This window comes from Vanessa tameamea, chromosome 14 (genome assembly GCF_037043105.1).
Source record: "Vanessa tameamea isolate UH-Manoa-2023 chromosome 14, ilVanTame1 primary haplotype, whole genome shotgun sequence".
Classification (NCBI taxonomy): Eukaryota; Metazoa; Arthropoda; class Insecta; order Lepidoptera; family Nymphalidae; genus Vanessa; species Vanessa tameamea.
In genome coordinates, this window is record NC_087322.1 from 1,554,013 (window position 1) to 1,698,191 (window position 144,179).

The 144,179-nt window shown below is 32.8% G+C and overlaps 1 protein-coding gene across 1 annotated transcript; it reads right to left on the minus strand.

Annotated features, from left to right (window-relative positions):
- Positions 1-44,044: 44,044 nt before the first annotated feature.
- On the minus strand, positions 44,045-110,306 carry LOC113398692 (furin-like protease 2). Its single transcript, XM_026637556.2, has 12 exons — positions 110,029-110,306; positions 67,684-67,788; positions 58,364-58,486; positions 54,384-54,518; positions 52,962-53,269; positions 51,133-52,893; positions 50,943-51,058; positions 50,519-50,636; positions 49,892-50,446; positions 48,715-48,815; positions 47,282-47,472; positions 44,045-44,499 (listed from the first exon to the last, which is right to left on the minus strand). Exons 1-12 carry the CDS (start codon positions 110,167-110,169, stop codon positions 44,344-44,346), a joined length of 3,810 nt encoding a protein of 1,269 aa, XP_026493341.2. The 5' UTR covers positions 110,170-110,306; the 3' UTR covers positions 44,045-44,343.
- Positions 110,307-144,179: the final 33,873 nt, after the last annotated feature.

Consider the following 144,179-nt stretch of genomic DNA (forward strand, 5'->3'; position numbering starts at 1 on the left):
ATGTCTGGGGCTAACCTATTTTTTTGAAGATGTATGTAACTTATTTCACCAGGCAATTCCAAGGTTTGAAAAATCGTGTGTCCTAGCCACTGGAGCACATTGATATGTCTAAGTATGACACTCTAAGAATATATAATATTAAACTCATTTCCGATATAATTTTTCGATCGGATCATTTTAGTTTTTTTTTTAAATGTACATCGGCACTCAGAATTTTATAGTATTAAAATAATAGGGCACAACTATGCTGTTGTTCTTCGATGTAGTTTTGCTAACCTTCCATTTTTCATAAAAATAAATATCCTTTGCTGGCGTACACATAACAACTTCTCAAATCAAAGTTTTATTACAATCCGATAAATTGTTAAGGAACGCATCGAGGACAAACACACGAACTTGGATTTTTCTTTTGAAGAGAAGACTATTACTTGATTCGACATTGTATCCAGCCGTGTATTTCCACATAATCCAAGCGAGCTAAACAACAGACTTTATCAGTCAACGCCTGTGGGAATAACACTCAGGTTTACACCATAATTCAGCCGAGCAAACTTCTCCTTAAAATTAATTAATGACTGCATCACATTTACGCCACACGAGCTTTGTAGTCCTTTTGTTCATCGCCTGCGAGAAATGTGCGAGACAACCAAAGATGGGTTTAACCTCCGGTATTTTATAGTGGTATTTTAATTTTACACTTTCCACAAATATTTCAATTAGAAGAATTTGTCGTTCCATTCTGCATCATGGGAACGTTATTCAAATTATTTTAACGAGAACGGTGCTCACTACCAAGAGGCACATTTATTAAAGTAAATAATGGAGGTACTATAATTAAAACAGGCGATTTTAAGCGCTCAGTAATGGTAATCTTTTATACCATTAACTGTATTGTAAGAGAATATCATGTCAGAATAATCGGATGAATGATGGATGGATGATCTCTGATATTATAGATTTATATATTTTTTTGATAAATTATGTTTATTTTGGACTGGACTGCCTATTGTAATATTTGAGTTTGATTATATTAGCTGATGTGCATATCAATATTAATGTTATCTTATGTTATTTATAGGTACAAATTAAAATACCTGTAACATTTGATGAACCACTTGATGGTAGGGATCTGTGCGAATCCGTCTTGGTAGGTATCACCCACTCATTCTACCATTAAACAGGAATACTTAGTATTGTTGTGTTTTGCTTTGAAGGAATGTTGTATCCCAGGAATCCCTCTCATTTGGAGGCCCACATAGGTGGGTCAACCGTCGGGACAGTCTTAAATCGCCAATACGCCACCAATCTTGGGAACTAAACTGTTTTATCTACAAAGGCTCACTCAACCTTCAAAGTGGAACAACAATATTAAATATTGCTGTTTGGCGGCAGAATACCTGATAAGTGGGTACCAAGCCCTACCACCAAATGAATTTATATAAGTCTTTTAATAAGGTACGGAACAGATTTGTAAGATGCTTGAATTTTCGAGCAAAGCTTACCAGTTAAAATTACATAAAATATCATAGACTCTAAGAGGGCGTAGTATGAAATTCTGATGCTCAAGCTAGGTAAAACACACGCCGTATTTTAGGTCAACCAGTCAGGCGCCCCGTGAAAATTAAAATGTAAATAACAGGGTCAGTACTAGAACATTATTCACGGTTAATAAATCATACATTAATTAATATAATTATTTAATTTGAATGTATGGAAAATGTTGATTTTTGATTGCATACAATAAGACGATATCGAAGTAGGTCGTCGAGTCGTTTGTGCGGAATATTCGATACTGTAAATCTACAAAGCGAGTCACAGAAAATGAACCAGTTTTATTATATAGTTTTGAATTGAGAAATTACGTTATTTTTTAAAGCTATTATTTACTTTGTGGTGAGACTTTGTGCGAGCTCATCAAGGTAGGTAATAATCATAACATATGATTATTACCTACCTTGGTTACCTACCAAGGTAGGTACCAACCTCTCATTATCATATTATATTAATATGGACATTATAATTAACTTTACGTAGTTATTCGAAAATATTATCGAACTAATAGTAAGTGAGTCTTCACCTCCACTATGGACTTTAAAGTACAAATCGATCAGTGAATTCAATCCAATTCACGCCTACCTTGTTTCCTATCTTCATCGTGTAATTAAACTGTCTCGTACTCTTCAAATCGAAACAAAGAGTATGGATATTTAATCCACTGCAGCACAAAACACTGGCCTCATGTTCTCGTATTTACTTTTTTTTCAGCCAAGAAAGGATGGGAAAACAAAAAATTCTATTGAATCAACACTGGCTAGATTTCCCATGAGTGTGGCTGACCGACAGCTTGTTGTGAAATGAGGTCCGTACATATAAGAGGGTAAATTTCGTTACAAAAAGTTTGTTTTACGATTTATTGAAACCGTAACGTTGATTAGATTACGTTCTCGAACACGTGTTTATCGATGATGTGATTAATGAGGTTTATACAGCGTGATAAAATGTTAGTGCTCAAGGCCCCGTTGTGTTTGTTATTTAACACAGCGTTTTAAATAATGCTCTCGTTTGATAAACTGATTATTAATTATACATCATACAAATAATCAATACTTTGCAAACATATTACTCCTATTACTTGACTGCGTACTATCGAGAACACTTTTGTGATCCGGTGTCCAGAAGGTTCAGGAAATGTCAAAATTCATATTGTTATCAAAAAAAAAAATGAGAACTACCGTGTCCCACTCGTAGAACGAATTTGCTTTTATATTATGAATTAAATAAAAGATACAATGAAAAAAAAAAAACAATTTTTGAGATAAAAATAGTGACAAGGAATCAAATTATATTTAAGAATCCCCTGCAATAACGAAATATAAGTTTAAATAAAGTTATGTACAACCGTCTATAATAATAGAAAGACACAAAGAGAAAGATGCTTGAAGGGGACAAAACGCTTACGAAATAATTTCTACCCGTTCGCTCTTCTGTAAACCGCATTAAAAACATTGTTCCAAAAAATAATAACACCATTAAACCGACTTAGCACTAGCTAAACTTGCACTTAGCAATGTTAGTACATGTAAACAATAAGCAAGAGAAACAAATGGTAATTAAAAAAAAAAAAAAAAACAAAGATATAATACAAACAAAAGATCACACGGTTGCATAGAAGGTGATAGGAGTCTTACTACATCAGAATATTAGGTAAGCTGTCACCACCGCCGATAGACAATGGCGAACATTCCTTAGATCGCCAATGCGCCACCAATCTTGGGAACTAAGATGTTATGTCCCTTGTGCCTGTAGTTACACTGGCTCACTCACCATTGAAAACACAACAATACTGAGTACTGCTGTTTAGCGGTAGAATAGCTGGTGAGTGGGTGGTACGTATCCAGACGGGCTTACACAAAGCCCTATCACGGAGTAAATGTCCAATATCAATTATATTCTGGTTTAGTTTATTAAAACGACTAAGACATATACTTGGAATTGTTCTAAAAAATGTAAATGTCCCACTGTTGGGCTTAAGCCCTTTGAAGAGAAGGTTCGCTATTAGCAATGCGGGTTGGTGGATTTACATGTGACAGAATTTCATGGAAATTAGATACATGCAGGTTTTCTGACAATGTTTTCCTTTACCGTCGATCATGAGATGAATTATAATCATAAATGAATCCACAATCATTGGTGAAAACACGCGTTCCAAAAACTACGCCATCTCGGCTAAAATATTAATTTATCGAAATTTTGTTTTCAATTTCGAAGTAACTTTGCTTTTAGCATACGTTACTTAGTACACATGATATTAAATATTATATTCGTTCACTTATAATATTTTCTAATACTAGTTTTATAGAAAACGAAAATGTGGCCAAAAATATTTAATTATAGGATCAATGTGCTTTTGAATCGAATCGGTACTGAGAAAAGTTGTTAAGTCAAGATTTTTTTTTTCCAAATAATTTAATATATTAATCCTTCGTGACAATCACCCAACACTAACACTAGGTATTATGAAATCACCGCAATCTATAAACATTTAGTAAAAACTAAAAACGGATGATAAAATAAAATTTCAACTGTAAACAAAATTTTCAACGCAAAGTGAAAATACGTACAAAATTAAATATTATAAAGTTTTCTCTTTAATGTCAGATCAGGAGAATGGAGTCGGATAGTGAGTAAAATTTTTACGAAAAAATTCAAATTCTATTTCCGAGAATGTTCGCCAAAATGAAAAGTACTGGCAAGAAAATTACATAGAACATCTAACAGGCACGACTTTGAAAACTTGTTTAATCTAACTTGTGGTATTTCTACTTTTACATCATCACAAAAAAGGGTTTCACGTTTTTTTCATTTTAAATATAGAAGCAAAGGATTTAATCGTTTTGTATTTATTATTTACAAAATTCCTGGCATCGCTTCTTAGTCTTTTGCTAAGAAAGTTCATGTGATAAATAGATCTTAGAAAAATAAAAAACGAGGGCTGGCATAGGACACTTATATTTTAAATACTACACAATAAAATAAATTAAAAACGTTTAAGAATAATTAAAGAAAATTGACAAAGAGAAGAATGGAGAAAGAGAAGGAAAGGTTGCCTGGAGGTTTAATCAACTGTAAGCTACATAAAGAACTTCGTTCCAAAAAATTGTACATATTAATGTTCCTGCTTTGTTGTCTTCGCCGATATTTCAAAGTCTGGGTCAAATCATATACTTGTAAATATTAAGATAGATTACACCACCGATTGAGCTGAAATTTCGAGAAACTTTGTACTTCTGATAATTAAATCTATAATTTGTAATTTTTGGACTTTACAATGAACTGATTTACATTGATAATGGTAGTAATTTTTGTTTACGGAAAATACTTAAATGTGATGTAATGATTCAGCAAATAGAAGCCGTGGATATTAACCAAAATCATGTTGAAGCTGCATTTTCTGAATGAGATTCTTCTACAGCCATATTATGTATTTACTGTAAGACATAAGAGTACTTACTCCTTCGAAGAGAAGAAGATTTAGAACTGTTTTATTGGCTTAATCCGAGTTATATGCCAGCCTCTAAAACAGCAATTTTTTAATAATTATAATTCAATTATAATATTTAATACCAACATACTATTTATTATCCAAAGGATATTTGATACGGCGTTAAGACAGCTTGTTGCTTCAAATAGATAATTCAATTTCGATTATTTGTAAATATTCAATACACATTCTGTCTACAAAATCGAATACATCGATTTTCATGTGTACGCCACTCCGAGGTCCCGGGTTCGATTCCCGGCCGAGTCGATGTAGAAAAAGTAGATTAGTTTTCTATGTTGTCTTGGGTCTGGGTGTATGTGGTACCGTCATTACTGCTGATTTTCTATAACACAAGTGCTTTAGCTACTTAAATTGGGATCAGAGTAATGAGCCAATGTAACTTTAAGATTACGCAATACTACAAAGTTCTTTCCACATTGGCAAAGTGGGCAAAATTGGGCGATGGTGAACATTCAACATAAAATGACGTATGTTCCAGTATGCCTACATATTTAAAATTAATAAATATATTTCTTGAAAAAATTTAAATTGGCTACCGCAGTAAATCAAAATATTTTACAACGCAAACAAAGCTAATTTCTTTTGTGACTTAACTTTATTTCGAATACATTTTGGCTTAAAGATAATTTTCACTTTAGCCTGCCAGAGTATCCTCAATGTTTTCATAGGATAAAAGCTATTACCAAATCCAATTTAAATAAAATTCCTCAAGTGATAGAAAAATAAACCGAGAGATGGGCCAATAGAAGACGTAGATGACAAGAGCCTTTTGTTCAAATTCAGACAAAATATTTCTATGTTTTCAATTAGCCAATTTTATTTTAGAGAGCCCAATTTCAAATAATTTCTTAATAAAAAATGTATTTGGAGATACTACAGTAGAACGGTAGATTTTTGTCATTTTGGGACATTTTCATTTATATATCTTTTATGATGATGATATTTGAATGTCTCGTGATTTGATTGATTTGAATCTCATTGCAACAGGTTGCTTCAATGTAGAATTTCTTTGAATGTTTTTCTTCACAGACAATCTGTTAAAATCTGCTGTGTGTTTGCCTGGATTTGGACTCTCAATCTCTAAGAATCTTTAAGATGCACTCGTTCTAACGAGGAACTAAAGGATTTGTAAAATGTATGTTAAGTTTTATACGTACGTATTGAACGTCAACTGGATAACTCATACATTCCACACACGTGAAACGATTCAATGAAAAAATGTACCATGATATTCTGCCACAAATAAAACTCAACCGTTTTTCGTTTATTTTGAATCAGTTTCATTTACGTAGCTTTTATTAAAGTCAAAATTATTACGTAAATGTATCGAGCGCATCTCTTTTGAGCATAAGATCTGAAGCTCGTGTCACCAAGCTACTCTGATATGAAATTTCTCAGAGCATTTTTCAGCATTGCCGACCTCTTAAATTACGAAAACAAATCAAGCACATGAAAGTCTGTCCAAGTATGAGACCGTTTAATAGGCGTTCTAGTCTCTGGGCCACTATGGCTCAAACCAATCTTTTATTGATGCTCTGTTGAAATAGTCCCCTGATTCCATTGTGTAGGTTAACTTCCTTAATATTTCGACTATCACTTGCATATTTGCATGTCTGGCTGAACGCCAGGATTTTGTATCGTTCAGTTCGTTTCACATTTTCAATTCGTAACAAGACAAGAGTTGGTTACGTTTGACACAAACATTTGCATACGGAAAACCGTGGAATTTGATTTATGGTTTTACTTAACTAGTTCATGTTCCGTACTAATATCTGTATTTAATTCCTTAATAAATAATGTTAGTTTGTTTTAAACTTCTTATAATTATAACAAGCTTATACAACTTTGGTAATAATTCTTAGAACGAAATGCAAATTATTATGAAACAATTATTGCTTAATACTTCTTTGCTTTATACTTTAAAATGTTTAAATTGTGAATCTGTTTTTTTTTCTTACAATGCTTAAATTATTTATAATTAAATAAAATCATGGCTGCTTAAACGTCAACCGTTTTAAAAGAAAACCCATAAATATCCCATGTTGAAAGAACTACTTCCTCTTGATCTGGCACATTTCTGGCAAAATTTCACCCCACAATTTTTCATTTAATCATTATACGTGTGTGTGTTATCCAGTTCGTTGACGTTCAATGGACATACATATCCTTTACAGATCAATCTAGACGACGATCGACACTCGAGAGGCCCAGTTAGAATGAGGGCATTGTAACGAATAGTTGCTGGTTCAAATCCAGACACACTCAACAGAAATTTCGTGTACTTAATATATAATTTTAACGTATCGAATTTCAATTAATGTTTGCCACATTTGTATCCACTAACCCGCATTGGAACAGCCTGACAGCATAAACCTCATTTGTTTTTCCTAAAAGGGAGAGCAACATTTCCAGGCTGGTTTTACTTTTGACTTTACACCAGATCAACAGTGGATTTGTTGCAGTTTTTTAGCTAATAAGATACCGTCTTTAATATCATATCAGTATATTTAAAGAGTTCATCGTTTCTTAGTTTAATTTCTTCCGGTGAATAATTATAATGATGAAGAAAATATTTGTCAAAACTTTAAGAGGAATAAATCGGGAACAAACTTTAAATACACTTTATTTTGTCATAGTTAAAAAAAAAGTTACATTGTTTAAATTTAAATATTTATTTATATTAGTTGTATTTCATTACTGATTAGCGTATAATGTTATTTTAATTATGATTAAATCTTACGTGCAAAGCGTTAGAACTTAAATAGGATAATATTTTTATATAGCACAAAATAATAATTTTATATTTAACGTTCGCGTAATGAACGCGCATAATCACGTCAGTTAAAGTGTTTTTATAACAGCAAACAAAAACGTACCGTAGAAATGTATATTGAAATTACGTACGTAATAAGTCACAGTGGTTGTTGCGTTTTCAAATTAAATTCAGACGGTACTAACATCGCAACCTGATTTCACGTACGTCTGAACTTTCCACGTAACATTAAAATAATGCCACGGCGAACCGCCTTTAAAGGTATTTTAATTAATTATTACACTCGTATGCTTAGCTAAAGAGTAACTTTGATTTTCTAATTTAACACAGCTTCTACTTATCGTTCAAAGTTTAATATGCGAGAAATAACGAATAAAATATCTCATTTTATATTTTATTATATGTTTGTATTAAAGTTTATTTTACTTCAACCTTTTTTCTGTGTAAAGGGCAGTCGGATCAATAGACATTGGTGCTGTAACCACTCTCTACGTCAGACCAGTGCGTCAACAATCTCGGGAGCTAATATGTTATGTCTCGTGTATCTGCAGTAACACTGGCTCACTCAAATTTCGAACCGGAATGCAATACAAAGTATTGCTATTATTCAAAAAAGATTATTTAAGTTTCTTTCAGTTAAGTCAATTTTATTTTTTATTGTTATATAACAATTTCAATGACGTCTAATAATACTATATTCAGGCGGCATAAGAGAGCTTCATGCAGTTTCTTCCAACCGGAAAACAACACTAAGAATTGCTGCTAGCAGCGATAGAAAATATAATGAGTACCAACACAGAATTGCTTGCACAAAAAAGCCCTACCCTAACATGCAGTAAAATCATACATTACAATATGATACGAATATGAACTTTAAAATATATCTTTATGATTTTAATATTTGTAAAGAATGCATAAAATGAAAATAAAAAATATTTATATTGAATGTAATCAATATCAAAATTACAAAAAGAATAATTGCAATCTTAATTCATAACAAACTTACTATTATTTTTACTGTCGCGTGAGTTGATTACTGTAATGGATTTTTCTTTTTTATGGACGAAATTCATGCACGCGGCTTACAGTAGACTAAACTGAAACATCGTTATAACGCTTCCAGACGACCTTTCCCTCCTTCGCTTTTAATCTATCTCTTTCTGTTGTATAAATGATATACAATATTTTGCATATATAAAGCAATACGCACCAAATACACATACATCACACTCGACTCACATAAACACACATGCACTTTGTAATGATTATTAATTTCAGTTATCTTTTTTATTTTTTATTTATATTAATTAAAGGTCGAGCCGAGATGGCCCAGTGGTTAGAACGCGTGCATCTTAACCGATGATTTCGGGTTCAAACCCAGGCAAGCACCACTGAATTTTCAAGTGCTTAATTTGTGTTTATAATTCATCTCATGCTCGGCGGTGAAGGAAAACATCGCGAGGAAGCCTGCATGTGTCTAATTTCAACGAAATTCTGCCACATGTGTATTCCACCAACCCGCATTGGAGCAGCGTGGTGGAATATGCTCCAAACCTTCTCCTCAAAGGGAGAGGAGGCCTTGGAGAGGAAGAGTGGGTCCCTCTGACACGAGTATGTATTATGCTCACTAGAGAGAGTCAACCTTAAATATGCTATGTAAACTGTGGTATAGAATTTTTATTTTTAAATTTTATAAGGTTTAATATTAAAATTATTAAACATACTTTTGCTATTATGTTCTAGCCATTTATATATTCCCAAACGTTTTTAGATTATTCCATTGTTTCTGTTATTTAATTCACAATACGTATACAGCGAAAACGTTCGTTTCAACTGGGTATCCCATGACACATCTCTTTTTTTGTAAAGTAATCCTTGCTGTGTTGCCTATTTCTTAATAATATATTCTGTTATTTATTTTAACTACCAGTCATACTTTTTTTAGTGAACTAATAAATATATAATGTATTTTTTGTTATATGTAAATATATTTTATTTACCTCCAGCGATATAATTACAAGCTGACATTGATCAAAGTTGACTTAATGTAAGTTAATATAGAGATAAAATTTTCTTTGAAACTTATCTTATTTATTTTTATGAATATTGTTTTTAAATAAAGAATTATGTCAAATAAACAAAAAAATGTTTGGTAAATGTAAAAATAAATCAATGCATTTAACACTCAGAGCAATCTGTATATTCTATACTATAATTATCTTTTCTAATATTGTGCTTTATAATTATAATTAATTATTATCAACCTTGGGAACTAAGAAATAATGTCCTTTGCATCTCTACTTACACTGGCTCACTCACCCTTAATACACAACAATACTAAATATTGCTGTTTTTCGCCTGAATACCTAGTGAATGAGTACCTCTGAAGACTTGCACAAAGCCTTACCACCAAGAGGACCATTACTGAAAATTATTAACAGTAAGTTTATTTGTTTAATTATTATAAAGAATAAAATTCAAGTTAAATGCTAAAATAATAAAGGTGGCCCAGTGGTTAGAATACGCGTCATAACCGTCGTTTTTGGGTTGAAACCCAGGCAAGTGCCACCGAATTTTCAAGAGTGTTTAATTTTTTGTTATAATTCATCTCATGCTTAGCGGTGAAGGAAAATATCGTGAGGAAACCTGGACGTAAATTTATCTTCCACCGATCTGTCCTATTTGATTGGAGAAGCGTGGTGGCTTAAGCTCTAAACCGTCTCCGTAACAAGACAGGATACCTAACTCAGCGGTGGGCCATTGTTGTTAGTGCTGTTATATCACTGTTTTAAATCTTTACTTTACATTTTGCAAGCTTTATATAATTTTAAATGGTAGTATGTTTCAGAATATAAACTTTATAGCGATAATCAATAGGAAAATCAGTAGTTATTCTTTTTCACCATTTAAATTAGAGACATAGTTAATTAAATCCAATTAAATTATTTTTACATACCCTGCATAAAAATTCATGAATACTAATTCCATGTTTTTAATTAATCTTTTAATGAGTAGAATGCCTTATAATTAATGTTTTCTTTATTACTTGATGGTGATGAAATGTTCGTTTAGTATTTTATTGCGGTAATAAATATGACAAACTACAATATAATTACAAATAACAAAATTGTATTGTTTATTTAAAATTCATAATAAATACCTTGTCCTAACTAATATTACAGATGTTTTTAACTTTGTTTGTTTGTAAAACTTTTACGTCTTAATGACCGTTTTTAAGGTTAGAGAAAAACATAGATTGTGTCTAAAACCTACCCCCCCCCCCCCACACACACAGACACACACACACACATGCAAACAAAGTCGCAGGCGAAAACTAATATAGAATAAATTTATTTTAAAACAAAAAACATAATACAAAATATTAAGGTAAAATGTTGTACAAAACAAATATATTTTTTATGAAATTCCTTTAAAATTAACTACCAGACATATCTCTGAACTTAAGTACCTAGTAATTTCCGCTGTAGTCCTCAGGGAGTATTCATCTTAGCACTCACACGCGGCGTTACTCCCTTTATAGCTCTTCTGACGCAGCAACATGCTTATCCTTAATCTTAAATGTTTAAAGGCGTATTTTTTTACCCAAGCTCTCTTATCTGTCCTTCCTTTAAAGTCTAGAAATTTGTGTCAAAATCTCAAACAAACTTAATTGCAGTAGGCTTTATGAGACAATTTTTTAAAAGACTAATTCAGATCGATTTCTTAAACACTAGATAAATGAGGTATTTGGTCTGTTCTCCTTAGTAGAAGCTAATTATTGAATAACTAATTTCAAGTGAATTTCGTATTAAAAGCAATTATAACTCATTCACTATTATTGTACAATATACATATATTATTCGTATATACTTGGTGATAGGCTTTGTGTAAGCCCAGATACTAATTGTATATTCTACCGTAATACTTAGAATTATTATGTTTGAAATTTGAAGGACGAATGAGCCAGTGTAACTAATAAGCACTAGAGATACTACTTCCCAAGATTTACTTACTTACGAAGCCAATATCTTTGGGCAATTACCATCAGGTAACTCATTTGAAAGTCCCATCAGGACTAATAATAAAAATAGTTAACGTTATAATAATAGACGGCCTTTGTGTATTATTTACAAAAAAAAAAAGCTACTAAACACTACCATTTAAAAATGATATTTGAAAGTAATTATGGAAAAAGGAAACAGTGATTAGATTATTTACAAATTAAAACGAATCCTTAGGAGAGTAGCGACGATTGTCTGAGAAGCAAAACTGATCGTGTACACCTTAACAGCGATACGATAACAGAAACGTTCTATTAGAGCTTAAACGACGCTTTGTTTTGTGGCAACGAAGCGAATCTTCCGAGCACCTGCAACAAAGAAATACTGGTAGCTTTAGAGATGATCTCGCTTAGCGACCGCTTTCGCTTGCCTTGGCCGCGCAGTTATTTACATTCTTAATATAATGTCTTTCTGGAAATTTTTAGACGCCACCAGACTTGCTAACTGTGCAAAAATGTTATCAATATGTGTTAGAAAAACATGTGCATTCTCATATTCTGACAAGACTGTGCAACAGGTTTTATCTATAGCTTTTCGAGGTACGGGATTCTGAGGCTACCTTTCTGACTCCAGATGTATTTACGTTATAGATAGGCGGGAGGGCAAATGGGCTGATGTTAAGAAGTCACCACCCCTATTAGGCATTAGTACTGTTGCAGAAATATTAACCATTTTTCACATCGCCAATGTACTTGTGCCTAACAAGGGCTAGTACAAAGTCCTACAACCAATATGATCATTACTGAAAATTATTAATAATGAGTTTCTTTGTTTAATAATAATTCACATTAAGGTTGTAAGGACATATTTAAAGTGAGGGTTATGTGTACATTCATTTACATAAAAAAAAAATTAATTGTAATGATAAATTTTACAGTTTGCTAAATCTACTAATGATTTATTCGTAAAACTGTATTATAAAGCAAATATTACATTATGGAGTACATTAATTAACACAGAAGCCACAAAAACAGCAAATCGAACCTTAATAAAGAAGCCAGAAGTTTATTTAAGACGAAATTTTGTCAGTAATGGCCCAGTTGAGGTTTCAGAACAAGATGTTAGTACAATGGCCGTTCATCCATTGTTATTTAGCCTTTGTTCCTCTAAGTAGAAAATGAAAGGGTTCCTCTTATACTTCAAGCACTTGCTGATAATATTAATACGACATTGAATACGTTAATAGCTTTAATTAGGCAAGAATATATCGGACCTGTATATCTCGAAAATATTATCGACTGAAAGGAAAATTTACCAATTGTGAGCCATCTTTTGAAATCAGGGTGCGATCTGGTCTGTTCTGTATGTCGATATGTCAGTAACATCACTAGGTACGATAACTATCTTCAATTTATGCTGTTTTCCTCTAACTACACTATTGGTTTGCTTGCTAGCTCTTTCAGCTTCATCGTGATCGTATAATTTAAATTCGTGGTCGGACCGGGCCCATACAACTCTGGAAATAAATTCACAATGACAGACCAGTGTTCTAAAGTTGACAGTGTTAGATACAATTTATTAGTCTCGTAACACTTGGTCACCCACTCAGCATTTATTCTACGACCAAATAATAATACTTAGTATTATTGTGTCCCGATCTGAAAGGTGAGTGAGCCAGTGTAACTACAGGCACAAGGGCATATTTTAGTTTCCATTGTTGTTATAGGGAATGATTCATATTTGTTACTGTACCAATGTCTATCTGGTGCAGAGCAATGAACTGTTTTTTCTGGCCCTGATTTGCAATCGTCAGATTGCAATCCCATAGTACTTTGGGTATTAGAAAATAAAATATGCTCCTCAGCATCTAGACATCTGCATAATTGGCTAATCCCAAATATTTTAAATCTAACTTCGAATACCATTACTATTAAAAAAAAAAACTGCAAAAATACTCTTTCTCATAAAAAAGGGAGAACTCTAAGATACGGTTGAGATATTTCAAAACTTTTATAAGCGCGACGTTCAAATTTAGAATTATTTACATCATAGCATTCTTGATTTATTATTTTACTATTTGTTTTAAGAAGATCTTGATCTAGTGAAATAACCGTTATATAATAATTACTGTGATAAATAGATCACGCATTCTAAATATAATATATAGTCCTTTCTTCTTTGATTATTTTATCCGGCTTACATTATACTGACAGTTCACTATAATGTAAGCCGGATAAAATTAGAAATCGACGCGTATGGAAAATGTGTTTCGCACCCTCCATGACACATTTCCCTCTCTTTCTCTTTATCTCATTCTCTGTTTATATTGTAAATGGTTTTATATAATAGTTTATAACTCATTTTTTATTATTGTGTTTAATGAACACTGGATATTTTATTTTAAAAAAAATTCTTGTGATTTAATTATACCGTTGTTAATTTATTCCGTTCTATCTGTTATTTAATACATAATTTATAGCAAAAGCTACTTCATTCCAACCGGATGTTCCACAAACCCTCTATTTTTAATTTAATTCTTATAACGTTCCCAATTGAACACTAGTACTTCATAAGCTATCAGAGTTATGTCATTGTAGTTTTTATTATGACTAAACATATTTCAACTAGCAAATTTTTCTAACATTGCATCAAATTATGTACCCCATACTTTTTTGTTTTATTTACTGATATTATAATACAATCAGCCTTTACATCTGTTTTTTAATTTAACGCATCATCATATTATCATGCATTTTTACAAATATGCCTAATTTCCGCTATCATCTGTAGATGTCAAAGGTAGAAATAGAAATACCAAAACGCTATTTGTAAGATTTTTTTAAAAAATTGGTTGAGTATTTACGGCAACATAGGTAGTTATTCGTTACGTACAAATAGACACCTTCACATTAATCATAATAAATTAAGATATATCTAAAGGATTAAACGCGACGTCCAATTGGTCCAAATTGCAAAGTATAAAAATGAAGTACGTTTTATTTACAGAAAATTCTTAAGCCTTATTTATTTCGATAAGGATTGCGTGCCACATAAATTGTACTAAAGATATCGTTATTTTTTCATGAATATAAATTGACAACACTGATTTATACATTGTGATATGTATGATGTTGATAATTTTTATATTTACTTTATTAATATTATAAATGTTTCATACTTAGTATTCTCACATTTACAGTTTCGGCAGCGCTTTGAAAGCGGCCGACCAATAATTTATTTTTCGACTACATTGTCATAATAAGCTACATGCCAAAAACGATATGATACTATAAAGCTTTTGCCCTGATTGTAAGACACCCGGTCTGGGTAGGTACCAGATGGGCACTAAGTCTGGTGGTACCAAGTAATATGTAATTTATATAATATGTTTTGTTTTTATGGCAAAAGGTAGACGAGTATATGTGCCACCTGAAGATAACGGGCACCACCGCCCATAGACAATGGCGTTGTAAGAAATATTAATCATTCCTTACATCGCCACCAACCTTGGGAACGAAGATGTTATTTCCCTTGTGACAACAACACTAAGTACTGTTGTTTGGCGGTAGAATATCTGAGGTGTGGGTGGTACCTACCCAGACGGGCTTGCACAAAGCCCTACCACCAAGTAAAGTAGATCAAAATTGCAACAAAAGCTATATACTAGCAGTGGTCCTATTCATCTGATATTCCATCGCCTATTAGCAATACTTAGTATTCTAGTATTCCAGTTTGAAGGATGTGTAAGTGCAACTGCAGGCACAAGGGATATCACATGATAGCTCCCAAGGTTATTGAAGCATTGGTATGACGTAAGGAATGCTTAATATTTCTTACAATGTCTATGGCCGGTGGTCACCATTTATTAACAGGTAGCCAAATGCAAGTAAATCTACCCACTTCATAAAATAAATTGAATATGTATAATGTACATATATATTTGCTTGTCATAAACTTCTTTCTAATGTTTAAATGAGTTATGGAACTTATTTTATTATAAAACAATAAAAGAAACGTATTAAAAACATTTATAATAAAAATTATATCAGAATCAAGATTTGACGTTAAAACATCCGTCCAATAATTTAAAAAGCGTTTGCACTTTTACGAGAAGAATGCGATTTTGATCTCCCTAATTTAGGACATCGTAATATCTGATAGGCGGCTTTACTTTTTTAAGGCTTATCCTGCGGTACGCCGATTCCCTCTCGCATTAATCAATGTCAAAGTCCGGGAAGGGAACCCTCAAAAATTCTACGTTCCCAACCATTGTTTGGAATTCCTTGTCGATACGCTCTAGTAGTGATTCGAGTAAAACAGATTAAATCTTAAGATTCGTGTAAACGTCAATGTAACTGTAAATTAAATTGAAAAAAAAATATATGTTTATTATTGACCAAACTATACACAGCATATTTTAGGTTGAGTCTCTCTAGCGAGCATAATACATACTCGTTTCAGAGGGACCCACTCTTCCATAAAGAAACTTTTAATTAATATAAAAAAAGATAACTGAAATTAATAATCATTACAAAGTGCATGTGTGTTTATGTGAGACGAGTGTGATGTAGATGTATGTGTGTATGTGTGTGTGTATAAATGGTCGATGTGCATGTGGTGTGTGTCACTTTATACATACAAAATATTGTTTATCGTCTACGAACGAGTAGTTCGATCTCGTCATTGCTTCTGTTATTAACCATTCAAACGTCATTTTTAACCTTATAATTCTATATCTGTACTATATATAATATATTTAAATTACGACTATATTTAACGAATCGCTATTATACATCAGTAATCGTTTTTGAACAACGATTTGTCGTTTAAGTTATTCCATACTTAACATACGATCGAAACTTACGAAACGTTTTAATACCATTTGATTTTTATGATATAGGTGAGCAGATGCGCAAAGCGCAAAATTGGCGCAGTAAGAAAAATATTAACTATTCCTTACAAACCAACAACCGCCAACCTTGGGAACACACAGGAGTTTAAGTTAAACAGGCACTCACAATCTTTAAGCCGGAACACAACAATAATGTTGGTGAACTGTTTATATATATGTAGTATATAGTAACAGCCTGTAAATTTTCCACCGCTGGGCTGAGGCCTCCTCTTCCTTTGAGGAGGAAGTTAGGAGCATATTCCACTACGCTGCTCCAATATGGGTTGGTGGATTCACATGCAGTTTTCCTCATAATGTCTTCCTTAACCGCGGAGCACGAGATGAATTATAAACACAAAAGCATATGAAAATTCAGTGATGTTTGCCTGGGATTGAACCTACATTCATCGGCTCTTGTGGTAAACTGCTTGGTGATGGAATATGTTATGAGTAAGTACCTACTGATGAGTGGTGCCTACCCAGATAGACTTGCACAAAGCCTAAACACTAATTATCTATATAAAGTAAGGCTTACATCATTATATATTGTACAAAAGTTCTAAGAAGTAATTATGGAAATGGTTTGATACACGAAACCAGCAATTCTTATAAGGGCTTAAGGAATGACTGATAAGTTCGTAAATTCTAAGAATTTCACGAGAATTTCAGATTAAATTCAGTCAATTCTATTTTAGTCTACAAGTAAATCTATGTCAAGAATTTTAAGTGAAATTTTAATATAACGATTCTGCCTCTTAATAGTCCAATCATTCCGATTAAAAAGTATCCTAACATTAACCAGGATATGATCTCTCATCGTGGAAATTTTGGAATGGGATTCGACCACTCGTCAAGTTTTCCCTTCGCCCAGGGGTCAAAATATTAAAAAAAAAATATTATGAAAACGTTGTTTTTGAAGACCTTGTAATTAATAAAGCTTATAATAATTTTTACTTGAGTTATAAAAGTGAAAATATGAAAAAAAATTATAAAGAGTTTCGTTATAATCGGTAAAACCTGAAACTACTGAACCATCTTTATCTATCTTTTAAAAAGCTATTTAATCCAAAGTCAAAGGCTATACTCGTATTTTAATTCTTTAAAAACTAGAATTCAGTCTGAAATAATAGTATCTGTAAAACAAAAACTGAAAGCGAAACCGTGAATCAGCTAGTTCGTAATAAACAAGTACCGGTTGGACGAATTTTACTGAAAATTGGCTACATTCTGTAAGGACTCACGTCGTATACTATCGTGAAATATTGAATGTTGACCTACCACGCAATTTTGACACATGTATCCTTCAAATGCTACAATTATCATTATCAATTTTGCATATCAATTTTTGACGTGTGATTGTGCTACGTGGTAAGTTTCGTTTTTTTGTTATAGAAAAACTCTATTGATAGTAATTATACGGGGTTATTGGTAATTCGACGTATTCCCGTTATGAGGTGACAGGGGTGACTATTTGCAATAATTTTAACCTCCATATGCATGATGCAAAAGTGAACCATTTTTCAGTTGTGGTAGTTAATAATATCATCTTGATCAAATTTGAATTTGTCGGTCCAGAGGATTTTTTAAGAAAAGATGCATCTTCTAAATCCTCTTTAAGCATGAATCTACAGAAAGCAACTCTTCTTTCAGCATCCTCTTCGTAAATAACGTGCACAGGATTAAAATGATAAGACTGGATTCAAATGATAATACAAAATATCTTAATTGTAACTTAGCTACTGAACAGTTTATGTATCTAAATTTAATTTTAAATTTGTATTAAGTAAGTAACTTAAGTAAGTTTTTTTACATTGGTTAATTATTTTAAATCAATTTTGTGGGAATTTTAAAGAGCGACCTTTAGTACGAATTCGGTCATGTTCGATTACGAATTTCCACCAGCCTCCTTTCTGATCATTTTATTTCGGTTGCTTTGAAATAAATTCCTAGTTTTTATACATTTTCGGAAAGCTAATTAAACAATTATGTTTTTAAAATAATCTGCAGAACAAGTTTCATAATGATATTTATTTGTTTTTCAGACATATTTGAGGGAAAAAAATAAAAAAAATATTGAAATAATATCGTTTTCCGTCTCGCATTTTTAAATTTGAACCGATAATTATTGTTTAAATATTGAAAAATATCCAGTGTTTAATCGTTTTTATAAATCAGAAGAAAAAAGTAGATTTTGATCGAAACTTTATTTTTAATAAATTTTTGAAGTTCCAATTTTGACTTATTTTGAAAAAATCTAAAAAACGTGATAACTCAAAAATGGTTCACTTTTGCATTATGCATATGGGGGTTAAAATTATCGCAAATAGTCACCCCTATCACCTCCTAACGGGAATACGTCGAATTACCAATAGCCCTGTATAATAAAAACATATAAAATATATTTTTGAAACGAAGTTCGTTCACGCGGCTTCACGTAAGGACAGGCGACCTGAATCTTCTTTCTCTTTCTACTTTATACGGTTTCATATAATAATATTGAAGCTTATCATTTGTTCTTGTTTTAATTCTTACGAGATTTTTAATAAAAAACTCGTCATTGTTATTTAATTATTCTCAAAAGTTTTTATTTTTTTATTATCTGTTATTAATATGTTGTTTATAGCGAAAGCAACTTAATTCCAACCCAATGTCCCACGACATTTCGTTTTTATTTGACTTGGTGGTAAGGCTTTGTGCAAGACCGTCTGAGTAGGTACCACCCACTCATCAGATATTCTACCGTCATATAACAGTACTCAGCATTGTTGTGTTCCGGTTTGGAGGGTGAGTGAGCTAGTGTAACTACAGGCACAATGGACATAACATCTTATTTATTTATTTATTTATTTATTTAATCGATACACCACAGTATTTGAAATATAGCACTTAAAACAAGAATACAATAAAATGACAGATACAATTTCAAACACTTAATAGGTATATACAGCATTAATAGTTACGTTAGCCTCCAATAACAATTTTTTTAACAATACTCTATTTAATAAATACTACAGTAATAGACTGCAATATAGACGCTTATTAATTATTTAACATTTAAACAATTAGCAGAAAAATTAAATGAATTAAAAAAAAAAATAACTAACAATAAATGCGCCACCAACCTTGTAAACTTAGTTTACAAGGTTGGTGGCGCATTGGCAATGTAAGAATTGGTTAATATTTCTTACAGCGCCATTGTCTATATAGGCAGTGGTGACCACTTACCATCAGGTGGCCCATATGTTCGTCCGCCAACCTACGCCATAAAAAAATAACATTTTATACATGCTTCATAAAATATAACATATTTATAAAAGTGCTACATAATATGAATATTTAAACGTATCGATTACATAAAAATGATATTTTTAAATGTCTCATTTCCCATCTCGTAAGATTTATTCACAATCAATTTATTAATTCAACGAGAAGTTAAAATAAATCGTGAAGCAATCCTGTCAGAGCGGGCAAATGGCCTGTTTTGTTTTAAACCATCGTTATTCTTGACGGAGTCTATTGTTCGGACAAAGAAAGGAGTCAAATTGGAAGGGATTATTCATTTCTCTGAGCGCCAAAAGGCTTGCTTTTAAAGTTTCAAATCTCTGTTTGATGATTCTTAATAAATTCGTTTTGCGAGCGCTGTTTTGTTCACGAAATAAATGAATCCCTAGTGTGATGTTTTGATATTTGCGTGAATAATGAGATTGAAATTACGTTCGTTTTATTTGTGTATGAAACTAACATTGCAATCTATATGTATAATAATTATAAAACATTTTTTTGTTTATGTCTGTCTGTCTTTGCTTTCTTCTTCTAAACCACTCATCCAATTTTGATACGGTTCACTAAGATAAAGAGCGATAAACCAGGAATAATTTGTACACAATAATGAAAATGGTTTGATACACGAAACGATTTTTACTAAAATGGCATAGTTTAGCCAAACGGTGTTTTACCAAAATAAGTGTATTTGTACATTTGCATGGCTTAAGTTAGCTAAAATCAAAATAAAAATATACTTTATTCAAGTAAGCTTTTACAAGCACTTTTGAATCGTCATTTAACAAACTATTTAAAGTAAAGCTACCACCGGTTCAGAATGTAGATTCTATCGAGAATAACCGGCAAGAAACTCAGTAGTTACTCTTTTCAACATCTAAAAATACAGTCATGTTATTTAAATACAATTATATATGTATTTTATGTATCCTGCCTGGAAGTCAACAAGCATTAATTCCACGCTTTTTTATCATCTATATAATCTTGTATCGAATAATATGCCTTCTTTACAAAAATAAATCTAAAAACCATTGTTTTTAGTATATACTTTTTTTATGTAATAGGTAGGCGGACCTTTCGTGGCCCTCAATTCAAATGACGAAAAGCAATGACAGAAATTTAAAAAATATTTATCACTTTTTCAAAAAATCAATACATTAAAACTCAGATAAGGATCTTCTTTTGAGTATAAATAAAATCATACCTGTGCTAAAAAACTCCCTATTCATAACAAGTAGAAAAAATTGTAGGAACGATTAATATATATGAAAACAATATGGACTTATATGCAAAAATATATAATTTATGTGTGTGTGTGTGTAACTGTAGAGAAGTAATAAGTTTTTATATTATTATATAGTAACAGTCGCTTATTTATTCCTTTCTTCAACTGTACAGTCTTAAGTAAACATTTATAAACCATACATACTCTTATTATGAAGGGGAAGGCACGCTCAGTGTTTCTTTCTTTCACGTACCAACGAAAGAACGAATTGACCTGATTTTTTGCATAGTGAGATAGAGTGAGTAGAATGAGAGAGAGAGCTTCTTATAAATTACAATTGCTAAGAAGCAAAACTGCGAGTAGAAGTACTAATAGTAGTGCAATGTATAGATATATTGGCTTCCTCGTTTGTCTGCAAGGCTGCAGATCTCGATTTCTTTGCACCGGGTCGTGCAGATTAAAAAAATATTGGGTTTTTGGTTAAAAAAATTCACAAGTAGCCTGGAGTCTGGAAGTTGAAAGTGAACAGCGGAAGAAAACATCGTGACAATAGCATTTTACCTATCCGTATTTGTATTTACAGTCTGCTACATATTTTATACGTTTTCGCGAGCCAGTGTAACGTACAATAATATTTTATGTTCATGGACTCACTGTCCTATTGTTTTTTTTTATATGATATGTGGCAAACGAGCTGGAGGCTCATCTGATGGAAAGTGACCACCACCGTCCATGAACATCTGCAACACCGGGGGGCTTGCAGATGCGTTGCCGGCCTTTAAGGAAGGAGTAAAGTAAGTACTCTTGTCTTGTAGGTTCCCAAGTCGAATATTAGACTTATCGACCGAGTTATGACTCGCTAGGTTACCATTTAGCTCGTCTGCCATCAATAATAATAAAAAAGTAGGTATATAATACAAAGTACCTATATAAAATTGCTACAATTACCCCTAAAAGTTCACAATAAAATCACTTAAATAAACGTCTGGCAATCTACCTAATAGCACTTTAGTACATTTGAGTGAGCAAATAGTGGAAAGTTAGGTATATCAAGTAAATATTCCTTACTCGATACATAAAGAATATGGTTTATTTGTATTGAAATTAAGGTTATAAAAATAATATCAAATCACCGTTGAATGAAACAGTATTGGATGACGTTTCCAGCTAATCAAATGACGGCGTTTCTCCAGCTTAGCACATGAAAATTTAGTATTTAGTTCTTGCCAGGATTAAGCCCACGACTTTCGATTAAAATTCCCGTGTTCCAATGGGCGTCTTACTTTTATAAAATCGAGTAAACACGAAGGTATATAGCTGTACGATTTCAATTAAGATAGCAGAATGTGTGTTGGGATTTAGAATATTAAAGGCTTTAAAGCTGATGAAAGGCATCGAATTATACCAAAGTCAAATTTTTCCTTCGTCAAATTTGGTCCTAGATGGTCATACTACTAGTCTCATTTCTGCTCGGGAAAATTGGTACTTCAACATGAAAGATACGAACAATACGCTTTAAGTTCAACTATATTACTTCAACTATTGAAAGGTTCTTTATAAAGGATAAGATTTCTTCCCTTTCAGTCGAGTTGGCGGGTATATTTTCAAAGGTACAATTTATAATCTAATCAGTTCCTTTATATGGTATTTTGCGTTATCTGGTAACGAATGGCGGGAATAATACCTGAGCTTCTTTGGCCGGTTTTCATCCGATCTAGGTGAATCATAGCTGTGGTTGTTTTTATTTTGACAAATACGCTCCTTTAAGGAGTAAGTTTATGGGGCTTATTCGAATACGAATAAGTGGATACACATGCAGATTTCCTCACGATATTTTCTATCAACGCCGAGTACGAGATGAATTATAAACACCAATTAAGCTCATCAAAATTCAGTGGTGCTTATCTGAGGTTGAATTCGTAATCATCCGTTGACGTGAAATATCAGCTGAGCTATCTCAGTTAGGCTATAAGTAAGTGTAATACTTTTTTAAAGAAATCCGAAATAGATCTATTATTTTTTTTTGATTACAAGTAATAATTTGTTGGTCAGAATTTTCTGTAAGTTATATCTTCGATGTCGAATTAGAAATAGTGGGAAACGACACAAGGGATTCATAAGTTTACTGAAATTTGGTGAGCTTTTTTTATTTGTAAAATACTCCATTGAAATATCTATGATAAGAAATAGTTTTATTTCCATAACAGGAAGCGAGTTCCCAGGGTACTCTCCTTTTTTATTTTAAAAACTAATAATTTCCCAAAGATGCATTTATTTAAGTTAACAAACCTTATGCGTTCTATCAGAGACAAAAAGCATGCTGGTAGCTGACAACTCGTTTGATGATTTGGTTTCTGATCAACATTTTTATGAATAAATATCGCAAGTCCGAATTCATTCATATAAAAACTGAAGAAAACTATTATAGTTATAAGTAAACCAGTAAATAGCTTAAGCGTTCTGGAAGAGTCGTTAACTGCCTTTATTGTACTTTAGGCAGACGTTTAATATAGACTTCATCTTGACCTAGATACAGCTAGTTTTTAAACTATCTTTTGTTATACTTTGAAGTAAATTGCTTTATTTCAAATTTCTTGTAATTGTATCGATTGCAACTTTGTATGGCTGATGGAAATTAAGATCTGAAGGTGTGAAAATTGCAAGCTCGGACCAAAAAAACCTAGAGGTCCTACGAGGTGGAGCAGCGAAATGTCCATTAGTTTCACATTTTTATTAAATAAAACTCGAAGAATTATCTGTATATTGCTATGACATAGATAAGCGGACGCGCAACTGGGTCACATTATAATAGTAAGTGATCACCACGGGCCCATAGACATTGGTTCTGTATGGCCAATGCGCCAACAACCTTGGAAGTTAAGATGTTATTTCCTCTGTGCCTGTAGTTATATAGGCTCACTCATACTTCAAATCGGGACACAACAACAATAAATACTTGCACTAAAGACTAGGCTTGCACAAAAAATACCACCAAGTGAGTGAGTGAGCCAGTGTAAATATAGGCACAAGGTTAATGGCGCATTGACGATGTAAGGAATGGTTAATATTTCTTACGACGTCATTATCTATAGGCGGTGCTGACCACTTACCATCAGGTGGCCCATTTGCTCGTCCGCCAACCTATACCATAAAAAAATATGATATTAGATAATTCCATTTTTCTTTTGTTTATTCAGTGCGTTATTTATTATATCTATTATTGTACTGAATATACAAGATGTTTGATTATACGTTTTCACTAACCAAGCGTCACAGCTAAATATCTTTATAGCAACTATTCCAAATGTTTACGACCTCTGTCCGCGTTTATTATTGCGGCACACGCCACGTAATTTTTTTTTTTTTTCGTATCATAACACCAATTTACTTTTACGTTTGTTTTATCGTGCCAAAAGTTGTTACGATTTCGTTTGTTTTCAGATTTCACTGTTTACTAGTTTCCTGTCTATGACTTCGTTATGTAAAATAAGTATTTCATTTGAGATTTTTTAACTAATAAGTAATAACTGATTAATAGATTATGAAAAGAAAATTATAAATTGAGTTATAATTTTTGAGAAAGGCTGGAGTTTTCTCTGAGGATAAGTTTTTAAGATTAAATGTTTTTTATAAGAAATGAATGTATATGACGGCGAATAATAACAGTAACGGCAGGCTAAAAACCGTTCTACTTATCGTTTACGTTAAAGATGAGGCAAAGAACGTTAGCGTTGTGCCTAAATAAAGTAAAAACATATGTTCTAATAAGCTCAAATATATAATACCCACTGGTTCTCAGAATTTTTATTAGAGACTTGTGCAATTTCTTTTGAGTTATAGCAGCAAAATATCAACACGGCTTAACGCGGTGTACTAGTTTGAATCGTGATACATACTACACGTCAGAGTTATTACAGGCATAAGAATCATAACATCTTTCTACGGCACAGTCACGGTACGGCTTTCTGGAAGCCCCTCTGGATATGTAACATCCACTCATCAGATATTCTATACCGATCCTATAAAAAAAACACACATACTCAAAACGAAAACCTGAGTCGGTCTCAGCAAGTAAATAATTAGTCCACAAAAATGTCAATAGCATACATAAATGTAAACGAATTTAAACGAGTTAAACGAACTATTTTTATATTTAAAATGGTTATAATGTATAAACATAAACATTATTTTTCATAAAATAATAGTGAGCAATCAAATTTGCTCAGTAATTAAATTAAGCAACACACGCACTCCTAGTCTTTGGGGATTAAATAATAAAAGTATTAATAAACCACGACGATAGAAGAAGTGTGTCATTCTCTCTGCAAAGTCAGTGACTTACCATTATGACTTACCACCAGATGACCCTGATCTTTAAAATAAATTAAAAATATACATCAACTATTTCCATTTCACGATATATCTTGAGTAGAATGTGGGGAGGTACCTTATTCACAATATATCCGCAAAACTTTGTGACGATTAGTTTAGTATTTATGTTATGTATGTTGAAGTATAACAAAAAATAAATTATCGCGTATATAATATATTATATTATATTGTTTAGGACAGCCTGTTATTGTTTATTAAATAATAACTATTGAGAATGTATTTATCCGTGTTTATATATATATATGTATCTATATTTATTTTATTTGAGGACCTCCGTGGTCGAGTAGTGTGTACACCGGTTTTCATGGGTACGCCACTCCGAGGTCCCGGGTTCGATTCCCGGCCGAGTCGATGTAGAAAAAAGTTAATTCGTTTTCTATGTTGTCTTGGGTCTGGTGTATGTGGTACCGTCGTTACTTCTGATTTTCCATAACACAATTGCTTTAGCTACTTACATTGGGATCAGAGTAATGTATGTGATGTTGTCCAATATTTATTTATTTATTTATGAACTCTAATAGAACGAAATTGAGAGAAATGTATACTGTACATTCGTTCAAAAATTCATAGAATACCAACTTTGTCCTGACGTTTCATTTCTGAGAACGAACTTATTTGTATATCCAGTTTGTTTCTACACTCGATTAAATTCCACGTGTTGCGTCCGCTGGGACTTTGGTTTTAAAACTACACATAAAACGAACAATAAATGTAATATTTATAAAAGTTTTCAACGCGAGCCCACGCAAATTTCCTATTTATTCGCAGTTACGCGGCGACCGCTCCTTTGACAAGGGTCAAATATCGTTTCGCATTTCATATATCCACACACTTTTTGTATACTCGTCATTTTCGGCCTCCATATATTACTGGAACAGAATTCGTAAAGGGTTCCCTCGGAAAATGAACACAATGACAAGACGTGATAAATTGCCTACCTGAGATGTCTCACGCGAGTTTATTATGGTGAAATAGTTATTGACAGATAACTAATAAATATGTTGAAATTAAATTGAAATAGATCATAAATAAAGTTTTTATATCGCTTACTATGTTAAGGCTAGTTTCGAAGAAATGTATTCCGATTTTACTGGTTTTAGGACTGTGCAAATCCAACTGGATAGGTACCACCTACTCTCCTACTAAACATAGGTATGAGATACGAAATTTGGTTTTATGGTTGGTACATTTATGAAGAAATGAAGGTCAATACTTCTTCGTCTATAATACAGAGACATGAACGACTATTTCAAAATTTTAATACTTTCAAATTAATTATGATTCTCTAAAACATATATTATTAACAAAAACTTATTGGATAAATATTATGTGTATATATAATTATTAATATATGACACTTATTAAATTTAAATCTCTTCGAAATTTAGACTTCAAATAATCTAATATTACTAGAAAACCAAAGACGAAAACATTTAAACGAATTCATTAAAAATATAACTCAGAACAGAAGAGAAATACCAGACAATTGGTTCAAATTTGAAAATAAATATTGTGAAATTTGTGACGAATAAACTCTTTTATAGGCGCGAAAGTTGTCGTACCCGCTCGATGGCAATGAAATCAATTTTCACTTGATACAGGGATGGGTATCAGTGCAAGCGACGAAATCCCGCTAAACTCTTAAGTCCCCTTGTTTCGGGGACGAACTATCATTTAGTAATTTGTAAGTAAATGCCTTTGAACTCGTAATCTCCCGTGATATATATTAAGGCTTTTATTGCTACGTCGTCGTGTACTAAGGTCTTCGAATTAGTTGAAATTTTAAATTATATACGTATATATTTTTACGGAAAGATAATTTAAGCGGCTCATTAGAAAAAAAACGACTCTTGCTTTAATATAATCAGTCTTGCTATATTAATTGAAGAATAATTTAATTAATGCTAATCTTGGTACTGTTTTGTTTTTTACTGCGAAATAAAAAATCTAATATTTTGTATGTCATTTATATTGATGGACTCGCAAACCATCTGATGGTTACCACTGCTTGTATACATTGAGGTTGCTGAGACAAATATTGATCATTCATCATATCACGAACCTTGTTGTCACCAACCTTGAAGACTAAGATTTTAGACCTATAATTATACTGGCTCAATCGCCTTCAAACAGGAACACAACAATACTAAGTATTCCTGTTTTGCGATAATTTATATTTTCTTAACGCTATCTGCTATTTTAACCCTTACATAACAATAACAATATTTACATCTTACATGGTAAGTTCATAAAAATAATTTATAAAAAATGCCTCAATGACTCGATGGAAGCGTTTTCTGGAAGACCATCTGGCTAAGTTCCCACTCTGAAGCCAGTGTGTCCACAGACACAATGGACATAACATCTTACCTCCCAAGGTTGGTAGCGCATTGGCAATGCAAAGAATGATTAACATTTCTTACAGCGCCAATGTCAATAGGAAATTACAATTACCAAAAAAAGAAACTAAAAACCACCATTAAAGAGTACTGACTTAATATTTCCTATCTGAAATAGTAGAAAATGACTTGTAGGTTTATAAATATTAACAGACGCTAATCTAAATCCGCTCTCAAATACACCATAAGCTTCGAACGGCGCTAGTGTCCGTTCGCATTGAAGTATGTGATTTTTTACAAAATTTATTTTAATTATAAGCTTATGACTAATATCGTGATTATATTAGCGATTGCTTGCTCTGAATGGATTACCTGTTTACAATCCGCTTAATAATCTAATTATTATTGAATCCACTCTAATACAAGCTTAACACTTAGAGCAAGAAAATATAATTACAATAATTTATATTGTTTCGATCGAGGCTCTAATGGCTCGCTTTTACGGTTGCAGATCTCGAAATCGAATGTCAAACCTGGATAATATACGACGGATGAACTATATTTTCTGCTTAATATAAGTTATCGTGGCTAATTCGGTGATATGGTTATTTAATATATAAAAATGTTTCTTACCAATGGCTAAATTTTTCTTCTGATTACCTTGAAATACTTATATTTTTTAAATGTATAGATCTCTCTCTGGGGAGAATAATTACTTTTAAGTGGGCCATTCAGTTAGTGGCTGTCGGGACTTTTTGACTTAACTGGGTACCTAGACTAGAAACAGTAACAATTAATGGATGAAATACACCTAGCTCGTCCTTTATCACAGACGGCTATAGTATTTTTATTTTATTTATTTGGATGTCTTTTTTAGTTACTCTTCCGTTACTAATTTTTGTCTACAATAAGATATGTCATAAATTAACGTTTAACTTTCATAACAAATAATTAAAATTTTTTTTTTTTTTAGGAATGATATTTAAATAAATACTTTTGGATATTAAAATAAAATAAAAACAAATTAAACGAAGAGGAGTGAAATATACGAAAAGACAACGAAGATTATAGACGTCGTCGTAATCGATATATACGTTGTCAAATAAAACATTTCCTGTACGTCAAATTTCTCGGCTGACAGTGCGCACGTGCTTTAAGATAATAAAATTTAAAAGGGCAAACTTCGTCGGGTACGGGATGGAATGAAAAGTGATTTGCCTAATCCACTTCTCAATTTTCCAACCCACTGGGCCTCAGAATTTAAAGTCACTATCGACCAGCCGAACCAAACTCACTTGCAACTTGCTTTTTATTGATAATGTTCGGATAATTAATATATGTTCTATGTGATATCGATCTTTGATAAATATTTCTGTTGAATTCCATGAAATAAAATAATATGAGCATATTGAAGTATGCTGAGCTATTGAACATTTTACATACTTCGTTCGGGCTTTAAACAACCTACACATAACTTTTATTATTTTGCCTGATATTACCCCTCGTTGAAATCCCGAATATAATATTTAAAATAAGCAAAAACATATATGAAGTTAAAACTCAAGGATAACTTACAATAAAAATATTACAACTAGAGCTTTATAAAAGACATTTTTTTAATCATATCGGTAGGCGGGCGAGTAGCTGGGATACCTGATGGTAACTGATTACCACTGCCCATAAAAGTTGGCCCTTTGGCGTTGTAAGAACTATTCCAATAATATATAATAATAAATAACCAATCCTTTCAATAAATATGTTCCACCAACCTCGGGAGATAAGATGTTATGTCCCTTGTGCATGTAGTTAGGCTCACACATCCTTTAAACCGGAACACAACAATACAAAGTATTAGTAGTCTGCTGCTATTTGGTCAAAGAATATTTTCTGATTGAGTGGTACCAACTACAGAAGTCATAAAATTTATCTTTATAATAACGGACATAGCGTAACTTCAACGGCAAATGAAAGTAACAGATCGACGAAGATATTTCAATAATAACCACTGGCCCCTTGTCGTTAGATTCTTTATATTAATTACTAACATAAAAATGATTAATGACTGGTATCTAGAAACAATGTGGAAGATTCCGTATTTATTGGACGACCCCTGTATTTGTCATCAAGACAAATAACAGTCGGTTCCTACTTATATTTTTGACGTTTCGCTTTACTCGTCTCTCTGGAAAAATATCTTTTTGTGTTCAACTGCAGAGTTTTTTTTTTCCAGACGTGGAATTGTCTTCGGATTTATTTATTTGTTATTTAATATTTCCACTAGTATTTTATTCGATATTCTATTCGATTTATACAAAATTATAATTTTTTTTCTTATTTACCAGTCATAGAACGAAAGGTTATGGGCAATTTTTATCTCTTTTTAAAACTTTTAATACCATTCGTATAGGCTGTGTACTTACACAGCGAAGTGAAAATGTTTAAGTATGAGTGTTTGTAGTATTAGATCTGGTGAAAAAAAATATAGAAAAATAATATTAATATTTTCTTAAATTTTGTATTTTGATATAAATGAAAAATAATTACAAAATATTGCCACATTTTTCATTTTTTTATGTTATGTGATGAATTAATATTTTTAAAAACTACAGTTGTACTAATGTAGCAGGTATTGGCGAGTCGTTACGTTTATGTATAAATATTTTACTTGAACAGCGACGTGACTAGAATTCGTAGGTAGCTCGATTTGAAACGAACTGTCTTACATAACACTTCCAAGTATATGTTGGATATATGTACCAAATAGGCCAATATATTTTACACGTCATTTATTCAATAAATACACACAAATGTTTTCACATTTTTTTTTAATATGTATATTTATAAAAATATCACGTAGAACATAAAAATCTGAATGTTATTGTATAATTTATTGTGTCCCCAGTGTTTATCGTGTTGTATTAATTATATATGTTAGAAAAATGAAGGCCGATTTGTCTGAGAATTTCGACACTTGCGTTTTGTTTTCAGTTGATATTAACGAGCACCTCAACGTAAATATTTATCAGTCTTGCGATTGTACTGATGATCTTTATGTATATTGTTATATCTCATACTTAGATGTCTTTGTTCTGAATACAAAATCTTATATATTCTATAAATATGCCATCGATCATTTGATCTATATATATAATATTGAGAAGCAACAGTTAATATCTTAATTTCTTTAAATTTATACCTTAATGATTCCTTGGCTCCTAGGTTATAGATTGCGCGAATAGCCCTCTTCTGCAGCACAAATATAGTATGGATAGCGGCTGCGTTACCCCAAAGCATAATACCGTAGGACATTATACTGTGAAAGTAACTGAAATAAACTAGGCGAGCCGTATCAACATCGGTAAATAATCTAATTTTTTTGACCGCTAATGCCGCAGAACTCATTCTACCCGCCAATCCGTTTATATGGGGGAGCCACTGTAACTTGGCATCAAGAGTAAGGCCAAGAAATTCAGTTGTTTCAACTGGATCCATCGATTCCCCATTAATAAGTACATCGGGTTTTATATTTTGCACGTTTGGTGTGCTAAATTTTACAATTTTCGTTTTTTATTATTCAGCCTAAGATTATTTACGCTAAATCAGTTTACTATATCAGACATAGCATTGTTTACATCGTCATACTGTACCTGTTTCCTATTAATTTTAAAAACCAAAGAGGTATCATCATCATCATACTATATCATGTTTGTTCCCAACAAGAAAGGGCAAGTCATTTATGTATATGAGGAATAAAAAAGGTCCAAGAATTTATCCTTGTGGGACCCCCATACCAACTGAGACCCCAGGAGACCTTGTCCCTTTAACGTCAACCCTCTGAATTATATTGTTAAGATAAGAAGTCAGAAGGTCGAGTCTACGTTCTCTAATTCCATAGTGATATAGTTTCCTGACCAGAGTTTCATGTTGAACACAATCAAAGGCTTTGGATAAGTCGCTAAGGTATCCTGCGACTTCTCCCAGGCTTCATAGATATTTCTTATAAGTTCGATACCTGCGTCGGTAGTCGAGCGACCCTTCGTAAATCCAAATTGTTTTCTACGAAGCAGATTGTATCTATTGAAATATGCTAATAATTGATTTAGAATATTTTTTTTCAAATATTTTGCCGAGGGTTGGTAGTATTGAGATTGACCTATAGTTGTTAGGATCTGAAGAGCTACTAGGTTTAAATATTGGAATGACTTTACTATGTTTCATAAGGTCAGGAAATACAATCATTGAATATTATTGCAAGATAAGGTGCAATCACATCAATAATTGAATTAATCACCTTTACAGAAATACCCCATAGATTAGCAGTTTTCTTAATGTCTAATGACTTAAATGTTCAAATGATGTCATTGGTGTTTACAGGGGTAAAATTAAATTTTGATTTGCATTCTCGTACATTTTCTTTCATCAGTGGTTTGGCAACTGCTGGAGAAGAAATAAGTAACTTAATTGTAGAAACTGGTATGTCAGCAAAAAATTGTTCAAAAACTGAAGCAACTTCCCGTTCACTATTTATGACTTTATTATTATAATTTAAGTTCAATTCGGAGCTGCTACTGCCACTACTCTACCAGTTTCACAATTAATAATTTTCAAGTCATTTTTATTTTGTCATGTGCATTCTTAATTCTATTTTTTATAGTTAAAGACTTTGCCAAAAAGCACACTTTTCTAAATAATTTTAAATAGTTACGTACATTCGTTGCCTACTTTTATGAATTCGAATAGTAGCCCAACCATTAAATTTTAAAAAGTTTTTTGTATTAACTGTTTTAGAAGTGAATATTGCCTTAAACTTGTTTCTAAATAATTTAAATAGATTATTATACAAAACATTGGGATTATCACTAAAAGATAGGTGTGGGAGATTGGCCATAATATTACTTCTAAACTTCTCAATACGACTTGTGATCAAAGGAACAAACATATTTTTTTCGGAATTGATTATATTGTGTCGCATTGGCGATACAAGGAATGGTTAATATTTCTTACAGCGCCATTGTCTATAATAACGTGACCTATTTGCCCGCCATTTGCCTATATCATAAAAAATAGGTAATATTTTGTAGAATTCTTCTCATCAACCTTAAATATAAACCAAAGATGCTCCGTTTCCTTACAGGATCAAAAGTAATGAAAGATTAAGCAGCAGTATTTCCTTGCTAATAATAAAATACACGCTGTATAAACAGCTGGAATTATTTATGAAGGCGTAACTTAAAACAATATTATAAAATCATAAACACAAACTTAGCCAATTAACTACCTTATTACTTTCTCATAATACAAATATTACTTCGAGAACTTAATCAACGCTCAAGGTTATTGTTGAATTAATTGGCTTATGCTGAATGTATGTCTGTTTTTTTACAAAGTCAGTAATTCTGCACTTGATGGCTGTACACACAAACTAAGCGTCAACTTCCGAACCGACAGTCATTTGTCAAAACTTTACTGCTGGTCTTTGTTTTAAAAATAGAATGGTTCATTTTAAAATAGAAAGTTTTTTTAGCTTACATTATACGGAGAAATAAGTACACTACGGCGTAAATGTTACGAATATTTATGAACAGGCTATCCGCTTCGCTTAGACCACGTATAACAAGGATTTAGTCCCAGTTTGTTTAGGTTGACTGATAAAAAATTGTATTAAGAATGACCGAATTTCCACGAAAATAACGCCACATGCTCATGAAAAATGCACACAGATAGGTGCACTTCCATTCTATACCCCTCCCCGAACGGTCAATACTGAGCTGTTACTGAGAATTACTTAAGCCGTAATATTTACCACGTTATTCTCTAAATTCGTGTGGTGTTCTTGTAATAGGAGGATTTTTTTATTTGATTCTATTTAAATAATATAAAGATTTCTTACATAATAGCGTATAGTTATACATGAATAATATCATTTTAAATGCTGAACATGACTCCCTGTAATTATTATAAAAGTCCTTGTAATTAAAATGAAATCGAATATCTTCACCGTTTTTAAAAAATATATATTAATAAAGGTGAAAATCATATTATCCAGAAGTTCCCTTGTCATAGCTGAACAAATGAAAATGTTCAAATATCCTTGGAAAAAAGAGAAAATGACGTGCAAGTAATAACCACACGCTTTACGCGTATTTTTTTTTACATTTTTATTTATTATTATTTTACTGATGACTTACCTGATGGAAGGTGACTACCACCAGTCCACCGCCTATGGAAATTTGCAACACTAGAAGGCTTGCAGGTGCGTTATCGGACTTTAACAAATGAGCCATACTGAATATTGGCGATGATGATGATGATGAAATAGCGAATGATGGTTCAAGCCCGTCTGAAAAACTCCAAAATTGCGTCAATGTTGCCCTTACGTGGAATTCACCGATGGCGATGTGAAATTAACTAGCAATAGATGCCAGATAAAAAACTTATTTGACTTTTTTAAAGCTCCCAGTCTCAAATGACGTACCTATATGTCAATGAGAAGCGATAATACGTGACGAATTGTACCCACTAAGTATATAATAACCTGTTTTAAAAAATAAAAACGGGAAATGTGTACGCAACCACCGGAGTTTATTTGCTCTTTCGTAATAAATCTCACATATTCGTTTGTACAATTTGTATTTTAAATGGTCGTAGCCTATCAAAAATAATATGAAACATACATTAGAATTAAACGCGAAGATTGATGAGGGCATTTTGACCCTCTTTAGAGGGATCTGATCGAAATACTACGTGTTTTGTTTTTGGAAAAATTTAATAAAGAACATTGTTTTGTTTGGACTATAGGTAATACATAGGAATTGTGAAATTAAGCCAAAAAAATAATAAGCATGTGAATTACGAGGCATTCCTATATTTGTTTAGTTTGATTGTAAATATGGCAACGTGTTTGGTTATCACCGAGAAAAAATAATCTACTAACCATTTTTTTTGTTGTCTTTGATCGCCTTGAAAATAATTCTATTCGGCAAAACACCAGATATTATTGATGTAGGCATTCTCATAACAGAAATGAATTAACTAATTCCGTTTTTTTGGATAATAGTACTAAAAATTAATACCAAATACATTTTTACAATTTTGGTTCAAAGGATAAATAGAGCTAGCATTCCCGGTACCATTCCATTGTGTCGTGATTTCTACTGTAGCTATTTTGAACTTTGATCTGTATTTATTCAGTTAAATGCTCAATATAAACAATTCTTGGAAATTTGTTATGCATTAAATGCAACAGATTCTATTTAACCCACTAGCTAGAATACGCGAATTACAAATGAAAGTTTAAACATGGTCATGAATCATATCGTCACGGTACCGTGTAAACGCGATCCTGTGGCGCCTGCCGAAGAAACGGAAACGGATACTGCTGGTTTTTTTCTGTATTCCGGTGTACTAGGCGTCCTGGACTCCGGAAACTGGTCTTGGGAACCGGCGACTCCTACATCCCCCCCCCCCCTACACATACACATACGTGAGGGAAACGCGAAAAGCGTTTTTCCAGAGAAAAAAAAGGGCATGAATCATACACTTGTTTGGCTTAAACGCAACCTTATGTATTCTATAATTATGCCATCATTTATTAAAGAAGTACACTGGTGGAAAAGTCATTAAAATTTACAAGGGCAAGAGTCACTAATTTGCATGTCCTTAATTTTTATTTATAACTCATCTCATTCTTGACTGTAAAGGCCACATAATGACGCCATGACGCAAATCATACGCAGGGCATATTATAGTGCACAAGGGTGTGCGCAAACACAAATGCACTCTTTCTCGCTCACTCTTTCACCTCACTCTCATAATCAAACTCAACTCGAATAAGCTCTGAACTTTCTCCTTAAGAGAAAAGCCACTATGACATATCTCAGTAGTGTAATTTATAGAATATTTATTAATAACTCGCAACGCATAATCTATAAAATAATGTATATATTAGCATAAATCTGAGATAGAACAGACAAAAGATTAAACTTCTAAGGATGTCATCCGTAGCAATTACAGGGGCTCGAATTGAATTGTCAAAATTCCTTGAAATCTGACTCCATAATATGCTTCATTCATTCCTCATTCGAAAGTAAAGGGAAATACAGGCTTATTTTCTTCACGGCATTTGTTTCCTTCCAGAAGATGTATTTTCGGATGCGACTGTGTTTATCTTGAGTGTTGGTAATGTGTTACACGGCTACGAAGAAGAGCGAATACTTATGACGATATCGCTTTGAGGTTGTATTAGGTTACAGTTAATTTAGAGTGATTTTATTTTTGATCACATATTAAAATATATATGGTCAGTGTTAAATATTCCATTAAATGAAATGCTTATTTACTTAAAGCTATATCAGATTTATTTTATACTGTTTGAGTTTAATTTACAGGCTTCGCAGCAGCTTGACTGATTACAATGAAAATTGACCTTTTTTTTAAAGGTAAAGTTTTTCGGACTAGCCATCTCGTTGCATTTCTCTGCCGGATATCGCTGGAGCTCTTCAGATTATTTACCGTTCAACTGATATACTCTACGGTATATATAAGCAAAACAACGCCCACTGATGTTCCTAGTTACATTTTTATAATTCTTAAGATATTCTTGATTTAATTTTAGGGCTTAAAATATCCGTATCAAAATTAAATTCGAAATTTAAATTTAACAATGACAAATAACCGTGACGTCATATCTTCAGTGTTCAAATTATAAACGTTGGAATGAGTTTTCCGGCCGTGTGTACAGCGAGTTACGTATTATTGTCAGGAGCGACGGTAATCTGTTTTTATTGTAGCGTCGCTAATGGCCTCATTTTTAAGTGCCGAGCCATATTATTATGTTCAGTAATGAAAATAAAACGTTATACGGCATACCACACATACGGAATATATTATCCTACCTTAAACCTAAAAGATTTCATCTTAAAATTAAAAAAGGTTCTCTGAAATTTGTCTGAAAGTTACGTTACTAATAAAATTGAAATGGAGCCTTGACGAACCTATACTGAACATCACAATCAGTTCAAAAAATTTCATAAAATACCGACGAATTGAGGACATTCTCCTTTTTTCAATCTGTTTAAAAATATATTTGTCGCATTCGATTTTAGTTCCTATCCTATTGTCGTATACTTAAGTTTATCAGGATCCTTACGCAATAAATAGCATGATTTTCATTCGTGCATTTTAGTGTCAAATCCATATATCCAGTTGAAGTATTCTGAGAGACCCAATAAAAAATGAAGTGTAGTGTAAATCTCATAGTTCATAAAACATTACTAAATTGGTAATTATATAAAAGGCATTAATAATAATTATAGACATAGTTGATGGTTGGGCTTAGTGCAAACCTGTCGGCGTAAGTACAACCCACTCTATAAATATCCTTTTATATTTACACTTAATATCGTTCAAAGAGTGAGTTAGTCTGTATAACTATACGCACAAAGAATTTTATTTTATTAATATTAAGTCTAATTAATGCCATATAATCTAAGCATTAATTAGACTTTAAACTAGACCCTAGATTGATGAGAAGAGTGTTGTGCCGACTTGTATCTGGGGCCTACCTAATTCTTTTTAAACTTTAAGTAAATTATCTACGTCATTATTATCTATCTTTCCAATCAAACCGTTTAACTTAAAACTGTTTTTCTATCTATTTTATTTAATTCCATATAATAAATTTTAATACCTTTTTAGGTAAACACCACAATGGCTCAATGGATAAACCTCGTGATTCATAGTCGAAATTACGTGACCTAAAAATAATCGGTGCTTGGACGGACCAAGCACCGATTATATTTATATGTGCTGAATCTGTGTCTATAATTCATAGTGTGCTTAGTGATAAATAATATTATAAATAAGAAACATGCACACGTTGGGTCAGTTTCTGATAGAATCAACTCAAAATATTTTTCTTTGGGATATCATTTAATATAATACATTGAAATTTAAATACATTTCGATTATATGACGACCTCCGTGGTCGAGTAGTGTATACCCTGGTTATCATGGGTACGCCACTCCGAGGTCCCGGGTTCGATTCCCGGCCGAGTCGATGATTAGTTTTCTATGTTGTCTTGGGTCTGGGTGTTTGTGGTACCGTCGTTACTTCTGATTTTCCATAACACAAGTGCTTTAGCTACTTACATTGGGATCAGAGTAATGTATGTGATGTTGTCCAATATTAATTTATCCTGTATGAAAATCAACCAATACTATAATTATGAATGATTAAATTTAGCTGTTTTAGAATTAGTTCATACAGTACTATTTCATTGTTTAATAATTTGCACGGATTATTTCATAAAATCATTCGGTCATTCTAATCTATTACAAAGCGCCTAATTATAGTAGTTATCGGTTAAATTATGATCAACCACAAACTATTTTACGATAACTGGAATATCAAGCATGATGAACTGTTAGTAGATCTGAACTAAAAGAAAAATTCGACCCATAGTAAAAATAGCTTGGAATATCTTTGATTTATATAATTGTGTCTAATAAATAGTAGCATGTTCTTGTCTTACTCATATCTAACTGTTCCAGATGAGTAGAAAAGAGACAAAACATCTCAACTAGGTATCGTAACTGTCGTCTATATTTGTAACTAGCGACCCGCCCCGGCTTCGCTGATACTAAATATACTACAGAATGTCTTTCAATTTTCACAGCTTTTTTGTCATTAGACAATACAAACCGCTATGTCCCTGCATTTTAAATCTGTAATATCTTCGAAAATATTCATTTAAATTATATGCTGTAAGAGGATCTTTAAGGGCCATATTGATCTATATTAAATGCACAATGTATTTAAGGTATTTAATTGGATAAGGATTAATGCTGTATTGTTTAAAATAGCTTCGAAAATAAGCCATTATTTCTCGTAAAAAGTAAAGGATAAAAAATGGTTATTGTGGGTTATACCTAAGAGATAGACATATACCATCGCGGACATTTTTGAAGACCTTTTTAAGGTGAACAAGACTGTACTACATTATTTTGATCTATCTCGTAGGGTTCTGCCAACGTTTCAATGTAAGCGCAAAATTTGTGTTCATTTACGACATCACTTCAGAAACCTTTAAACCTTTAAAATTATCAATGTTTCTCTACTAAATTGTGCATGTATACCTAAAAACCTTTCTCTTGAATCAATCTATCTATTAAAAAAATCGCATCAAAATCCGTTAAGATCAATCATACATAGGGACAGTCAGCGGTAAGCGAATTTGTTTTGTACTATGTAATGATATTGGTATGATGAGATACGAGATGGCCCAGTGGTTAGAACGCGTGCATCTTAACCGATGATTTCGGGTTCAAACCCAGGCAGGCACCACTGAATTTTCATGTGCTTAATTTGTGTTTATAATTCATCTTGTGCTCGGCGGTGAAGAAAAACATCGTGAGGAAACCTGCATGTGTCTAATTTCAACGAAATTCTGCCACATGTGTATTCCACCAACCAGCATTGGAGCAGCGTGGTGGAATATGCTCCATACCTTCTCCTCAAAGGGAGAGGAGGCCTTAGCCCAGCAGTGGGAAATTTACAGGCTGTTTATGTTATGTTATGTATGTTATGATATTGGTTGTTCTTTTAGAAGTAGGATAGTTACACTACATCTATCATGGAGCCAACAACAGATTCCACATTTTAGCCAAAACATTTTACTTACATCAGATCATATTTAAAACGATTTAAATATATGTACATTATATTTGGACTGTTATTTTAGTTCTAATTGCTTTTTTTATAAAATTGGTAAGCGAACATGCCAATCGGCCACCTCACGGTAAGTGATCTGACATTGATGATATGTAAGAAATTCAATTTGACCATTCTCTACATCACCTTTTGGAATTAAGGAGCTATGTCCCTTATACCTGTAGTTAAATGATGGCACTATTTTGAAATGTGAATGTTAATATAAGGATGTGACTTGTGTGAATATTTAAATTATGTTTCTAATACTGTTATTGATATAGAAGTTTTGTTTGTATTATTTTATGTGACAATATAATTTAAATGAAAAATTCATTTCATCGACCTTACACCTACTTACAGATGCACAAATTTAAAAATGAAAATTAGAGGATATATGAGGTACTTCTCGGACGAGGGTCCAAGAAGTTCCGGCGAAAGAAACTTGTCGATATTTTCATGGTATAGGGGACCATCAAGCGGGAGGTTATCCTGATGGAATACGACTACCACCGCCAAAGCCCACCGGTTATGTTTTGAAATATTCATAATTGTTTAAAACTATCAATGAGTTAAAGAAGTCAGGAAACGATAATTTCATTTTCAATAAACCGGATATAAAGGTTGATATGAATTATTTCAGCACGTTAATTATTCTGAATAATTTTATACCCACTAATTAAAACGTATCATCATTTATAAATCATGATTGAGTACTTAACTCAGTGCATATGAAACAAGAGAAACGTTTATTTTTGCTAAAATAACGTTCAATTCAAAACATTACACACAGTACGCTGCTCGGTCTAATCGATTTTCGATGATTCAAAATTACTTGTCAAAGTATATTTAAATAAAATTTCGTTTTAGATTGACAGTTGTAAGGTACTGACTAGAGCGGTAGGTATATTTGCTTCGAGGGTTACACTGAATCTGACTCACGTTACGAATATTTACATTTACCTTGATCACAAGTCACATGTGACTCCAAGAAAGGAGTTTTCTGCACATTTCTTCTTACTGGTGGTAGGTCTGTGTAGAAGATCTGAATGGCTTACACCCACTCATAATATATTCAACCGCCACAGAGTAATCATTAGAATAGTTGTGTTCTGGTTTTGAAGGGTGAATGACCCAGTGTAACTACAGACAAGACAAGGAACTTAAAATTTTAGTTCTCAAAGTGCCTCATTGGTGACATGAGGAATATACATGTATATTAATTTCCAATATCTTACCATAAAGTGACACATTTGCCAAGTTACACGATATAAAAAAATAAAGGTATGTTTTCCTTATCCCCGTTCAATTTTATATGTAAAGGATTCTTATCGAAATATTAAAGTGGTCTAAACGTGTGCTCTATCTAGATCGTTGTACATTAGGATGTAAAAGAATTAAAGGTTGTTTGGTATATAGGTGCGGTTTACGTTTCGGGTGTGAGGTAGCTCACGTTCGACTTGTCGTCATAGTAACGTCGTCAAATATTCCAACAGCTGAGCTTTTATTTTAAATTAGTTTAAATAAGAGATGAAATCGGTACACAGTTAGATGAAGCATTTATACTGGTACATAATGTAATATTAATGGTGGAAATTAAACTAATAGCACGTGGAATAAAACTAAGTATAATTAATTATTCACATACTGGTTTTGGGTTACATTAAAAATTATTATAGTTGGTTTACTGTTTATAAAAAAATACAAATCACGTGTAATATATTTTTGTACCGGGGGAATGATTTCAGGACGAAGATGATTTTAATTTATTGAACGAAATTCTTCTACTCTGCCTAAATTAGAATGCATTGGCAGAAATCGTCACGTAAGGAAAAGCGTTATGCAACCTTTACCCAACTTTATCTTTCCATTGTATGCGGTTTTATGTATTACTATACTAGCTGTTCGCGCGACTTTGTGCGCGTTCGAATTTAACAAAAATTTATTGTTCAGTTTACAGATTTTACTAAAGCTTATTATTTCTGTATTAGGCAGTTTTTGTGATATTAAGTCGTTGGTGGGAGGCACCCGACGTGACCGCGGAGGGGTGACATGCGCTAGGGCTGAGCGCGGTACTGGACAGTATATGGACATACAGCGTGACTTTATTATTATTTTATATATAATTATAAAATAAAAGTAGCCTAATTTACTCCTTATTACATCAGCTATATGCCAGTGAATGTCCCGTCAAAATCGGTCCAGCCGTTCCAGATATTATCTGGCACAAACAGACAGACAGAAAGACGAAAATTGTAAAAAATGTTATTTCGGTATATGTACCGTGTATACATTCATAGGCATTTAGTAAAAATCGGTTATTTTAATATTACAAACAGACAATTTTATTATTTGTATAGATTATTTAAACTTCATTATTTTATATCGTTTTTATTAAGACGGTATTTTAATCGTCTCAACCAGGTGTACCACAACATCTCTCGTTTTATTTTTAAGCTCTTATGTTACAAATTCGTTACTTGGTTTATAATTATTAAACTGATCAAAAACTTTTAAGCTTCATGGACAGCCTACCGCCAAATAGCAATATTTATTTTGATCCGGTTTGAAGTAAGTGAGCCAGTGTAACTACAAGCACAACGGACGTAACCAGTTCGTTTTTAAATTTGGTGGCGCATTGGCGCTTGGGTGTTGACCATCTATCATCAGGTGACATTCGTCCATTCGAAAGCCTATTTTATCAACTTAAGGAATGGTGAAAATTTCTTACGACACCAATACCTTTGGGCAGAGGTGACCACTTACCGTCAGGTGGTCCATTCGCCGGACAGCCAACAACCAGCTAATATTATTAATTAAAGAAATCAAAAAACACTCAAAGCACTTTCGATAATACTTCAGGCTAAAACAAAATTACAACATTAATTCCTAATTGTGTAAAGTGGCTCTGTATTGGAAGTATAATATATCAGAAAATCTACGTTCAGCGCTCGCCATCTGTCAACATAAGTTTCCTCCCTTGGGCTTGTTCATTCATCATTCCCCTGTTACATTCTGTTCGCTTCGAGGACTCACCTGTCAAAACTCCAGTCCATCTGTTGTTTATGATGTCCAATCTCAGGAGTTGGAATGAGTGTTTCGTGTTCTTCATGTATTTATTAGGAACTTTCGTTTCGTTGATACTTCGTTTTAAAATATATTAGAAAGTTTTGCCATCAATTGTAATTCTCAATCATTTTTAATTATGATAAATATTATTTGAATATTGGATTGTAGATGAAAGTAGTTATTTAATCCACCAACCCACACTGAAGCAGATGCTCGGAAGATTCACCGCGAAATAAGGGGAGGCCTTAGCCGAGCTCATCAACGAGCTTTTACTAACAATTTTTAATTTAAGAAAAGAAAACGTATTAAAAATGAAGAAATTAATTATTTATAACAAAAAAAGATATTTATATTTCGTATAATGTACTTGTATAACAAAGAAAGGATACATCGGTAGTTCAAAAATAGGATTGTTATATAAATGAAATAAAACAAACGAATGCTCGTCATAAAAACCATCAATATATTTACAACGTAATTATTTACATATTTACACAACACGAAACAAAGCTTACATTTTAATTGGTTTAGACTATTTACACAATTTAATTTTCAAGTATTTTTCTTCAACATTGTACAGTCAGCTGCAATAAATACTTACGAAAAATCGAATACAGTTGAATTTACTGGCAATTTAAAACCTTTAGAATAAATTAGACATATCTGGAATACATATAACCTGTTTCTCCTTCCACTTTTTACTGGTCACTTCTATCTATTTATTACATTTTAGTAATTGAAAACAGTTTTATTTATAGATTTTTAATAATGTCACTTTTATTCTAACGGTACTTTATTCATTTTTGAATTTCTTGTAAATATCTTAACAAAAACGTATACATTAAGAATTTTAAGCAGTGCTCATATTTATCTATGAATATATTTTCGTACATTTTAATAAAAAATAAAAAAGGTTTATCGTTAAAATAATATTTAATTGAACATTCATATGAGATATCCCTACGCGTATGAATAGAAAAAGAAATTATTTAATGAATTAAAAAATAAACACATTTGAATAATTCATCATTTAAAAATAATTTAAATCAAAAACAAAGAAATTTCTCTAAAAAATTTTAAGCTTCGGACTCGCGTTTAAAATGTAATCTACCGTGTCGGGAATATTAATTTTTTAACATCCTTTTTATATCCAAGTCAGATCATAATTAAAAAGATAAGGAAATATTTAATTATTTCCTTAATACAGTAGTAATTGTATTAAACACCACATTTCTATTACTTATAAGCAACATATGTTTTTATTTTGACATAGAGAATATAAATAAAACATTCTATTAAAAAGATCTTTTTAAATTATATAATATACAAAGTCTTAGCAACATACAAATATATTTTGCTTATAGTTAACATATAGATCAAAATACCAGTTATAATTGAAGGTACGCAGTCGATATTAAGATTCAATTTAATTAATAAAACATTCGTACATTAAAAAATTCAACACATAATATTCGCCAATTTTTATTAAATAATTACGGCCTTTGAGTAACATTATATACATAATAAAAGGTACCTATAGAATCTTCTATATATCAGTCTGCAATGTAAATTTATTCTAAACGTATTGACTTAAGGTTTAAGTTGCTATGTTGGTTCTTCTCTCACGTGGTTTTCGCTTGGTTTGGTTCTCAAAGCGGTGTGTGCCAAACTTACCGATGTGTAGTCTTCATCTACGGATGTTAGTTGTGAATAAATCGTCCTAGGAAATACTTTAAGATGCTTGCGTCTTTTCGATCTGAACTGCAAACAAAATGTATTTATTAATATCTACATAAACAATTTTAGACTTTCATTTTGGGTCACCTGATGGTAAGTACTATAAAGTGGCCCATTCGCCCGTCCACCAACCAATATCATAATAAAAATATTATAATGTGTCATAGTAAATGCAGCGCGAATATTAGAAGATATATTCACGGAACTTCTATGAGCTCTGATAATTAATCGCGTTTATGCTTTGATTACTCACTGAGGATAACCTGCACTTGTTAACGTTATTGTAAAGTATCTTTCTCCACATAAGTATATATTAAAGAAAATATACTATACATATGCAAGAGTAGTTGTTGCCCGCGGTTTCGCTCGCATAGGGGTTGATCATCGAGTATTGGATATAAAAAAAGCCTGTCTTTCATGCTCGCTACATACCAAATCTCATCAAATTCGGTTCGGTTTTGATCGTGAAAGCGTGAAAAACATACAGACAAACACAATTACTTTAGCATTTATAATATTAGTATAGATATGGACAAAATTACGATTTTTACTGTTAACGTATGTTTGTAAAAAACTTTAGTAATATATTATGATTACGTTTTAGAACTTTGGGCCTCCCAAAGCTCGAAGCGTAGTCCTATATAATTTAATGACAGCCATTCCTAAATTGTAATTTTATATATTTCATACATTTGTAACAAAAAAAAAACCTGACAACCAATTGCAGCCTATTAAATCTATGCCACTCATGGACAAACAAACTTCATTAAAATCGGCCGAGATGCTGAAGAGAATTTCACATACACACGTATAAAAAAATTAGGTATATATAAAGGTAACCTTTTCAATAATTGAATTTAACTGCATCGGGAGATTCGTGATTTAACATTTTCTAACAAACAGATTGTTTTATACATTAGTCTGGATATTTATAAAAAACGCATCGGAAATGTAAAACGCTTTCAAGATATTTGCGTCTATAATAAATTGCAACATAATGTAGCTAGCATTAAACACGTTAAAATTTAATTATTTCGTATACACATGTAACCTCAGTTTTATTCATAAGCTCACAAAATATATGAACAACAAACCAAAACCGTGAACCGAAGCCGTAAGCACAATTTCCGTAAAAGCTTGTAATTGTTATAAACATTCTGAATTTTAGGAGAAATAAATATGTAAGTCTTATTCGGGGTTAAGGCAATGTGGTCACGGTTGCATGCGAAAGTAATCCCGTGACGCTCCTCGAAGAGACGGAGGCTACCGCTGGTTTTTAGTGGGTATTCCCACATGCGAGTCCTAGATACCCCTTCACGTGACGGAAATTCGTAACGAATCTTTCCAGTGAGAACAAAAAAAGGGAAATGTTTAGACAAATGATTTGATAGCACCCATCCATCAAATATTCTACCAAGCAGCGATTGTTGTCATTCGATTTGAAGATCTATTGACCTGTAGATGATTAATTACAGCCCGGATTATAACATCTCAGATGGGCCGGTAACATCTCAGATCGGTCGGTCAGATCAGTTAGAGGTATATTGACGGTGTAAGAAATATTTACTCTAACTACTAAGTTTCTTGGTGATTATTGATGGAATCTACATTCCGAAACTGTGGTAGCTCTTGATTTAATATAATCCTGGAAATTGAATCTAAGGCGCCTGTAAAAGCCTTCTTGAATAATTTATTTTATTTTGTTTTTAATACTAATTTATGTATCAATGACCATTAATTTGATGTCATTCTATAAAAATATATAAAATAAAATAAAGTATATTATTCCCAAAGAATTCTTAAACTATACGTTCAAGGAAATGAAACGGTTCTCAGATAGTAAAACTTATAATCTCTGTGTTCAAAGCAATATTTAATATTGTTGTCATGTGTGTATTATTGAGTAATGAACCAGTATAACTAGTCTCACAAACATATAAGGGACTTGAGGAATTGTTAAAATTTCCTACGGTGCCACTGTTTATGGGCAGTGGTGGCTTATCATCACAAGGATCATTAGACCGTTCACCTGTTATAAAAATTTTCATTAATAGACAGAGAAATAAACCAGAAAGGTATAATAATATTATTTGTAAGTATTTTGTACGAAATGAATGAACTATGAAGGTGTTTTATCCAAAACACTGTTTCGGTACGCTTATACGACTAGTGATGAAATAAACCTTAGGAGATTAAAAAAAATGTGCGAGAAAATCGTACGACTTTCAGAAGTCTAATAAGAAGTCTGTCTTCTAAGTGTCTATCTTTTAAGGTAAACTATTTTTATCAATTAGAAATCATTAAAAAAGCTAAAGGTTTTTAAGTGTAGTATATGAGGATAAAAATCGGTCGCTTCGAATCGGATAGCTCGCTATGATAATAAAATGTTGCTCTTGGCAGTTAAAATGTTTTTATTTTGACAACTGAAAATATTCATAGGCTGTCTCATTTCTTCCATAACTTACGGGTTTGATACCTGGCTAGGAATATTAATTTAAAAAAAATGCAATGATTCATTTTTAATTTTCATCAAAATTGTCCCATGAACTTTGAATATTTTTTGCTATTCCTCAGTTTCGAATTTGGCCATCCAAGTTCGGTTGAAAAATTCTGAACTCCTGCTGAACGGCTGGATCTATTTCAATGAATTTTAGAGTGTGTGTTTGAGTTTTGGTTTAGATTGGACCCAGGAGGTGGCGCTGCTGTCGAGTCTCGATATTTTTTTAATTAAATATATAAAACAAAGACACGTAATTGTCCATTGCACCACAATAAAAGCTAATCAATCATTAATCAATAGACGTACCCTCAGAGCGATCATCGCGATAGATATGAGAACAACCGTCGCGCCGACACTCAAAAAGATCAATAAATCACGATCACGAAGTATATTCCCCGTGTCCTTTGCGTCGTCCACAAAAAAAGACGCAGTCATACGAGCCCCTATGTTCTCCGCAATGCGCCTCTTACCAGCTGAAGATTCATTGAGGCAACCACCTAAAAAGATTTTTAAAGTTACAGTAGAAGTAATTCAAGAAACATGCATCTAAGGTTTCGTGGTTACTGAAACACCTAAAATTTTATTTTTATAATAACACCTTTTATTATTATAATATTATATAATTATATAATAATCTATATACTAAAATGTTTAAAAGCGACTTAATATGTTTTAAGTGAGTTTATTTTTCAAAAGAACAAAGTTCACTAACATGAGGTAAATATAATATAGTTAGAATACAATTTAAGTTATAGTGACTTATAAAATTAGATTTGGTGAATAATTAATCAAAGTGAATTTTACAATATTGTATTATTTTACTTGAATTTCATAAAAGATTTTTCATTAAAGATATTCTTTGGAAAGGCAACGTATAGTGCCCCTTCAAGTTGTTTTTAATAGTAGATTTAAATATAAGAATATGACATTTTATTTCTTCGATAGCAGAATCAACCGTTTAGTTTTTTGCTCGCCTCACAACGCGCAAACGTGTGTGCTCTAATCTCGACATGAGAAAAAAGATTTTCACAACTAGAGATACAATCATAAAGCTATTATATAAAATTTTTTTTTATATATTCTTGCAATTAAACAAATATGTACCGTCGTCTATAGGTTTGTAAGTTTGTCGGTCTTCATATTTTAGAAAAATATACGCAATATTTTGAAAGATCCATTTGAATAAGTTTCCATTGATCCTTAGTACGATTCTTATCGCTTGTCGTTACTGAACAAATAACCGAGTAAAAGATTTTCATTAAAATTGATAGATTTTATAGGTTTCTCGTGTAAAAGTCACATATAACATTTTTAATGTCTTTATTTTTTATAATATTACTAGTCATTTTTAATTCTATACAAATAATTTCGACCCAAGAGTTTTGTCGTAAAAATCGGCCTTCATGAAATTATAACTGGATAATCTAAGTAAAAATTAAATATTTTGTAATTCGCCAATAGGCTCTATATAATTTTTATAATTTTGACACGATCTTTCAAATTACTTCATACCAGAATTTATTCTGAGGATATCCAACTTGGCACGTCGCAGCCGCATTAATAGTATCATTGACGATGTATCATTGTGTCAAAACAAATCAAATTATAATCGTGTCAAAGATATAGAATCGGAATGTATAACTCTTTTTTTAAATAGTACTTTTATTTTACGTATATAGAAAAAATGTCGGTAAAAATATATTTGCCTACAAAATCGAACTCGTATTATGTATACTCACCCACATCCCTATCGCAATGACAACAGTCGGATGATTGGTTTGTACTCAAATACAACGTAACCATGCTCTCTGTGCAACACGGCAGGCATTTGTGATTCACTCTGAAATAAAAAAGCGCTTCAGTAACTCCGCGTCTAAAACTTTTCTCTCGTTAATGCAAAGGAATTTTTAATTCGTCCGCTTCAAAGCGAACAATATCAGAGACAAAAAAAATGTCAACGGCTTTAATTGCTATAAACGATAATGCATTTTAATTATTATTTTATCATATGAATTATTTATTCTATGTTATTAAACGTCAGACAAAATGTCTGAATATTTTAATATTAATGCGTATTAAAATGTTCGTAAAATGGATGGAATAATTTTATTTACATAAGAAATATTTACATTGAGAACATCAATAAGTATACTTGAATAAAAACAAAAATACTGCAAAAAACTTGACCGCGTGGAATAGTAATTGAAATGATAGCAACATTTCTCAATTGAATCGCAATTCTGATCCTCTAGGTGAAAAAATAGTCAGCCCTTCGAGAACATAAAATGAGGTCATATATGTTTTATAAAGGTTCTAAAACACTAGTCATGTTACAAGCTATTATACATGATACAAAATACTTTTCAATCGTAAGATAATTTAGTTGATTGTCAAAAATCATTTGAAAAAGTAATTTTAAGAGTTAAAATTACTTTGACAAAATCTTCTTACTCAAATTTTTCACAGAATAATAGGACCAAACATTTTATTATGCTTCAAAAAAAAGTTATATTAGATAAAAGTCACGACGAGGAATTTGATAATACACATGTCACGAGTATAAAGTTATCTTCATAGGTCATCTCTGATTCCATAAATGTGTTATAAATTGGAATCTTAACTAAAGCTTGCTTAGTGATATTTAGCCTCAGCTAAAAATATAGCTTAATAATTAAACTATTTGTGGTTTTCTACAAGCATAGTTTGATATTTTTATAGCATTTATTCCTAAATTGAAATAACTGTGAAGTGAAGGTGAAAGTGTGTATCGAGTTAACCGTGAAGCTTGATTAAGAAAGTTAAGGATATTAATACTATTGTCTAAAAAATATTTCGAAAATAAAATTCAGAAATTTTATCGCTTTAAAACTGGTAATGGTACAACAGATAAGGATAGTATAGAGTTAAGTTACTTACCTATCTAAGCGCAATGGATGTGCACAAGTTACACAACTAGTAGGCCCAGGCCCAGAACAAGACCTGCAGGAATCATGACATGGACGGCATGTCCTCGTTCTAAGCTCATAATATTGAGAACTAAGGCACTCCACACATAACCCACTTTCTAAGGAGAAATGCGGTGGACAGGATGTACACCGTTGTGGCCCAGCACCATGACAGTCTTGGCAATAATGATGGCATCTTCTACAACTATCACCCCATGGGAAAAAATTCTGGGGACATTCTGGTCTACACTCTCCAGCTGCTAGCCTCCAATCTGGCGGACATAATGCACATTGATCTCTTCTTGGACCGGTACAGGTCTCACAGGATAAGTAGCATTTGGAGCAAGTTCCTTCATCAGGGTAATATCCAGGAGCGCATGTTGCCCGACATGTCCCAGATTGCAATCTCAAAGCACCCGCACACGCAGTACAATTTAATCTTGACACGCAATTCGTGCAAGTGTGAGGACATTTAGAACAACTTCCAGCTGTCTGATAAAAACCTTGTCCACATTCCGCAACGCATCTAAAACAAAACGCTTGTTAGGTGAATTCCCAAAATGGTTACAAAAGATCAGTGTTAATAAAGTGCCCTTACCTCGATCCCTGCAATAACAACGGGCTTGAACAAGATAAACAGTCCCACTCATTTGGTCCGCTACATTTCTCACAAGTGGAATGACAATTTTTGCAACGCCCTCCTTCATAATATTCGTCTGTAAATAAAGACTTTTTAAACAAAGAACTCAGACGATGCGACATAAAAGCTTCGGTATCTGTTAAATTGACATTTTTCAACGCCCGTTGGCGCTCATATAAAAATCCTTTGTAAGGCTTTGTGTGTCATTTCATTCATTTTCTTGTAAATCATAAAAGAAATATGACAACAAAACACCAAAAAGCTGATTACGAGTATGGGAACAAAGGTTTTGATCATTCATAATTCTGTCCTTTATCTAAAAAAAAAGTGGTACAATAATTAAATATATGAATTTCGTGATGGCTTGTAAAAATTAACTTACTAGTATCGCATTTATCATTTCCGTTCGGCTGGCAGTTTCCTCTTTTAGTAAGAATCCATTTCTCTTGGCAAACAGAACAAATTGCGTATGTACAAATTAAACATCCAATTGGGCACCTAAAACAACATTTCCTCTTAAAAAACGGTAATGGTCCAAAATAAAACAAATATAAAGCTGGATTAATACTTACGGTATGCATTCTCTCTTTTGAATGTCCGCGTAATTCCCGGCGGGACATTTAGATAAACAACGACCTTTAAACGCATAATCTCCAATTCGGCACGATATACACGATGTTTCACTTGGCCCGTTACAAGATTCGCATGATTCGTGGCATTGCATACAACCGAAGTTTTCGTTTTGATATGTACCAGGAGGGCAAATAGCTAAACATGATCCATTGTGTAGAACATAGCTATGAACACATGAAGAACACATGTCCGCCTTTTCCGAGCAGGTATCGCAATGCTCAGCACAGGGAAAACAAGCATTAGCATCTTGATCTTCATAATAACCATCAGGACATTGCTGAAGGCATACAGCTAGATCGACGACAAGTAAATGTGCAGGAGCACAAGTAAGGCAAGAATCTTGGCCAGCTCCAGCGCAAGTTTCGCATGACTCGTGACAAGGCCAACACACACCGCCTTGATTTACGAAACTTCTCGGTGGACATCTTGAAACGCATGAATTATCTAAACGGTAATGCTTACATGCGACACACTGAGTTGGCCCCTTTCCATAACAACCTTGCGAATCACATTCAGGATCGCACATCCTCTGCACTTGCTTATCATTAGCATCCGCTAATACGTTTTTTCTCTGGGCCGATGGAATATTTTTCGTATAGCTACGCCTATCTGAAATGCCAAGTTCGATTTCATTGAGAAATTGCGAATATTCAGACGCGTCATAAATGTCATTAATGTGATAGGTTTTTTCATCTTGTTGAACATTAATCGAGTTGAAATAACTTTTATTTTGCAATCGTATCGGATTCGTGGCTGTTCCGTAAAAAATAAGCTGCCATTTTTTCAACACACCCGGTTGGGTAACGTGGTTATTTCCCGCGTTTATTATTTGAAGTGTCCATCGACCCTCGGCGTTTTCACCCCAAAAATGTACGCTTAAAAAAGGCCAGTCATCAAAGTTGGAACTAGTCGCATCGTGAGTTCTCTCGAATAATAAGGTGGACGTAGTTCCCATTGGCGAAGTAAGCAGTATCCGTAAATTTCCTCTTGGAAAAAAGCTTAGTGAAATTTTACATTGAACATGTTCCAAAAATCTGACCTCATTCATTGTGCCACTACAGCCATTTACGTCCATGTGAACGGATATCGTATAGCCGAAAGAAGTTTCAATAGACCTGTCTTCATTTATTTCTTGTGACTTACATATATGTTGCGGCGGCACATTTACCCATTGTTCCGCTAGTGAGACCATTTGACCTGCGTCCATGAGTCCATAACCAAATTTATGGCTTACTTTTCGTTTTACTCCATTAACAATCCACCCTTCCTCTTTTTCTAATGGCTGTGACCTGGATGTCATTACGATCAGATGTTGCATATCCCGCCATGTCAATAATGAGTTCGCTTCTAATGAGAGTGCACAAATTCCGGCTGCTAATGGTGCGGATGCTGATGTACCTGTGTGGTCAACTGTGCAAATATGATCTGGCCGTAATTGAACATCCATATCGACAGTTGCAACACTTTTGTCTCTGCCAGGGGTTCCCGAACTATAAGTCGAAGCTAAAGTAGACGAACATTCTTCTAAATACCAAGGTTTATAACCACCTTGAGTAGCACTAGATATTGATATCGTAAATATACTATTAGCGTAACCATCACAGTTACAGGAATCGGTATGCCTTCCACCGTTTCCCGATGCCCATATAAAAATAGAACCTTTTCCTCCCCTGCCATTTGTGACTCCATTTATAAAAGCCCTGAAACAAAAAGTCGTTTTTAATGAGCTCGCCTCTAGCTATCTCTTTCAATCGCAGTTAGACAATACCTTCTAGCTAAGGGGCCGGGTCCGTCGACGGTTTTTCCGTCGTCCTCGGGTCCCCAGGAAGCGCTATAAATGTCTATGTGGTGAGTATTGAATCCGAGCGCTTTAGCTTCCACTGCATCGTTAACTAGGCCATCCAGCATTCTCACGCCTCCTATGCTAGCATTGTATGCGATGCCTACACCACAATATTTGTTATAAGCAACCGCAGCGACTTCGCCGGCACAACGGGTGCCATGTTTATTATCGCCATTGTCCTGCGGCGTGGGATCGGTGTCATTTCCATTTATATCTGTCGAGGCAGCAGGATCCTGAACAATATTACATTTCAATAAAAAAAAAACATGAATAAAAACAAATTACAATTAATCAACACACAAAAAACTATTATTTTCTATCAATAAGAAAACTTCAAAATATGTAGGTATATCAAGTTATGAAAAATAGTCTAAACGAAATTTTGTTACCCAAAAAAAACAATATGAATTTATCTTTAAGCGTTTAATTAATTCAAAGAACAATCATCACTAAAGATTATTATAATTTCATAATAACAAAACCAATAAAAAGTCAGCAGCTTTGTATATAGTAATCGATACTGAAACCGCAAATGTATCTAGAAATCCCTTGCAAGCAATGAAACTTAAGTAGTATGGGGAGAACTGGCCCACCCTACACATTACATAAATGAAGAAGCCACTAGTGTTCTAACGTTAACTATCCCATAAAATTGGCTTCTGTTTCTGAAGCGAGAGAAAATTTGTAACGAAAATTACACTATTAAACTTTTCATGCTGGAATAAACTGAAGAGTCATTTTTGTAACTTTTTAGCTTTGATAGCACAAATTTAACTAAACCTTTTTTAAGTAGGATGTTCTACGTACATATGTTTAATGTAATTTTCACAATTTATAAGATTTCTTGAATATACATACAATAGATATAAGATATAAAAGATTACTTTTTTAATATACACTTTGGGACAGTAAACTACACATAATATAACTACCGCTATTAATTTATTATTATTATTAGGGCAAAAACGACCTCAAGAGCAGATACTGTTTAGTATTAAGTTCTCATTGAACTAATTTAGCTTTGCCTAGAATCACTTATGAACCCAATGACACTTCTCTTAAATGCCATTTGTAATAACAAATTAAATTAATTATTATTAATTCTCTCTGGGGCCCTGACCACTGGTGGCTTGGACCTTGTTCCCGCCACTGGTTGGCCTCTGTATTTTATATTTTTAAATATATTTTATATATTTTGTATTTTATATTTAAAAATCTATTATGCATGAGTGTAAATATAAATAAAAAAAAAGTTAATTATTAATAATCTTTTTATCATCACCGATAAAAATCATATCAAAAATTTAATTCCGTTTCTAAACAATAATATTAATAAAAACCACTTACGTAATTTTGCAAAAGATCCGGGTGGTTGGGTTGAATGCCGTCATCCAGTATCGTTATAACGACCCCCTTACCCGTGTAACCCTTGCGCCAAGCGATACCGACGTTCATGTCCAGGCCATCTGCGGCGCCTCCGTTCTGCAAAACACATCTCATTAGCAACAGTTGGTGCTTGTGATTATACAAATTATGAAACATTTAGGACTTCGCCTGAAATGAGACTAGAGACGATTTTGAAAATCTTGCAAATGCTTGGGTATTTTAAAACAGTGTTCCTTATAAACGTTATCCTCGTAGATGTTTCTTGTGGCATTTATATAACAGTCATAAGCACTGATTCCATTTTTTCTATCACGATTGATTTGAAATTCGAAATTAAAAAAAACATTGTTTAATATGTGTATATAGCGTAGGAGTTTAGTCTACTAGCATCAACTGTTTATTTCTTTAATATATAAAAAAAACTGTTTCTTAGTTAGAAAGTGTTACTAAAATTTAAATCGAAACAAAATAAAAGTTGGTATTTTAACAAACAATGTGAATTAAATTACTGACAGTATAATAAATTTAATCAAGTCAGAATCTACTCCGGACTTTAAGAAATACTAAACTTTAATGTAAAGATTTTATGAGGATATTTCAAACTTCATGTTCTAAAGAATCCGTTTTATTTCAAGATGCCGCCATCTTTAATGTCTTTGTGTTAGTAAAGTTCATTCGCCTTTAAAATCATGTACAGTCGGCCACTGATTGAATTGTTTTTGGTACTTTAACAATTAATTATCGACCGACTTGAAAATATTCTTCTTGCAAGTTTTTTTTACGTTATAATTTAGTTGAATTCATAAAAATACTATGTGTGCGTTATTATGAAAATTGGGTATTGCTAATATGCTAATAACTTTATTTTCAAAAGTAATGTCCGAACGTTATTGTGTGGAGTTCGTCTGGATTTTACCACTCTAGTAAAACACTGCACTGTGCTGTTTTTTTATGTTATTATATATTATGTTTTTATGTTATAATATATGTTTGTTTAACTATTTTTTTAACTATGTTGGTCTCATCTGAACACCGATTTATCTATTTTTTCCTTCTACTGTTGGCCCTAATGGCTTCAGTGTCATCGGATGGGCTCGCGAATTAAAATACTTAAGCCAGCTGTTGCATTGTACATCTTCTTCAAGGTCACCGAGATAGCCCGAAGAATTGTCACACTAAAGTGGCAATGGATGGGGTACATTGCTCGAAGAACCGACCGCCGATGGGGCCGACGAGTTCTCGAGTGGCGACCATGGACCGGAACACGCAAGGTAGGTAGGCCCCCACAAGGTGGTTCGACGACCTGGTAAAGGACGCGGGAAGCCGCTGGTTGCGGGCTGCACAAGACCGGTCGTTGTGGCAATCTTTGGGAGAGGCCTATGTCCAGCAGTGGACTCCTTCGGCTGAGAGATGAGATGATGATGAAATGCCTTGGCGTCGCTGAGATGTTACAAATAAGGGACCACAATCCTTCTGGTGTGCTATCTAACAAATTAATATTACCAATAGTAAGACTGTCGGTATTGTGTGGGATGAGCGTACGCCTACGAAGTAATACTTGGGGTTTCTTAATACTGAATTAACAGAGAAAATACTTATGATATGAAAGCATTCATATGATAGCGCGATGCATTATACTATTAACGCCATCTATTATCCGACTGCGTGGACTATCAAAATAATATATTTAATTAATATAAAAAACATCGTGAACAGTTGATGTAGGCCTCTGCTCCTTTTAAAGAGAAGCTTTGGAGCTTATTCCACATCTCTATATTTTTACCGACACAATTCAAAATGTAGTAGGTACATTAAAATTCATAAGTGCTTGCCTGGGGTTTAATATGCAATCATTGGAATAAAAACACGTTCTAAACACTGAATCATTTTAGTTCTCAATGTAATGTAATTCTCTTACTTTGCGGCTTATTCTAATGTTATAATTAGATTAAAGCGTAGGTGATATCTCGACTGACTAAATATCAATGCTCAATTTAAACTAAGAGAGATAGAGTTTTAATCTCAAAAGACCTTCGTTACATAGTGAGGAGCACTTCGATAAAATTCTCCCCATAATATCACGAAACCACATTTCATTTGAATATATGATTAATGAAAACTTATGATATTAAATCGAGTCAATTTTTAAGTAGGCGTAGGCGAAGGCCTGTTCTGAAAATATAAAAGTGCTCAGACTCTCGGGGACGATATTGATTAAGTTAATATAGAATTATGGAAAAATATGTTATTCTAGCTAGGATATTGAATTATTCATTTAAAAAATTCACTGAATTTTTGAAACTGAAAATTGTTTGTAATAAGGATCGAATCCTAGGAAATAATGCTTAATGACAAAACTAATAAAACGCGCTCAACCTGTTTTTTTTTTAAAGTTTTTCTCACATCTAATATCAATGATTCCATTAAACTTATATAATATACGAAGCAATGCAGGAAGTCTTAATTTATAAACCATTAAGATGAAACTACATGCAATAATTCAATACAATAACATTATTAATTTTATTACTTTGTAGTTGTTTCTTAGTACTGGACACGTGGGGTTATATTTGTGTTATATTAAGTGGTCACCACCGCCCATTGACGGTGTAAAAAATATTAACAATTCCTTACATCACCGATGCACCACCAGCTGGTTCACTCACCGTTTAAAGCCCAGGACAACAATAGTGTTCGGCTGTAACTGACTCAAACAGACTGGCTTTCAGAGAGCTTTACGACCAGGTGACCTATCTGGATACTTCTTAGTCTCTAGATATTATACCGCTGACTGCCTTCTTGCTTTATTTTATAAGAAGGCTAGGCCCTAGCTCCTGGGTGTAATCCCTGCTTCGAAGTATTATGGCACTAATGCTCTGAACTTTTTCGTGTCGGATTTGCCATCCTATTGGATTATAATAGTGAGCGAATAGATAGTGCACTTGTCAGGATATAGTGTACTGTCAGGTATAGTGTAGTATCTTATGTACTTAAATATATATTGTGAAGTTAACTATTCTCCATTGAGAACGATCACTGCAGCCAAAATTAGAAATGACGAGTTCGAAATTCGACCTCAGACATAACCCTCACAAATTATTTGATCGTACTTTTGACGCATTGATGATACTTAAATAGATTTTAATTTTGACAGTGCCAGTGACTATTGGATATTGGTGTACGCTAACAAACGTTTAATGTTTAGCAAAATAACGTTATTTGAATATTAATTTAACTTAAAAAATAAATAATAAATTATTAATAAAAATCGGACGATATATTTTGAGATAGTATGTTGAAAAAGAAAGATCATTTTCAATATCTTTTTCTGTAACGTCTGCTCTTGTTGGAGCGTCATTCTATGGGATATTTATCGTCTTATCTTATATTATTTACTCTCGACTGAGCTCTACCATTTTTAATATAAGAATTTTATATTTTATTTCATCCTCTTAATATTTACCTTTTAAATGCAACTTGAAGAACTAAGATGACATAGTTAAAGGAAAAAGAGGATATTAACTGGAGATCACGCTTTAAAATCTTGAGAGCATATTAATCTCCGTTGTTTTTCTTTGGCAAACGTTTATCTGACCATGTTTGTTTGCTTTCATTTCAAAACATTTTCCTTCATGACTGATCACAAGTAGACTTTTAACTCACTGCTTACCAAGACTCGTTGATAGTAATGCTAAATCGCCAGCGTATAGAAGTTCTTAATCCATTATACCTTAGTTTTATCAAATGTTATTAATTATTGAACAAAAACTACATTAAATTGTAAGAAAGTCTATGGCAAATGTTTATTCATAAAAAAAATCAGTTGCGCTTTTCGAATTTGAACCATAACCATTCATCGGTTAAGTTCAAAGTGCTGTATAAAAACGATACCGTTAGCTATTTTCTGTATAAATTATAATCTGTTTTACTAAAATACTTACCAGGTACCACTGCTCCTTAAATAGAGGATCTGGAAATGACAGCGGCGACTGACGCATCACGTGCCGAGGACGTTGGTCTCTCTTCACTCTTCTCAACTCGCGCTGCTGCATAACCCATCTCACCTGTGAAACGAATAAAAATATTAAGACCTGAATTTACCAGACGTTATATGTTTTACCTTCCCCTAAAGGTAGGTCTGGGTAGGTATCTACCCACATATCATATATTCTATATCGCTAAACAGTAATTCTTAGTATTATCGTGTTCTAGTTTAAAGGGTGAATACGCCAGTGTAATTACACTGTATTAACCTGTAATTTACAGGCCAGGGATAAAACATCTTAGTTCCCAAGGTTCGTTGTGCATTGACGACGTAATAAAATTCAACGTTATTATTAAAGTGGATTATGGGCTTTCTTGGTCGTGTCAAAGAACTATAAAAATCATTTAGTTTTTAATTATTTTACACTTAAACTAAACGTTAGTTGCGTTTATAAATTAAAGTTAGCTTACACTTAAGTACAATGAAGAAAGTTTTACTTTAAATGCTTGAGATATTTAACTTCCCAGCGGAATTCAAAGAGCCTTAATATACGGTTCGATTTTCAAAAAGCGAATATTCTGCATAAATATTTAAGTGGAATAAAATCTATAAGCGTAAAGTTGGTGCAACTGACGTTGAAAAAGTATGTGCAATTGTAGATTTTATTCATGGTGGTCACGCGCTTGAAATCGTTAGGTTTCGAATGAAATACTTCTGATAACATACAATGTACAGACTTAATATTTGTTTCGGATTAGTTGCGAACAATTCATCTAAGTTTATATGCCCTGTTAGTAATTTTCGAAAGAATAAATTTCAAAGTTGTGTGTGTTTAAGTAAAGAGTACAAAGTATTAGAGATGATTTCTTCAATGTCAAAATTTATGAGACAATAATCTGATACAAACGGAGAGAAATCAAGCACAGTACTAATGGTTTTATGTCCATTCTGAGTCAGAGGAGTGAAACACTGTCTGCTTCATTACTCTGGACTGATACTAAGAATTTGTTGACAGCAAAACTGACAGCCAGTTAGTGCCCAGACACGGGATTTGAAGTCGAGACCACTATATATATGTATAGTAAAACCACTACTACTAGACCAACCAGGTATTATGTGGTAACACCGCTTATAAATGATCCTTAAAAAAATGTTCCTATCAGATAATTAATGTTCAATATTTACTCAAAATAAAAATGAATCCTGAACAAAATTAAATTAGAAAGATTCTTTTTAATATTCCATTTCCAAATATTTAACCGTTCTTATAATTTCATTTATCGTATTCAAAAGCGTTTTTACGACTATTGTAAAAATCTTTGTGACCGTTTTTGATCTGCAAATTCAAACAGATGCGTTTGAGTCCAGACGCGACTTTTGTTCGGACACCCTACATCTTCAGCAATTTTTATCTGAATTCGCTTTGAATATGAAATCTATTTGACTTAAAAATTCGAGTCAAACGTTTTGGCGATATTTTATTAAAAATTAGCAAAGAAACTATTTAATAAAGAGAATTCAACGCAATCGCTTTAACTCTTTGTCTTTTATGCGAGAGTATCGGTTACAATATGTAAATAGATAGTATAAATATGTTGTTTAAATAAATATATTTATTAGAATTATCTACCATTGTGTTTGTAACATCTAAGATTTAATATTACTTTTATCTTATTTACTCACAATAATTCACCGCAAACGACTCCATTCGATAACCTAAAAATGTATGTTTGTCACAAAACGTAACAAATAAAGTTGACTATAGTAAAGGGGACTGATAAACGAATTTCATTGGTCAGTTAAGTTTATACGACGAATATGTTGCGTTGTTCGGAAACGTACTTTCATAAATAATTACCAAATTGATAGCGCTAGCCAATAAATTAAACGCCACAGTACCCCATAAACTGTTAGTGCCATTCCAAGAGGAGTTCGCGTTTATAGTTTTTTGGAATAAGTTTAATTCATTAGAAGTATATTAAATTAACAGCCTGTAGATATACTTGGGCTGGACTGTTGCTACTTCTTCTCATTTTAAAAGGGTTGGAGCTCATTCAATACGATTTGGTGAATACACACGTGGTAGACTTTTAATTCAACACGTGAATTTTTTTCAATGTGTTGTTCTGTATTATCAAACACGAGATGTATAATAAACATACATTAAGGATTATGAAAATTCAGTAGAACTAGTTTGAACCCAGAATATCTGGTTTAAATTAAGGTGTTCTGGGCCTCTATCTCTGCTCGAATATATTTTAATTGATTAGGTACTTATCATACAAAGTTCTAGCAAAAATCTATACTAATTTTCTATATTTAAAAGGATTGTTCTTTATATTGAATAAAAATTCAATTAAAAAAAAAACATGGCATAAGGTGCTTTACATTATAAAGTAGAAAAAAAATTGATTTTCCAAAAATCAACTTCGAAGAGACGACGTGGGGTGTCAAGGTAAATTTATCCACTTGGCTATAAATCTTATCAAGTATGTAAGGGGCAGAGATGTTTGAAGATTTTACGAATATCAACTCCCAAGAGTGCATTAAACTTATATTGTAGGTAAATATATTTCAGAGCTTTGCAATTTAAAATAAACTTAAAAATAAAAATGTTTTAATCTTTCGAGAACATTCTACAAACTAATGCTCGTGGTATTCGCACAATTATTACTAGGCTATAAGTTGTGCCCTATTAGGTCTGACTATTATTTCTTAACAAAAACTAAATGCTTTTTGTGCGCACTCTATGCGTTCTATCATAGAACAGTTATTGTTTAAAACTGACATGAAGATTCTTTTTTATAAAATAGTTCAATGACCTTGTGAACTACGATGTTATGTTCCTGATGCTTCTAGTATCGGAACACAACAATACTAAGTACTGATACTTGGCGATAGATTCTATTATGAGTGGTCGGTACCTACCCAAACGGACTAGCACAAGGCTCTATTACATAGTATGGCTATGATCATAGTATCCTCAACCTGAAGCTGAGAAAGTCATCTTTATATTGATGACGTATACACACACTCATATGTCCAAGAGTATTCTCTATTCCGTCACTCTTTTAATATAATATTAGAACAAGCTAGGAAAGAATCCAGTCGCAGGACTTACGGCTTTTTAGGTGCTTTAAATGTACCATCAACCTTATAATTGGTAAATGAGTAGAATATTCTTTCTGAAAAGCATTGTTAAAAATCGATTTCTGATAAATCGGAGAAAAAACTTATTCATAAATTTATTTCTCTACCCCAAACGATTTCCAAATATCATTTTTATTCATTAAACTGGAGAGAGATTTATTCAAACAAAATTTTTATGAACTGATTTATGGAAATACTCCCTTAGTGGAAACGATTGCCACGGTACGCTGATTAAATTTGATTGTGTAACAGTAAACGAAAAACCAAATAATAAGCGCAAGAAGTTCCATTCATTTCATCCGTTCCATTTATTGTTTTAAAATAACGTCGATATAGGCTTTAATGGTGTCGAAGTGGACGTAATACATCTCTCCCTAACTTAAATAAAAAAACACCTTAATAACAATTAAAGCTGTCTAAAATATACGGAATCGAAAATTGAGTATCAAATATAGTATATTATTAATCAGCTAATAAAGTATTTAAAAAGTCAGATCCATTAGAAGATTACATTGTAAACTCATAATTATTGGTACGACTGCATTATATCGTGCAATTTCTATGCAAATCGATCTATTGAGGTCCTATTCCAAGATTATATTTGTTTTCATGACATCTTATTAGAAAATCAGGCTAGGGTGCGATAGATAGGATATGCCCTGAGAAGAACGGCAATCGAGATAACGTCGCGCTGCTGAAGAGTATGGGGTCAAGTGCAATATAAATCTCACACCTTGAGCTAGGCTCAGATGAGCGAAGCCCAGCGTAGGAGAAGTAGCGGATAATAAATATATTATTATAATATATCACTATATTTGACAGACTGTTTTGAGGAAGTAATATCCTGAGAGTACCTCAACGTGTCGAATAAACTTGTACACCAATCAACAACAAGAGGTTTAAATCGAAATATTTTTCTTAGAAGCAACGGTTTGTTGAAAGTAATGATTGTTCATCTATTTTTCCAATTAATAACTTTTTGTTGTAATTTCATGTTTTCATTATTGTACCTATTTAATAGTTTTAATATTATGGATTAGATTAGATTCATTGTTTATTTGATCTACTTTGTGGGCTTATCCCTAAATTATGTTCGATAATAGAAAAATAAGCCCTAGACGAAGATGCCTTTGATCTTCCAGGACAGTGATGTGCAATGCCATGTTCCGATGATTCTATTAGGAGTACATTAGCAAGTTAAGTGAACTAAGTCGAAGCAATTTCACAACGCAGCTATGAGTTAATTGTCTCATTTCATACCCCTTACATGAACTTGGTATAAAAGAAAATGTAACTATAACATCAGCTTACAACGATTAGTTTCCCTTGAATAGTGTTACGAAGATTGCCTCCGTGATATTGGTTTTTTCCCTCTGAATTTTTTGCAGTCTTATACTCAACTACTTGTACACAATCTAATTTTATACGTAGTCATTTTTATTTTTCACTTCACATACCCATCTCAACAGAAAGCATTATTCATAATAATGTTGTCTAATTACTTACAAAACATGGACGATCTGGGGATCGGAAAGATGGGTCTTTGTCCATTAAATTTCTCGAAATCTCGAAAATAGAATCGGACAGGTAGTGAGTGATCAGAATACAATTGAATAGTATCGAAGAAATCCTAAAAATACTGCGCAAATCACATAACCTTTGTCCGGATTTGCTTCCGTTATTTTTTAAGCAAACATATACCAGTTTTTTGGTAAAAACTTGCGGAAAGTTAGAGCTCCAAATATGAATAACGTATGTTTGACCGTTCAACAATAGTTTTAGTGACCGAGTCAGCATACAGCCAGATACCAACTAGTAATCTCTAGTGGCTACATGCTGCAGAGTTGGGACCCGTTGCATTCGGTTAACATCGAATAATCGAATCATGACATGACAACTGTATAAAATTAGCCAACATGACTTTGACATACTTGAGGATCGAATATTTTACTCAATGTCGTAGATTAAATTAAATTTTAGTTCATAATTTGATTCACATTATTATTCTTAATTGGTGATAAAATTTAGATAAGCTATTTTTAATAATTCTACAAAAATTGTCATTGCAGTTAAATAGAAATATTTAATCGTATTGCTGTGAAAGAAAGTTTGTTTATGAAAGATGAGTAAGTCTATGACTAATATACATACAGGTATCTTCGGACTTTCCATTCGAATTCAAATCGAGAAACATGTTTGTGATTTAAATAGTAGGAATCGGACTCAGCCGTGTGACCGAGTCAAGCTGGGACGAATGCTACGGGACCATATGTCAAGCCTCAGTTACACATTCTATTAAAACCGACGCAACTGTAAGCAGCAGCGGGTTTAATTCTCAAATGAATTTGAAACAACTCTACAGAATTTCCTTGGAATTATCTCAATATATAGATCGAAAAAATATTTATGAACACAGGCTTGTTTCAGTAACATATTGAAAAAACTTTAAGTCTCTTTAGTTCTCTGTAAGTCAAGGTAATCTGGCATCTGGCTGACGAATGTGAACCATCTCAATTATTCGTACATAAATAACAACCTTCCCAATCACTAGTCACGTTTCCTCTTCACGGTTTTTGTCTTTTGTGCCGGGAATTTGTTGGCCCGAATATTGGCTTGTATCAGAATAAAATACTATATTTTTATACGAGTATGTCATCATAACTGGATTGTAGAACACAAAAAAACGATATCGAAATACTGCATACGTCAAAATCATGTTCAAAGTTAAGATTTTTAAGAAAATAAGGCTTCGTATGCACATAGTAAATAGCTAATGTATATAATTTAATATTAAATAAGCGTTTAATTATTCCAATCTAAAATAGTGTCGTTTTATTAAATATACATAAATACATACAATTTGACAATAAAAATAACACCTGACATTTTGTTGAAAAATAATCCTAACTTTATATCCCGACTCAGTGTCATTTAACTTATCTAGTCTAAAGGAACCAAAAACAACCCTATTATTTCTATATTCCGTGTAATATTACATATTAGCTATTTTGAAAGTAATTATCATCAACTATTCTCTTATTGTCGAATCATGCCAATACACGATAAACTTAAACATACATTGCTGATACAAAACGACTTTAAACAAGACTTACGAACATTGACTGATATCTCAATAACACGAAATGTAACAAACTCGAAACTTATTGTCCCCCGGTGTAATAATACCTACGGTAGGCAGACCTTAGAATACCTTATACCAGCATTTTTGAACAGTCTGCCATACAATTTAAAATTGTAAATAAATGTAAAAACAACTAATTGTAACATTATTTATTTGCTATGTACCAATTTTTTGTTTTTTTTATATTTTATTTTGTTATTATTGTATAGTTTTAAGTCTATAAGTGTTGACAACGAATACCGATGTACGGATAAATCCAATAGGGTTTTTGTTAGATCGTTCTTAATACAGTACAATATAAATAAAATGTATATTCACTTGAAATAAATAAATAAATGACTCAATGGGATTTCTGCTTTCTGACGAAAAATTGTCAATATTAACCACGATTTGGAGTTTTCCAATAGATTTTTCCCCAGTCATTACGAAATTGACATTCAGAGTGCATGCGTCTCATAATTTTAATTCCCTGACACACCTGATGTAGATTACGGACGGACAGTACATATTACATAATATAATAATTATCCGTCTCGATTTCGTACAAATTTTACTCATACGTTGGAACTTCTAAATTTCTTTCATCTTCTGATGATCGTCTACGTCTCCTAAGTATAAACTAAATTTCAAGTCGATCAGACTTATCGTTTTGGAGATTCCGCGATGAATATATCTATATACACATATATATTGAGCAAAATCCGGCCGACGTTGCAAAACTGTAAGGCTTGTGTACACCTATCATTTATTATGGCGATCGCTTGAACAGTATACAATCTGATATGCTATTTAGCGGCATTTTACTACAAAGTTATTAAAATAAATATAAAAGCCTACGTCATAAAAAAATTGATAAACGTAATAACTTTCATGGTAGTCGATGAAACGGCGTGGAAGTCGATTAATCTGAAAGAGATATACCAATATAAATATATATATATATATATATATCACGGTCGTATCCACAAATATTATTCATAGATTTTCCATTATTTTTGAATGACATTAATTAATGTTAATCACTACGATGATACATTTTATCCCTGATAAATATTTAATGTATTTGTTCAAAATGGACTCATGAATCTTTACTTATATTACTGATGCGAAAGTAACTCTGTCTGTCTTTAATAAACGGAATTTGATGTAATTCAGTGTGAAGCAAACTTGAAGTTCAATGAACGACATAGGGTACCTTTTTTGTGTCTAACACATTGACGACTAACCTACAACGCGAGCGAGGCCGCAAGCAAAAGCTAGTTGAAGATATTAAAAATAAGAAGTCCACGTAGACCAGGATATCTTTGATTGTTACTAGTAAGTGCCTTTCTGCAGATTAATGCTTCAGAACCTGAGGTCCTAGATTCGATAACACGCTATTGCCACTTAGAAATTTATTTCAACGCTTTGAAGCAGTGTCCCGCCTCTCGTAAATCCTACACTTGAAATCTGTCATTTATTATCATAGTTAGAGGGATAAATATTATAAAAGTATTAGACAAAATAAAAATACAATACGTATGGATTTTTTTTACCAGTAATATATTTTTCATCAACGATTTCTTTTCATATTTTTATGACAATAATTTCTTATACAACGACGTTGGATACTAAAGACATAATAAAACTTTATAGCTACAAAGCAATGAAAACATACTAAATGGATAGTATTGTAGCGGTCTGAAGATACTTTTATTTCGTATTTAAATGTTCAACTTTGAGAGCAAATAGAAAAAAAAAATTAAATTCATATTTATATGAATAAATACAGTTTAAGATTTATAATGTTGCTCGCATAGGTTTGTGGGGAATGTTATTTGCACATGCACGCGTATTTAGATAGACACGTGCATACAGGCATGTCAATATGAACGAATTAAAATTGATACAGGTTAAATTCGGAATTTGTAATCATGTAAAATAATGTTGTCTTCGATAAGTATTAGAGAACTATAAAATAAATACTTATCTACAATTGTAAATAACATTCTCCTATCTTTTTTTTTTTTAATTTTGGCAGACGGACAAATGAGCCATATGTAAAAAAATATTAATGATTCCTTAAATCGCCAATGCACCAATAACTAAGGAAACTAAAATGTTATTTCCCTTGTGCCTGTAGTTACACTGGCTCACTAACCCTTCCAACTGGAGCTCACTAGATGGCCTGCAAAAAACCCTACCTCTAAGTGTGTTTAAATAACAAAACAAAAACTATATTTTAATTATACCGGAATTATTTGAAAAATAAATAAAAATAGTCCACAAACTAATTATATATAAATTGCATTTGAATCCCTTGCGATCCACATTGTAATTTGTTTACAAATGTAAACATTAAATATGAAGCTCAACTTTTTTTCCATAATTAATTATATTTCAAATGCAATATCTGACAAATCCACATATATATATACATATTATTGTAGGTACATCCGTCCGGAATACAAGACAAGCTGTTACCCGCGGCTTTACTCGCGTGGAAATTGAATCTATTTACAGATTAACTTAAAATATTACGTTAATTTAAAACCTCTTTGTATATCACATTGGTGTGTATTTCACCCCTTAGTGTGAAATATTAAAAATCTCTTAAATATACATCTACTCATTTTTAATGAGTAAACCAAAAATAAAGTATCATGTAACTTAAAAAATTACGGACTTTCAAACAAACTTTCAACCTCTATTTCACTCCCTCGGGGGTAGAATTTCCGAAATTCCTTCCTTAGTAGGTGTTTACTCAACAAAACGATCCTAGTCATCAAATTTCATAGCCCCAACTTTAATAGTTTACGCTCGGCGATGATGACTCAGTCAGTCAGGACACGCTATTTTATATAAATATAGATTACCAGCGAGGTCATAAGGTTGACCAAATAAATATATTAGATATTATTTTCACTAGTATCATCCACTTCTTCAATAAATAGTCATTATAAGTCGTTTTTATCCCTGAAGTATAATTGGTACTGATTACTTACCTGAGGATCATTTTTCAGTCGTACTTCATAATCTTTGCTTGCGTTTACAGATCTCTTACTCAGATGTGGATGTGAGAATAAGTAGAAATGTTTCAGGTTCCCGATCTGTAACAAAAATATGCGAATTTAGAAAAAACTCATTTATTCATAGACGCTTGGTCACGCGTGCATCATAACCGATGATTTCGTGTTCAAACCCAGGCAAGTACCACTGAATTTTTATGGTGGTGAAGGAAATTATTGTGAGGAAACCTGCATTGGAGCACCGTGGCGGAATAGGCTCCAAGCCTTCTCCTCAATGGGAGAGGAGGCCTTAGCCCAGCAGTGGGACATTTACAGGCTGTTAATGTGTGTAATGTAAAATGGTCTGTGAGGATAAAAAGATCATAATTACACAAAGGAAGAGAGATGTTATAAAATATAAACCACATCTGGAGACCCTAATTGTATTAATTATTCCCGAAAAAACCAGATGGCCATAGTAGAGAATTTTATTGTGTATAATTACCACGTTAAAACAGACATAATAACCTAGCGATTTATCTTGGTTTAGACATTTTAATTCAAGCTGTAGTAAACAGAAGTCGTTTTGGCACGGTACAGAACATTTTTGGCAAAGCGCATACATACGGAATGAAAAACCGTTGCAAGCTTCGCGAAATTGTCTTAATGGCGAATCGCAATCAAGTAGCAATTGCTACTATTATTATTTATTATAATTATCAAATATTGGAAAGAAATTATTCATGTCGGTTTTCACCGCCGATGAGAAAATATGTCAAAAAATTCCAAGTAAATACTCTCGACAGTAGTAGCAATGAGATGGAGATAGACTGATTATTTTTTCTTAATTTCTTGATTTTTTTAATAAAATTGTTGGTACCGGTTGTGGTGGTTTCAGTCCTATCGTGATATAATACATACAATATATTCTAGTAAACTATATTAATTATTATGGGAGGGATTTTGTATCTAAATGAGTATCATGTAAAAGATCTTTCTTTTTTGTATGAGAATAATGAACTGAACGAGAAAGAGGTAGCTGCCTTTTACGTATTGCTTATTGATGCTGAGGTTTGAATTTTACGTTTTACTTCCTGATGGCTTTGTTGGCTTTGCAAGCCTGCTGCGTAGATACAAGCCAGTCATCAGATATTTTTCCGGCAATTAGCAAAACTTAGTATAGTTGTGCTCCGGTTTGGTGGGAGAGTGGGCTATGTAATTTTTTTTTCGCTGGACGAACTCTTAGACTCCCATTCCCGCTGCCTGAATTGAGGGGTATGTGTATCAACAACAATACCCATTAAAAAACCTGAGGTACCCACTCTGTCTTTTCGTGTGGCAGGACCAGTGTAACTACAAGCAAAAGGGAAATTGGTTAAGGCTTCAATTTTAGCAGATATAATTTATTATATTCATGTGATAGTGACGCTTTCTCAGAAAACGCTTTTACGACAACATAAAATATACACGATAATCTTTGTAAGAGAGATTTGTATATTTCCAAATAGCGTATATTATTAATGAACATAAGATATAATTGATTTGTTTATGATTATAATAAACCAATTTATTGAGTCACGTGATAATGTCTGATCATCATAAATAATAACAAATTACTATTAACACAATTTTACTGAATTACCAGCAGCCAAGCAGCAGCTGTTTAACAGCAGAGATGGACTGGTGGTTAGAACGAGTGAATCTTAACCGATGATTGCGAGTTCAAATCCAGGCAAGCACGACTGATTTTTCATGTGCTTAATTTGTGTTTATGATTCATCACGTGCTCGGTGGTGAAGGAAAACATCGTGAGGAAATCTGCATGTGTCTAATTTCAACGAAATTCTGCCACATGTGTATCCACCAACCCGCATAGGAGCAGCGTGTTGGAATATGATCTAAATCTTCTCTTCGAAGGGAGACGAGGCCTTAGCACAGCAGGGGGAAATTTACAAGCTGTTAATGTAAATATAATTTAAAAAAGCATTAAACTTAGCAGTTCCTCATACTATTCTTAGAAGTAAAAATAAAAAATCCCTTTGCACTATATCCTCCAAAACAAATTTACGTAAATATGCACCTAATAAGACAAAACAAACTCATGAATTTGTTCAATGACTTGCCATTTAACGGCGATATTGACATTTTTCATAATAACAAAACTAATTTTGTTGAACATTCCAAAGATATCATAGTTCGTTAAGTTTTGTTTCTATTTTTTATATCCTAATTTGCTTTTGTACAGTATTTTATGTTTGTAATGTCTTAATTTGAATTATTATATAATTTAGTTATGAAAATTTGATTTTATGTTTTATACAGGTTTGTATGGTTTATATTTTTGAATGTCAATGTTGTTTACAGTTTTAATTAAACTAGCTCATTCACCTTTCAAACTTTAAAGACGCATTTCACTTTGAATGTTATCTATCAGTTGTTAATTTTTAATTTTTAGTGATAAGTTAATTGTATAACTATTTCAATAAATAAATAAATTTGAACCAAAAGATTTAATAACAATGAGAAGTTTCGACATAGTTTATGAGCTAAGAATGTTAGTGGGGGCAGGTGAGTGCATTAAAATAATACAGTCATAAAATTCCCTGCCTTTTATAATATATAAATCGCTGTATATTTACTCGTAATTTATTTATGTATATTTACAAAATTTTAATTTTATCTTGAAGTAAAAATTTCATTTAACCCGTGTCAAGTCGGGACGGGTACCTAATAAATTTATATTAAACTAGATTCGTCCAAGGATAGTTAATTCTATAAGAGTGACTAATTAAGAAAATGCTTTTCCACGTTTATTTCACTAAAAATACTTTTTTAGTGAATCGATGATTTAAAAATTTATTGTAAAGATTTACGCTTTTTTTAACTGTTAAATTTGTATATCCAGAGACGTTTTGTCTTTGCCTTTGTATCTTATATTTAATTTGTATTTTTTTTTACCTGCATATTTTATTACCAGGTAGATAAAGTTTGAGGATTATTGTTTTATCGATATATGTCGTTATAAATAATTTATATAAAGAAGTACTCAAAGAAATCATAGATGCGAGACGGACATTTGTATTGTGTCCTTCAAGGGGTGTTACTTGAAAGAATGGCCCTTCATTATCATATAGATGTTAGAAGCATTGTAGTTGTAATATTACTTATTAATTATATTTTATTATTTTTTATATAAGTAATATATTTTCACATACGTAGTTTTTAATTTTGTTTTATTATCTTTTATCATTTTTAGTGTTTCATTTGCATGTCATGATTTCCTATAAGTATGGAAATTAGACTTATTCTGCTTCTAATATAAAAATATATTAAGTTACTGAAAAGAAAAATTCTAATGAAATGGCAAGGTCTAAAAATATTCATATCGTAATTTTTTATTTTAAATTGATAGGTGAAATTCAAATCATTGTCAATGTAAAACTCATGAATTCCTTAAATCGCCAATGCAACACCAACCTTGGTAACTAAAATAATAACCCTTGTGAATAATTAAACTAGCTCACTCACCTTTCACACCGATAGTAAGTTCTATCCGTTTGGCGTAAGAACATATAATACCTACACAAATGGGCACGAAGCCACTAAAGTAAAGTTTAAACAGTTTACGTTTAAACGTCCATAGTCATTCTGTCACTCAGGATAATGCCCATAGATTCAGAATAACCGAGTTCGTTTGAAATACAATGTTTTAAAAGTAGACCAATATTGGTTGTAAATATTTTACAATCTCGTTAAAGTCACCTCAGAACTGAGCAATTTATATTCGTTTAGATGTTTTAATTCAAGCTGTGTGTAGTAAACAGCCGTTTTGGCACGGTACGGAATATTTTTGGCAACGTATACAGAATGAACAAACGTTGCAAGTTTCGCAAATTGTCTAAATTGCGAATTGCAATCAAGGGGCAATTGCGAATGGTCACTGTGCTAAAAAATTTAAATGACTTATTTAATATTAAAATAATGACAGATGAACGAATAGATCTGATAGTTGCATCATTTAGAGATCAATGCTGAGAATTCCCGTTTCGAAGGAATTACTAATATTAATTATTGGTCGTCTTTTGTAAACCTCGTGTATGTCAGTGGAAATTAGGGAATGAAGTTCATTTAATGATACGCTTAAACTTGTGCGGTGTAAAATTCTCCGCGTCTTTAATTGTCTAGATTAGTTCTAGATAGTCAGGAGTACTACCGGATGGATTCGAACATAAGAATAACATTTTATAAACTTTAATACTAACAACAAATTGTGTACACATTGTGTCGATAAAACACTTACGGTCAAAGCAATCACTATTTATATCGTTTTATATATTCTGACATATTCCATGAAACAAAAGAATATAACAAATTAATTATAGCCAAGAGCTCTTATAAAACTTTGAACACACTGTGTATATTTTTAAAGAATGTACACACTTAACTAGATTAAACACATAAAATAGATAGAAAGTTTTCCTCACAATCGATGTTAGGAAAGATAAAAAGAAAAAGATTATAACAAGGGACGGTTATTAAATATTTACACTCGGGTCTAAGTGGACGCTTTGGATTGTTACGAGAGGATTACAGTTTTTTTTTTTTTTCGTCGATTTGTTCAACGGATTAATGTTTTCCTTGGAAAGAACCGAAACAATTGATTTATATGTTTGCGTTGACAAAAGATGCGGTACTTTGGCAATGTTCGTTCAAAGTTTCAGAATTTATTTTGATAATAGATCACAGATGGCGATTTTTATTTATTTTGTATAAAAAGTATGCCGATTGATATCAACACACGCCAAACTACAAAACATGTAATATGTATAAAACCTTCGTTTTATACTTTATATGAGCACTGTTTTTTATTTACTTTTTTACTTATAGGCAGCAAAAGAGAAGGCTCATCTGATGGAGAGTGATTACCACCGCCCATGGACATCTGCAACACATTGGGGCTTGCAGAACGTCAGGAACACGACTTTAATAAATGTGTAAGACTTCTTAAAGGCGTGCGTTCTTTGAAGGTCCCCGAGTTGTATCGGTTCGGAAAAACCGCCGGCGAAAGCTATTACTATGACAGGATTTTACAGATTTCTTATTTTCAGGAGGACGTCTCATACTCATAGTCCACCTCATGTTCTCTAACGATATATTATTCTTTTCAAACCACTGAGAAAAATAAATATGGAGCAAAAATGATGCGTAGAAACGCGTTAGAATTGTCATATCTTACACGGTCAAATAAGTATACACTGTTTTTGAAAAAAAAACCACGTAAAAAGCCATTACAGAAATGACGTAAAATAAATAAAAATATAGTATTAATATGTCTAAAAACATTAACATATTTAACATTTAATGGATGAACCGGACCGCACATTTTTGGTTGCGACAGAGCGACAACCGAGTTCTGTGTCAGAATTTTCCTAGAAATTCGTAATTGCGCACAGCTATTAATATATATACTAAAAAAGTATTCACGAAAATTTAATATCAAATCATTCAATGTACATCGCATTCTTTGATCTTCAACTTTGTCTAATCATTGAAAGACCTAAAATGGTTATTTCTATTTGGAATAAGTCAAATGTATAGCAATTTTAATAGCACGTAATTATCGTTTGATAGATCCTATTATTATTTTAGTCGGTTTTACAGCAAATGGGGGTTTAATTGGGACTTATTAATATCTTTTATACCATTTGATTGTACATTTAAGTTAGGCAATATACGATTAGCTGTCTAGCGTCCTAGAACAAATGGGTCACCTGATGGTATGTGGCCACCATCGCTCATAAACATTGGTGTGATGTGAGGAATAATAATCATTCCTTACATCACACCAATGTCCCTTCAAGCTTAAACAATACAATGTTTGGCGGTAGAATATCGACCGTAAAAGATAAATATCGTAAGTATTATATGTATAAATTTCATAAAAGATAAATAAATAAAGTCTGAAATAAATGGAATAATAATTAAAAAAATATAGTGTGGAAACAAAAGCGAATAATTGAAGTTCGCTTCAATGCATTGGCTTAATTGGATGCGTATTTCTCTACACTTGTTTTAAGGCAAGATGAAAACGGTTTAAAACGGGAAATGTAATTGGCGAACCCAAAATCAAATAAGAATTATTCGAGGTTAATCCTCAAGGTATATATAAAAAAAAAAAAACAAAATAATATTTATCATTAAACTATCAATCGTGAGAAATATCATTCGGAAATAACTAGTAATTTAAATTATTTGAATTGTAATTAAATTGAACAACCCTAAAAAAAAATTCTAGTGCTAAAGTTGACTCGCAGAGACGCCTAAAGCGATAAGGCGGCCTTTGCACGCTTTTAACGTGCTGTATATCCTGTGATATGATTACGCTTTGTCTTTGTGTGCAATGACGTTTATTTATAATACAAATTTTAAGCGTATCGGTCACTCACACGACCTTATTAATATTACTGATAATCCAACATGACTGGTAAAAGATAAGGCACAAGACCAACTTAACTTACTTTCCAAGACACTGAGTTTAAACAATACCATCTGCCAGACAATCGGAATATTGGAACAAAAAAACCCAACGTTTTAATACTGGAATTCCGGGATCCCGGGATTCGGTACCAAGGCCTAGGTATCTGCAGCCATCTATATTAGTAACAAGCCCAACGAGGCAGTCAATAAAAATAATAACAATATCAATCTGAAATCGGCTTGTGTACGTTACATGTATATAATAAGTCGGCTCGACCTTTGAGGGTTATTAAGGTCAGATGGCAATCGTTTCGTGTAATAACTGTCACTTAGTATAAACCATGAAGGAAGTTAGCGTTGTAATTTAAAATACTTTCGTTATTAACGTCACAAATATTAGTTAAAATATATTACTTCTAATTGCGTATTAAGTTGAAACGTATGAAATCAAAATGTACACGCTACGTGCTTAAAGGTATTTTACGAATCGTTGTTTCAGATTGAACCTGTTTTGATTTTAGATTTAAAACCGTATTTATATTGAAAACTGTTTTAAATTGATTCTACTAAATATCCGTACTGCAAATCTTCTGTACATTCTCATCGAGCGAATTAGACTTTATTCGGAATAAAAAAAAACTCTGAACTCTACGCAGAACACGATAATAACTGTCAAAAGGTGATGTGTGACATTGGTTATAATGATTATGAAATTTAAAGCATACACGGTTCAAAATAGCCTAGCACTTTAAGTCGCTTATTAAGATTTCACGATTACGACGATATACAAAGCGAGTTCTACAGATAGCATTGCTGTATACCATGACACTATTGGTTGATGTGACAAAAATAAAGGGAGCTCAGGCAATAAAACAAAAGACAGACGCGTGGAATATCATAGTATTTATTATTAATAAAAGTCTCAGCACTTTTGATGTATTAACAAATAAGCGTCATTTCGCTCCATCCGAATTTTGTATTCGCTTTAGTTGCTTCACTATAATGCCCGCTACACGAAGCTTTCGTTTTATAATCTGAGCAAGGGAATATAAAAAGTGGAACAATAGTTCATAGTTACCAATCAAGTATTCATTTTTTTATCGAATACATCAAATATGAATCGAATATAAACATGCAACACATCATTAGCGTCAATAAAATACACTCCATTAATTCAAAATTGTCTTACGACCTTGTTTACTAGTGGTCGATAGTTTTCGTGTTATGGGACTCACTAGTGATTTCTGAAGGGCTATTGGAATAGTTGATAAATTGAAAATAACGTCAACATTACAGAAAAAATGATAAAGTATTTGAATCGTTGCTTTAAAATTATCATTTAATTATTATTAACAATAGTCTGAAAACCGAATTGTCACCTTATTGCTTAATACTGATAATGGAGTCATCAAGAAATGTGTATACATTCCTGCTCCAAAGATATCGGATTAAAGATTTCTCTATCCCGTGTGTCGAACTTATTGTTTAACTATTGTATCGGATATTTGGACAGGAAACCCACTTAAACTAAGAAACACAGACGTTGACAGATCACTTATAAAACGAAACGACGGTAGCCTGCCTACCGCTGCTGTATTCGTAAGAGATTTATTGATATGATTGGTCAGTAGAATTATAAGTGCCGATTGATAAAATTCGATTGGTCGATTTTAGGATTGATATTTCAGAATGCATTCAACGCAATTCATGCACATAACTTTGCTGCAATTTCATTGGCTGAAAAATAATAGTAATTTCATACGTTTCCGACATTTGGTTATATTAAGCAAAATGTTGTTTCGCTAAGTACCCATTGTTACGTCGTCATGGCCAAGTTTCAGAGAAAATTTACCATAATTGTAATGTACTGGGCTTTTTCGTGACTCACTAATATTAGGCCTGTGGAAATTTCTAAAAGTGGTCACAGTTTTATGTAATTGAAGTTCGTGATTGACGATTTACTTTCACGGTGATGACCTTACGATATTACAATCTAATAAATATATTTAGCGCTATTTTTAATTATAAAACACTCGATAACGAATTCGCGTGATATAAAAAACAAAAATATATATTAACATAAGAATTATTTCCAGTCAATATGTTGCTCGTGTTCACGTGTCTTGAGAAACAATCGAATTATTTTTCTTTAAAAAAATATATACAACACAAAACAGGCATCACAACACAGTAACATTAAAGGTAGGTAACGCATTTACTTAACAATATAAACAGATTATTAATAATATAATATGTTTATAAATATAACTTATAAATTAAATTATTAAAAACTCAGTACAGGCCGCTCCGATAAGAAGATCATACTTAGCATAAGCTAACATAATACGGATTGAATTAACGCGATCTATTGAAACAATACCGTATTAGTCGCTTAGAACGAGTATTAATGTGCGAGTAGCTTTACAAAACGGCCTCACTAGTTCCGACTCGAAGACGCTTATTTAAAACTATAAACAAAAAATATACTGTAAGACAAATCGCACCCTTAAAGTAAAACCGTCACTTAACCAAATTATAAAATTTTCGAGGAGAGCCAATGTTAGAAAAAAGTCACTGCCTTTTTTTCTCAATTTTGTCTGATTACAGGGTTCTGTAAGACGTTTAATGAGATTCTGTGATAGATCTCTGTTTACATTAGTCTATGTGATTTAAAAAAGTTATATTATATTAAACAGATGGCATTGATAACTGAATTTATGAAAATTCTCATTTAGTAACAGCTTTACTTTAAAGGTGCGAAATATCTAACAATCAATATGAAAATACACAAACAATCACCCCTCTGATAACCGCCTACATAAAGATGCTTTGTTATAAAAATACTTAAGTTACATAAACTTACGTCCCAAAGTTCAGATTTCTAAGGTAGATCTGACAAACAATTTTATAAGTCTAGTTAGTAAAAAGACGCTGTCAAAAGAAAAAACCGTTTATTGATTGTGAAGAAAGAGAAATCTACCAGCGGTTCGGAAAGGAACACCTCAGACCTGAGCGAGAACCTAAGAACTCAAAACTCATACAACTATATAAATGCACATACATAATATATGTTTTTGTCATGATAACGTTACACAGATTCTAAGCATTTTTTATTTGTTATTTTTACTGTTCATTAGGCAACCTATCCTGCTCCTTTTCCTCATCACATCTCAACCCATATATGTACGAGCGGATTAAGGGATCCGTTAAGCGCATCTATCAATCAAGTACCCGTAATCGTAACGGTGTCATCCACCCATATGGGCTAGAGCGAATTGTGATAAATAATAATTAAACTGTGATTACAATTAAACCACTCGGTAGTTATTCAAATATGTCGCTGTGTGATCGAAATACGTACTAACATATCGATTTGGCGGTTGGACTTTGTGCCACTCACTCTTCATACGATCTGTCGCTGATCAAATATACTTTGTTGTGTTCCAGTATGAAGGTGTGTGAGCCAGTGTAACTACAGGTACAAGGGACGTGACATCTCAGTTACCAAGGTTGAGGTTTGGTGATACGGTGCTATAAGGTAGCACCTTGTTTCCGACTTCGTAAAGTTAAAACATCCTTTCATCATAAAATTGTGCAGCTATTTTTAACTTTTAAACATTAATAAATGAGGCATATTACTCAATACATGATTATATTAACGATAAAAAGCGCGTACTCGTACTCAGTATTAATTGATTTCTAGGTACATTGAATGTAAATTTAATAGCACTCATTTGACACACTCTGTAATTAAACGGTGGAAAAGAGTAACTACTGAGTTACTTGCCGGTTCTTCTCGGTAGAATCTACTTTCCGAACCGGTGGTAGCTTCAAAATTAATTCAAAACTAACACGCCGATTCAAAAGTGCTCTTATGAGCCTATTTGAATAAAGAATATTTTAATTTCGATTTTGTGTTTGAGCATTTGTGACTTACCATCAGTTAGTCAGTTTAGCTTATCTACGCTATTAAAAAAATATTACAAATTATATTATTAGTAGGTTGTCGTAGTCAAACAATGCAACAGCTGCAGCGGTTCTCATATAGCTAATACGATAAGAAAAATCGATAAAATTCATAAATAAGGAGTAGAAAAATATTCTGAATTAATGTATCTATAAACGTGTAATAAACACTAATTTCGCATTATAACTTTGGATCCCTTTATCAAGGAAAATTGTTGTTGTTGTTTAATGGTAAAATAATAGATAAATCATTTATCTATCTTTTATAAAAGCTTAGTAATAATAAATGACCCGCATTATTGGTAAACAGGAATATATACATGATGAAAAAGCTTTCAGTTCTCGGTAGTTGATCTCCATACAGGAAGTATAAATTTTCGCATAAGTATACTTTATATTAAATTAAGGGTATTTATTCTTAGTAAAGTAGTAAATTAAGTGTACTTTATATCGGGTTAAGAGTACTGATATTCTTAGTAAAATACTAAAAGTAAACGTCCCTCAGCTGCACTATGGGCTCCCTTTGAGGAGAAGGCTTGGAGTTGAATCCACTGCGCTACGCTAATGTGGGTTGGCGGATACACATGTGGCAGAATTTCATTGAAATTAGACACGTGCAGATTTAATCACATATAAATTCAGTAGTATTTATTCAATGGTGGTAGTATCTTCGGCTAAGATGCACGCGCATTTTATATCTATATATATTTTATATCACTTTATATTTTATCTGAGCCATTTCTGTGGCAATTTCTAAGTGGTACTACTTTAAAATGTAAAACAATCAATTTAATCCTATAACCTGAGGATTACAAATTGATTATGAGTCTATAATGTATAAACTTTAAAACGATTTAGTTCATTAAAGAAAAAACACATTAAACTTAAATTCAGAAACGTTTATAAACTTTTACATAGACAATTCGAACTCAAATTTATCATTGAAATCTTACTCTCGTTCCGCTCAAAGAAATTTTACATCAAAGAGCTACTGAATCGATTAAAAACTTAATTAGGTATTCATGATATGAAATGGATGAAATTGGCTTGAACTATGTCCCTGTTAACTGTACATACGAAGTTAACTAGCGTAAGAGTAGCTTGTACAAAATTCATATCGTTCAACTGATTGAACATAAATAAAATTATTTATTAATTCAAGAACAATGAAATTAAAATAAATATTTAAAAGGGAATTGGAAAAGCTTCAGATAATAATTACAATTTAATAAAAAAAATAAAATATAATCAAATTTGTATTTTTTTGCTGTCGTTACTAAGACACGCACACTCAGACATCTTACAAACACAAGCGTTATTCACTCATATTAATGAACGCCGATACTATGAGCGTTGGTGGACACGCCTTTGTGAGTCAAGAGATCTATAATACTTTTTTTATAACTTGTGCAGTTCATTGCATAATAAAAACAATATGTGAATTTAAAAAAAGTCGTCATCGTTTCCTTCCCCTGTCCCATTCGGGGTCGCAAAAGCTTTTTATGGCCAGCCGTTTGATTGATACTTAAACTTCTTATATGCTCTAAACCAACTTATTAAACAAATCAAAATGTACATTTTCAAGTAAGCTTTTACAAAGAATCAAGTTATGTAATACGATAAAATAAACGTAAAGACCAGTTCGGAATCTAGAATCTGCTGAGAAAAACCGTCAAGGAAACTCAATCGTTAATTTTAATCGTAATTTTCATTTCTAGGTGGATAGTCGCCTCTATTAAGGCACTAATTCTTATAGATTATCTTGACACAGATATAAAACCTTAGTTAACTTTTAATTACCCCCATTAATAGGTTCAGTTATTATAATTTAAATAAACTTACACTGGCAAATTTCATTATACAATCGTTAAAATATTACACTTAAGTAACCTTTAAGCGTCTACAAAGGTTTTTCTTTTTAGTCTGTACTTCAAAATAGACTAAACGAACGCTTACCGAAAAACGTAGATTTGCAAAACTTACGGCATTCCTCGCCATCTGTCGACCACGGCCCTAACTACACTTCGATGTGAAAAATTCAAATTGTACCATCGCAGAAAAACAATATTTTCCTCACTTTGCATTATTCAAACATTTACCAAAATGAGCGCCATATGTAATAAATTGATGAAATTAAATATGACGTATCCATTCCAATTTGATTTGTGGAAACAAATTATTATACAATAAGTATTCGTCCCGATTTTATGTGAGTTCAATTAAAGTAGGGTCACAAAATAATTCTCTAATATAAATTAATATACTACTACATCTTAATTTTGTGTCTGATTATCAGAAAATCATTGTTCTCCTAGAGATGATTTTCATGCGTTGAATACGCTCTAAAAGGTTCAGATTATATATTCTAGGATTTTATATCTATATAATAGATTATATATCTATAGGATTAGAATATATATTCAGTTAGGAGAGACTATTGGAATTACTTCCATAAGCACTATACAATAATATATGTAGATCTAAATTTCAAGCAGTGTTAAATTTATTCCAAACAGATTTGTACAAAGATAAGCAAATTGATTCATTGATCTTACTTACACTGCACACTAGAACTTGTCTGAGTGAGTGTACACCCTGTATATCCCCAGGTACCGTAGCGTCTGTAAACAATCCTAACTAATCGATAGTACTTTGCTCTGGATCAACTAAACATTTCTACATGGACTTACGTAAACACGAGGATCAAATATATGAAGTGAAAATACTTATTTAAAAGCTGAAACAAATATTGAAACCTTTATGGAATAAGGTGTAAATAAAATAGATATTTGTGTGTTTTAATATAATATTTACATTTATTAATTTGACTGGAAATATCTGCTGATTTAAGTTCAAATGGCCGCGTGGAAAGATTGTCTTTTGAATCATATCTTCTTATCCAAGGAGTTCAGGTAGGCTTTCTATTAACGATTTTTTTATTACTTAATTTAATTGGCAATTACTCTTATTGAGTTCTCTGGAATTAGTTGAGACGATAGCTAAAGAAGACTGGCAAACTAAGAACGGCGCCTAGTGTGTTACCCAAATAACCATTTAACTCTCTCATGATTTCAATAGTATATATTTTTTCATACTGTACTATAATTTATGGAATTGCCAATATATCAGTAGAGGCGTCTAGTATTAGTAATATGTAAATTTTTTGCGCTATCATTGTCACAATATGAGTAAGAAATGTTCCCAATCCCAGTCTATAAAGATAACTTATTTATATTACAATTGATAACATTATACACAGTTGTGTTACAGCATATCTAGTACCTAGGGACCAAAAATATAGACATTTGTATTTGAACCGAAAATTAAGAAGAAACTGTTTATATTACATAGGAACTTTTTTTTTTCAGACGTCATATTTTTGGTCTTTATTTTCCGCAAAGAGTACACGTCATACACGTACATAAATTATATTCAAGGTCATATAAAGTCTATAACATTATATGAAATTAGCCAAAGTACTGTACGTAAGTATGTACGTAAGTATGTAAGTACATTGCGCTCATAGTTAAAAATGACACTAAATGAGAATAGAATAATGTTACGAACGACTTTAAAGGTACGACTGGATGTACGAGTATATAATAATAAAAATACATTAGCAGCCTGTAAATTTCCCACTGCTGGGCTAAGGCCTCCTCTCCCTTTGAGGAGAAGGTATGGAGTATATTCCACCACGCTGCTCCAATGCTGGTTGGTGGAATACACGTGTGGCAGAATTTCGTTGAAATTAGGCACATGCAGGTTTCCTCACGATGTTTTCCTTCACCGCCGAGCACGAGATGAATTATAAACACAAATTAAGCACATGAAAATTCAGTGGTACCTGCCTGGGTTTGAACCCGATATCATCGATTAAGATGCAATAATAATAATAATAATAACCATTTTATTTCAGACAACAAAAGTCTATACAGATGAGTTATAGCAAAAAAATCATATTTTTAATATATCATTGTTCGTAACAATTTGTACTGAAAACTATATGTATATACAACGTGTTGTTCTGAAATGAATTTTAACTATTTTATGGTACGTTCTAATTTTAATGACGGGTATGAATTTTAATTAAATACATTAAATTTTAAATGAATCAATTTATGTAGAGTCGTTTATATTTTGTATCTATCTTTTATATATATCTTTATATACATATCTTTAGTAATATTATAAATAGCACATAGAATTGCTTGTAAAGGATAAACAATTAAAATAATCGCTATAAAATAAATATATCAACTTAATATTTTCTTGCTAAGAAGTTGCACCCGTGCGAAGCCGGGGTGGGTTGCTAGTATCAGATATCTTATCAAGATTAAAAGAGACGCTAAGGAATAAACGAAAAATATGGTTGTCGAAATTTGGCGAGAGGTGCAAAAAATCCGAAAAAAAACATTAGCAAATTTACGAAATATTCAATGGTAGTTTTTGAAATACTTTTAAAGTAGGTGCAGTGGTAGAGCCATTTTTATGAATGTACCCCTAACGAGGAAGGAGAAAAGGAAACTTTCTAATCAAAGCAGTGTGGTTTGAAAGACGAAGATTTTTTCCGAAACAAATTGAAACTTACCTCATAACGCAAGAGTTTTTCACTTGTGGGTTTTATATTAAAATATTTGCGGGATATTTTTTCGTTAGTCAAATAAAGAGTAAAATAAGAACGAAAATGTTTTTTTTAATGTAATTTCATGAATATACGTGTCACTCGTATTTTTAAATGAATAGAGAATGAAGTATACTTCAAGAAGCAATACGACAGAAAAATGTAGACTGAACTTAAATATTCTACCGCGAAGTCATGGTTAGAATTGAATTACTTTGTTGCCTTGAAATGAGTGAGGCAGTATAATAAAAGGTATAAAAGATGTATATATATATTTTTGTATATAGTACCTGATAGGCCACCTGGTAGTGAGTGGCAAGAAAATGGCACTGTAAGAAATGATAATAATTCCTTACATCACCTATGCCAAACCACAAGAATGTGAGCAAGAAAAAAAAAATCATAGTCGTTAGTTATTATGATAGTTACGCTTAAATGAAATATTACTATTGGTATTTTATATTTATTTATTTTAAATCTTTATATAGTCATATTGGCATAGCTCATCACAGCTACTTGGGGTACCATTGAGAAGCGTTAGGTTTTGGAAGTCAATTTGGAAGCTGAACTGGACACCTATTCGGAACACAATTGCTGCTCTTGTTCTTCAAATCTCTATTTTTTTACTTCTCCTTATTGTTCTGAGTATTTAGATTAAATATTGTACCTATATTTTTTTTGTCATATTTGTTTATCCTTTTTTTTCAATTCTGTGTCGTAAATAAACTTTTCTTTCTTTCTAAAAAATAATGACCCTTGTGCCTGTAGTTACTCTTGCTAAATCACACTTCAAACCGGAATACAATAACTATATATTGCAATTGGCGATGGAATGTCTGATGAGTGGGTAGTGCCTACCCAGACTAGCTCACACAAAGCTCTACCACCGAGTAAATATATTTATCTTAAATCCTATAATTGGTTATACATTTTACAAGCGATCACTTATAGTGTTGACACTGATATGATATTAACTTTTTTATGGTTATTTTGAACTGTTGTTAGCTCTAAATTTCTTTTCTAAATTGGACCAAAATTTGTGATTTCTTGTTACAGAAATGATGAATGCGATGCGTTTTTTTTTGTTCTTGTCAACGGAATTGTGGTCGGCGAAAATATATAATTCCTCAACAAAAACCCCATTTCGGTAATCCACCTGCAACCACAAACCTCTGCATTGCGCAGACACTGATGATAAATTAAAATGGGAAAATATGAAATGCATTTCCAAAGCACTCTGATTTGACGAAGAAGGAGGGAACAGAACTCACATAATAGACTAAGAAACAAAGGATTTGAAAAGGTCTTTTGAGCTTAACTTGATTTATACGAAAATATATCTGGCTGTTTTAATAATAGTTTTTTAGAGCTTTAACTTTAAAATCCTTTAAACTGTCGAATTGGATCAGAATGTTATCAATCCGTATACCTTTATATTTTATTTTTTCATTTCAAAACATACTTACTCTCTCTTTCCCATTCTCTCTAACGCAAAAAATTTTTTTCATATTTTAAATTTCATATGAAAAGATAAACAAAATAGAGATTGAAATGTCTCATAGCGGAGGAAGGCGTCTCTTGCTAAATAGAATTTTCTTTTAGTTCATATACATTACGTTGATCTATTGCGTTTTGGTGTAACTGTAGTCGTTAATACGGCACGTGAACATTTCATCGGGATTTATCATTCACTATGAAATACGATATGAATTATAAACCATGGTGGGCGTTTTTTTAAAGGAATTGCACGATCCCTACGCTATCAATATTCCGTGCGCATATTCCCACGATACCCCGTTGGCTAGTCACACTTGAGAATAGTCGTGGCCGAAATTGGTCAAGGGGAAGTTATAATCATATCAATGTAAAACAAAATTATCAGTCAGTCATAAAAATATCATTTTTTTTATAATTTAGGTAAGCGGACGAGCAAACGGGTCACCTGATGGTAAGTGGTAATCACCACCAATAGACATAGCCTCTTACTTGATAGTAGAGCTTTGTGCGAGCCCGCCTGGGTAGGTACCACCCACTCAATAGATATTCTACCGCCAAACAGCAGTAATAAGTATTGTTGCATTCCGGTTTGAGGGTTGAGTGAGCCAGTGTAATTACTGGCACAAGGAATATAACATCCTAGCTCCCAAGATTGGTGAGCCATTAGCGATGTAAGGATTGGTTAATATTTCTTACAGAGCCATTGTCGGTGGGCGGTGATGACTACTTACTATAAGTTAACCCATTTGCCCTTCCGGCAAACCATATAATAAAAAAGACCTTTATGACCCGAATAGAAGTCTCGTATCAGAATCAATTGTAAGGATTAAAATAATATTAAATATGTTTTTATGAACACATTTTTATAACATACTTATAGTTACGTATAATCTCAGTGGCTAAAACTGATAAGAATTTAGCGATGATTACGGATTAAAATCCAGTCCAGGACTATGAATTCATGTACTTAATTTTTGTTTAAAATCATCTCGTCTTTAGTAGTGAAGGAAATATTGCCAGGAATGTCTGTCGCGTATTTCTCCAGTAATTCGCTCTTTGGCAAACAAATAATGAGATCCATGCGATTCCATGAGATCTAAAATATTTTTATAATAAAGCTGGCTTATGCACTGAAGGCAATTTGATAGTAAAATGACGAACGGATCAGTGGTACCCATTTAGGCATAAGAGCCTGTCACCAAAATAATTAAAATTCATCAAATTTCCTCTTAAACTACCAAATGCTACAAATATTTATTATGAAAATATTTTTAAACAAAATAGTAAACACAATTAATCATAGTAATTATTTTCTGTTCCCCATTTTTTGTTACTATGGTATAATTTTATGAAGTAAGTAAAAAGATGAAATGAATTTTTTATCTCTTAATGAGCTATTATTCTCAAAAGACGTTTATGAGTAAGGAAATGTTAAAAAGTCCAAGTCATCTTTTCATTTCGAGTCGTTAATAATTTTCCTTCCCTTATAAGAGAATCAATTGTTTTTATTGGTGTGCGAAAACTTTTTTTTTTCTTAAGCTTAGATTACCATAGAAGCACAATGATCCTAATCTATTCATTTCAGTAAAAAGTTAATAGAGCACCTTTAATTTAGCGTGTGCGTCACAGGCATTAGGTACCTAATATTCTTTTCTGATTGGTTGAGTGGTTACGACGTGAAAGCTTTCACATTTCTTATAGTTTAGACGCTACGATAAAAATATCAAACAAAATTAATTCAATCATTTGTTGCGTCACAATAAATATTTTCAATAGTTTTATGTATATTAACAATAATATATTTTTCAAAAAAACAGTGACAATTCTTGTATAGACACGAGGAGTAAACTTATAAGAACCAGTTTTCGACTTCGTAAAGTCAATAAATCCTTCCCGAGGCACGGTATTCGTTTCTATAATAAGACTCCAGGGTTATTTTAGCTTAATTAGGTATATTAATATTAGTCTCGTGTCTAAAATACATTGATAAGAAATTTATATCATATATTGTGACATCATGATTCAAAAAAAATTCTACCTAAATTTATACTTGAAGATTTTTTTTTCTGCGATATAGGTAGCAGTTCATGAAAAGGGCCCACCTAGTAGTAAGTGATTTTTTTTTATGTGATGGGTGGCTAACGAGCAGGAGGTTCACCTGATGGAAAGTGACTGCCACCGCCCATACATTAACGGCCTGTAAATTTCCCACTGTTGGACTAAGGCCTTCTCTCCCTTTGAGGAGAAATTTTGGAGCATATTCCACCACGCTACTCCAATGCGGGTTGGTGGAATACACGTGTGGAATAATTTCGTTGAAATTAGACACATGCAGGTTTCCTTCCTCACGATGTTTTCCTTCACCGCCGAGCACGAGATGAAATATAAACACAAATTAAGCACATTTCAGTGGTGCTTGCCTCGGTTTGAATCCGAAATCATCGGTTAAGATGCACGTGTTCTAACCACTGGGTCATCTCAGCTGTTGACCACCGCCTATAGCTTCCAGGTGCGTTGACCATCACCCATAGACATTGGCACCATAAGTAATAATAACCATTTCATAAAACACCAAATGCACCATCTTAGTAACTGAAATTTTATGTTCATGCGCCTTTAGTTACGCTATTTTGTTCTTGAACATACCGAGTGACTTATTTTCAAACAAAACACATTAGCAAGAGAAGAGAAAATCTTTAGCCCAGCGGTGGGACCGGCTTTAAATTACAACATCTGTTACCTATAGCATGTACATAATATATATACTCAATAATTTAATTATAAGTGTGATTTATGGTACGGCTTCATTTTATTGAATATGCGTGACCATAGAGATTTAAACTACAATTATATAAGAACGTTGGTATGGTAAACATGCAACCTATTTAAAACTATTTCCTCGTCTTTTTTAAATCTTATTAATATAAATAAGCCTTTTATATTGATACTTTTGCCAATATATATTATAGTGTAAGAGCCGAGATGGCCCATTGGTTAGAACGCGTGCATCTTAACCGATGATTTCGGGTTCAAACCCAGGCAGGCACCACTGAATTTTCATGTGCTTAATTTGTGTTTATAATTCATCTCGTGCTCGGCGGTGAAAGAAAACATCGTGAGGAAACCTGCATGTGTCTAATTTCAACGAAATTCTGCCACATGTGTATTCCACCAACCCGCATTGGAGCAGCGTGGTGGAATATGCTCCATACCATCTCCTCAACGGGAGAGGAGGCCTTAGCCCAGCAGTGGGAAATTTACAGGCTGATTATGTTTATGTTATGTTATATTATAGTGTTATAATTTAAAGCCTCTACCACTCAATATGACATTGCACCAGTGATTTATTTTTTGAGACTTGGTTCGTTATATACTTAGATTGCCTTCTACATACAAACAAACTTGACCTCTTTCTAATATAAAAAGGTAGGCGTCGATACAACTTCACGTCACCATAAAGCTTGGGAACTAAGTTGTGATTGGGCTTTGTGCTAGCCCGTCTGGGTAGGTACCACTCACTCATAAAATATTCTACCAAATAATAGCAGCACCCTTCAAACCGGAAAACTTTAATAGTGTTTTCCGATTTGAAGGTCGAATGAGCCTGATAGTAACCACTTACCATCAGGAGGCCCATATGTTTGTCCGCCTACCTATATCATAAAAAAACCTTGAAAACTTCCATCTTCAAGTTTAGTCATTTGTTTAAGTTAAAGGTTCGTTCGAGTTACCTTTGGTCCACGTTTTTATATTATCCATAGAGGTGAGACATTTCTTTCGTATTAGTTTATCCTCACATTTCAAAGAATAAAACGTGATAGCACGTGAACTTTGTCATGTGCAAATCAAAAGACACGCAATTGAAATAATTATTATCATGATTTATAAATTCTTTTAAAAATTTAATCAGTATATAAAATTCTTAGAGACTGATCGTTATTGTAGAAGGTTAAATGAATTATGGTGTACATTTTTATTTACCTTGTAAAATCGTTTCGGAACGTCGCCAACGATAAGAAACAAAAACAACTTCAGTACTAACATTTTCCATTGTTAAATCATGTAGTCATTGTTGTGTTCACATGCAATTAAATTTCACTAGGTAATTTTTCGGAAGGAAGTATTGATATAAATAAACGTTTGACAACTTACTTGGTGGTACGGCTTTGTGCTAGCCCGTCTGGGTAGGTACCACCCTCTCATCAGATATTCTACCGCCAAACAGCAGTACTCAGTATTGTGTTCCGGTTTGAAGGATGAGTGAGCCAGTGTAACTACAGGCACAAGGGACGTAACATCTTAGTTCCCAAGGTAGGTGGCGCGTTGGTAATGTAAGGAATGGTTAATATTTCTTACAGCGCCATTGTCTAAGGGCGGTGGTGACCACTTACCATCAGGTGACCCATTTGCTCGTCCGCCTACCGATACCATAAAAAAAAGCAATACGTAAACTCATTAATAATACGTTCTTAATACAGTACAATATAAATAAAATGTATATTCAATTCAAATAAATAAATAAAATAGATTGGTTATGATGATTATCGCCCATGGCGGTGAATCTCAATGGAGACCAGCCAACTACGCAGCACATATTTAGTGCACAAGTATGTGCGTAAACCCAGATGCACTCACGATTCTCTCAATCTCATAATCTGGTGGATCGGCAAAGCTGACCAGAAAAAGTATAGGCGCAGGACCTTGGCCCAACCTGGAGCTGGAAACTAGGGCTCTATGGCCTTATCAATTGGATTGAAAATAACTAAATATAATATATTTATTAATTAGTAGATAAAATTTCAAGATAACTTAAGATCGTTCATTGACCTTAGCCGCTTAAAACCGATTGTTGTTACGTCGAATATAGGAAGTTACTTTTATATTTTTATAAATACATTATTAATCCTCGTCTTGCTAATTGGATGAATAAAATCAAGAAAAAATTACGTTAATCTTTTAATTATGGGTTGTGGGTCGATTTTGTGATTACTAAATACTGAAATAAATATAGCCGGAACAAATATAATATTTGTTTGATTTTTTTATATTTTTTTATATATACAATTTAATTAAAATTATGATTACAAACCAAGTTTAATTTCTAAACAGTATAAGGTTTTATTATAATGTTGATTTGTGCATTTTACATGCCCGTCTTGGTACTACCCACTCTATATTCTACCGGAACACAACAATACTGAGTTGTGTTCCGGTTTGAAGGGTGAGAGAGCCTATGTAATTGAAGGCACAAGGGACATAACATTTTAGTTGCGAAAGTTGGTGGTGTATTGGCTGGGTAAGAAATAGTTAAAATTGCTTACTGCGCCAGTGGCAACAGGCAGTGATAGCTTTTTATCATTTGTATATATATTATGTATTTATATATACCTTTTTAAGGTGTATAATACTGTAGTACGTTATTTTGATCTATCTTGTAGGGTTAAGCCAGCATTTGCAATGTAAGCGCAAAAAAATGAGTTTATTTACGACATCACCTCAGAAACCTCTAAAATTATCAGTGTTTCTCTACTATATTATGCTTGTATTATACATACAAACCTTCCTCTAGAATCAATCTATCTATTAAAAAAACCGCATCAAAACCTGTTGTGTAATTTTAAAGATCTAAGCATACATATGGACAGACAGCGGTAACCGACTTTGTTTTATTCTGTGTAATGATGATGAATAATTTAAATTTCGAATGTAAGGCCTAAATAAATAGCATGAATGAAAAAAGTTAGGTTTATTCATCATCAATAACAATATTTGGCATCTTTCCGAATGACATTTAAAATTGATCATATACAGTATTTTTATTCCGTATTTTCCTTTTTTATTCCAATAAACAATGATATCAAAATGGTATATATTTTAAAATCCTTTTATGCTATTGAATCCGTCTCAAATAAAATATATACTGTACCATGAAGCGCTACAAACCGTATGAATATAAATATATTTTAACTTATATTAATACTATCTGAACCTGCGGCTTTGTCCGCGTGAAATTTACAAAACAAACTGCCACCCTCATTTTGTTTACTCATTTTGTCGAGCCGAGATGGCCCAGTGGTTAGAACGCGTGCATCTTAACCGATGATTTCGGGTTCAAACCCAGGCAGGCACCACTGAATTTGCATGTGCTTAATTTGTGTTTATAATTCATCTCGTGCTCGGCGGTGAAGGAAAACATCGTGAGGAAACCTGCATGTGTGTAATTTCAACGAAATTCTGCCACATGTGTATTCCACCAACCCGCATTGGAGCAACGTGGTGGAATATGCTCCATACCTTCTCCTCAACGGGAGAGGAGGCCTTAGCCCAGCAGTGGGAAATTTACAGGCTGATTATGAGGGGTGAATTGGAAAAAGTAACCTACGTCCTTCACTGGGACTCAAACTATCTCCACACCAAATTTAATCTAAATCGGTTGAGCAGTTTAAGCGCGAAAAGGTAACAGACAGTGTTAATTCGCACTTATAATATTCTTATGGATGAAAAAGTTTTGTTCGGCGAAAAATGATATGAAAATGATCTCTCATTGTTGAATTCCAAAAATAGCTCTTCTTTAATCTTAATAAAATCTCAGCTTACGCCTTGTTATATCATCAACATAGGGCTGCCAATAGCTACCCAGAATTTTGACCTTGTTTGGGGATAAAGATATTTTCATATCTGAGCAGGTTACATAAATATGAGACTTACATGAGAATTATTTAAAATTAAAAATGAATTAAACTATGAGTGAAAAACGAACCGAATGAAATGAACTATTGTAATTTATTTGACTGTTTACCTTATGAAATATACATAATTAATATTGTCCTACAAATAAGTAGTAGCATATTTTCCCACCAGGAAAAAAAAATGAAGTTATTCCATCATACAAGTCTACTGGCAGTAGACCACCCACTCATCAGATATTCTACCGCCAAATAACAGTACACTGTATTGTTGTGTTCCGGTTCGAAGGGTGAATGAGCCAGTGTAATCACAGGCACAAGGGACATAACATCTTAGTTCCCAAGGTTGGTGGCGCATAGGTGATGTAAGGAATGGTTAATATTTCTTACAGCGCCTTTGTCTATGGGCGGTGGTGACCACTTACCATCAGGTGGCCCACATGATCGTCCGCCAACCAACGCCATATAAAAAAAAAAAACAACATAGTTCCTTAAGATGTTTTCTTCCACCGCTGAGAATGCGTTACGGGTGGTGTCTCTAACCTGTCACTGTCATAGTCTAAGTTTCAGATCAAACAACCATTGAGAGATCATGATCCAAGGTTTATCACGTATTATTCGAGGAGTAGAATAACTTCTAAGTTTTATTCCAGTGGGTCTCAATAAAATCCACATTCCAAAGCTATAGATTTAAAAATAAAATTCTTGCAATTTAAGAGCCCATTTTAATAAAGTATATTTCGATTTTTAAGAGAAAGATATACGCTGCTACTGAGATATGTTTCATATCAAAGTATAATAATATTCTTCCACCCGACCCAGTATTTGAAACTGGGACATCGGATTATGTAATATAAACCCGTCTTTAATATAAAAAATAAGCTTTATTAATTCGTCCGTCTATCCATGACAAAATATACATGACAATAATAATTTTAAATGTATTTATATTTACGAAATGAACGCGGTTAATTCAAACCACACGAAAACCGCTAACAATAAATAGTATCAAAACATTGTACGTAACCAACGTTAATATAATATCGGTTAGTGCTGTATATGAAACAGAGGTAATCAAAAATGTAGCCATCACGGGATGACCTGCGGATGAAACACCGAAATTGAAGATCATTGAAATAATTGTTGGAAGGGCTTTATGCAAGCCCGTCTAAGGTATCAGTCATCAGATATTCTACCCCATCATAGCAATACTTAGTGAGGTCGTGTTCTAGTTTGAAGGTGAGTGACCCAGTGTAATTATAGGCACAAGAGACATAATATCATTTTCCCCAAGGTTGGTAGCGCATCGGCCATGTATGATGGTTAATATATGCGACAGCGCTATTGTCTATGGGTGGCGACCACTTATTCATCGGGTGGTACATTTGCCGTCCGCCTATATCATAAATAGTGCGCGTTTGAATTTAATAAAAAAGCGTGACTTTATTATTATTTTACATATAATTCTAAAATAAAAGTAGTTAGTATTTTTTTGTTGTCGGTAGATGGCATTAGTTGTACGTTAAATCACGCTACAATTGTCTTAAGTTAATTATTTGAATTATATCTTCATTCGAAATAAAAATAAAGTTACTTGGATCAAAAGTTTGTTCAATTTGTGTTATAACAACCAGAATTATTGTATGTTTAATAATATTCTTTATACTACAAACATTAAGATTCGCTTATCGCTTTTTCCGTTATTACAATCTCCTTATACACCTCCTTTGACAATGTGTCGCATTCTCGTGATATTATTATGAATATACATAATATTATTTGTGAGCATATTAAACTATAAGGATATTAAACCAGTCGGATTTTGACCAAAACCTTATATCTTTTTTTTTTTTAATTTATTATAAAAAAAAGTATCTATAGACGTAACCAAAGCTTGATATTCGTAACTATTAATCCTTGTACTATTTTTATTATTCAAAGCAAATGAAACCGAGAGTATAGTTTAACTTAATTAATTTATCTTCATGCGGAATTCACTTTCCAAGTTAATCTTAAGTTTAAATTAAGTTAACTGTACCGAACCCATCGGGACCGAATGCGCCTTAGGGTAACGGATAATTTTAAGAGGCCCTAAAATACACATAAATTTGAGATCTAGCTTAAGAGATAGATAGAGTAATATTTCTTAATGGTTTTTTTTAAATACTCATTTAATGTTCTCAATATGTAATTTTTTTTTACATGACATTTAAATATACCTTATCATTATTTTTTAATAATAATAAGGTATATTACCTCAAAACGCGTCAAAAAATGATTCATATTAACAAAAAAAGCGGCAACATTTCGAGCTAGTCAAGTGAACATACCTTAAAACTGATTAAATAGACTCAGTTTATTTTATAATTTATACAATATTACGTAAGGTTATATTAATTATTACGACAACGGTCCTACTATTCGATAGTGGCGGTATGTAAACGGCTTCCAAAGGTTTTCGGGCCGGCCGCTATCCAATGTTTTGTCTCTAATATATTATAATGCTTTATCTTGTTTCCTTAACGAAGGAATTTGTGACCGTGTTTTGTCGCTTGTATTTATTAGGCACGAGAAGTTATCTATTTATGTACTTATTCTTGTCTTATATATTAAAATGGATACTGGGCTATGTGACTTTGACTCAGCTTGTAAGAAGCGTACATTTTGACACGTATAATTTCATACGTAAGACTTTTATATGTATTGTCGATCGATTATATTTTTGTTTGACAGTTGTGGAAAAGATGTTAACAAATGTAAACGTTGAAAATAAGAGTATGAAAATGAGTTCTTCTCTGTAGAATCTACATTCCGAACCGGTGGTAGCTTTACTTAATATAGTTTGTTAAATGACGATTCAAAAGTGCTTGTAAAAACCTACTTGAATAAAGTATATTTTGATTTTGATTTTTTGAGAGGTATCGTGGGACAGCCGATGATTTCGCTATAAATATTTGTAAGATGTGATAGTATTAAATATCAGATCCATTAAGATTAATTTGAGAACAATTAAATGACAAATAAATTTATATTTTAATTGAAATAATAACAACATACATACATAACATATAAACATAAACAGCCTGTAAATTTCCCACTGCTGGGCTAAGGCCTCCTCTCCCTTTGAGGAGAAGGTATGGAGCACATTCCACCACGCTGCTCCAATGCGGGTTGGTGGAATACACATGTGGCAAAATTTCGTTGAAATTAGACACATGCAGGTTTCCTTACGATGTTTTCCTTCACCGCCGAGCACGAGATGAATTATAAACACAAATTAAGCACATGAAAATTCAGTGGTGCCTGTCTGAGTTTGAACCCGAAATCATCGGTTAAAATGCACGCGTTCTAACCACTGGGCCATCTCGGCTCATATATAATAACAACAAATAAGTTTGAATAATTACCAAAAGTAATTGAAACGGGATATTTAAAATGTTCGTTATTTTTATTTGGTGGAGCTCGATATTTCGATATTATCTACGAATGTCTTGTTCACGAGTCTCGTGAAATACTAAATACTTATAGTAATAAAAATAACCATGTAAATTTAAAAGTTTAAATAATATTATATAAAACCATTTAAAAGAGAAAGAGAAGGAATATTCGCCTTAAGGGGGTATAACGAGATTACGTGACGATATCTGCCAGTTCACTCTACTCTTGTGAGAAAAAAAATACGTGAGTATTTCATTATGCGCTACTAATCTAGTATTATCTAGTATATTAATAAATAACGCCAAGCAAGAAAGTTCAAGGAATGATTTGTTTAAAGTCACAGTTAAATTAGGTCAATGGGGTAACTAGGAGGTTTACAACTAATTGGACACGTTTCGATATTTCATAGCTTGTATAAAACAAAACATAATTATTATACAAACTTACATCGCTTCAGGGGACTTCGTTTTATAAAAATACCAAACATTTTTTTTTTAATTTTATTTAATTACACATATAAAATAATTATAGTTTGTTAAGTCTCCTTTTATTTTTAAGTAAACTATAAGCTATTAAACAGTGTATAGTTTCAAGTTTCTGATTTTTGTATTTATTGTCTTTGATATTATTTACATGAATAATTGTTAAAACGTATAAGAAAATATGTACATTTTATAAGCTCTAAATACAACTAGAAAATTATCAAGCGGTTGTTTGATAGACAATTATTATTATGATTGTAGAACAAAAGGGACTGCGAAGAATCTTGCTGATTCTTATGGATTTAATCTTCTTCTACATTATTAAATCCCTTTGGTTGAAAACGTTCGGTTGAATTCGAAATTTAAATGCGAAGTAATATGGGTTCGAAATTAAATTAAGAATAGAACATTTTGAAAGGAAACAATAATCATGACATTATACAGCGTGTTGTTAAAATAAGATATAAAATTACATAACATTAAATTATAAATAAATCTTAAAATTACAAAAGCAGAAACACAAATGAAGTTAATAATAACATTTAGTTAAACATAACGATTCTTTGTGTATTATCTACGTGTAGTACTCATTAATGGTAAGTGTGAAATGCTCCTAGAACGAAAAGAGGTCAATTGTACTGTCAAGCCCTCTCGAATTTTAGGTCGAAGAGATACAGGGTGAAACATTGTCTCAAATTTTGCTAATAAATGTTCAGTTATATTTGCTAAGTTCTATAATGTTGTGTATACAATGAATATTATGATTTAGCTTATAACATTAGGATTCGGTTAGAGCGTTACCCGTTCTTCGAAATGTCGATATTATATTAACAATAGAACAAACGTTGTAACATACCTTGTAAATTAACAAAACATTTCGATTAATTGTATAACTAATAACAATTTGATATCATGTAATGCTTAAGGCAGAATTGTATAATATTTAATTCGCTTATAAACTTCAATGATAACATAATATGTTCTCAGTTTCCGTTCGAAGGGAGGGATAGGGTTTCGGTAGCTTATGTTCTATTCGGTAAGCCTGAATATGTGTGTGCAAGATTTAATAATGATCGATTATGTAATTAAGGCATACAAGTAACCAAATACATTTTCGCGTTTAAAATATACTATGGTAATATATGTATATAATATATAAGACAACGGATCTGCAATCCCCCGGTGTTACAGATGTCCATGGGGGGTGGTAGTCACTTTTCATCAGGTAAGCCTCGTTTGTCACCTATGACATAAATAAGCTATAATTCTTTCTTGATAGTACATATGTTCTTTGCAACATTTTAGAGCATTTTTTTATAAATGATTAATAGACTTACTGAGTGGTAGAGCCTTGTATAAACCCGCCTGGATAGGTACCACTCACTCGACAGATATTCTACCGCCAAACAGTAGAACATTTTAACATTATAGTTGCCAAGTTATGTGATGCTTTGGTGCCAATCAAGTGGCTCCTTTGCCTACAAACTTGATATAAAATAAAATGACATGAAACTATGCTCCACGGCTTTACCGTGTGTAAATTTGGAGTTACCCGAACTTTTCTTACACAAATAATATAACGATTGATAAATATATGAATTTAAAAAGTAAGATATATATGCCGATTCATGTTGGCACATATATTTGAAATTAATCTAGATAATGTAATAATTACGCTTATAATTATTAAATTTCAACTCCAAATATTTCTAGAGTTTTTTATCTGATTTGATTTAATATTTTTATCACAGGTAGGCAGAATTGTATAACAGGCAGGCAGAATTACAAATGGTAACCACTTCCCAAAAGGTTAAAGACATTGGCGCTGTTAATATTAACAATTCCTTACATCTTATATGCGCTACCAACCTTGGGAACTAACTAAAGACCCCTTGTGCCTGTGATTAAATTGGTTTACTCAACTTTCTAACCAGAATCCACCAATATTGAGTTACGCGGTTTAGTGATAGAATTCGTCATGAATGGGACCAGTGCACAATTGCACAAAGCTCTACCATCAAGTTAAGTTAAGAATTTACATTAATAAAATTAAATATCACGAAACGTTGTAATACAAAAAAAAAGTCACCAACAAAAGGTCGGAATGTTTTCAAATTTCCATAACCTCGTTAAATATTCATGAAAATATTTGTCAACCTTTGGTTCCGAATAACATGGAACAAACACGCCGTCAAATATTTGTTATCCGCCGCTTAGAATGTTAAATTAAACGTAATTGTTTAATTCGTGATTCTGTAAAATTTGCTCATTATCATATAATTATTGGTGTTTAATAAACCCGACTTACATGTTCGTTATATATGTATATGTTTATGTTACAATGATAAATAATAAAAAGTTTATATCATTATGTTTTACTAGGTTGTTGGGCTTTGTGCAAGTCCATCTGGGTAGGTACCACGTACTCATCAGATATTGTACCACCAAATAGCAGTACTCAGTATTGTTGTGTTCCGGTTTGAAGGGTGAGTGAGCCAGTTTAACAGACACAAGGGACATACATCTTAGTTTCCAAGTTACGCACGCATTGGAGATGTAACGATAGTTTAATATTTCTTACAGTGTCATTGTCTATAAGCTTCACTCATCCGCCAACCTATATAAAGAAAAATCTTTCTTACATTCAAATGTACAAGGTTAAGATCCTCCTACTTAGTTATAAATAACAAAATCGTATGTGCAAGAATTTGATGTAAATATAAACAAATAAAAGGAACATAATCAGCCTGTAAATTTCCCACTGCTGGGCTAAGGCCTCCTCTCCCGTTCAGGAGAAGGTATGGAGCATATTCCACCACGCTGCTCCAATGCGGGTTGGTGGAATACACATGTGGCAGAATTTCGTTGAAATTAGACACATGCAGGTTTCCTCACGATGTTTTCCTTCACCGCCGAGCATGAGATGAATTATAAACAAATTAAGCACATGTAAATTCAGTGGTGCCTGCCTGGGTTTGAACCCGAAATCATCGGTTAAGATGCACGCGTTCTAACCACTGGGCCATCTCGGCTTTCACGTATAACACAATAAAAGGAAACCATAATGAAAACAAAAGTAATATCCAAATTCTTCTACAAACATAGATTATAAGGTTTGTTTGTGATTAAATATGTGTGTGTGCGATTGGGTTTACCCGTATATATTTTGGCATTATATCGAAAATAGTAACGACCCACACATATGGAAAATAATAGAAATACGAAACAGACATTGACACATGTCTGTGTAATGTGTAATGTGTCTCTTGATTACTCCCTCAGTTTCATAATATGATGTGACAAATATCAATTAACCGAAGAGTACTAGTAAGCGAGAGTAGAAGTATGAGACTAGTATGTAGAATTCACATTTTTATGTGTTTTTTTATCAGTTTGTCCCCCGTGTCATACAGTGGATATACGATTTTATTTTTCGCATTGATGATTCTGAGTCCATGCCCCGAACAAGCATAACTGAATCTATGTGCTAATTTGTATTTAAAATTCATCTCGTGCTCGGCGGTGAAGGAAAACATCGTCACAACCTGCACGTGGTTGATGAGAATCTGCGTGAAACCAACCCGCATTGGAGCAGTGGGGTGGAGTAAGCTTCAAAACCACAGCTGGACGTTGACAGGCTGTTAACTTTAACCCAGACAAAAATATGAAATAATGAAAACCGCCGAAGAATTTAACACTCACAACTGTCCGTTGTACTTGGATTTATGTACTATTGGATGGTTTGGTAGTTGGTGAGGAATATCTCATCTTTTAATATCTAATATAAATTGAAAATGTTCGTTATCAGATCTGCACCTGACTAACTAGATGAAGGAAATATACTACACAAATAATACTTATTTAATATTATTTTCATTTTATCAATATCAAATATCATAATAATAATTATTAAAGATATAATGTCAGTAACACAACAAACCACTTTTCCAATTATAACCTTTAACGAAATTCAATAATAGAAAATAATATCACAGACTAAACAAAGTATTTAACCGAATAAAAGAAAAAATGATTTTAAGGTTTATATAAATAAAAATAAATTAAAACATCATCCATTATTTTGTTTTGACTATAATTGTTTTGTCTCCGTATTAATTATTATTATGTATTATTATAACAGTCATAGAATCTACAAGAATCTATCTAAAATACTGATAGTTTTACCCTAAAAAAAAAGACTAAATGATTGATTGAACGAATTGATAACCAGTGATTGAAGACTCATGTTGTAAGAATTCTAACGATATCCCATACACCAATATCTGTTCAGGCATTTAAAAGATATAGTAGACAAAAGAAACTCAAGTTTTTTAAAGCACATGTGGCACACTCCTTTTTCGGGCAGGCGTGTAAATGTGACCACTGTGGAACGCCCGGCAGATATAAAATTAAAAAAATAATAATTGATAAATATGGAATAATAGGAATAGAAATATTGTTACGTTAATATAATAAATACATTTTTTTATTATTATAATTAATAAACAACGGAGTATAATTATGTTTGTATATGTATGTTCGTGCCGCGCACGCGCAATGGTAGAAGAACGGGCTAGGGGAGGGGGCCATGACGGAATAAAATCAAATTATAAATTAATTATACGATTTAAATGTTTAAATCTTCATTTTACAGAACTATATTAAAAGTAAAGCTGTCACTTGTACTTAATGTAGATTCTACCGAGAAGCGGCAAGAAACTCAGTAGTTACTCACTCCCAACAACAATTATATTTAATATATCCTGTCTGAAAGTCAACAATTATTAACTCCATGCTTTGTTATCATCTATATAGTCTTATGTTGAATAATATAGTTATATAAACTATATTTATTAATGTACAAGTTATTAATAAAAAATAAATATGAATCGTTAAAGTTAAAAATATCTGTAGTATTTTATTATAGAAACGTGATAAATGGGAAGAACGTGCCGTTTACCGTCGCGTTATACGAGTCGGTCTTACCTGAAAGCACGATAATAGATTTTTTTTTTATGGTATCGGTAGGTGGACGAGCACATGCGCCATCTGATGGTAAGTGTATCACCACCGCCCATAGACAATGGCGCTGTAAGAAATATTAACCATTCCTTACATCACCAATACGTCACCAACATTGGGAACTAAGATGTTATGTCCCTTGTGCCCGTAGTTACACTGGCTCGCTCACCGTTCAAACCGGAACACAGCAATACTGAGTACTGCTGTTTGGCGGCAGAATATCTGATCAGTGGATGGCACCTACCCATACCGACGTGCACAAAGCCCTACCACCAAGTAATGTGGCATATAAATAAATAATAAAAGATTACTGGTTACTTATTTCAAATTACGGAACTGTGTTGAGTGCGACGCCGTTCCGTAATTGTAAGTGTAATGATATAGCTACTGTATATTGTTGCTGTACATACGTATTAATGTAGGTATCGCAGGCGTTTAAACACGCAAAGCATCGTACACATGAGTTAATTGGCACCTTATTTTCAATACTAGGAATACGAGTCAAAGTCAATGTACGAGCATTAATGTATTGAAACATACGAGACGAGACGTTATAATCAATAGTGAAATAAAATACTTATTTGTTGCGTGATTTTTGTAAAGAACTTACGAGCTGTGTTTGATAATGTTATTTCTGTTATTGTTTTACGGAATATTGTTTTAGCGTTCGTCTTCTTTTTATATATTTCGATGTATAAATGTGTAATGTGAAATATAAAGTCTGAATGCTTGGTGAGGGCCTCTTCTTCACAAAGGAAGGAAGCTTGGAGCTCAGTTGCTTCAGTGCCGATTTTGCATTGGTAGGTTGAAACGTAAAAGCGTAAACTTGTTATGCCAAGTACCCGATTACACAGGGTTAGTGACTCTTTTGTGTGGCAATGTATACATACGGTTTTACAACAGGATCCCAGAAAAAAATTTCAATTGAAAAATTTAAAAGAATCGTTAAAGAGCGTTCGTGTGCTGGATATTACGACACTAATAACTTCTTAGTTGATTGCACGCCTTGGGAATCAAATGATCGCCTCCAGACTTTTTCAAATAACGAAACTATGTTTATAGGTATTGTAAAAAATCAATAATTGTGAAAATCCCGCTTAGTTTCTTTCACAGATTCTTCTCAGATCCGAGGTTTTAATTTCCGAACCAGTGATAGATTTTCGGCTATCAATAAGCATGTTTAACACTTCTATATTGAAAAAGATTTCTGAGTTTGACTTTGGAAGCACATCTAGTAAAAGTTCATCAAACATTGTTCCGTGATATATTCGTATTAACATTGTTAATACGAATATATTAACAATGGACATAATTTTAAATTAGTATAGATCTATTTGCTAACTAAGCCGCACCCCTTCACGCTAAATTGTCTGCGCGCGTTAATATGATTGACGTTCGTTCTTACAAGATGCCATAGTGTGCGTGATATGACTAATCTTGTCATATATTGATTTTTGTCCCAGTGATTATGGGATAGCTGCACTGAGAAGATCGGTTATGGTCTCATTTTGAAGAGCTCCAGCCGTAGATGTTCAAAATTAAAAAAAAAATCATGATTGCAATTTAGTAAATTGTTACGATTTAAAAAATAATTAATTTTAGAAAGTGGAAAGGCCGGGTAGAGATTGGTGCTATGACTATATAAAAAAAACAAATGTCAAACGTGCGAACAGTCGTCGTCTGTTTACAATGAAATTAAATCAAAACATAAGATAGCATAAGTTTTGAAATTCCTAAAAATATGTTGAATTATGTTTCGCGGCAGACCCACTAGTGTATGATTAAATACAGCATAAAATGCAAGCAGATAATTTAACGTATAGGGCCGCATCTTCGTGATTGAGTTAACCTATACTTGTGATATTTGTTAAATATCCTCGGCCACTATCCACTGGGTCATTTCTTCGTGTACCTTTACTATACAAGGAATTGTAAACAAGCTAAACGGTCGATATGAAATTGTTAAACAAACGGACATTACATCAAGCAAGCAATGAATGTATTTTATTTATTAGCACAATTATCTGCTTTAATCAGTCACACTGTTAAAATTATAAGTCATTTCCACCGCCATGGGACGGCGTAACGAGTGGTTCTAAATGTGGTCTTGCCTTTATTTACAACGGCTCAATTTCAGCCAACCAAAAACAACCAGGATACACTACAAAATATTGATGGTTGGCGGTTGGATAAAAATAATCAGTCGTACCCAGTTTGCCTTACACAAAGCACATATATGTATATATATATAGCACAAGCACATATATAGATAATAATGGTTACTACCATTTACCATTTTAATAATTAAAAAAATAATTTATTCAAAAAAAGAACGAATGGAATTTTACAACATTCACCAGATAGCTAACTCACATTTTCGGAATGAATATGAATGAACTTTTCCTTCAAAGAAAAAGTTGTAGAACAAAATCCACGATGCATCCGAGTTGGCAGTCAATTTGCGTAAAAACCGGGAACTTCAGAACTAGGCTATAATAACAAGTTTCTTATTACAAAAAAAAAATTGGTATTCGTTTTCGTCAAAAAAACTTGTTTAGCTTGAGAATGAATTATTCAGTTAGAGGAACGTTACGGTTAGAATTATATTCAAGTAACTTGAAATGACGCATTTAATGACTTTATATTGGAAGCTACATTAGCAGCCTGTAAATTTCCCATTGCTGGGCTAAGGCCTCATCTTCCTTTCAGGGGAAGGTTTGGAGCATATTCCACCACGCTGCTCCAGTGGTGGAATGCACATGTGGCAGAATTTGTTGAAATTAGACACATGCAGGTTTCCTCGCTATGTTTTCCTTCACCGCCGAGCACGAGATGAATTACTACAGTCCATTATGTCTCTGCTATGCTCTGCAGAGAGTTCGTCAATGGTTGCAAGAGCCTTTATTCTTCTATCAATAAATAAACCTTACCACAAAACACACTGGAACTGTTTGTACCCGAAAAACCGTGCAAGCTGTAAAACTCTCATTTTCATATGTACTCAAAGCACAGATATGTTCAAAGAAGAAGGTCTTATTTTATGCGAAAAAAATCACTGTCTAAAATTATCAAAAGATTTTTAGGTAGAATCGCATGCAAATCGATAAAGAGTTGATTAATAATCATTAATTAATTATAAATATAGAACAAATTTTACACAATTATTAAATGGCTTCTAGTTTAAGTGATTGTTTTACCGCAACCATGGAAACATGGAGAGCCAGTGATATTATGGAACATGAATATTTTTATGAACATGTTACGAAATTACGTCAACGTTGCAATTTAATCAGAAACTCACTATAAACCTTGAACGAAAGCTAGTGCATCATTAAATTCTAATCAAAGTAAAAATCCGATTTCATAGCTTATTCAATATACTGGGTTACTTACAGCGTGCAATAAAAAGATAAAAGAATCAACCATAAAAATCACAACTATGTTGTGATTGGACCAACGAGTCCTGATCAACGAGAATTTTATCGACAGAAGAACTTTCAATGAGTCATTTATATGTGACCAGTTCTCAACTTCATCGTAGTTATGTAAGACATTTTATAGAGTCGCTTCAGGAAACTCTATATCTTTACCGGCCGTGATATAATGCTGTCTAGTGTCTATAACTAGAGAACGGTGCATGTTATCTCTAGAATTAGTCAGACTTCCAGCCAAGTGATTCGGAAGGTACACGCTAGTTTAACCTTGTTTTAAACGACGGTTAATTTATTCCAAAATGGAACGAACGGTCATTTATTTATTGCTAGCTTACTGACCCGGATAGGTAGAGTTAATGTTTAATCTCATGAAGTATATATAAATGAATTTTATTAATAAGTTATGAATATATTAATAATAAATACTTCAACACCACACACCCTTCAAGCCGGAATACAACCAAACATAATACAAAATATTACTGATTGGCGGTAGAATATCTGATAAGTGGGAGGTAGCTACCCAGATTGGCTGGAACAAAACCTTTCTACCGAGTCATTCAAATATTAGCATGTCATAGAAATGGGCTGTATTTTTATTTAACGAATGTTTAAAATAAAGGACAGGGTTTGTAAAAAAAAATAGTATCAATGAGAATCAAAATGGTCCAGGACACATCAGGACCCACCGAATCGCTCTATGAAAGATTCTCTTAAGGAGACCTTTGCTCAATTGTGTAATAAAGAAAACATTTTAAACTACTAAACATAAAACACAGTTTAAGTACTGAACGCTTTGCTGAATTATAATAATACAAAAACTTTTACAATACAACTTTATTTGACGTAAAAGAGCGCGCGTTATGTTTTTATGACTTTCTTTTTAAATGTTTGCGAAAATAATGTATATAAGATAATTCATTAACATTACAGACATATACATACTATATACATTTTTTTTATTTAAGCATTTTTATTGACTACAGTCTTAGTTAGTCAGACTAGATGAGAGTACCTTTTAGGTTTAGATAATAGAGTCTTTAATATAACTTTTTACGGAGACCATAACTCAAGATATAAATATAATAAGATATATCAATTTAATATTTAGATAGATATAAATTAGATATTTTCATAAATAAATATATTAGCTTTACAAGTTTATTGTTATTTCTTGGAAAATCCTACAGCATCCAGACGATATGATACGAGTAGGCTATCTGTCATTCTCAAATATTCATCCCTCTGGGGTAAAGTTACAAATTGAGAGTAGTTTTCGAAGATCTCGATACGCAGCCAATAAATTTCTCCGACTACAGCGACTTGAATTTGATAATAAAATATGAGTGATCTATTAGGTCATAATACTTTAATTTTGTAAAATTTAACGATAAAGATTAAAATTTGAGTAACTATCTCTGTCTCTATTTCGAGGTAAACAAAAAAAGAGACAGATATAGTGTTACTCTTGACTCGGCTCTTTAAAAAAACCTACATCCCTTTAATAAATATTTGATTAAATCGCTTATATGAGGAATATATGTTATTTTCCTAAAGGTAATTTGTGACTTAGAAAGTGGTCAAGAGTATTTTTTTGTTCGGAAAAATAAACGGATATAATTAATAATACTGTGAGAGATTATTGAGTTGAAAGTTTCATAACGAAAAGATGCATTTTGATGAGATGTTAGTGTTTAGTGTCTATCATATAAGACCGCTGATTTCGAGATTTTAAGTTGAGCCATTAAACATTATTTCTTTTTTAAATTATAAATTTCATTTTATTGGGACGGCTTTGCAAGTCTGTAGGTACCACCTACATATCATAATTGCCACTCAGCATACTTAACATTTATTGCGAGTGACGTTGTGTAATTACAGACACAAGGGACATAGTATCTTAGTTCTCAAGGTTGAAGGCCCATTGATTGTAACAATACTAATATATACGACCTGTGGAGATTACTTACTATCAGGTAGCCCTTTGCCAGTAACCCTACACCAATTATAATAAAAAAAAAAAAAAAAGTTTATTAATATGCTATATGAGTTTTCTTGGATTATTCTCTTGGCACGCGGCAAAAGAGCAACTAATCAACGTTATTTTTTCAATAGAGATCGTTGATGAGTATTTTTCACCTCGGGAAAATTGTATGGATTTGAATTCTTGGTGAAACTAGTTATGAGTAAGTTCTGATAGCTTAATTACTCGAAAAAAAGACTAATGAAAAATTTCATTTCATTAATATAAAACTACATTGATTCTTATATTATGAACCTAGTTTAAATTGTTCAGTTTATCAGTGTGTTGGAATAAAAATAGTTATTATATAGAAATGCCTTTCGTAAATATTTATAAACGATTACTAAGACAATATATTGTTAGCACAATACTCTCTGAAAACTGAAAAATATGTTCAGGTCGTTGACCTATTATGTCTTATTTTGGTTACTTTTATTATACTTCATCACTTTGTCAGACGCTTTTAAATATTTTACAATATAGCACAAGTAAAAACAATTTCATTATTTTTTTATAACCGTATATAGTCGTATAAAGAAGATGTGTTACTTTTATTTATTTGCTTAAAATAACTAATATTAATAATCTTTTAGATTAATACAGTAAATGCTGACTACCCGTATATGTCTCACAGTCATAATCTATTGCATTGTTAAGGAGGCTTAGAGCTTAACCCAGTACGCTGCTTCGGTGCGGATTGCTGGTCGTCGTGTGGCAGAATTTGCAGTGGCATTATATATGATATATTTCTTTAACGCATTTAATGGCAACGTTAACCACGCCTTTTCATACCAGGATTATAAATGCATAAATTCAAAAACAGAATGGGTTTGGATTTTCTAATTGTATATGAACTTAATATTTGCGTCCTTTACTCGTTTGTAATAAGGTTGCTCTGCAGCAAGCAGTAATGCTCTGTCTTCTTCTCTCGAAGGTCAAATTACTTATGACAGAAAGTAACAATTATACTTTTATTCTTAACTTTAGAGATAATTGTCATCTATTTATGATCTGAATTATTATATAATATGAAAATCTCAGAAATTATTTTCAAATAAATGTCATAATTCCAAGATAATATCCAAGATATTCAAGACAAAGAACTCAAGCACCGTTATAAAACATAATATAAACAATTTAAGAGTCAAATCTTAGGTCGAACTAAATTCTGACCTACACATCTAAAATAAATAAATAAATAAATAAATAAATAAATAAATATTGGACAACATCACATACATTACTTTGATCCCAATGTAAGTAGCTAACGCACTTGTGTTATGGAAAATCAGAAGTAACGACGGTACAACAAACACCCAGACCCAAGACAATATAGAAAACTAATGAATTTTTTCTACATCGACTCAGCCGGGAATCGAACCTGGGATCTCGGAGTGGCGTACCCATGAAAACCGATGTACACACAACTCGACCACGGAGGTCATCAAAAAAATAATATCAAATCATCTTAAATAATATTACAACCGGAGGTTTCATTATTATAAATTTAAAATTTCAACATATTTTTCTGTCTGTACTTAACGCGTATTCACACAACATACATATTATTTCCATGTGTGCGTATTGCTTTAAGTACATTTAATAGTATGCGTAAAATCTAGAATTACTAAGACATTACTGTATGCATCGAAATTTCCCACAGGGATAAGTGAACGCAGTCCAAAACTAATGTGACTTTATTCCCTACGGTTTATGTATTTTTATTTCAATGGAAGTATAAAATTAATATCATAAAAGTGGTTATGTTAAATCTTTTTCGAATCGTTATCCTTTCATTGTGTTTATCTTCAGTATAAATTAAATTTTAAAAATAAAATAAAAGGTTACAAACATTATTTCAATTTTTAAAAATAGAAATATTCAGTTGTAAAATCCCATAAAACCTCATAAACGTTACTTAAATATAACAATATATGTGAAATGTTCGAGGCATTACATCTGTCTAAACGCTTTATGTGAAAACGATTTTCCCATCACAATGGCCAGTATTTTCTATGAACCGATTTTTAGTTAACATTTTTTTTAATTGTTTTATAGAGTATTAGTAGCAATATTATAAATTTATAAGTAAATCTGCCTATCTGTTTATCATATAATTTCACAAAAGCCTTGAAATTTAAATGCAATTTGAATGACAGAAATTACGACAACTAACAGACCAAATTGCAAGGAACGACTAATGCACTTCTATAAAAAATTAACGCTGCGTAAATTTTAGCTTTTTAAATTGAGGTTATCGAAATTAAAAAAACAATATTAATATTTTGATACGAGGTTATTTTGTTTATAGAATTTTATTTTATTAGTAGCTACGATATAGTTACACTTTCACTGTGAATATTTCAATAGTATACTGTAAGCCGTAATAACGGGCCCTGTGGTCGAAAGACGTACAAACGATGTAAGCTTAGTATGAGCATGGGTACCGAACCCTATAAAGGCTTTAGCACAATCGCTAAATAATCTAACGAATTTAGTTTAATCGACTACTTGTATGTCTATTTCCGTGATGTGAAAAGACTGGCGTTGTAATTTTGAAGTTTGTTGTTGCTCTATATAAATATCTCTATATGAACATACACACAAACACCCGATAACATAATAACCCTATACAAGTTAAAATTAAACGAAAAACGCGCAAAGTAAGGAGCCGTAAACTTTCCTTCGAGTCAGATAGAAAAAAAAAAAAAACGTTCCTTTTTTAAATCTAATAAGAAAAGGCGAGCTGTAAAATTTTAATTCAGTGGATATTGTAGAAAAGGAGTTCGAATCATAATCAAACTTCTAACAGTAATAAAATTTTGCTGGCACTTGAGGCAATTCTTAGATGATGAAATAATTTAAATATTAGAATAAAAGTTTTGAAATTACTCAGTCGTTACTTATCCCTGAAACTATACATATAAATTTAACATTTAACTTTGTGTTTAATAAGCAAAAACGTCAAAGTTAATAATACCGACTTCATACTTTATAATGAAAGACAAATATGAATACTTACCAGAATTAGATTTAGTAATTATATTTTATATATACATAATCATTATTCAGACTTGATAATTCTGTCTATTGTCTATTTCAAGAAGTTTCCACGAATGAAACGAAATTCTAGCAAAGCTTAGCTCAATTACTACGTGCAATTTATTCTTTTAGTTAGAACGAGCTCTTGTAAATAAATAATTCAATTTCCAAAATAATAACATATGTTATTTTAGTAATGTTAATGTTCATTCCTTGAATTATATTGTCATCAAATTTCATATAGCCTATTCTTATTTTTGTATTCGTAGAATATTAAAATATTCGGTAATATTACTTAACATCTTCAATGCGTTCGTTTACTTCGTGTTATTCTTTAAATATTTTCATTAATAAAAATATTTCATTGAGTTTCCTTTTTTAAATATAATTATAACTGTTATTCGTTTGTTTCTCTAGATATTTATTTAACGTCAAAAATATTATCTTTATTAAATTTAAAAATAAACAACAACAAGATGTGCAATATAGCCCACGATTTAATGGACGTGATGTAACAAATTTTATTATCATCGGTCTTGTCATTTGGGCGCTTGTTCAATATAGAGAAACGTATAAACACACGCACAATTTTTAGTTTATTTTTTTAAGTTAACCACTGAGTTCTTTGTTGGTTTTTCTCGTTAGATTAATTAAAGCTGTAAGTTTAAGTTATCTCGTAAAAATATAATTAAGTTCTTGAAAGATTTAAATGAAGTATATTCTTTTGAGACTAAATTATTGTCTTTGAAATCGACTGGATTATTTTTCTATGTTAAATATTACACTTTTAATATTTTATGTTTATAATAAACTTAATTGTATACAATGTTATATATTTCACAATATCGTTATAATGATTCTTAAACTAAATTAATTCAGCATTTCGTAAACTTGTCAAAGAATAAGAATTTGTGATTATGAGAATTCAATCTTTTCATGTCTTCGCAAAAAAATTGCGTAATTGTAATTTGTTGTATATTCAATTTTCACTTTATATAATTACGTTCAAGCGACGAAAAGTTATTTGTAATATTGATATAATATTCACTTAGAACTTATCAAACTCAGAATAAAATTATTTAATGTAATTTATTTTTTCAATATATTCACGGTAGTATTTCGTTACAGAGACTAATGGAAACATTTTATAGTATTGAATACGAAATACGAAACGGGGAATCTTGAAATTATTTTCAAGGGAATAAAAGACTTTTACGGGCATTTTTTTTTTTGTAGTCGTCGTTAGTACTACGCGAAGCTACCAATTTGTAATGCAGTGGTATTTGAAATTCTAATGTTTCTCAGTATGAATCAATTTTATACGTGAAGAACGAAAATTGTATTTTATATTTTTTTGCAATCAATATTTAAGAATAATTATCTAAATTATTTCGTTCCAAAGTTACTCCGTCATAATTGTACCAATTCGAAATTAATAAAATGTATACATTTTGACCAAACGAGGAAAATTTAGATTTTGTTTTAAGTTTTAAAGTATTAATTTCACAACTAATATTTAATTATTTCTATCTTATCGAATGTTTTTAGTACCTTAAGTATTATTGTTTAATAGTTTGGTTTAAGTAGTTCACTACGCGAAAATTTGACAATAAGTATGTGGAAATGTATTAAAAAATCTTACTTAACACCTTACCTGCCCATGATTGATAAAGCCATGTCTATGGGCCAGTTGATCTGCACGTCCATCTGGTACGAGCAGTGCAAACTGATCGTGGTACAGTGGCACACACAAGTCCAGCACTGTCAATAACACGATCAAGTAAATAGGTGGCATAACGCACGTCGCTCATTGCATTATCGCTTTTGAACTCTTATATCGACATTCATTACGTAATTTTTTTTTTTTAATTTACACTCGCGTTGTTTATCCCCTAGACATTGATACGTCCGACCAGGGTTGTGTTCACGAGGAGACTGAAACCGCGTGACTGGTTGTCTTTCCTCTATTTAGTTGACGCATGCGCTATAATTCGCGCCCTTTCTTTAGCCCACTTGTGTATTGTATTTGACATCAATTGACTCACATAGTTAATTAGTTTAAGTACATACACTTGTCTGTCTGTTATTAAGTCGTGATTCGTAATGTAATTAATTCAAATTTAATCATAATAACAGTCTCGATGGTCTCGCAATGCAATTCACGGAATTGGTAGTACTCTTACTGTGCCCAAAGGATATATGCCCGAGGGTTTCGAAAGAAACCTGTGCTTTTCACTTAATTTTGCGGCCTATATATTGTCCAATTATCGAAAACTACATGTTCTTTATAGAATGGCTTTAAATTAATATATCTAATTAGTTTTATTCTTAAAAAAAAATATATCAATCTATATTTCAGTTTAATGTCAACACTCTGCCTATTCGGTAACGTAGGTACAACCTGTATGTTTCACCGTTCGGCTAAGGCCTACTATCCTTTTTGTGGAGAAGGTTTGGAGTTTATTACTTGGTGGTAGAGCTTTGTGCAAGCCCGTCTGGGTAGGTACCACCCACTCATTAGTTTTTCTATCGCCAAACAGCAGTACTCAGTATTTTTGTGTTCCGGTTTGAAGGGTAAAGCCAGTGTAACTACAGGCACTAGGGACGTAACATCTTAGTTCCCAAGGTTGGTGGCGCATTGGTGATGTAAGAAATGGTTAATATTTCTTACAACGCCATTGTCTATGGGCGGTGGTGACCACTTACCATCAGGTGGCCCATTTGCTCGTCCGCCTACCGATATCATAAAAAAAAAATCTAACACTGCACCAATGTTTGTTGGTGAAATACAAATGATAATTATTTCCATCCGATACATTTAAGTTTCCATGAGATAAATTAAAAACCCAATTAAAGCATAAGTAAACGTCGATTACTATTATTTGAATCCGTAATCTTTGGTTAATTTTTTTTTGTTTATTATTTACGTGTTCTAACCACTGTGTTCCACTGTGTTCTATTTTACTAATATTACGCCTTAAAATACTATTTTTGAAACAAAGTTTATGTTATCAAAATCAAAATATACTTTATTCAAGTAGGCTTTTACAAGAACTTTTGAATCGTCATTTAACAAACTATATTAAGTGAAGCTACCACCGATTCGGATATTCGATAGAAACATGTAGATTCTACCGAAGGAGAACCGGCAAGAAATTCAGTAGTTACTCTTTTTCGACATTTAAAAATACAGTCATGTTAGTTATATTATATATGTATGTAACATATCCTGCCTGGAAGTCAACAAGTATTAACTCTAAGCTTTTTTATCATCTTGTATTGAATAATACAAATTTATTTGAATATAAATATAATATAATGCCTTCTTTACCAATTTGATGATTATGATAGTTAAACTGTGTTTAAATGATTAGATATCAAACATATAGTAATAAAATCAGTCTGGGTATTTATAAGAGATCATTGCTTAATGATAAGACCGCGCTTTACTGGGTTTTTATGAGTCTTAAGCTTTTTCGCCGGTTATAGGGCTTTACGTAAGCCTGTTTAGGTACAGATACTTAGTATTGCTGTGCTACGGTTTGATATGTGAGTTAGCCAGTGTAATTACAGTCGTAACGTAAAACGTTAGATTATGTTACTGGTGCTATGAGATTTAGTTTTTATTTCTTATAGTACTACTGTATATAGTGACCAATTGTCGTTGGTTCGTCTGCTCTCCGTAATGACTTGTCATTAATAAATAAAAAAAATCTGAGAATGTCAAGAAATTCAAATTTCATTAAAAATAAACCTTGTTTTCAATAATAATAATTCTTATTACTGGATATAAAACTCAAATCCTATTCCGAACGAAAATAAAATTAACAATAAAAAGATCTTAGATGCACGTATTTCAAGCAATTTGCTAATTGCTCAGCTATTTCTTGATTAGTATATCTTTATTCACAAAACATCACTATTGCACTTAAGTACTTATATTCACTTTAAATTTACTTCCAAAATTCGATAACAGTTTAATCGTCGTCCAAAACGCGTTTTATTCGTAAATCCATAATAAATATCATAGATTAATCATTCAAGCTTCGACCAATGATATTATGTTAATTCGATATCAAAACAATGTTTTCCATTTGAATGTCGTATGTCCTCTTGTTTTTGGAATAGGCTAAATATGATATAGAAGTATGCAGTTAGTATAGATTCAATTGATATGCATGTCAAATGGAAAAATGTAACTAATGATTTTCTCAATGGAATTGTTAGTTTTTCCTGTACTTCGTGGTAGGGTTGTTTGCAAGCCCGTCTGAGTTGGTTGAACCACCAACATATTAGATATTCTACCGCCAAACAGCGCTAATTTTTATGAGTCCGATGACTACTTACCATAATGTTGCCCATTTCCCATACTATAAAATATATTATATATCAAATAAATTATGTTCTTTATAAAGTATGAAATCCATCGATGTTTTCCCCAATAGATGTTCTACGATGCCTAACTCAAAAGCGACTTTGGCTTCAGCTTACAGATCTGGAACGAATGGCGTACGACTTACAGATACTAGGTAATAAAAGATGAAATATCTTAATAAATATTGTAAACCTTAATTAGACAATAATATCTGTATACGAAACGAACGATTTTTGAAAGCAATCTTATAAGAAAATGTAGTTCTTTATATTCTACTGATTGTTCATCATCATGATCGCTGGTTTCAGTGAACGGTACACTACGAGTAAGTACGAGTGGACTTTATTAAGAATTCAAAACGTTTAATAAAAAAAATAATTAAAAACTAACTAATATCTCTATCAGCATTATTTTACCTAAGTAGATGAAATGAGATGAGACCGAAATCGATTATACGGTGAAATATGACGTGAGTAGTGAGAAATAGTTTAATTTTTTCAATTTACTTTACATTAACCTTCATGTTTTTTTGGACAAATGTGCCACCAAATGATAAGTAAACACCGTTTACAGATCTTTAAGTATTACTAACGATCCCTTACCTCTCACCTTTCAAACACAACAACACAGAGTAATGCTGTTTGGCGGTAGAATATCTGATGAGTGGGTGCTACCTACCCAGACGGACTTGCACAAAACCCTACCAGGTAAAAAACTAAACTAAGTATTGCTGTTTAGCTTGAATATGCGATAATTGGTTGGCTAACAAGACCGGCTTTCAGCACACTCTACAACCAAGTAATTCAAACACTAGCATATCATAGCAATATAAAATTTGCTTAAAATAACGAATATTTAAAATAATTAGTTGAATTTATGAATAAAATGGAGGAGTATTAATTAGAATCGAATAAGCAAGTGAAATTACTAATTAAAAAGATATTATGTTCTGTTAAATTTATAACGTTTTTTTTTCACTCTCATTATATTTAAAAAAATGATGGCCCAGTGGTTAGAACGCGAGCATCTTAACCGATGATTTCGGGTTCAAACCCAGGCAGGCACCACTGAATTTTCGTGTGCTTAATTTGTGTTTATAATTCATCTCGTGCTCGGCGGTGAAGGAAAACATCGTGAGGAAACCTGCATGTGTCTAATTTCAACGAAATTCTGCCACATGTGTATTCCACCAACCCGCATTGGAGCAGCGTGGTGGAATATGCTCCAAGCCTTCTCCTCAAAGGGAGAGGAGGCCTTAGCCCAGCAGTGGGAAATTTACAGGCTGCTAATGCTAAAAAAAACACATAAAAATGTAGTGTTGCTTCTAAGTTAAAACCCCTGATCTTCGAATGAAATTCACGATCAACCATTGGGCCATTTCGGCAAAACCTTGATCAAATTTTCACAATAATATAATTTATCTTTAAAGCAAAATTAACATTTGACATTAAGAACAATATGTCGACCTTAGAAAGACTTGTACATGAATACAATACAAATAAGTTCGAAACAATTCACTAGATGGCGCTATTTATAAAGTCGCGACGTCGCCGATTGCTACGAGAATTTTAGTGACATTTACGGGATTAATAATAAATGTACTCTTAATATGACGTATTCCAACTAATTAGTTGAACGCAATCGCAACTGAGAACTAATATTTTTTCTATCCATTTTATTACATATCTGGCTGATTTGGTCCACGGCGACCTTTCTCAAAGAAAACTAATCAAATACGCGAAAAATATTAATTCACAAGTATATGTCAAGTGCATTTTTTCATTCCTCTCTCGTAAATCAGAAGCTAGCGTTGTGAGATGAGCACGGGAATGCAAACTCAGTCAACGTTCGTGTTCATACTCCGTGCTGTAATTGTAAAATTTTCGAGTGAAAAACTTAAAAATACTGTAAAATATTGCTTAAAACAATAAAATTGCCTTGCTTGAAAAAATAATTTAATTTGTATTGTTTTCATTGTCGACTCGGTGGTAGAGCTTAATGCAAGCCTGACTGAGTAATCCACCCATCATCATCATCAAAAGTCTTACCAATTTAGAAGAGTCTATGAGCCAGTGTCACTGCAGGCACAACTACAGGGACTTAAAATCTTAATTGCCAAGGTTGTTAGTAAATGGCCAATGTATTTTGATAGGGATGACCACTTACCATAAGTTAGGGTTCGTTAGGGTGTCCGCCTTCTTATGTTATAAAAATTTAACTTATTTTTATTGTTTCGTATCGTATAATATGAATAGCTAACTACATATCATAACAGAGCGGTAAAACAAAAAAGTAACAATACGATACTGTTGTATAAACACTTTGAAACTTTATTCAAAAGATCAGATACAAGGTGAGTTTTAGCTTCCCATGCAATTCAAACTCTAAACTTGGAGTTGAAAAACAAATAAGACACTTGAACTCGAAAAAACTAAGTTCAAATTTAAAAATGGTTTTGCGGCCTCCTTCTAGATGCATTTACTCGAATAAATATTTTAAAGTAGTGAATTTAAAAGCGATCTTTCGAGGGAAATGTGGAAAATTCATTTTTAAACTTAATAGTGAGAAAGATATCGTTCAAAATGAGATTGCGGAAGCAAGTAACTATCTCCAACGATTTCATAGATAGAAGTTTTTATGAGTTCCAGATAACTTTCTAGATTTATCTCGAACTTATTGGGCTTTTTTTTTATATTTTCTGTCTCGCTTACACTCTGAGACCGAGAGGTTTGAATAATATTCATTGGGATGTTTTATCGAAAACTCAGTCAGTCTGGGCTGACTGACTTATCCATGTAGTACTCTATTATTTCTAACGTTGTCGTGTCTGCGCAAAGTTGTTCCAATAAAATCATATTTCGAGGTTTAATCCCAATTGGATTTTGGTAACATCACAACGGGTTGTAATATTATACATGTTTTGTCTTCCTTCTTTTCACGGTATCACCGCGGAGTAACAAAAGATAAACACACTTCACATAAAACAATACCTCTTAAAAATACAAGTATGTAAATGACTTTTTGTCAGAGGCCTCCTGTCTCTCCTCTTTCAAAAGGAGGCAATTCCCCAACTTCCGTATTTTAATTGTACAAGTTTTGAGAACAATTTTTATTATTCTTGAATGTAATTACCGCCTTTCAATACGTGATTTATACAAGAAATTAACGATTATATATCTTTGTTATGTCATATCAGTCATATAACGGTTCGTTTATAATTCTATATTATTGTACACGTTATTATAACAGATATTAATAAATAAATAACTTTACTAATGATGAAAACAGGCTGCTTAAAATAAAACATATAAAAATAAAAATCATTTTAATTTGGAAACGCATAAAACGATTTGTTTCTGAAACTTGAGGCCCATCTGTCTAAACAAGTGGCTTTTCAATTAACCAATTCTACTATCGTTGACAATATAAAACTTATCCTGAGTTGTAGTTGCTAGTTACCATTAGAATATTTAAAGGCAGTTAATAACTGAGACTTGTAGAACAGGATAGTATTTGATATGCTGTGGTGCCATCTAGTGACGAGTAGCTTTAAAGTGGACACTACAACAACCTTCTCTATGAATAAATAAATATATGTGCCAACCTTATGGACAGTCAAAAGGTGGCGAGATCTATTAATCTCAATAAGATATACGAACGTCAATTTTTAATATGAGATAGGATTTATATATGACTTTATATCAGAATAATTTGAATTTAATTCGTGTTTATATAATCTTTAAGCAATTTGTTATCTTAATGTTGAGATGGATAATATAATCAACGTTTATGTCACCCGGTTCACTTCAATTGCATAGCGTTCCCAGGTGACATAATTATATTTGAATAAGACGGCTTTTGTCTCTTCATATTAAGGTAGTCGCTCTCGGCTTAGAAATTTATTAGCTAACACAATTACCGAGACACATACATATTTATACATGTATTACAATAATTGCCGAAACATTATCTTAAGATAAGCATTAAAATATGTTTGTTATGTAATATTTATGTATATAATTATATATATTATTAGTTGTCGCATGCGGCTACGCTAGTTTAGGGGTTGGCCGTCATTGGGGTACATGTCAGTCACCTCCTCGTGGTGTACCCTGGGCAACGGGGCCGGCTTGAGCTTGCTCGTCGGCCACGGCTAAGACTGGCGCGTAGGGATACCGCGGGGCTGCTCCTGGTACGTCTCTGGTTAGGCGGGGCGGACCATGTGAGTGGCCTCGTTAGCTAGGAGGGAGTGGGAGGGCTCGCTACTCGAGCCTCCCAGGTGTTTTACACCGGTGATCAGCAGCGGATCCAACCATCTTACCCGCCGCAGGACGGCAGCTTCGTTGACACCCAGCCTCCAGTGGCGGACTCGGGGGAGTTCGTCACATTCCGACATGTAGGATGAAGAGGAATGCGCGCACTAGGCGCGCGTTCCATGTATTCAGCTGCCTCACGGCGGCTGCCGCTGGTGGGGCCGCGGTTGCGTGCCATTGGCGATCCCGTTGCCTCACCACTCGGCGGCATGGTGGAAACCCGAGGATGGTTTTATTGGGTAGGACAGGGCATTAGGCCCTGGCACGGGGCATTAGGCCCCGGTTGAGTCGCACATACCCGTCTCGGTCCCCCGACCGGGCGGCATGCGTAAATGCATTTCCTCCTCGCAAAACAAAAAAAAGGAGTTGGCCATCAGTTTTTAAAATAGCCTATGTCCTTCCTTGGAATTCAAGCATGCTTCAAATCAAATTTCATGAAATTGGGTTCATTGGTTTGGCCGTGAAAGAGCAACGGACAGACTGACTGTCTGTCTTAGTACAGAATTAATTATTTACGTATTTCTTAATTAATTAACTTGAATGTGACTATATTACATAAACAAATCGTTCGTAAACAACTTTTTAGAAAGAGCTTTTTATTTTATCAATGTTCAATAACTAATACTTACTAATATACTAGACTGTATTGTTGTTAGAAACAAAACAGCCTAACTTTAAAATAATCTATTATAGTAAAATGATTTGAAAATACTCTTAAACGAAGATCCATACATCCCTTTTTTATTGATACTTATTAAAATTTTATAAAATGCAATAAATCGTGCCCTAAGGTTCAAACCACGCAGGGTTATTGGCCTGGGGGTTACAACTACTTCAAATGTACAGGAAAAACCATTGGACAATGTTTTTTATGAACCTTTAATATAAACTATTTCAATAGGAGAACAATTTCGAGGCTTGTAGTAACATTTTTTTTTCATGCTATGGCATACAGCTGTCCATACAGATAAAATTAAATAGGACCTCACTTATTATAATCAATTAAATTTATATGTTTTACATCTTTATTGCGTTCGAAAATTAAATTTGTCTATGTTATGGTATATTAATTAAAAATTTGAATAAGTGTAAATCAAAGAGTATATTTAGATATTATTGTTACATACTTTTATGAAACAATTTTTTCAATTGCCTATTAATTTATTATTATTTTTAATTGATTATTGAACATAAAACCTATTTAGTGCATGAAGTAGATTTTATTTTTACTTAATATTATTGGCGAAATGTTTCACTAGTTTTTTTAAAAGTGCGTGTATTTTTAATTTTTAAGTGTAGCCGTTTCTTATAAGTAGCTTCGCATACACTTTCAATATAATAATTGCCTCATGTATCTCTTTTTTTTATGTTATCGGTGGAAAACGAGCAGGAAGCTCACCTGATGGAAAGTTATTACCCCCGCCCATGGACATCTGCAACGACGGGGGGCTTCCCAGGTGCGTTGCAGGGCGGCCAAGGAATGAGTACGCTCTTATCTTGAAGTTTCCCAAGTCGCATCGGTTCGAAAAAACCGCCGGCGAAAGCTGGTTCCACAGAGTGGTTGTGCGAGATTAAAAATCGCGCTATTGTGGATTTTCGGACATCTAGCTGGTGCTGATAACGGGTACCGTACATTGCAGTGACAAAACATTGTTGAACAAAAAAGTTTTACATACTTTTTTTTTTTTTAATTCCCATATTCCTTTATACATTTTTAAATTTAGTCGGAATTAATTCTAAAGAAACGTATGGTTCAAACGTCGTTGTCTATTTAGAATGAGGAAACGTCTTATTGCAATGTAATTTAATTAAAATTCGACAAATCCATTGTTACCGATCAGATTTAAGGTAAATGTGAATATAATGGATCGGATTCACAATAGCTCTATCTGAATGGTATTATAATGAATTGCGATAGAGCCTTTCAAGTTTTATTCCGAGATCTTGAATAAGGCACCTCCTTGAATGGTCGGCTTTAGCAGAAGAAAATGTATTGTTAGTCTGAATACCAGTCATTATCGAATATATGAAGTTGCTTTGATGGTTTCATTAGATAATATTTTTTGTTACTTCGTTACTGTTTGAAGTGAAATGACTTTGTATTTTTATATATATATATCAATCATTGGTAATTTAATACATTAACATTAACTGTAAATTTCCCACTGCTGGGCTAAGGCCTCCTGTCCCTTTGAGGAGAAGGTTTCCACCACGCTGTTCCAATGCGGGTTGGTGGATACACATGTGGCAGAATTTCGTTGAAATTAGACACATGCAGATTTCCTCACGATGTTTTCCTTCACCGCCGAGCACGAAATGAATTATAAACACAAATTACGCACATGAAAATTCAGTGGTGCTTGCCTGGTTGTGAACCCGTAATCATCGGTTAAGATGCACGCGTTCTAACCACGGGGCCATCTCGGATCTAATTTAATAATATAGTGTTTATTTGGAATACTCATATTACTATTACGAACGATTGCAGAGTATTTTGTAATTATTTTTTATCTCACATAGGATATTTTCGGATGATACCGAATCCAGGAAACTGAGTTTTGGATTGGATCGAAAAAGATGCAAGCTAATTTTTATATACGTATTGGTGGCTATTCCGTGCGTAGTTACCTTTGTGGTTTAGTCTCACCCCCGCACTCCTTGCTAGTAAGTATGGCAGCGCGAGGTTATTACTACTGGATTCTTAATTTAGAATTCTATAATACTATTCATTCTAGAATTTTTTAACCCCATCTCAATCTCGTGGTCGTTAGCTTAAGCGAAGTGGAACTTAAGGGACTGAACGACGCAAAGTTACAGTATTCCTTAGTATTTATTTTAAGACTGCTGTAATTAACTATTTGTTTAAAATTAAAAGCTCAATCTTGTTTACAATTAATTCATTATAATTGTTGATTTGATTACTTTATTTTCTTTTTAAATGTCTTTTTTTATTTTCAATATAATAGTTAAGCATACTGGCACCTTGTAAAGTCTTTACAAGAAGTACTGGCATCAGTTAGTAAAAGTTGACCGAATATATTAACTGCCGCGTTAAAATAAAAAGGATAACCCGTCGGTGACGCCTAGTAGCACCTGACGCCTGCGGAAATCGAGTTATGGTCTTCGCATCATCGGCGTCATGGGTGACGTAAAGGTCAAGGAATAACTAACACTCAGGGCACTCACCCTATTAAGACGAAGTGTATAGTTCAACTTAAAAATGTATAATAATCGTTTTGTTCGTTTGTGGTGTAAGTATTAATATCCGACATAGAAAAGAAAATTTGACATTAATATACCATCAGAGTAAGTTAATCTTTTTAGAACTGAAACGATTTAACTTACGCTATCATTTCTTATTAATAAACCTTATTATTTTCGTTTATTAATAACAGTGATTTAATTAATGCTCTTTCGGTAATGACATTAAAACATGGATTCGAAAATAAAAAAATAAAAAACTCTGTGTAGTGTGTGTGTAGGCCATAATATCACATATCTGTTTTCGTCTGTCTGTTTTAGGTTCTTAGAAAATGAGTTCAGAAAAAGAGAAAAAATTTGGTACTATGTTTGGAAAATTAAAAGCGATAAAAAGTGATATTGGGTCCTAAATAACGTTTCCTGCGATCTTATATAATTACATATCTAATTTAACTTATCATAATCAATAAACAGCTTGGACCGCTATTTGAAATACTTTCATTGGAAATTGTAGCAAAGAATAACATAACGATCTAATATATGAATATTACATCGCTATAATTAGAGAACAACCGGCTTGCTCTGAGTAAAAATTATAGAGTCAAATATTTTTTCAAACTACAATAATTATGTCTCATTTTATTCACTTTAAATCTGTACACATTTTTAAAACTAACAACTAATACTATTTTATGGTATAGGTAGGCCGACGAGTAAATGGGCCACCTGATGGTAAGTTGTGATTACCGCCCAAAGACTGTAAGAATTATTAATCATTCCTTACATTGGGAATTAAAATGTTATGTGACTTGTGCCTGTAGTTACATTGGCTCACTTACCCTTCAAACTGGAACACAAAACAATACTGCTCTTTGGCGGTAGAATATCTAATGGGTGGTACCTACTCAGACGGGCTAACACAAAGCCCTACTACCAAGTATTAGTACAATTTTAAAGTTACCAATTGATTACAATTTTATATATGTGTACATAGGTATATACTATTATTAATAATAAAATGCGTATTTTTTTATTATATTTTACTTTATTTATCAAGCAATAATACCGTTTTACCGTACACTATTTTATATAACAAATCGTCTGAGCGCTACACGCGTGTGCTCTACAAAACATCTACAGACATTCTACGTAAAATCGTAGCACTAAAATAACTATGAACTGCCTCATTAAATCATGAAAAAATCCCTAATAATCTTAAAATAGACATAAACCCTGGTATTTATATACTTAGTTAAAGCTGTATATATATAAATATAAAAAATAGGTTTACCATTTATCAAAAATAAATTTAATGTTTGTGAAGTAATATTTATTTTATTAAGTATCTTTAATATTATAGAAATATATTAAAAATATTTTTCTCAATTTAATATGTATATATAAAATTTATACAATTATACTTCAGAATGATAAAATATTATAATTTTCTCCTGATCACTTTCGGTTACACATTGGACTCTAAGCCAAACTAGATTCGAAGTTATTTCTTGCACAAATATATACTTAAGAACAACGCCTTGCTTTTGTAAACTGATGGATCGATAATCCGAACACCGTGGGATAGGTGCTACGCGGTTTACTTGGTGGTAGAGCTTTGTGCAAGCCCGTCTTTATTGGTAGCAGACACTCTTCAGATATACTTCACTCAAGAAATACTGAGTATTCTTGTGTTGCAAGAATTTTAAGGGCGATTGACCCAGAGTAACTAGAGGCACAAGGATAAAATGTTTGTTCCTAAGATTGGTGGCGTCTTGGCGAAGTAAGAAATGATCATAAGCTAAGCGAATGCAACACATTAAACTTATTATATATTATAAAAAAAATTAACAGAGAAACATATGGTAATCTCTATTTGATCAAAAACCAGTACATCATAAGATGCAGTCGTAAAAGCGAGCCACTAAACTAAAATAAAAGCACACAATAGTGCCACTAAACTGCGAAAAAATTCGTTTTACCAAACGAATATTTCTTTTTTTCCACGTAACTGTCCCGAGAGAGCATATTTCGTTGTTTAAGCAAAACAACTGAGCCCCTAAAGACGCATAGTCGGCAGAGATTTGAAGGGGGCATGAGTTATGCCCCCTAAGGCTAGATTCAATTAGCAACGTGTGTGACTCTACCACAATTATTTTCAGTTGAAATGGGTCCATGTGCTGGAATTAAATAACTATTATATATGCGTTTACTTAAATCTTATCTTATTGCATACGTAAATCCTACAATATTTTGGTTACTTAAATTGAACCCTAATTACTAGAATACCGATTATTACATATATTTAAGATACTTCATGGCAAATATTATAACTGTGCCGCTCAAAAGTTAGTTTTTTTTAATATACAAAATCACATACATTAAGATAATTATTGAAAGTTTTAAAGTTCATTCCACAAGATACAGAATCCGGTAATATATATTTTAGACTACTACTAATTGAATATGAGATAGTTAGTATAAGACTCTAGTTAGAGAACCTGTACGCCCCCACTCTATGACAATGACAACTGTGATCATCCTGGAGCGAGTAATGCTCGATAAATATAATAGAAGAGAAATTAGAACATTTAAAACCCAAGTAACAGTAAAAACTCGCTGCTAGGCTAAGGCGTCTCTTCTCTAGAAGAATGGGTAGACATTCCGGCATTCTTTTCCAGGCTCCGATGAGACTTGATGGAGAAATACCAACTGACAAATTGACTCCTCCTTTTCGTCCTTCACTGGCGAGCACGATATGAACAACAAAATTTTAATGTGTTTAATTTATGATAAACAAACAAAATACAATAAACATAAATTCAGCACATAAGAATCCAGTAACGCTAGAGATTTAACCCACAATTAATAATAAAATAAATTTATAATGATAAAAAATTTAATAAAAATCTGTTCCTGTGTCTATTTTATACAATATAAAAAGTGTTGTTAACGTTGAGATAATCGTAACATCGGAAAATATTCTTATTCTAGTTTAAACGTGCGGAACAGAAGTATGCGTGTTCGACCGTAAACGAGCGGCCGAGATGACATTCCAATCGTATCTTATCGTATTAGATCTAAAAACGAGGATTGCGACGCAAGAAAACTGCTGCCAATTCGGAGTTTAAAAGCGAAAATATTTAGTATGAACATATCGAATTATCGTTTATGAGTTATAAGACATTATAAAACTAACTACTTCTTAGATGAATGTTTTTGTGTTTAGTTTGGGAATGTTATTATTACTTCCATGTATTTTCAGTTAGAAGTATGAATGATTGCAATAATTGCAATAGTATATAAACAAAAGAAAAAATCCCGTTGGGTTTTTTGGACCACCAGGTCGTCGTCCACTTACCATCACTGCCCATACTCTACTGTAAGAAATATTAACCATTCCTCTCAACAACAATGCGCCACCTACTTTGGGAACTGAGATGTTATGTCACTTTTGCCTATAGTTACACTGGCTCACTCACCCTTCGAACCGGAACACAGCAACACTACAGTATTGCTGCATAGTGGTAGAATTTATAATACGTGGATGGTACCTACCCGGATGGGTTTGCACAACGCCCTACCTTCAAGTAATTTGCCGATGTTTCTCAAACCTGAGGCGTTTCTCTGAACCAGTGGTAGATTTAGGATGGTAAGTGTAACGCTTCTGTATTAAATTTGATATTGACTCACTTGGCATTTTAAAAGAAATCTTAAAAAAATAACTCTTCATAGCGAAATATATATTTTGGTTTAATTGGTTTATTTGTTCGAAGCACGTATGAATTGTAATTTTATATAAAAGTAAAAAGTAGCCTGAAATGTCCTTCTAGCCCCCACTTTAAGCGCTTTAATATATATTTTTTTTTACATTTTTATACTATATTAATTTGACATACAGGATTTAGACGAAGGAATTATACTTTCTTCCTATTGTACCAGAAAACTATATTACAAAATATTATATCTTTATCGAGTACCAAAATAATAAATTTAAAACCTTTCATAAAAAAACCACATTATTTTTAAAATATTCTCGTATTATTCAGTTTATATTACTTTTTTTTTAATGGAGGCTTTTAGCCCAGTAGTAAATCTGGGTCAGACAGACAGAAATGTTCTAATTGCTTTAAATATTTTTAAGTCTGGCGAAACAAAGGCAATAGCTACAAGTTCCATTTTGTTTCTACAAAGTAGTTGCAGCAATTACATAATTATAATTTTAACATTTATATTTAAATTTTACTTTTAAACTAAAATTTTATACACGAGCGTGTTTTTTTCACTTGATCACTGTTAAGCTAGACTGAATGTTCCAACAACCGTCATACAGTGATAGCAAATATTCATAAAAAAATACTTTTTTAACTAACACTGAGGGAATCGGTCGAACGCGAAATTTACTCTGAGGTAATTCTTCTTTTTTTTAAATTTATTTTAATGAAGCAGACCAGATAGGAGTAGTCCTAGCAGTACTTCTACTATTACGTAACCAGTAAAAAGTGGTCATCCTTGCTCACAGACGCTGACATTGATGTAATATCCAACCAATCACGGATCCAACGTGTCTGTTGGAAATGACCTACTCACTAAACAGCAATGACTTTTTAGATGATCAACAGAGTTTCGCTGTTTTGTTTCTTGGGGATAATAAAAGGAAATCTGAACGAAAATTTGATGTATAATATGATGTAATAACATTCTGTTAGTATCAAAATCAAAAATGCCTTAATTGAATCCAACATTTCATATCGTTGTAGACGTTTTACTCGAGCAAAGATTAACGGGCTCGCTGCGCCCTAAGAACTTTATTGCGTCATAAAACAGCTATATAAATTCAACCATTAAATGGACAGTTTAAATTGACCAGAAAAAGGCCGTGTCATTGCGTTAACCGCCAAGCATTAAAACCGTTTAAGATAGCCTCGGAGGTAAAAAAGAAAATTTTGCTTGTGTCTTTTACAATTACAAAATAATCAAATATATATGTCGAAGTAGCTTGTCCCGGCTTGTTTTTAAAAAACATGACGTCAGCATTGTTGACGTCACGAATGTCAGGGTTTCGATTTCTATCCATCCTCGATGGTATGAAATTAAACTCAGGAAATATTCTTCTCTGATTTATTCCAAACTGAGGAGGTCCGATCGCTCCGACGGTTCGAACAAGCCTCTCGATACCGGGGGGGGTTGGGCTTTTATTACAAAAATGGGGGCACTATTCACTCAATATAACACCTATCCATGGACGGTGAAATATTTCAAACTAATTTAACATCTCAAAAATCACTAAATATTATTAATTTAATAATCAAACAGTTTTCAATTATTAAAAATAATTAAAACAATAATTTCCGGTCACGTGTTTTTCTTAAAAACGTGATTTTCCGCCGACATATCGTTACGATCATGAATACAGTCTGCTGATTGATTTGTTCGTATTACGAAAAACAATAAAATAATGCGTATTGAATTTCATGCAATGCAGTTCATTGCATTATCAGGTAACGTTTCGATAACGAATGATAATAATCGTCTAACGTTTCGCTGTATTGATTAATGTAATCAATTGATAAACCACAGACATTTATTTTAATCGTAACCCGTATTAACGCTAAAACTGTATTATATATTACGTATACTTTAATTATTATTATTTTATTTTTGGAATTTCGATAAACACCAATATAATATATTATTATGTATGTAATATGTTATAATCGTGGTAATACATACAAGGTAATATTTACTGAGCACCAGATACTGCTTTCTTTTCCAGCCCATAACGAAGAGAATACTTCCAAATAACTTTCCAATAAGACTGCCTTATTGTGCATCATACTATGTTTATGTTAATGGTATTGGAAGTTTATATCTTTGTGGCGTACAATAAAGAATATTATTATTGTTATTAACGTCAGGTGCTGTGTTATTCCCCCGCCTCTCCTAAAACTCAGAAGATAAATACTCAGCAATTCTTGGTATTGTTTCGTTCCGGTTTGAAGGGAGAGTGAGCTAGTGTAACTACAAGGCACATAACATCTTCGCTTTCAAGGTTGGTGGCACATTGGTGTGATGTAATGAATGATTATTATTTCTTACAGCGTCAATATATATGGGTGCTGGTGACCACTTACCATCACAAATCGTCAAATTGGCCAATTTGCCGATCCGCCTACCTATTAAATAAAAATAAAAAAGTAATATGTTGTTTGAAAGAAGTATAGCAATGATAGTTAGATAAGTGACCCACTGCTGGGCTAAGGCAGGTTACTCCAGGACACTGCTCGTATGGGGTGCATGTCAGTCGCAGGGCAACGGGGCCGGCTTGAGCTTGCTCGGCCCCGGCTAAGACTGACGCGGAGGGATGCCGCGGGGTCACTCCTGGTACTTCTCCGACCAGCGGAGTGGACTGTGTGAGCGGCCTCATTGGCAAGAAGCGAGGGCTCGTTATGAGCGTCGGAGGTGTGGTCGTACACCGGTGGTCAGCGGCGGAGCCAGTCATCCTATCCACCGCAGGGCGTCAGCCCTTGGCCCGGCCTCTAGTGGCGGGCGGACTCGGGGGAGTCCGTTACGTTAACGGGACGGAGGCAGCTGAGGAAGGCGCGCCTTTAGGCGCGCATTCATTTATTTGGCCGCCTTACGGTGGCCACCGCAAGCGGGGCCACGGTGGTATGCCATGGCGTTCCCGTAGCCCCACCACTATGCGGCGCGGTGGAAACCCGAGGAGGTTTTAGTGGGTAGGACAGAGCATTAGCGTGCCCTGGCACGGGGCATTAGGCCCCAGTTGAGTCGCACATATCCGTCCCGGTCCCCCGACCGGGCGGCATGCGTAAATGCATTTCCTCCTCGTAAAACAAAAAAAAGGGCACTGCTCGTATGTGGGTTGGTGGGTACTGTTAACACAAGTGGAAGATCGTCATACGACTCATTAAGGTTACAAATTAAGAACATGAAAATTGTATCATTTTACAGAAAGTTTCTTGCCGGTTCTTCTCGGTAGGATCTACATTCCAAACCGGTGGTAGCTTCACTTAATATAGTTCTGTAAAATGACGATTGAAAAGTGCTTGTAAAATCCTACTTGAATGAAGTATATTTTAATTATTATTTAGATTTTGAATGCCATGAGGCTTAACCTGTGGTTTCTGCTTGGTTATGAATCACTTTATTAAAATTAAAACGAATTCTATGAATTAGTTGTTTATAAATAATATCGCAATTAGTTAAATACAATTATATATGTATATAATATCCTGCCTGGAATTCAACAAGTATCCGTATTCCACTTCGTTGCCTGGAAAATAGAGGTAAAATATTTTAATACGCAGTAAAATTTTAAATACTGAGAATAAATATATTTTTAAACATCAAACTAAAGAGACTCTCAGATTAATGAATTATTAATATTCGACATTAAAATAATTTAATTTTGACCTATTACAAAATTTTAATCTCATCTCATTGATAAATAAGGCAAATTACTCGATATAAAATTATAAATACTTTTATAATATTGACAAAACTATTCATTTAATACCTAAATGAAAGTGTCCACCTCCCGTCTGTAGACAGCTCAAAGCTTTCTGTGCCACCTGGGCAGTCGAGCGCCTGACCATGTCTGTATCTAGTCTTATTTCTTACAGATATGATGTTTTTTGTATACATGTAGAGAAATTTCATTAAAAAAATCAAAATGGCTGCCATTTAGCGTGGAGGTGGGTTGGACCCAAATATTATACTCATTGGTTTTATTGTTATTTTTTTATTACTTTATTTCTTCGCTGCTTCGAGGTTAAACCTTTGTACATCGAGGTCAAACCTTAGTATTATTTTTCAATAACTACAATAAATTTATGAACTATATGTTATAATAATGTAATAAATAAAAAATCTACCTATTTTATGTGTTGAATACTTTTATTTCGTTAAATTAATTTTCTGTCTAGCGCCAATGTGTATACACACTTTATAATTTATTTATTTTAAATATACAAGTAGTCTGGAAAATGGGACACTTATTGATAATTGGTAAGCGCTGCTTAAAGATAGTCAAAGCACCAACAACCTTGGGAACTAAGATGTGTTGCTCCTCGTTCCGGAGTTACTCTGGTTCCCCCTTCAAATCGCAACACAACAATATTAAGTATTCATATATAAATGAAATGACGATGACTAAAACATCCGAATATTACGGGTTCAAGTCTGGGCAATCACTTCAAAATTTAATGTGTTTAATCTTTGCTTATTCATTTCATTCATAAACTCAGCGGTAAAAGAAAACATCATGAAAACCAATCAATGCATGTGTCGGATGAAATTCTTTCTCATTCAAAAATCTTCAAATATTCTCTCTAATAGGAGAGGTCTTAGCCCAACTTTTTAACACTGGCTCACTCACCCTTCAAACTGAAACACAACAATATTGAGTATTGCTATTTGGCGGTAGAATATCTGATGAGTAGCTGATACCTACACAGACGGGCTTGCACAATGCCCTACCATCAAGTTTTACTAACTAAAAATCCTCCTTTTAGGTAGTCCTTTGTTTTACTAACTAAAAATCCAAAGTTAACAGACAAAGTCGGGGGCACTGCTATAACAACTAACGTATGACAAAAAGTGGATCATAAATTGTAGCTGACCGACACGTTTAAAAAAACACTATTTGTGCAAACTAAAATATTTTCAGAGTAAAATATGAATTGAATAATTAATAAATGACTACGTGAATATCCAATTATTTGGTGAATCTATTTGTTTTTGGTTCAACCTAAAATAAATAATACAACAAAGGCGATGTTAGTTTCAGAAAAGTTTCATATATTCTGCGTTTTTGAAACCCTATAGAACTAAGGCAAATATTTAATTCGGGAAATGTCGTAAGATGGGATCATTGGACGGCAATGCGTACGACGTTTTACCATTTTTTATGAAGCATAGTATTTTCCAAACTTCTTAACAAAAAAATCTCATTTACTTTCAATAGGACATTAAACCAGAGCCTCAAGATCTGCAGCTGTATCTAAATGTTAGACCAATAAAGCAATTTAAAAAAATTGGTGATCAGATTTTGTACAAGCGCATCAGTGTAAGTACCAACAATTCATCTCATATACCGCCAAACAGTATTGTTGGTTCCCAAGGTTGGTTGATTGGTTATAGTAATGGTTAATATTTCTTATATCACCAATGTCCAAGCAATCAATGGCCAATTTGTCAATACCCAACTGTTTGAAATAAAAAAACAAATATGAATACACATGTCGATACAAAACGTAGACAGTTTACATATCTTAAATACTCACACCACACCCATACAAATGCGCACTCCCTTAATTTCATGGTCCATTACGTGGCATTAGGCCGCGGGCACATGAAAATATTAGCCACCGCGAAACATCGTCACGATCATCCACCGTGCATGATGTTACTAGTAGCTGATTTGAATATCAGCCAATAAACGTGCGACTCCTGAGTGGGATGATCCCGTCAAAATTCAATTACGATGTTTTATTGGCTCGCGTCAGGGGAAAGGTGCAAAACATTTTTTAAATGTTCGTATACATAATTTGGTATACGCCGAAATATTTAGATAAACGACAACGTACTTTTATTATGATGTATTCGTTCCATAAACTTAGTTTATTATGTAAATAAAATGTGATAATCATGAACTGGTGAACAAATAATGTAAAAAGGTCTTAGGTATAAAAAAAATAGGTTCAAATTTGATTCATACCAGATTTCATAAAAATCAACTCACTTGTTTAGCCGTGAAAGCATAACAGACAGACATACAAACAGACAGAGTTACTATTGCGTTTGTAATATTAACGTACATAAGACTTCTTATTTTCAAAGATCTTCTAGTAAATAAGTAATAATTCCACGATACCTTTGAGAACTAAAAATTCAAATTGCGTTCTATTTTGAAAAAAAAAAAACTGTATCAATTGCCATGATATTCAACCGAGGTAGTACCAGCTCGTTATATTCCAATTCTTGTAAAAGCCAATCAAATGTAACGGTGCCCACGAGCAAATGTCAATAAAGCTTACGAATATAACACGAGATGGGAAATGTTGTGGAGATGGAATGTATTTTTTATTACAAACAACACACATCGAGGATTTTATTGGTCGATAGTTTTAACTCATAAGTTCTATTCTATCGTATTTTGAATTTCATTGGTCGATTGTGTTAGTTGAATTAATAAATATATAAAAAATAAAGTTGATTTCATAATTTTTATTTATTGATTACTATTACTATTGAAAAACTTTTTTAATTATCAACTGTGGAAAATAATTTTTCCAGTTTAGAAATTCTTATATATTATTGCGTTTAATTGAGATCGATCAATTATAATCAAAATATTCTCGTACTTTTCTGGCAATCCCTTGAACGATATAAAAGTTAAAGTTCTACAGCGCCATCTAGTAGTGAGTTAAACAATTGACATACAAACCTTTATGAAAAATATTTTCTTGGCAATTTTCAATCGGTCAAACATTGACGCTGATGAAGTCTATAATCTGGAATTTCAACAGCTGTACAAACATATATTTTTATATAGGTATTAAGTCATATAAGAACTTTTGAATCGACATTTTACAGGATTATATTAAGTGAGCTTCACTCCATCAATTCCGAATAAAGTTTCTACCAAGAAGAACAAACAAGAAACTCAATAGCTAGTAATTTCTACAAAGTTACGCTTACATATATTTACCCCACCCAATGTGATGGAGAGATTACTTTAAAAAAAATTTAAAACTTGCATCCGGATTCAAACTTTCGACCCTTGGTTAAGATTAACATTCGATTCACTGTACCATATGATAGAGATGCGATTCGTTGGGGAGATGAAATGTGTTTTTTATTAGGGTTCTGTAACTACATCAAATACTTTTATCGAATTTTTGGTATGCAAACCACATTTATTTTAGATGAGTTCATCTAAAGTCGTTCGGTTAACATTTACATGTTTTTATTGAAGTGGAGCTTCATTGGGTGACATCAAAGTAAAATTTTCAGGTCGAATTTGAATGCAACATGTTCATACATGGTAAGCTTTTGACGTCTGTCACACGTTCTGAGTTCCATTTGACGTGTTCCAATTATGAATAATATGAATTGTAAAAATCTTATATATTAATAGGATAAGCTGACTTTTGTCCCATTGGTTATGGGACGATAGCTGCATATCAAAAATCATTACGCTCTCATTTCGAAGTGCTCCAGACGTAAATGTGCATAAAATTAAAGTGGATTCTTGATTGCAATTTACTTAATTGTTACAATTTAACAAAGAATTAATTTTAGAGAGCAGCAATAAGTGACTAGCCGGATAAAATGCGGATAGACAACAGCTGTATAAAAAAAATTGAAAAACGTAAACAAAATTAAAGTAAATTGTTATCGACAAACTCCAATTCTAATTGAACGTATGTATAATTTTTAACATTAAAAATTTCATTTCAAAAATAAAACAAAACCTGTCATAGGTTTCGAAATTCCTAAAGAATCATTTGAATAAACGCGAAGTTTTGCGGAAAACCCACAAGTTCTAAATGAACACCATAATTTACCTTGCGCTTAATGATTTGGACTTAACTTGTATTTCTCATCGTATCTTTTCTTTGTGTCTCACAAAAATCTAGAGTGGTAGATAAATGGTGGTAGATGGGGGTTTCACCACAGGATTGGTTACACATACTACTACGCACCAATTGCAGGTTTCCTAACTATACCTACGTACCTCTTGCCAGAGACACAAATGGATAATTTGACAATTGTCTGAATGAATTCACTGATCGAAACATCATCTTCAAAGAAGATTCTGTCTGTAAAGATTATTAATTCGAACCGTAACTCCACACGGTAAAATTATGATTACTTTTCTACTGTACTATTAGGTTCACAGGTATTCGCTTTCACTAACTAGTCTGTGATTTGATTTGACACGACCGCTCCGTAATGATAGTATTTACACTGACATTACGATGAGTGTTCGTAGCTAATTAACATAAGCGATTATAGTCTAGTTATAAAATGTATCGTAGAAGTTTTTTTTAATAAAAAAAATATTTAATTTTTTTTTTATTAAAGAAAAAACTAACATATTAAATACATGAGCCAAGATGGCCTAGTGGATAGAACGCGTGCATCTTAACCGATGATTTCGGGTTCAAGCCCAGGCAGGCACCACTGAATTTTCATGTGCAACACCTTCAACAGCTCTCAACTTTAGTTAAATTGCCGGTGTCGTCGGACATAGCGAACATGTCATGTCACTGAAAACTATGTACAAATACATTTTCAGTAAAAAAGTTTTAACACGTGAAACAAATATTTTTGTCTCTTATGTCGGGGACTATAAACGTTCGTTTCAATTACAGAGAAAATTATATACCTATTTCGTTTATGAAGTTGTTATTGCACATAATTTAAAATAAAAGGTAAATCATAAAGTATGCCAAGATATCACTGGCATAATCTCTTCTAGGCAACCTAGGATTGTTGTGGCAACAGGGTATAGTTGTTTACTTAACAATTAACAAAAAAAAATCAAAATTAGATGAAATATATAATTACATATATCTACATACATATATCTATATACATGAACTCATACATTTTACTAGGTGGTAGAGCTTCTGAGTAGGTACCACCCACTCATCAATTATTCTATCACCAAACAGCAATACTTAGTATTGTTGTATTCTGGTTTGAAGATTTAATTTTTATTTCAGAAGAGTCAAAAAGGTTTGGATACTAAAACTGGTTTTTCAACAAGATTGTGGTGGCGAGCGTGGTGCCATTACTATTCGAGTACAGAGTTTTCACATGCTAAATTTGTATTTATAATTCTTCTTGTGTTTAGCGGTGAAGGAAAACATTGTAAGAAAAATTCAACACATCACTTTTACATACACTACGTCTTGAATTTCAATCATTCAAATTACAGCAGATTGGTGAGGTGTGTTCCAAATCACAATGAGACAGCTATTACCTTTTATATTGGCTAGTACTTATTAATTTAAGAGCAGTATAATACTCTTCAAAGTCTCTATTACTAAACCATATTTTGAATACCATTATTTTTAAGAGACTACTCTATTAGTGATTAATTCGTGATCCTTTTTCCATGTGATGTTTATGATGTCCTCCCGACCGATTTCGGCTACAGGAACAATTCTCGAGGAAGACTACCTAACTATTCACAACATATTATAGTCCACAGATACATGTGCACTTAGTACACCCTCACTATTACACGAAACGACCGGAGAGATCAGGCACAGTATCAAAAACTTTAAGTGGTAAATATAAATGAAAGCTACGGTCACACTTATGCCTCAAGAGACTGCATTGATAATTTATTATAATCAAGCTTAATTTAATTCATTCTCATATAATAGAAAAATATAATAAATAAGAAAAATAATTCTTATAAAAACTTCAGAAGTTTAAGTTGATTATGCCCAGATTAAGTTTACAACTAATTTATTCCAATTTAACTTCAAACGATATAAAAATGTTGCCAGTTTTAAAACTAACCCCAATAAAAACAGAATGCTGGCACGTATCTAAAAAAACTAGAGCTTTTTTTATTTAGAGTCGTTTTCATCACATTCGTTTCGTCTGACTGACGTCGATCCGTCAATATTGATGCCTGTTGTCATTGCTCCGGTCATTTTACAGAATAAAAAGTAGAATGAAAATGGCATGAGATAAATAAATATAAAGTGTTTAGTGATATGATTTGAATATAAATGTAATTAAAATAATTTAACAGGGCATTTCAAATAATTATAGTTTTATTTGATATTTAAAGTTTTTTTTTTTTTTCCATATTTCTATTTGGTATGCGCTACACTTGATGGTAGTCTTGTGCATGGCCATCTGGACCATTAGTAATACTTAGTAATTATGTGTTCCGGTTGTAAGGGCGAGTGGACAAGTGTAACTACAGGCACAAGGGATATAACACTTTAATTCGCAAGGTTTATGTTTCGGTTACTTTTTCCGGTGATGGCTACTTACCATCAATGCTGGTCCATTTGCTATATAATAAATTGTGGGTCAAGTCTTATCCTTGGTATTCCTATAATCTGGTTTGACATGTGATGGATCCAGTGTATTTATAGTTATAAAGTATTTATTATCAAATATTTATCACCACTGTGAGTGTTGGACGCTCGTTTTTCTTCGTGTAGTACGTATTCAATGAGTTAATATGACTAATTACTTTCGGGTTATTAATTGACATCTTTGCCTAAATAAAAAAATAATATATATCTTCGAACATTAAAAATTACGACATTGTAGTAAAAGTAAGTAAGTGAAGTAATAAGATCTCTCACTTGAGCAGAAGATTTGGAACTTATTTCTCCATGCAGCCTCCTTCACTGCCATGAAAATAAATCGATGGGTTTTAACTCATAATCTTCATTTACAATTCGCATCTTCTAACATCTAGGCCAACTCGGTTAAAAAAAAGTTACGAGTAATTAAATATGTTAAACACTCAAAGCCATATAAAGAATTAAGCTCTCATATCATAGTTTGCCACTTCTAACGTTTCATCTGTCCCTTCATCCTAACGAATCAGTTCTGTTGACTTCACGCTGTAATTGCTTTATAAAATATATAAAAAAATATGTCAGTTTTTTTGAGTTACTGATGTGTGATACGTCGGAAATGAAACGCTGGTCCCGATACTTTTGATCGAAAGATTTTTTTTATGACAATATGAATTCGTTAATTTTCGTTAAGACTTATGTTTGATTAAGTTTTTGTTTTCTTGCAGGAAGGTAAGAAGGGAATAAATTAATTATGTTAGTGTGTAACTATTTGAACATATTGCCAGTGAGCCGTATCTAATTTTCAATAGGATAGACAAGTTTTAGAATGACTACACAATACACATGTATAAAATATAGTGTTTGCGTGTGTGTGTTGAATAAAACAAACATTTTTTATTACATTGACAACTATATATGAAGGCCTTCTGACAGTTTCAATATATAAATAATATAAATAAATAAATATTGGACAACATCACATACATTACTCTGATCCCAATGTAAGTAGCTAAAGCACTTGTGTTATGGAAAATCAGAAGTAACGACGGTACCACAAACACTCAGACCCAAGACAACATAGAAAACTAAACTCTTTCTACATCGACTCGGCCGGGAATCGAACCCGGGACCTCGGAGTGGCGTACCCATGAAAACCGGTGTACACACTACTCGACCACGGAGGTCGTCAAATATAACTATCGTAATTCAACAATAATTCATTGCTGACAGAAATATAAGATACATTCATTGGTAAGATTGGGAAAACTAAGGCTAAGTTGTCACAATAAATAAAATAAAAACTACTTTGATTTTTGCTTTGACCTGACGTGTGTTGACATTGGCAGTGTGAACGTAAACTACGAATGTTTCATGTCAAAAATCTATGTATAGATGTATTTATGTGTTTGTTTTGCATCAAATGCGCGGTAGTGTGTGTGTTGTATTTTTTTACTTTTTTTATAATTTGAATACATAAAAATATTGGCCGCCAGCGCTCTTTCTCCATATAAACTTATAAAATGTAACAGTGCCAAATATCAAATACAATTTCAAAAAAGGGGTACACGTATTAATATATATATTGTACAAGTTATAATGATTATGTCACCATCTAAAATAAATATACATAAGAGTAAGAATGTCTGTACATATGTAAGTGTTTATTACTTAACGCTTATAATATGACTGGAAAGAGTTCTAGTTCAGGAGCAGTGGCTTCACGTACTTGAAATAAATATAATATAATCCATTTGAGGTCGAATCCTATATCCAACTGCGTACTGTACGTAAAAAATATTATAACACATCTCACGTTTATTCTTCTATTTGCGTTTGTTATAAAATGTATAATAGTGTTATTTAAAAGTAAAGTAACAGCTGGGCTAAGGCTTCTTCCGTTTGAGGAGAAGACGTCGTTCCAATGCTCGTTGGTGGCTGCATATGTGGTAAAAATTCGTTGAAATTCGACCCATGCGGGTTTCCTCGCAATGTTTTGTTTCACCGCCGAGCACGAGACGAAACATAAACATAAATTAAGCTCATAGAAATTCAGTAGTGCTTCTCTGAATTTGAACCCACAATGACCGGTTAAGATGAACGCGTTCTAATCACTGCCATCTATTGATCACAACAAGACTACCCTCATACAAAATTGAAGTTATTACTGAATTTGAATAATGACAGAATAACCGACTCAGATTGAACCCGAAACCTGATCTACAATCTTATAAATAAGTTAAAGACCATTGAGGCAGTCAATTATCACAATGTATTGCTAAAAACTCGCTTCGGTCGGAGACCTCCAGTGTTTTTCGTCCACTAAATTCAATGTAAATGAAATTCTTTTGAAGTGAATTCTCTCTAAGAATAAAACATCTTACATTTTCAATTTTCATAATTCATGTTATCTTAAGGCGAGGTCGAAATATGAATTTCCTATAGAGTAATAAAGATAAATCTTAGTACAAATATTATTATTAACAATTTCATTGTCATTTCGTGTTCCTTGTATTTTCCTAATGAAACTTCGAAATAAATGTATTATAATGGTTAGTTTCTTAATTTTTATTTATATCGTTACATTTATTAACGTGATAAACCTTATTAATACATTCATTGTTAATATTATTGCATCAAACGTCACGACCAATCAGAGTCGAGGATAATCCTTGAATCGAGACGCCATTTTAAAGTTTTGGTGGGAAATACGTAGTGCTTATGTATACTTTATTCCAACCATTAGAGGAGAAAAGTGAAATAAACAACATTCGACAGCAAATTGACGCGATATCATTGGTCGAGAGCTTGATTAATCTGTGATATTCACTATGGATTTGCGAAAAGGTGGCGTTTTGAAAGTCGACGACACTGTTACCGGAATTATGGAAGTGAAGAAAAATGGAAATAAGTAGTTAAGTGTAATAGTGTTGTATTATAAATAAATATATATTCATCATAAACTCTCAATAGTGCACAATATTGAAGAGTTATTAGAAAATTACATGAAATACGAAAATCTAAGGTTTGTTTATCTTTATTCCTACTTCCATTGGAATAAGCTATAGTCTGTGACGTCACAGTAGCATGCGAAAGCGAAGGTTTTTTAGTGGGTATTCCGGTGTACTTTATTTATTTTTTATTTATTAGAAAAGTTAATATTTAATAATAACGGTGTTAAGTAGAGTTAGATCGATGTCGCAAATCCGTTACTCGATTGTAACTTACTACGTTACTTTGATTGATGTTTTATAATAGTAACTGTAAAGTTATACATCGTGAAACTTTAATGTAATTGTACGAAACGTACATATATATTATATATTATTTAAAAAAAATAGCATTTGTTTAAATTTATACAATTATAGATATATATATATATGTACCGGCCATTATTTACAATGAGATTACTATAGAATTTTCGGCATGAAAAATACGCTTATCCTTCAAAGAACGCCCGAATAAATCGCATTCCTTCAACTTATCCCCCGAGGTCACAATAAAGGCGAGGGCTGGAGTGATTTACCGGAAAAGAACTTAACGTTCTTATAAAAATCCGCGAACAATCAACCCTTAACCCATGTCATTCGGATTGTCCAAAGATCTTTTAGATATACCTGTGTTTATAAAATGCAATAAAAATCAAAATTATTTCAACGATCATATTGTACAATAGTAAATAGACGGTTTTGTATTACTGACAAATAACTACTAAAACGATATACATAATAACGAAAATAAAACGTTCAGGAGAAGATTTTAGTACATATTTAGGAAAGAAACAGGCATATTTACTTAACTTAAATCCAAATTAGAGTAAGGTATCAAAGGCACAGATGATACTTTTGTAAAGATACAATTATATCAGATGAATAAAATAATTAATCGCACTACTGATTAGTATTGCGTTGGTTACGATCTACGTATTGTAGTCATGTATATAAGCGGACTGGCAAATTAGCTACCCGTTGAAACGTGGTCATCACTGACCAAAGGCTTTGTTATTGTAAAAAATATGAGTAATTCCTCATTTATCCAATGCGTCATCTGTTATCGCAACTAAGATTTTATGTCGCCAATGTCTGTAGTTATACTGAGTCACTCACCCTTCAATCCGGAACACAACAATACAGACGATTTGATGATTGAGTTATACCTACCAAGACAGGCTGGCACAAATATAACCTTAAAATTGTACACCTAAAGCATTTAAGTTATATTACCTGAAATAAGGCGTGTACAAACAAAAGATTAAAAAAATATATCTATTACTTAACGTTTGTGTCTATACGTAGGTATATTACTCTATGGTCACTAAAATAAAATGCCATATCTAACTGTTTTATGCTCTACGCAATATTTGGATAAGACATTGATAAATTGACCATATAACGAATCTTAAAAGTAAAACGGAATTAAGAAGCACATTATATTAAATATTAATTTTAATACGTTTACATGAAGGCCTTAATTATATACTAATGACAATTAAAAATATTTACTGTAGAAATAATGACCGAGTGGACTTTTTAATACATGACTTAATGTATTAAATGATTGAAGTAATATTACTTTACACTGATATTGCCTAGATGTCCGGAAATCCACAACAGCGCCATTTTTAAGACATTTTCTGCCTCGCACAACCACTCTGTGGAACCAGCTTACGCCGACGGTTTTTCCGAACCGATACGACTTGGGAACTTTCAAGAAAAGAGCGTACTCCTTCCTTAAAGGCCGGCAACGCACCTGCAAGCCAAGGTGTTGCAGATATCCATGGGTGATAGTCACTTTCCATCAGATGAGCCTCCAGCTTGTTTGCCACCTATCACATAAAAAAAACATTTATAATGTGAATCTTAATATTTTTTTATTTTTTTTTAATGTTTTTATTCTCTTTTTTCTTTATTCCAAAGGCAGATGAAGTAAACATAAATAAACAACGCTGACCTTGAATTAACGTGACACAATTGGTCACGATCTCAAATGTCCGTGTCGTGCATGTTTCCGTACCTGATGCGTTCATAGCTCAATTGTGGTCAGGTCAGTCAGACGGTTTAGTGAGCAGACTTCTTCAGCGTTCAAACGACCTTCGCACACATACCGGGCTTTAGTAAGTAATATATAAACTATAATAGATCTCTTAGCATATAGTAAATTCAAAAAACTCCAAAAAAGGTGATTTTATTCAAAAATCGTGCTATTCGCCTTAAGCCGTGTCTCAACTGTCGGCTTGTTTATGTATGTACAGTCGCAAACATTGAGAATTGTAATTCGAGGTAATACTATTTACAGCTCTTGTCTATAGTGTTTTCGCAGCGACTGTACAATCCAATTTTCAAATGAGTTCCTTGTTGTCCCGTGGGTAGAGTTTCGTTTAAGCTATTAAATTAAAGCATTGCGCATATTAATAGTACAGTTAAAACGATTTTGGTTCGTTTGCTTATAATTTAAATGAAAAAAAAAGTGTTTTTAAATGTTTTTCACGTAATCACTCTTAAATTACTAAACAGATTGTAATGGAACTTACTGACGTAAATAGAGTAATTTCTTCGAACATTTTTTCGAAAATCTTTATTTATGTTAGGGGTCATCAACCTACATATATTAATGGCTATTATGATATATTATCGATGGCAAATAAAATACTTGAAGCATATTTATGTCCTTGGAAAAATAAATGCATAAAGGTTGATAACACAAATAAATAAGATTGAAAACCAAACGTAAGCTGGTCACAGTGTATTCCAATACCATTATATTTGCAAAGTAAATATATTCACATAAACCCCATACTTCACAATAACATAGATTAGCATACATTCGTATACAGATCATTGTTTATTGCCTTGGATGCATAAACCAGTGCGCCAAATAAATCCGAGGGAATCCGAAACGAAATGCGATTTCGTTGACCTCTACGATATTACCCGAATGCTTCTAATGGGGCGCATACAATCATGTTAGCACTGAACGTCTAACACTACGATAATATTATATATATAATGGCAGTATCCGTCGCACTTTTGCCTACTTTTTATTATGAATTTTTTTTTTTTTATGCTATAGTTGGCAAACGGCCAGGAGGCTCATCTGATGGTAAGTGACTACCACTGCCCATGGACATCTGCAAAACCGGGGAGTTTACAAGTGCGTTGCCGGCCTTTAAGAAATGTGTACGCTCTTTTCTTGAAGGTTCCTAAGTTATATCGGTTCGGAAGAACTGTCGAAAGCTGGTCCCACAGAGCGGTTGTGTGAGACAGAAAATGCTTTAGGATTCGCGCTGTTGTTGATTTTCGTACATATCGGTACGTATTTCAGTTGTTTTGTCTTGGTGTTTTTAAAAATAATACATTGAATTAGCCGATATTACTTTGCACTAATATCGCCCTTGTAATTGATGTTATTATAACATATTCTTTTTCTCTCTTGAAAAACGCATTACTTGTTTCCCCCGGAAAGAGGGGGGGGGGGGGTATGTGGAACTAGCTGGTGCCCAGTACGCTTAGTGCGCTTTCATACACCGGACTAAAAACCAGCGGTACTATCTCCTTCTCTTGGGCGGCCGCCACGGGATCGCTCTCGCATGTTACCGAGATGCTTACGCCACACTTAAGCCAACTATAAATTGTCAAAGTTTTAAATTATTCGAATAAACAATGCCTATGCTCATCCATATTTTTTTCAAAGAAGAATCTTCAAAATACTTTTAGTATTTATGGGAGTGCACACACTAAATATCTGCTAGCAAAATCAACAGCTATACATCCTATCAAAGTTTTCCAGACTACTATAAATCCTTAACAAAAGTTGTTTGAACCTAGGACCTCGGTATCAGCTATATAGACCAACAAGCCCGTTGTTTTAAAATCATAGTTAATGCCTCACCACAATGAAGATAATCTCAGCACATTTTATAGCTGTTTTAAGATCATTATTCTCTTTAATAGAACAATTCGTCTCGTTACCTGAGGTTATACTATTTACGTACTTGGTTTTATTGCAGTACAAATAGTTTGTAAGTTAATGCCGGCTTCTTACTTAGAGTCTCAGTTGTACGACTAATGTTCAGTGCTTATTACTCGACTGCGCAGTTAACGGGGGTTTTGTATTTGTGACGATTTTATCTGTATCCTTTGTGATTATTTTGTAACGCTTAAGAATTCTACTCGAATCGGTCGGAATTGAAACCGTAATTTTTCAGCTTCAGTTTTCTAAATATTTAAGAATCGTGAGAAATTTTGTGACTTGCAGGTACACAGTAATCTATCATATGTTGACATATGTCATAAGATATCATATCTCTTGTTTCAAAATACAGAAAATTTGTCAATAGAATAATTATTGATCTCATTAAGTAGTGGATAGTGAGTGGTCTGTCTGAGTCTGTACACGACCATACTGTATACAAAAATCATAATAGTGTTTGTACAAAAAACAAATTGATTAATGAATAAATATTGAAATAAAATATAAATAAATATAAACAGTAACATTTAAAATTTACAGGAAATTTCCTACTGCCGGGCTAAGGCGAACGCCTATGAGGAGGATCTCCCTTTGAGGAGAAGGTTAGGAGTATACTCCATTACGCTGGTCCAATTTTGGTTGGTCGATGTGGCAGAATTTCGTTGAAATTAGACATATGCTTTCTCACGATGTTCTCCTTCACCGCCGAGCTCAAGATGAATTATATACACAGATTAAGCCCATAAAAATTCAGTAGTACTTGCCTGGGTTTGAACCCGCAATCATCAGTTAAGATGTGCGCGTTCCAACCACTGGGCGAAATAAATAAACGCAAAAATATAATCAAAATAGAAGCACCGAGTCTCTACGAGCTTATTTCATCTCCATAACACTTTTAGCTGGAGTGTTTGAATTTATTGACGGCTGTCGCTCTCGGTGTTAAGTCCAGGTCACGTGTTCCTCTGCTATCGGATTTTAAGCTATGGAAATAGAAAAAAAAGTAAATATTTCGTGACAAAAAAGCAAATTTGGGTAGAAAATGTTTATCAAAGTATCTAGATTGTTTTTATACACCACAGGACCATCTACCAAACTCCGGACTACTAATATTCACTTGCCCAACCGGAAATTGAATCCAGAACCTCAGGATTCGTAGCTTTTCAAGCGACCACTAGACTATCAATGTTTTTTGTTGTTAGCAAATCAAGTTTTTTTTAGTCTATTGCTGCCATCTCGCTAACAAAAAACTCGGAAAAAAATGTTTCTGCCCTTATCAGATCACTGCTATTATAAACTTTATGGAGCGTTATTCAATATTGTTTTATTATATTATACGGAAAAATATAATATCCGGTAAATTAAAAAAGTTATGTTTTTCATGTAATATTTCGTCCTGTATAGGTACATTCGGAATCATGTCTCGCGTCACTGATCCAGTAGTTAGTTTATGCTTCTGAAAATTCAGAACTACCGCGTTTGATCTTAGATTGGGCCAATATAAAATTCAAATCATCAGTAACCTCGGAGTTAGAAACCTGACCAAATTACTCTACCGTGTATTGGAGAGCATTTTAAGCGCCTGGTCTCTTTCCGGTAGCTGAAAAGCCACCATCCGCCACCTAAAATTTTTTAGTAAACAAAGAAAACAATTTATTCCACTAAGCTTTTTTATAATTCTTCACGTAGAATTGTGTCGGATTCTCTCTGAATTTTAATGCGATTCTATAAGAAATCGGGGTGACTTCCTTTAACAGTCGTGTAATATTAAAAACTCTGATAAGCTATTTTGATCCTTTCAATGTTGTAATTAAATGTCATAATTGTGTACTCCGATGAATTTCGTTTTCTTACATAATAGCTCTACTGAACTGAACAATCCAATAGTCTGTATGTATTTGTCCTCTCTTGGTCTGATTATGTATAATAGGCATATTCAAACCCAACAATATATCACAGTGAATTACTCGACATTCACATCATTGAAACTTGCGTGATTGCATTGGAATTACACAACTTACACTAGTCGCTTGTCAAGCAATTAGGGGGTTAAGTCAAAGTCGGGTGTGCTCCTAAGATCTGATTTACATATTTATCAAAACACGGATCGCATTAGTTAGATGTTGACATAACTTAAGCTTTCGACTTTGATGTACTACGAAACACGGTAATTTTATAAACATTTTGTAACTTTGGAACTTTAAAACTCTTAATTAACTTAAGGTAGCTTTATAATACTAGAGTCAAGGACACTTAGACGAGACAACCCAGTGGATTGAAAACATAAGTGTCAACGGAAGACTGCAGGTTGTAATCCAGGCCTGCCTACCTGCTTAAGTTGGCTTTTTATAATTTATCGTACCAGTCGTAAAGCTAAACATCGTGAGGAAACCTGCGCGTATCGAAATAAAATCTGCTACTGATGTACTACAGGCAGTCTCTTTCTGTGTATTCTATTTTTAAGTTCAAATGGAATCATAGAGATATTTATATTGTTTTGTAGTTAAAAAAAATCAAATGTTATTATGTTATCGTATTAATTCATAACATAATATACAGACGAAAATGTATTGCAATAAAAAAAAAACAGTTGAATTATGTAAATATACGAGACTCGCAGGTCTTGATAATGAAAACTGGCTTCAACGCTCAAAACTGTTTTATTTCGCTACAATCTTTTACAATCTTTCTCATAATCGCGTATTTCGTCGTATAGCCTTCCTCGTCCCTCCCCTATTTCTATCTTTTTTCTTCTTACTCTGGCATCCGCTTATCTTCCGTTTCTTACAAATATATTATATACGTGACAGTCAGGGCTTGAAGAAAATACTTCAGTAAAACTTCAGAAAACGAATACCGTTTAAAT

Excerpts from the sequence above, each read along its gene's own strand:
- LOC113398692 (XM_026637556.2), bottom strand. The coding sequence starts at position 110,169 with ATGCCACCTATTTACTTGATCGTGTTATTGACAGTGCTGGACTTGTGT. Across the intron at positions 52,894-52,961 it reads CCCGGCCCCTTAGCTAGAAG|GGCTTTTATAAATGGAGTCA; the intron begins GTATTGTCTAAC and ends TTTTTGTTTCAG. Across the intron at positions 50,447-50,518 it reads TTGTTATTGCAGGGATCGAG|ATGCGTTGCGGAATGTGGAC; the intron begins GTAAGGGCACTT and ends GTTTTGTTTTAG.